The sequence below is a fragment of the Rhinopithecus roxellana genome, chromosome 9, assembly GCF_007565055.1.
Source record: "Rhinopithecus roxellana isolate Shanxi Qingling chromosome 9, ASM756505v1, whole genome shotgun sequence".
NCBI lineage: Eukaryota > Metazoa > Chordata > Mammalia > Primates > Cercopithecidae > Rhinopithecus > Rhinopithecus roxellana.
The window spans coordinates 53,733,035-53,851,909 of NC_044557.1; the positions used below are offsets into that span (position 1 = coordinate 53,733,035).

The window sequence follows — 118,875 nt, forward strand, 5'->3', positions numbered from 1 at the left end:
AATTAAAATGTTGCATGTCCAGTATAATTCTGGAGTCAGCAGTTGTAGCTGCAGCTTTCTGATTTTGTAGGCAGCTTTTTGTTCAGAGACAGGCAGCAGCTTCTTTGGTGGTTCGCTCTTATAGTGTGACTCTAGGAATTTTTCTCAGAGTTCTACGTTTCTTTAGCCCTCCTATGATTCAGTAGAATATGTAATACTTGTTGAGAAATTCTTTTTATCCTTAAATCATAGAGCATATAGAGTGATTTCTATGAATTCTATTCTCTGTAACTGAATCTGAACCTTACTGCTACAGTAGTCACAAAAATAAATTGTACTTTTCAGCAAGAAGCCTCCTTGGTATTTTTCTTTCTGTCCTCTGAGACCAAACTGTAGGGGCAAAGCTCATTTAAGTTCCCAGCACAGGCCCTGACCTCAGTTTTGTATGTACTCAGGGAAGCATTCCTACTATTTGCCATCTAGACAGATAATTTAGCTGATGAGAATTCCAAGCTGACAGTTAAACGGAATACTGTACCAAAAAATATCAATGAGCACTGTACCAAAAAATATCAATGAGCACTCTGCGAGGCTAGGGCAGGCAGATCACGAGGTCAGGAGATCGAGACCATCTTGGCTAACACGGAGAAACCCCATCTTTACTAAAAATACAAAAAACTAGCTGGGCGTGGTGGCGCACACCTGTAGTCCCAGCTACTCAGGAGGCTGAGGCAGGAGAATGGTGTGAACTCGGGAGGCGGAGCTTGCAGTGAGCCGAGATCGCACCACTGCACTCCAGTCTGGGCGACAGAGCCAGACTCCGTCTCAAAAAAAAAACAAAAAACAAAAAAAGTATCAATGGGCTTGAGGATTATAAATCTGAAAGGCATATGAGCTTCCCAGAGCTTCAGGTTAATAAAGGAGAAATACACAAATGTAACCAGGTTAAGCCTAAAATTTGGTAATACTCACTTTACCATTTGATCTGAAAATACTGCAAGAATACTCAAAATGAAAATGAAGACATCAAGCAAAAATTTATATATGCTACTTATAAACATTCTGAAGGTGTCAGATATTATGTTTACTAGAACCCGCTGAGTTTTACACTGTCAAATTACGGCCTTTTATGACATGGCCCGTTGACAGATTTGCCTAGAATTGATGAAATACAACAGTTTATCCTGAATAGTTTACATTAGATTTGCTTTTGAAAAAATGCATAAACATACCATCTTAGTCACCTCAGGCTACCATAACAAAATACCCTAGACTGTGCAGCTTAAACAACAGGAATTTATTTACTCACGGTTCTGGAAGCCGGGAAATCCAAGATCAAGGATTAGTTGATTGCCAGTCAATTTGGTTCCTGGTGAGTGCTCTGTTGCGTTTGTCGATTTCTTGGAGAGCCAGAGAGAGTGAGCTCTGGTGTTTCTTCATCTTCCTATATGGCACCAACCCTATCAGATTAGGACCCCACCCTTATAGCCTCGTTTAACCTAATTATCACCTTATAGGCCCCATCTGCAATACAGTCAACACTGGGGACTAGGGCGTCAACATAAGAATTTTGAGGTAGACACAGTTTAGTGCACAGCACATACTTTCCAGAATTTTGCTTTTAGAAAATGTACAAATATTTTATAATATTGATAATTGTAAAAACTAACCTTTATTTAGTGATTAACATGAGCCAAGTACTATGATGTCTTATAAATGTTTTCTTATTTAATCTTTACAACCAATGAGATAAATTCTGTTATCCTCATTTTACAGATGACAAACTGATGTGCAGAGGTGCTAAGTAACTTAACCAAGATCACATGGCTAGTACAGTAAAGATTCCAACACAGAGGATCCTCTTAGCTACTATGTTATAATTTAACGTATAAAATGCTCATATATTATATATCAGTAAGAAGAGTTGTTCAGTAAGGATTTTACAACAGGTGACACTGGAGACTGAGAAGGTACCACGAACTGGCACAGTTGAGTGTGTGAGATAAGCCCTGCTGTAAATATACTACTGTGGGCACTGAAAGGAGGACTCAGTTCCTATCATGTAGGTGTTGGGAGTTTTAGCTTATACACCAATTTGCACTCTCACCAACAGGATCTGAGTTGTTTCTCTACAATCTCACCAACTCTGGGTTTTATATTTAAATAAGACCTCACCTATAACTTCAAAATAAAAATATGAAAATACCGATATAACCCATCTGCTGTAAGAATAATCCCTTATGTAGTCATTGTGGCCTGTTTTAATCACGTCATTATGAAGTGCAAACCATGACAATAAATTCACAAGGTGAAATGCAAAGCTAAGATTAAGGCTAAAATTTGATATGCTCGCTTTATTATTTAACCTGAAAATACTGCAAGAACACTCAAAATGAAAACAAAGACATAACGGAACAATTTATACAAAGGTCTTATAAACACTCTGTAAGTGTCAGATATTATTTAAATTATCTGGATTGGGGAGAAGGCAAAGCAAGATGGCCAAATAGAAGCCTCCACCAATCCTCCTTCCTGCGGGAACACCAAATTGAACAACTACCCCTACAAAAAAGTACTGTCATGAGAAACAAAAATCATGTGAGCGATCACAGTATATGGTTTGAACTTCGTATTACTGAAAGAGGCCCTGAAGAGGGTAGGAAAAACAGTCTTCCATTGCCAACACAAACAGTCTTCCATTGCCAACACAACCCCTTCCTCATTCCCTGGCAGTGGCCCTATGGTGCCAAGAGAGAACCCGTGCACTTGGAGGAGGAAGAGTGCAGTGATTGTGCAAACTGGCATGGAAACACAGTGCTCCCCTGTAACGATGGAAAACACCACCAGGCAGAACTCAGGCAGAACCCATGAAAGGGTCATCTGGACCTGCCCTAGCCAGAGGGCTCAGCTCACCCCAGTGCTCAGAATGCATTCTGGCAGACCTCATACCACAAGCTAAAGTGCTCTGGGGTCCTAAATAAAGTTGAAAGGTGGTCTAGGCCATAAGGACTGCCATTCCTGGGCAAGTCCTGGTGCTGTGCTGGGTTTGGAGTCAGTGGACATAGGGGGCACGTGACCTCGTGAGACACCAGCCAGGGCAGCCAATTAGAGTGCCTGCACCACCCTTCCTCATAACCCCAAGCAGCAGAGCTCCAAAGAGACACCTTCCTTCTGCTTGAGGAAAGGAGAGGGAAAAATAAAGAGGACATTGTCTTGCATCTCGGACACAAGCTCAGCCACAATAGGACAGGCATGACGCAGAGTCCTGAGGTCCCCATTCCAAGCTCTAGCTCCAGGATGACATTTCTAGATATACCGTGGGCCAGAAGGGAACCTGCTGCCTTGAGGGGAAAGACCCAGTCTTGGCAGGATTCATCACCTGCTGACTAAAGAACCCTTGGGCCCTGAAAAATCTGCAGTGGTAACCAGGCAGTACTTGCTGTAGGCCTTGGGTGAGACCCTGTGCTATACTAGCTTCAAGTGTGACCAAGCATATTCCCAGGTATGGTGGCTACAAGGACAGACTATTGTTTGAGAAAAGCAGAAGGAAGAATAAAGGGGTCTCTGTCTTGCAGCTTAGGTACCAGCTCAGCCACAGTGGGGTAGAGCATCATGTGGGCTCTTGGGGGTTCCAGATTCCAGGTCTTGTCTCTTAGATGGAATTTCTGGACCTGCCTTGGGACAGAGAAAAGTCCAGTGCCCTGATGAAAGAGTCCCAGACCTGGCAGCATTTACCAAATTGACTGAAGAGCCCTTGGGCCTTGAATGAACAACAGCAGGTAGCCAGACAGTACTTGCTGCATGCCTGGGGTGGTGGTGGCCATGGGAGAGACTCCTATGCTTATGGAAAGGGAAGGGGAGAATGGGAAGAACTTCGTCTTGTGGCTTGGGTGCCAGTTCAGCCACAGTAGAATAGAGTACCAGGTAGATTCCTAAGGGTTCCAACTCCAGGCTCGGGCTTCCACGTGGCATCTCTGAATGCCCTCAGGACCAGGGGAATCTTACTACCCTGAAGGGAAATGTAGCCTAGCTGGTTTTGCCACCTGTTTATTGTAGAGGCCTAGGACCTTGAGTGAACCCAAGTGGTAGCCAGGCAGTGATTACTGTGGGCCATGGATGAGACCCAGTGCTGTGCTGGATTTAGGTCTCACCAAGTGCAGTAACAGTGTTAGTAGCCACAGGGGTGCTTGTGCAACACCTCCTGGAGCTCCAGGCAGCTCAGCGGAGAGAGAAAGACTCCATTTGTTTAGGAGAAAGTAAGGGAAGAGAACAAGAAGCTCTGCCTGGCAATCCAGAGAAGTCTACCGGATCTTACCCAAGACCAGCAAGACAGTACCTCTTTGAGTCTGCAAGAGCCATAGTGTTACTGGGCTTGGAATGCCCTCTAATCCAGATACAGCTGTGGTGGGAAAAAAAAATTAGAGCACAATTCTCAAGTCCTTTTGAGTAACTGAAAAGTCTTCCCAAGAAGGGTGAGTACAAACAAGCCCAGACTGCAAAGACTACAATAAATACCTAACTCTTCAATGTCCAGACACTGACGAACATCCACAAGCATCAAGACCATCCAGGAAAACATGACCTCATCAAATGAACTAAATGAGGCACCAGTGAAAAATCCCTGTCCCACAAAGACAGAGATATTGCGACCTTTCAAAAAGAATTCAAAACAAGTGTTTTGAGAAATCTCAAAGAAATTCAAGATAACACAGAGAAGACATAGAGAAGGAATTCAAAATCCTATCAGATAAATATAACAAAGACACTGAAATAAGTAAAAGAAATGAAGCAGAAATTCTGGAGCTGAAAAATGCAACTGACATGATGAAGACAGCAGAGCCACTTAACATCAGAACTGATCAAGCAGAATTAGTGAGCCTGAAGACAGGCTATTTGAAAATACAGTCAGAGGAGACAAAAGAAAAAACAATAAAAAACAATGAAGCACACATACAAGACCTAGAAAACAGCCTCAAAAGAGCAAATCTAAGAGTTATTACTCTTAGAGAATAAGTAGAGAGAGAAATAGGCATAGAAAGTTTATTCAAAGGTTGTGCAGGATCTAGATTTTATGCAAAAGAAAAAAAAAGTTTATTCAAAGGGATAACAACATAGAACTTCCCAAACCCAAACTTAGAGAAAGATGTCAATATCCAAGTACAAGAAGGCTACAGAGCACTCACAGAATTAACCCAAAGAAGACTACCTCAAAGCATTTAATAATCAAACTCCCGAAGGTCAAGGATAAGGAAAGGATCCTAAAAGCAGCAAGAGAAAACAAACGAATAACATACAATGGAGTTCCCATATGTCTGGCAGCAAACTTTTCAGTGGAAACCTTCCAGGCCAGGAGACGGTGGCACGACACATTTAAAGTGCTGAAGGAAAAAAAAATTCTACCTTAGCATAGTACATCTAGCATAAATATCCTTCAAACATGAAGAAGAAATAAAGACCTTCACAGGCAAACAAAAGCTGAGGGATTTTATCAACACCAGACCTGTTTTATAGGAAATGCTAAATGGAGTTCTTCAATCTGAAAGAAAAGTATGCTAATGAGCAATAAGAAATCATTTGAAGGTACAAAACTAACAGGTAATAGTAAGCACAGAGAAAACACAGAATATTATAGCACTGTAATTATGGTGTGTAAACTACTAATATGTAGAAAGAGTAAAAGATGATCCAATCAAAATAATAACTACAATTTTTCAAGACATAGATACTACAACAAGATATAAATAGAAATGAAAAAGTTAAAAAGCAGGGAGACTAAATTAAAGGGTAGAGTTTTTATTAGTTTTCTTTTTGCTTGCTTGTTTACGCAATCAGTGTTAAGTTGTCATAAGTTCAAAATAATGGGTAATAAGATGTTATTTGCAAGCCTTATGGTAATCTCAAAGCAAAACATACAATGGACACACACACAAAAAAACAAAAAGCAAGAAATTAAAACATACCACTAGAGAAAATCACCTTCGCTAAAAGGAAGACAGGAAGGAAGGAAAGAAGGAAGAGAAGACCACAAAAGAACCACAAAACAAAATGTCAGGAGTGAGACCTTACTTAACAATAGTAACACTGAATGTAAAAGGACTAATATCTCCAATCCAAAGACATAGAGGGCTGAATGGATAAAAACAACACCCAACAATCTGTTGTCTAATAGAAACATACTTCACTTATAAAGAAATAAATAGGCTGAAAATAAAAGGATTCAAAAAGATATTCCATGAAAATGGAACCCACAAAAGAGCAGGAACAGATCTATACTTGTATCAGCCAAAATAGATTTGAAGACAAAAACTACAAAAAGAAACAAAGAAGCTCATTATATAATGATAAAGAGGTCAATTTAACAAGAGGATATAATTTTAAATACGTATCACTCAACACTGGAGCAACCAGGTATCTAAAGCAAATATTATTAGTGCTAAAGAGAGATGGACTCCAATAGGGTAATAGCTGGGGACATCTCAACACTCCACCTTCAGCACTGAATGAATCATTCAAACAGAAATTCCACAAAGAAATACTGGACTTAATCTGCATGATATAACAAATGGACCTAATAAATATCTACATAACATTTCCTTAAAACATTCAAAAATTTAAAGTATAATAATATAAAGTATCTTCTCAGACCACAGTGGAATACAAGTAGAAATTAATAACAGGAGGAATTTTTGAAACTATACAAACACATGGAAATTAACAATATGCTCCTGAATGGTCACTGAGTCAATGAAGAAATTAAGATGAAAACTGGAACTTTTTTTGAAACACATAATGGAAGTTCAAAATACCAAAACCTATGGAATACAGCAAAAGCAGTACTAAGAGGAAAGTTTATAGCTATATACTATTATCAAAAAAAGTAGAAAAACTTCAAATAAACTAATGATTCATTTTAAAGAACTAGAAAAGCAAAGGCAAACCAACTGCAAATTAGCAGAAGAAATAATAAAGATCAGAGCAGAGATCAATGGAATTGAAACGAGGAAAACAATAAACAAGATCAATGAAACAAAACGTTGGTTTTTGAAAAGATAAAATTGACGAATCTTTAGCCAGACTGAGAAAAAAGAGAAGACCCACATAAATAAAATCAAAGACAAAAAAGGAGACATTATAACTAATACTGCAGAAATTCAAAGCATCATTAGTGGTTACTATGAGCAACTATATCCCAAAAAATTGGAAAACCTAGAAGAAACGAAAAAATTCCTAGACACATACAACCTACCAGAATTTAACCACGTAGAAATCCAAAAACTGGGCAGACGAATAACAAGTAATGAGATCAAAGCCATAATAAAAAAATCTCCCAGCAAAGAAAAGCCTGGTACCCAATGGCTTCACTGCCGAATTCTGCCAAACATTTAAAGAAGAACTAATACCAATCCTACTCAAAGTACTCCGAAAAATAGAAGAGGAGAGAATATTTGCAAACTCACTCTAAGAGGCCATTATTACCCTGTTACCAAAACCAGGCAGACACATCAAAATAAATAAACAAATAAAAATAAAAAATAAACCGCAGGCCAATATCACTAATGAATACTGTTGCAAAAATCCTCAACACAAAATACTAGCAAAGTGCATTCAACAACACATTAAAAAGATCATTCATCATGACTAAGTGGGATTTATCCCAGATGCAAGAATGATTCATCATACGCAAAACAATGTGATACATCATATCAACAGAATGAAGGACAAACACCATATGATCATTTTAATTGATGCTGAAAAAGCATTCAACATCCCTTCATAATAAAAACCTTTAAAAAACTGGGTATAAAACTCAACATAATAGAATCTATATACAGCAGATCCACATCTAGTATCATACTGAATGGGGAAAAATGTAAAGCGTTTCCTCTCATACCTGGGACATGACAAAGATGCCCACTTTCACCACTGTTATTCACCATAGTACCGGAAGTTCTAGCTAGAGCAATCAGACAAGAGAAAGAAATAAAAGGCATCCAAATTGGAAATGAAGAAGTCAAATTATCCTTTTCAGATGAGGTGATCTTATCTTTGGAAAAACCTAAAGACTCCACCAAAAAACTATTAGATCTTATAAACAAATTCAGTAAAGTTGCAGATACAAAATCAACACATAAAAATCAGTAGCATTTGTATTGCCAACAGTGAACAATCTGAAAAAGAAATCAAAGAATTAATTCCATATACAATACCTAGAAATAAAATTAATTACCCAGAAATTAACCAAAGTGAAAGATCTCTACAGTGAAAACTATAAGAAATTGATGAGGACACAAAAAAGTGGAAAGATATTCCATGTTCACAAATTGGAAATATCCCTATTGTTAAACCGTCCATATTATCCAAAGCAATCTACAGATTAAATGCAATCTCTATCAAAATACCTATGACATTCTTCACATAAATAGGGGGAAAAAATCCTAAAATTTATATAGAAACTAAAAGACTCAGAATAGCCAAAGCTATCCTGAGTAAAAAGAACAAAACTGGACGAATCACATTACCAGGCTTCAAATTATACTACAGAGCTATAGTGACCAAAATGACATAGTATTGGCATAAAAACAAGACATAAAGATCAGTGGAAGAGGGCTAGGCACAGTGGCTTATGCCTGTAATCCAAGCACTTTGGGAGGCTGAAGCAGGTGGAACCCTTTGTGTCAGGAATCGATGGGTTCTTGGTCTCACTGACTTCAAGAATGAAGCCGCGGACCTTCACGGTGAGTGTTACAGTTCTTAAAGATAGTGGATCCGGAGTTTGTTCCTTCAGACGTTCAGATGTGTCTGGAGCTTCTTCCTTCTCGTGGATTTGCGGTCTCGCTATCAGGAGTGAAGCTGCAGACCTTGGCAGTGAGTGTTACAGCTCTTAAAGACAGCGCGTCTAGAGTTGTTCATTCTTCCTGGTGGGTTCGTGGTCTTGCTGGCTTCAGGAGTGAAGCTGCAGACCTTCGCAGTATCACAGCTCTTAAAGGCAGCATGGACCCAAAGAGTGAGCAGCAGTAAGATTTAGTGCAAGGAGGGAAAAAACTAAACTTCCACAGTGTGGACACGGACCCCAGTGGGTTGCCACTGGTTGACTCGGGCAGTCTGCTTTTATTCCCTTACCTGGCCCCACCCATATCCTGCTGATTGGTCCACTTTACAGAGAGCTGATTGGACCGTTTTGATAGGGTGCTGATTGGTGCATTTACAATCCTCTAGCTAGACATAAAAGTTCTCCAAGTCCCCACTAGGTTAGTTGGATAGAGTACCAGTTGGTGTATTTACAAACCCTGAGCTAGGCACAGAATGCTGATTGATGTATTTGCGATCCCTTAGCTATACATAAAGGTTCTCTAAGTCCCCACTAGACTCAGCAGCCCAGCTGGCTTCACCTAGTGGATCGTGCATGGGCGCTGCAGGCGGACCTGCCCGCCAGTCCCTAGCGGCCCCTGCACTCCTCAACCCTTGAGTGGTTGATGGGACTGGGCGACATGGAGCAGGAGGCGGTGCCGGTCGGGAGGCTCGGGCGGCGTGAGAGCCCACTGTGAGTCGGGGTGGGAGGCTCGGACATGGCGGGCTGCAGGTCCCCAGCCTGCCCTGCAGGGAGGCAGCTGAGGCCCGGCAAGAATTCGAGCGCAGTGCAGGTGCGCTGGCACCCTCTGCAGCTGCTGGCCCGGGTGTTAAGCCCCTTACCACCCTGGGCCAGTAGTGCTGGCTGGCTGCTCCGTGTGCAGGGCCCACAGGGCCCGCAGAGCCTGTGCCTGCCAGAACTCGTGCTGGCCCACGAGCACCACGGGCAGCCCCGGTTCCCTCCCGCGCCTCTCCCTCCACACCTCCCTGCAAGCAGAGGGAGGAGGCTCCAGCCTGGGCCAGCCCAGAGAGGGGCTTCCACAGTGCCGTAGCGGGCTGAAGGGCTCCTCAAGCACTGCCAGAATGGACCCGAGGCCGAGGAGGCGCCGAGAGCCAGGCTGCTAGCACGTTGCCACCTCTCACCTTGATGTCAGGAGTTTGAGATCAGCTTGGCCAACAGGGTGAAACCCTGTTTCTACTAAAACTACAAAAATTAGCTGGGCGTGGTGGCTTACACCAGTATTCCTAGCACTTTGAGCACTTTGGGAGACTGAGGCGGGCAAATCACTTGAGGCCAGGAGTTTGAGACCAGTCTGGCCAACATGGTGAAACCTTGTCTCTACTACAAAAACTAAACTTAGCCAGGTGTGGTGGCACGCACTTGTAATCCTAGCTACTTGAGAGGCTGAGGAAGAAGAACCGCTTGAACCCGAGAGGTGGAGGTAAAAGTGGGCCGAGATCTCACCACTGCACTCCAGCCTGGGCGACACAGGCAGACTCCATCTCAAAAACAAAAACAATGGAACAGAATAGAGAACCTAGAAACAACTCCATACATCTACAGTCATTTTCGACAAAGGTGCCAAGAACATACATTGGAGAAAGGACAGTCTCTTTAATGAATGGAGCTGGGAAAACTGGATAGCCATATGCAGAAGAATGAAACTAGACCTCTATTTCTCACCATACACAAAAATCAAATCAAAACGGATTAAAGACTTAAATCTAAGATCTGAAACTATGAAACTACTAAAAGAAAACATTGAGGAAGCTCTCCAGGACATTGTGCTGGGCAAAAGAGATGTTGTGTAATACCCTAAAAGCACAGGCATTCAAAACAAAAATGGATAAATGTGATCACATCAAGTTAAAAAGCTTCTGCACAGAAAAGGAAACAGTCAACAAACAGACAATACACAGAATGGGAAATAAATATTTGCAAACTATACATCTGACAAGGGATTCGTAACCAGTATATATAAGGAGCTTGAACAACTCAATAAGAAAAATTATAATAATCTGAGTTTAAAAAGCACAAAAGGGCCAGGCACAATGGTTCACACCTGTAATCCCAGCACTTTGGGAGGCCAAGGCAAGAGGATCACTTGAAGCCAGGAGTTCAAGACCAGCCTGGGCAACATGGTCAGGCTGTTTTTTTTTTTTTTTTTTTTTTTTTTGTAGAAACCCCATCTCTACAAAAAAAGAAAATTAAAAAAAAAAAGAAAAAGAAAATTTAGCTGAGTGTGGTGGTGCACACCTCTAGTCCCAGCTATTCAGAAGGCTGAAGTGGGGGGGATTACTTGAGCCCAGGAGTTTGAAGCTGCAGTGAGCTATGATCAAACCACTGCATTCCAGCCTGGGTGACAGAGCAAGACCCTGTCTTAAAAAAATTTTTTTTTTAATGGGCAAAAGATGTGAATAGACATTTATCAAAAGAAAACATACAAATGACAAGTATATGAAAAGGTGCTCAACATTACTCATCACCAGAGAAATGCAAATCAAAACTACAATGAGATATCATTTCATCGCAGTTAAAATGGCCTATATCCAAAAGACAAGCAATAACAAATGCTGATGAGGATGCGGAGAAAAGAGAACCCTTGTACACTGTTGGCAGGAATGTAAATTAGTACAGCCACTATGGAGAATAATTTGGAGAGTCCTCAAAAAACTAAAAATAGAGCTACCACATGATCCAGCAACGCCACTGATAGGTATATACCCCAAAGAAAGAAGATCAGTATATCTAAGATATACTTGCACTCCCATGTTTATTGCAGCACCGTTCACAACAGCCAAGATTTAGAAACAACCTAAGCGTCCATCAACAGACAAATAAAGAAAATGTGGTTTATGTACACAACATAGTAGCATTCAGCCATAAAAAAGAATGAGATCCTGTTATTTGCAACAAAATGGATCCAACCGATGTCATTATGTTAAATGAAATAGGCCAGGTACAGAATGACAAACTTTGCATGTTCTCACTTATTTGTGGGAGCTAAAAATTAATTGAACTAACAGAGATAGAGAGTAGAATGATGGTTACAAGGCTGGGCAGGGTAGTGGGGAATTAAGGAGTGGAGTGGGGATGGTTAATTGGTACAAAAGTATAGACAGAATTGGATCTAGTATTTAACAGCACAAGAGTGACTATAGTCAACGATAATTCATTAAACATTTAAAAATAACTAAGAATATAATTGCATTGTTTGTAGCACAAAGAAAGGATAAATATGTGAGATGACGGATACTCCATGTACCCTGATGTGATTATTACTTATTGTATGCCTGTATCAAACTCTCATGTACCTCATAAATATATATACCACGTACCCACAAAAAATAAAAATAAAAAAAATTAAACGAATTTTCTGGATTAGATTGGCATAACTTTCAGGAATTTATGTGTTTATTTTTAATTTTTGTGGTTACATAGTAGGTGTATATATTTAAAAATATGGAACCCTTTCACGAATTTGCATGTTACCCTTGGGCAGGGGCCATGCTAATCTCTGTATTGTTCTAATTTTAGTACATGCGCTGCAGATTTAAGCACTGCTTTCGGAATTTAAGTACTTTATTTTATTATTATTTTTTTTTGAGACGGAGTCTAACTCTTTGGCCCAGGCTGAGTGCAGTGGCGCGATCTCAGCTCACTGAATCTCCGCCTCCGGGTTCAAGCGATTCTCCTGCCTCAGCCTCCTGAGTAGCTGGGATTAAAGACACGTGCCACCACGCCCTGGGCTAGTTTTTGTATTTTTTAGTAGACACGGGTTTCACCATGTTAGTCAGGCTGGTCTGGAACTTCTGACCTCAGGTGATCCACCAGCCTCGGCCTTCCAAAAGGAATTTAGGTACTTTAAAATGCTGTTATGTATGTTAATGGAAAAGTAACTACATGCTTCATTTTCAGAACCAACAACATTCAAATGAAATGAGCGCGTCGAACCGACAAAAGCTCAAAAAAAAAAAAAAAGAAAAACATATAATTCTTTTTTTTTTTTTTTTTTTTTGAGGCGGAGTCTCGCTCTGTCGCCCAGGCTGGAGTGCAGTGGCGCGATCTCGGCTCACTGCAAGCTCCGCCTCCCGGGTTCACGCCATTCTCCTGCCTCAGCCTCCTGAGTAGCTGGGACTACAGGCGCCCGCCACCGCGCCCGGCTAATTTTTTTTGTATTTTTAGTAGAGACGGGGTTTCACCATGGTCTCGATCTCCTGACCTTGTGATCCGCCCGCCTGGGCCTCCCAAAGTGCTGGGATTACAGGCGTGAGCCACCGCGCCCGGCCGCTATAATTCTTAAAAGTGGTTAATATACTCTTAGATTGCATAACCCTGGTGGCAGTCTGAGTCCTGATTTTCTTTTAAGCTTCTAAGACTCTAAAATACCTGCTCATTACAAGTCTGTTCAGTGACAACATTCAGTAAAACTTACATTTGTTTTACAAAATTATATTGAAATATATAAACGTACGTGTATTTTAAGCACAAAAATAATTACGGCTGTTTTGGAAGCGGAGCTAACCATTTCCGTAGAAAAGCAGATGCAATCAATCTCTCCTGGGTTTTGTCCTCCCCACCTTTAATTCTTGACAAACCGAATAAGGACACTCACTACTGAATACTTTTCTAACTCTCTATTGCATCACAAACGCCTGCAGGGGCTTAAAAAGTAGCAAGCGTTCCCGCCCTTCCCCACAGACCGGTGTGGTCTGGGGCGGGCCTGAGCACCTGGATTTTCACCCAGCGTGCTGGTAATTCCTACACTTGTGTGTGTTTGAGAGTCATAAAGAAGAGAGGATGACCTCTTCCCGGAAGCGGGACTTCCATAAAAGAACCGTGGGGGGCGGGTCCCGGGCACCTGTGGTTTGGTGAGTCCCCCAGGTGACTGTGATGCGGGAGTCAGGGGTGGAGGCACCCGGAAGCTCCCGCGGTCTACACCCCAGCAGCGCGAGGAAATACCCAAAGGTGGGTTCTCAGGCGTGGGAAGCTCGACCCTTCCTGGGGTCCTCGGCGAGGTGGCCGAGGCCGCGCCTTACGCCGGGACCTCCGCCGGGCCATCTGGGTGGCCCGAGTTCTCAGCAGCTTCTCTTCCGTTCGTCCCTCGGCCCTCTCGGCGCGCACCCACCAGGCTCACCAAATCGCACACGGAGGGGCGGCGGGGAGCAGACCGACGTCCAGGTCCCGATTGCTGCCGCTGGGGCCGCGCTGTTTGCCGGCAGACCTCGGCTCCCTGCCCGCTCAGCCTCGGCTCCGTTAGGCCCGGCCCCTCGCCCAGGCCCCGGCTCCACCAATCGCAGACTTCGCCCGCCGCCGCCGCACCTGCGAGGAGGGGCCCGCGCGCCGCCGCCGCCGCCGCCGCCGCCGCAGCGTCCCCTCCCTGCTCCGCCCCTACCGCGGCGCCCGGAGATCACCCGCCTCCGGCGCCTGGCTCCCCACAGGCGAGGAGCGGAAGCCGCTATCTGGAGGCGGACTCCGGCGCCACAGAGCCGGGGCAGCCGCGGCAACGGTGAGGTGCGGGGCAGGGGCGCCCGGCAGACCCCGCGACCCCGAGCGAGCGGGCGCCCGGAGCGGGCAGCCTCGCCGGGGGAGGCGGAGGCGGCCACGGCGGCCGCGCTCGGGCGCCCCTCGCGCAGCGCTCCATGCCCGTGTGGTGCTGCCGCTGCTCCCTGGCCGGTCATTTCAGGTGACTTCCTCGCCGGGGATGGGAGGGGAGCAGGCGGGGATGCACCGCTCTCGAGCTCTTTGGCCTGGCCGGAGTCGGGACCGGGGTGGAGGGCGAGCGCCTGGACCGCAGCGTTCCTACCGCCTCGGCCGTCCTGCTGGGCGTGGGGGTGGTGTGGGGTGCGGTGTGGCGGGGTCCTTGCCCCGGGGAGCCTTGTGCTGTTGTTCCCTTTTCTCGCGCTGGACCGCGCGGGTCACGGGACTGCGGGACCGGCTAGGCCCGGGCTGAGTCGGTTACGGCGAGCTGAGACTTCCCAGTAGTGCAAAGTTTTAGCGAAGGGATCTACGAAGTGCTTGCCTCCCTAAAAAAAATTATTTCTTAAAAAGTCTTCTAAATAATGTAATGAGTGGGAGGAAGGTAGGGAACTACATTTCAATGTCATCTAGTTACAAATAGATTCTGCCTTGGTTAAGATGTTAGCCTTGGTAAGTCGTGTGTGTTGTAGAAATTTAAAGAATGAGGCGATTTTACACTCACCTTATGGGGAAAGTTTTTAGGGATGATAAAAAATAATACGTTTCTAAAATAAAAGTATGTTTTCTAGATCTAGCACATTTGGTCAACACCTCAGTCATTGGTGGAAAGACCAGACATTAGAAACTGAATTTAACCCTGGGGTGAAGAATTGTTAAGCTTAGGGAATACCTTAGTACCTTGCTTTACATGTACTGATGTTCCAGAATAATTCTATGTAAGACTTCTTTCCTGGTAAAATACGAAATTCTGATCAAGCGTTCCTAAATTACGGGTTTTCCAGATAGAATTTAGGTAACACATGAACTTAGATGGAAAGAAAGGTATATCATTTCTCTAAATTTTAAAAACTAATATTCAGTTACAAATATAAGCAACAAATCACAGTAGTATGTGTGACTGTCATCAGTAGAGATCATAAATATGTTTATATCACATTGCAGTTGTAAATATAGAAATACTGTGTATACTTATTCAAAATTATAGTAACACATTACTGAATTTATTGAATGCAGTGGAGAAGCACATACACATATATATCACGTTTACTTTGATTGTTTTAATAGAATTGGTTTTCTTGTAAATCCTGTGTATATTTAAGAACAGTATTCAGAGAAGGACGAAGCATCATTCTATAGTAAAAAAGATGGAAGGCACAGAGAAAGTTCGGAACTTCTTTTGTAATAGTGATAATCCAAGCTTGTCTAACCTCTCAATGAGTTTAGAATGAGTCTCTAAGTTGTGGATATTAAGGAAAAATAGTTTCATATAATAAACTGCTTGATTTTAACTTTTAGGTAAATTTGTTGACTACTAAGACAGCGGTTTGAGAGTATCAGATTCTCTATGGAAAGTTTTAGGAAATAGGTTCCCCTAATGAAACTTGTTAAACTAAATAAAGCCCATGAGAAACATGCGTTTCAGAAAATATTGTGTGAAAGCTATTTGACACCTTTTGATATACAGTGTAGAATTCATATTCTTTTGACTAACTCTGGGTCTTGAATACCATTTGCTTCCTGCTGTGCACAGAAATTTGGAGTAGGGAGTGAAAACAAAGTATTTGCTATGTTTTGGTCTTGAGGGACAGAAAGGAAAACAAGCTAGCTGCCAGAGATAAACATTATGATTAATAAACCACACTTTTTATTCCAAAAACAGTTCTGTTGTGTCTAAAGGTTTTTTTTTTTTTTTTTTTTTTTTTTTTTTTTTTTTTTTTTTTTTATTGTTTACCAGCTCCTTCAGGAATATGTTTCTGATTTACCAATGCTATTTCTCGAGCAGTTTAGGTCAGGAGTTCAGGTCAGCATGGCCAACATGGTAGAAATCCCGTCTCTACTAAAAACACAAAAATTAGCCGGGCATGGTGGTGTGTGCCTGTAATCCCAGCTACTAGGGAGGTTGGGGCAGGAGAATAGCTTGAACCCAGGAGACAGGTTGCAGTGAGCTGAGATCGCACCACTGCACCCCAACTGGGCGGTAGAGTGAGACTCTGTCTCAAAAAAAAAAAAATACAGATTATAAAACAGGTTGTGACATCTGTATTGTCTAACATCTGAATGGATAAGTAGTGAGAGAGCTGTCCTAATTTTCCAACGGAAAAAACATCTTTCGTGTTCTGGAAGATGAAGAGTGTGACTGACTTCATTTGTGGCTTTAGAACCTACTTTCCATGTGGTAGTATACATTTGATAAATTTTAGGATCATGGTTCCAAAGACTATAAAAATTCAGTTAGTAAAGCATTTCATTTTAGTTTGAATGATCATTTAAACAAGTGCTTGTGCTATAGTATAGAAAAAGTCTTTTTGTTGTCCAGATACTATGTCTACACTATCCTTTGAAATGTTCTCTGAAACTTTGTGCTGTAATGTTTCAAAAACAAAAAATGGAAGGCCTCTAAAAGCGTCTTAAATATCAAATAGGCTTTTAACTCGCTTCCTAACAATATATTAACTAATTTTGCATGTAAAGTGCTGTTTTTTAGTAGTTGCTAAATGTAATTGTACATATTTTCCAATTTTAATTTGTGTCTCAAAGAAAAAGTGGATTTTTATTACTCAAAATAAGTTCTTGTTTTAAATAGAATATCAAATTGGAAATCTAGAGATTAACACTGTTCATAGACTTGTGATATACTGTGCATGTACTATAAAACTTGTACAGCAATACTGCGTTTACAACTTAAGCTCTAAATTTTTTAGAAAGAATAATTACTGAAAGTCTTGTTTAATTAATGTTTTATGTAAAACTATTGAATCACACTTTCTGTTTTTTGTTTCCTTGTTTTTCTTTGTGTTAAACCACTATCAAATAATAGGCAGGTTTACGGCAAATAGTTTATCACACAGTTTATACCAGTGGCTCCTGAAAAATCAGAGCAAATTACCTGTACTGTGTAAATTTAGATAAACTAATGTGTAGGAAATTTGAATAAACTAAACTTTGGTTCTTCATTGCTTGAGGGCTGCACACGCAAAAAACTACTAGACCTAATATATAAATTCAGTGATATTGCAGGATGCAAAATCAACATACAAAAGTGAATTGTATTTCTATACATTAACATTGAACAATCTGAAAATGAAATTAACAAAGGAATTTCATTTATATAATGGCATCAAAAAATGAAATACTTAAGAATAAATTTAATAAAAAATGCAATACTTGTACACTGAAAACTACAAAATGTTGAGAGAAATTCCATGCCTTTGCTATTGTGAATAGTGCTGCAGTGAATGTACACGTGCATGTGTCTGTATAATAGAATGATTTATATTCCTTTGCGTATATATCCAGTAATGGGATTGCTAGGTCGAATGGTATTTCTGTCTTTAGGTCTTCGAGGAATCACCACACTGTCTTCCACAATGGCGGAACTAATACACTTCCCCCCAACATATAAGCATTCCCTTTTCTCCGTAACCTTGTCAGCATTTGTTATTTTTTGACTTTTTAATAGCCATTTTGACTGGTGTTAGATGGTGTCTCATTGTGGTTTTGATTTACGTTTCTCTAATGAGTGATGTTGAACTTTTTTTCATATGATTGTTGGCTGCATGTATGTCTTCTGAGAAGTGTCCGTTCATGTCCTTTGCCCACTTTTTTATGGGGTTGTTTTTTCTTGTACATTTAAGTTCCTTATAGATGCTGGATATTAGACCTTTGTTGGATGCGTAGTTTGCAAACATTTTCTCCCATTCTGTTGGTTGTCTGTTTACTCTGTTGGTAGTTTCTTTTGCTGTGCAGAAGCTCTTTAGTTTAATTAGATACCATTTGTCAATTTTTTTTTGCTTTTGTTGCAATTGCCTTTGGCGTCTTCCTCATGAAACTTAGCTTATGCCTGTGTCCTGAGTGGTATTGCCTAGGTTGTCTTCCAGGGTTTATACAGTTTGGGGTTTTATATTTGAGTCTTAAATCCATCTAGGGTTATTATTTGTATGTGGTATAAGGAAGGTATCTAGTTTAGATCTTCTGCCAATGGCTAACTAGTTATCCCAGCACTATTTATTGAACAGGGAATCCTTTCCCCATTGCTTATTTTTGTCATGTTTGTCAAAGATCAGATAGTTGCAGATGTGTGGTCTTATTTCTGGGTTTTCTCTTCCATTGGTCTATGTGTCTGTTTTTGTACCAGTACAATGCTGTTTTGGTTACTGTAGCCCTGTAGGATAGTCTGAAGTCAAGTAAGGTGATGCTTCCCGCTTTGTTCTTTTCACTTAGGATTGCCTTGGCTATTTAAGTTCTTTTTTGGTTTCATATGAATTTTAAAATAGTTTTTTCTAGTTCTTTGAAGAATGTCATCGGGAGTTTAATGGGAATAGCAATGTTATCTATAAATTGCTTTGGGCAGTTTGTATGAATTTGTATGGCCATTTTAATGATACTGATTCTTCCTACCCATGAATATGGCATGTTTTCCCATTCGTGTTACCTCTGATTTCTTTGAGCAGTGATTTGTGTCATCTCTGATTTCTTTGAGCAGTGGTTTGGGGGTTTCTGATCAAACTGACTTTGATCAGAAGCCTCCAAAGGTACAGGAGAACCTAACCTTTGCACCTACTTTGGAGAAATATCAGGGACACAGCAGAAAATAAAACATGTTAAATGCAGTTGCCAAGAGGTGTAAGCAGGCACAGGCAAGACAGCCGATGCATCTGGATCTGATCAGAGGCAGTAGTTGGAATGAATCAGAAATCGATGGATTGAGCATATAAAACTTCCTCACAAGGGTAGGCTTGCACTGTGAGAAAGGTTTTCCCTTAGTAGCCATGTCTGATTGGTGTCTGTTTTGGTCAAAAGAGGCTATGTAAGAGGAAACCAAATAATTGGGGTACAGGTTACTTTCTTTGCTTCAAGAAAGCTCTCAGTGTGTCCTGAGTAAGTCTGCCCTATCCTTAGGGTAGATTGGGATTATAGGGAAGTAGAAATTCCTGTCTCTGCTTGATTCTTTTCTTTGTGTCAACCTCCTCTGGGATCAGTGAGTTCAATCCTGTGAGATAACTGATCCATCCCATGCTTGTTTATCATTTCAGAGTAGTAATAAACACACCCACTAGTAGGTACTTAATTTAATACTTCCAGACATTGTGGTTGTTGCTGACTGTATGAAGATAAAATTAATTAAGGGATTCTATTCTAAAGTAATCTGTAGTATAATGCAGAACATTAGCTGTGTTCAGGAGATACTCCATGTATTGCATGAAAATGTGAGAATGCCAAAACTAATTTCTAGAGAGCCAATTGAGAAAGAAAAATTGGAAAATAACCTTAAGATATAATTTTAATATATTTTTGAAATATATTTAATATATTTTTGGTAACATAGCGAGATCCTGTCTCTACCAAAAAATATTTTTTAAAATTAGCCAAGTGTGGTGGCACACCTGTAGCCCCAGCTACTCTGGAGGCTGAAGCAAGAGGATCACATGAGCCCATAAGGTGGAGACTGCAGTGAGCCATGCTTGCGCCATTGCACTCCAGCCTGGGTGACAGAGCAAGACCTTGTTTCAAAAAAAAAAAAAAGTATATATATATATATATATATATAGTATATATGTAATACATTTCTGAGTAAAAATGTATAAACCTAATTTCTTATACCAAAATGCACAATTTATAATGTATAAATACCATAACTTTTTCTTAAAATATGTATGACTATATATTGTCTTTAATGCACTCACCTTTTAAAAAGAAAAATGTAGAGGAGAAACTAGCCCTTTCTAGACTAGTTTCAGAGAATTATGAACTCCCCAACACAATGCTGTCTTTGATCATGAGAGAGCTGCTTATTTCATAGGGACTTGACTACAAGATACTTGTGAGAGAAAAGCAGCTATTAATATTTGGAATTGTTGAGAAAAGCAGCTATTAATATTGGGGATATTTGGCCTTCAAGTTGGTATAGGTTGACATGTAGCGAAGCCATTAATTTGAAAGCATTAGTCGGAAGGTATTTCTTTCTTTTATGGAACGATTAAAATATTTTATGTCAAAATCAACTCAGAGTAGAGATTGATTTTTGTAAAGGCTATATTGACTATATCTCTTTTTATTCCCTTTTTTTGAAAGAAACTATAGTGACACTGAAACTGAAGGAGAGATTTTTAATTCCTTAGTGCAATACTTTGGTGATAATTTGGGGCGAAAAGTTAAAGCGATGCCATTAGTTGAAGAAAATTCTTTACTGGAAGATTCATCAGTGACTTTTCCTGTGGTAATAATAGGTAAGTTATTGTATTTTATCTTCTAAAATTACAGTTATGACCCTTAATACTTTTATAAATCTACAGTTAGTACAAGTTCTTAAGATTTTATTGAAAAGTGTTCTTAGGTGGTTTGATATGCTAAAAAACTAATAACCGAATCTTTGGAGAGTAATTGGTTTATCTGATTTTAGCATCTATGTTAAAATGCAGTGTCTTTTTACTGAAGAACTGATATTACTACATTATTTTAAAATACCTCCTACATTTGTATTAATTATATGACAGTGTCATGGTGATGTGATATTATTATTAGAGCTCTGAAAAGTGTTCTATGTATATTATTGGATAATACCTTACAACTTTGTAGACTTCCGATGTTGGTAGGGCAGATACAGACAGAGAAACTGACACAGATATTGAGTAACTTGTGCACGTTAGTAACTGGTGCTCAATTAGCAATGACATTACAGTACTCTAAGGTGATGTTTATAATTACTTTAACCACAACATCACTATTTTATATCCTTTGTAACACCTCAACAGATAGGCATATAAGATATTAAAAATTTAACTATTAATACAACCTAATTCAGATTTAGAAACTTGTATAATTTAGTTTTATTGCATGCATTTAATTACCTGTTGTGTATATTTTTCATCTAATATACAAACGCGAGGAATTCAGACAAGGAATATAGTGTGACGCTAACTAAGACAAAGGAGAGAGTTAAGGCATATAGGTGACTTGGTGGCATATGACTTCCTATGTTTCTTTGATAGTTTGTTTCAAAGTTAGTAGGAAGGGGAGAAAATTCATGTCCTCTGGCTTGTGGGAGATACTGTAAAGGAAGGAAAAGAGGAGAGCAAGATTGTTCTTCTATACTAGGTTCTATACTAGATTCTCCTCTACAGTATATGATAGAAATGACAGTTTTTGTAATAGTTCTCAACCAAGAGAAATCAGGGACCATAATGTTATGTTTCATTTTCCCCCTTACGTCTAACCTTGGTTTTCTGTCCTGAATGAATGGAGGAACCTTGTCTTCTTGTGTGGCTAGGCTGTGGGAAGGTCAGAAAAGAAAAACTTAACCTTCATTTGCACCTGCCCACTCCACTCCCCACAAAACAGCCTATCCCCATTTTGCCTCAGCTAGCTGTGAGTAGCTTAATCTCGTGTATATTTATATAGTGTCATTACTGTTGACAATGGCACCACCAGCCTGAGCATAAAGAGCTAATTAATATATGTTTTATGTTGCTGCTGTAATAAATTACCACAAACCTAGTGGCTTTAAACAATGGGAGTGTATTATTCTACTGTTCTGTGGGTCAGGAATTCAACATGGGTCTTCCTGGGCCAAAATCAAGGTGTTGGCAGGACTGTGTTGCTTTCTGGAGGCTCTAGGGAAGAATGTTTCCTTTTCCTGGCTCCCTTCTGTAGCTTCAAAATCAGCAATGTTGTTTCTTAACTTTCTTTCATTGTCATGTCCCCCTTTCACCACAACTGAGAAAAGTTCTCTATTTTTAAGGACTCTTCTGATTAGATTGGGTCTACCTGGGTAATCTAGGTTACTCTCCATCTCAGGATCCTTAGTCATATCTACAAAGTCCTTTTGCTGTGTAGTAACATTTGCAGGTTCTGGGGGATAGGTCTGGGAAATCTCTGGGCATGGTGGATCAAACCTGTAATCCCAGAGCTTTGGGATCCAGGTGGGCTGGATCACCTGAGGACAGGAGTTTGAGACCAGCCTGGCCAACATGGTGAAACCCTGTCTCTACTAAAAATACAAAAATTAGCCGGGTGTGGTGGTGTAATCCCAGCTACTTGGGAGACTGAGGCAGGAGAATTGCCTGAACCCAGGAGGTGGAGGTTGCAGTGAGCCAAGATCGTGAGAGCTTGGGTGACAAGTGAAACTGTCTCAAAAAAAAAAAAAAAGAGGGCTGGGCCTGGTGGCTCACACCTGTAATGCCAGCACTTTGGGAGGCCGAGGTGGGCAGATTACAAGGTCAGGAGATCGAGACCATCCTGGCTAATAGGGTGAAACCTTGTCTCAACTAAAAATATAAAAAATTAGCCGGGTGTGGTGGTGGGCACCTGTAGTCCCAGCTACTCGGGAGGCTGAGGCAGGAGAATGGTGTGAACCTGGGAGCCGGAGGTTGCGGTGAGCTGAGATTGCGCCACTGTATTCCAGCCTAGGCAACAGAGCGAGACTGCGTCTCAAAAAAAAAAAAGATTAATTCTAAATATTTTTTTATTTTTCTTTCAGTCTTTAAGGCTTCCTATTCTAGTATTATAAGTTGAAATAATCCTCTGCTTTCTCTATTTCTAGTATTCTTATGGTTTTACTTTTCTTACATCTTTGAGTATATTTTATTTGGGGTAACATATTAGGCAAGGAACAGGATTTTTTCTTTGTGGCTAGCAATTCTTTCAGTTGATTAAATTTTTGAAAGGCAGAGATAATAAAGAAGTGGCAATCCAGAATAAAGGAATTGTTGATTCATAAATGGAAGTAGTTCAAGTAATCCAGTTTGGTTTTAGTTAAAGCATATAAACATATAGGAAGGTGATATCAGCATTTAGGACTGGAAAGATGGTCGAGACTTGAATGTGTGTAATCACCTGGCAGTTTCTTGCCTGCTGCACAGCCAAAACCAGTTCACTGAGACCATGGCATTGCAGTAAAGAGTTTGACACAAGGCCAGCCCATATGAGAGAACTCCAGTTATTCAAATTAGTCTCCTTATAAAACTCCTGATTGGTCGGGTGCAATGGCTCATACCTGTAATCCCAGCACTTGGGGATGCCATGTTGGGTGGATCACGAGGTCAAGAGATCAAGACTGTCCTGGCCAACACGCTGAAACCCTGTCTCTACTAAAAATACAAAAATCAGCTGGGTGTGGTGGCACACGCCTCTAGTCCCAGCTACTTGGGAGGCTGAGGCAGGAGAATCGCTTGAACCCAGGAGGCAGAGGTTGCAGCGAGCTGAGATTGCGCCACTGCACTCCAGCCTGGTGACAGAGCGAGACTCCATCTCAAAACAAAACAGAACAAAACGAAAAAACGAAACAAAACTCCTGATCCCTCCTGATGGCTTGGAGGTTAGAATTTTTCAAGGATAGTTGGGTGAACAAGGGACTAGGAAATAGGGTGCTGCTGATTGGTTGGGGATGCCATGCTGGGGTATCAAAAATGGTTCTCCTATACTGAGTCCAACTCTGGGTGGGGAGCCACAGGACTGGTTCAGTTGAGTCTTGGGTCTGAGTCTTGAATCTTGGGAACAGTAGAGCCAGACAGTCATCAGAAATGCAAAAGTCTGAAAAGACATTTCAAAAGGCCAACCTCAGGATCTACAATAGCGATGTTATCTGTAAGAGCAATTAGGGAAGTCACACATCTTGTGACCTCTGGCTACATGACTTCAGCAGTACAGAATTATAGACACTCTGCCTACATCTTAGCAGAATTCAGGCACCTCTCATAATCCTAACTTTGTGGCCTTTCATTAGTTTTAGAAAGGCAGTTTAATTTTGGGAAGGACTGTTACCGTCCTTAAACTAGAAATTCCTTCCATGGTTAGCTTTGCCTATACCTAGGAATGAGTGAAGACAGCCAGCCTTTGAAGCTAGAAGCAAGATGGAGTCAGCCATGTTAGATTTCTCTCACCATCATAATCTTTGCAAAAGTTACTTCAAATGGAGAACACTGGATAGTCAGAAACAAACAACTAAGACCTTTAGAATGGAAGGTTAACATGATGAGGATTGTGTGTTACCAAAACTTATCTGAATGGAGTATGTGGAATGATTGGAAGTGGGTGAATCTCAGGGCAGAGAAACAGTAGGAGACTTGTCCTTTAGGTGAAAGTACAGGAATGAGAATAGCAAAGACAACTGACAGGATATGGGGGGCACACTAGGTTTAGAACCAGAAACTGATTAACTTAGAAGTTTGCTAGTACCATATTTTGAGATAGGATAGGGTTTGAAGGAGAGGGCACCTCAGTGAAGGGACTTATGAGCTTGCTTTTGAGCACATTATGTTTCAGTTATTAGTGGGCCACTCTGTCAGGTAGAGTCAAGAAGTAGAATGGAAATGTGGGATATATCCTTGGGAAATAGGTCAATTTAGAGAACTGATTTTGGATGTCAGTAGCATAGAGAGTTGAAGCCTTGAGTAGATGAGATTCCCAAAAGAAAATAAGAGAGAAGGCAAAGGTAAAAATCTCATGAAATATCTGGTTTTAAGAGATTAGAAAAGGAAGAATTGGTGAGGGAAAAGAGCCATTTTCAAAGTAGGAAAAAAGCCAAGGAACGAGAGTATTAAGATGCATGACCTACCCCTTTCCACCTTTTATTTTTAATAGGAAATGGACCCTCAGGAATATGCCTTTCTTATATGTTATCAGGCTACAGACCATATTTATCATCAGAAGCAATACACCCAAATACAATCTTAAATAGTAAATTAGAAGAAGCAAGACATCTTTCCATTGTTGATCAGGTATTATTTCTTACATGTCAATTTAAAAAAGTTGTTTATGCTGAAACAAGACTAGTTTTTATTTATATAAGCTTTGTTTCTTAGTTGAAACCCTTTATTCTAAATAACACCTTATATAATTTTTATTTTAGATTCGTAAATATATTCTGAGTTACTTCTGTTTATTTTCTTGAATTTATTAGAGCAGAGTTTTCTGAATTATTTCTTAATGGAGATTTAGTAGGTGCTCTGTGGTCAAGTTTGGGAGTACTGCTTTTTATCATTGGAGCATCATGGTAGACATTAGAATATACTATCTGGGAAATGCTGGCTTTTTTCAAACTCTATCTCCCTTTTGTTCATTCAGGACTTAGAGTACTTGTCTGAGGGCCTTGAGGGCCGATCATCCAATCCAGTTGCAGTGCTTTTTGACACACTTCTTCATCCAGATGCTGACTTTGGGTATGATTATCCATCCGTTTTGCATTGGAAATTAGAGCAACATCATTATATCCCTCACTTAGTTCTTGGTAAAGGTCCACCTGGTGGAGCTTGGCATGTGAGTATATTTTTCAGCATTTTAGTGTATGTGAATTATTTGTCTTGATAATACCAAGTTGATTCTTAAGCATTATGATAATGTTATATATGATGTTTATAACATTTTTATTTGAGAAGAATTTTAATGCTGTTCAGTTAGTTAAATATGGGTTTATTACTAGTAGCAGTAAATCAAGCCAAATTTTATTACCGGTACAGTCTTAGAATAAGCATGTCTCTATACTCTCTTACAAGAATTATGTAGAAGACATTTTATGAATGTTTTGTTTAATAAAAATTTAAAACTCACTTATTCATTTTAGACTTTACAGAATCTCACATATTTCAAAGCAGTATCCATTATTTTCTCACATTTTCAGAATCTTAAGTGAAAAACATAAAGGAGGTTGTATTAGTCTGCTTGTCTGTGATAACAAAATGCCACAGAATTGATGGCTTAAAAAACATACTTAGTTCTTAGTTCTCACAGTTCTGGAGGCTGGAAGTCCCAAGATGAAGGTTCCAGCCAGTTCAGTTTCTCATAAAGGCCCTCTTCCTGGCTTTCAGATAGCTGCCTTCTCAGTGTGTCCTCACATAGCAGAGAGAGAGAGAAATTTTCTCTTCTTATGAAGCCAGTAATCCCATTCTCAGGGACCCACCCTCATGACCTCATCTAGCCCTAATTACCTCCCAAAGGCCCCGTCTCCAAAAGCATCACACTGGGGGTCAGGACCTCAACATAAGAATTTTGAGGGTAGATACAATTCAGTTCATAGCAGAGGTTAAACCAGAGAACCAGTGAATTAAAGATTCACTCAGTACATTTCATTAGTGGGCCAGTGAGTAATAATTGTTCATCCTTCCTGTGTTCTTAGCAGTTAACACTGTGTCTAGTGTGTAGTGTTTATTTGTTATACAAATTGATGTTAAGTAATTTAGTTTGCTATGTTATAAATTACAGACTTCATGGGAACTTTAATATATCACATACCAAATTTTTAGTAGAAACTTCAGTTGGCTATTTGTATATTAGTGCACTTTTGCACATCTGAAAAGTTGTTTATGTTTATAAAATGATTGTTTCAGGGTATCAGGACATTCCTAGATTAAATACATCATGGGTTTCTTTTAAAATCTTTATTCTCTTTTTAATAATGAGTAGCAACTACCAAATTGTTGCTTTTAGCTTAAGTTTTATGATGTTTACTTTTTAATATCAACTTTAAGCTTAATTTATTTATAGTAAGCTGCATCCATTTAGAATGTATAATTTGATGAGTTGTGACAAATGCCTGTAACTGTGAAGCCACCAATACAAGATAAGAAAGAATTCTGTCATGCCCAAAACTTAAGTGTTTATATTTGCTGTTAATTAGTAGCATTCTTAAAAAAAAAAAAAAAAAAAAAAAGCCATATTGTATTTGGAGGTGGGAAGGGCATTTAGACTGCCTTCTCTGAATTCCTGAGGTTTTATTTTACTTACATTTTTCTGCTTTGAAGAATGTGCAGGCGATAATTGATGTTTCATTTCTTTCACTTATGTATAAAAAAGTTAAAGTACGGATAAACCCTGATTACCAAAAACACATTTTGAGCCAGTGGTAAAAGTTAAAATATACCTAAAAGTTGCTGATTTTTTTCAGGCATGTATTCACTAGAATAGGGCTGTAAGTAAGTAAGATTTCAGCTGTGTACCAGTTGTCAGTCATCACCTCTGTGAAGGTTCCTGATGTTCCCAGACATAATTACTTGATCCTATCTGCATTCCATATCTTAATCTTACTGTGCTTGCCTGTAGTACTATTTATCTGTTTATGCGATCATCTCCCTTGCTATAGTTTATGTACATCCTAATTAACCTGAGTCGTGGCTTAAGATGTAAACTCCTTGAGTCATCACCCCTCTCCCCTACTTATCTTCATATAGTTCTCTGTTTCTCTTGTGATCTAGTTTCTCATCACTCTTCTCTCTTCCAAACTTTCTGTGGCCCCTTGAACCAATTTAGTGGTAAACAACTTGTTTGCTTTGCCATATCTTTAACCATTCAGTCAGATGCTGCTTGTGCTCCCTTTCTTGAAAGCTAGCTATTTCCTAAAGGTACCATTCCCACTGCAGCCCTCTGAAGTGGAGCCTATTCATTCTCCCATAGCCCCATGTCCTATCAGGTTAGCTAATAAGGTTGGTCTTCTCTTCACACCCCTATGCGCTTGTTAAAAAGCCCTGTTCCATTGAACAGGTCATGCCATTTTCTAGCTTTTCTACCATTCCAGACTGTCTCCAGACTGTGTCCATTTCTGACTTTTTTACCATTCCAGACTGTCTCTAGTTACTGAATCTGTGGCACCTAATTCATGGTCTTCCATTATATCCCAAGTTTTATTATCACCTTGAATAATTTTACCTCTACAAACATGACACAGAACCAAGATCTTAACCTTTTAGTTTCTTGGTCTCCTCATTCTCAACGATGTTGTATTCTTCTTTGGCTACTCACTCCAGTGGCTCCATTGTAGATCTTACCTCTCATAACTACTCAACTTGTAAAAACCTAAAATCTCCAATGTCTTCCTTTCTGATCACAGTTTCCTGTTCTTCAAGCTTATCACCCAGTTATGCACACTCTACATAATCTTTGAATACAGAGCGTGCTCCAGGCCGTGATCTTCATATTACTTATCCAGCCCAGCTTCTATAGTCCATTGAGTTAACTATTCTCTTTAATTCCCTTAACCCATTGTCCTTGTATCACATGGGTTTGTCAGATAGGCAGTTCATCTAACTATCCAGTTTATCTTTTCTTGAGCAGTCAGACCCCCAGAAAAAAAAAAAATACACAACTGTGAAAATATTCTCTACTCTCAGTTGGGGCCAAAACACTACTATAAGCTTCGATATTTCCTTACTAACTTCTTTTCAAACCTTTATCTCTTTTTTCTCTTTCATGCTGAGATAGAAGTGCTCTTGGTTCTTATTTTACAGAGAAAATGTAATCCATTAGGATTGAACTTTCACAATTTCACACTCAAACCTAAAACTTACACATTAATGCTAATTCTTTTTTTTTTTTATCCCGTTATAACGGAAGAGATATTACTACTATCTAAGGCTCACCTTCCAGCTACATTGTGGATCCCTATCTTCCCAAGAACATTATTTATTTGATTTTCCCCATTTCTTTTATATCTTCAGTTTATCTGCCAGCTTCTATTGGTCAGTATGTAAACATGCTGAAATTATTTCCATCTTTAAAAAAATTTTAGGTGCCAGCTGATCTTCATCCTTTGGTTTCTAACTAACTTCCTGAAAGAGTTGCCTATACATCCTTCTCCCTGCTTTGCCTTCTGCTCCTTATTCACTCTACCTTCTGCCACTGATTTTCCATTGGAACTATTTTTTCTGAAAGTCAGTAACTCTTTTTTGCTTAATTTGATGATGAGTCTCTAAATTTATCTTTTCTGACCTCTGCAGCTTTTGACAGTGTTAATATCTTTCTTAGGTTCTCTGATTCTTCAGTCTCCTTGTTTTTCTTCCTGTTTGGTCACTCCTTTTCTGATACCTTTGTGGATTCTTGTCTTTTTTGTTGTTGTTTTTGACACAGCGTCTCACTCTGTCACGCAGGGTGGAGTACAGTGGTACAGTCATAGCTCACTGCAGCCTTGCACCCCTGAGCTCAAATGACCCTCCTGCCTTAGCCTCCCAGTGCTGGGATTGCAGGCATGTGCCACCACACCCAGCTGACTCTTATTCTTTAAAAATGTGCTTCCTAGACCTTATGCCAAGCCTGGGTCTTTTCTTCATGCTCTTCATTCTCCCTGGGTTATCTTACCTACTTCAGTGGCTTGCATATTGATATTGATTCCCAAATCAGAATTCCCAAAATCAAAACCAGCCCAGGTTGCTGTTTCTCATATATTCCCTTGATTATTCTGCAGGTGTCCTGAGACTTAATGTGCCTAAAGCTAACTATCTTTATCATCAAGTTCCTTCAACGTCCTTGTCATTAAATGACATTCTTATGTAGTTACTCAAGCCAGGAACCTGAGAGTCTTCCTTGATTTCTCTTTCTTCAACTCTCATTTCAAATTAATCACCAAATCTTTTTCATTTCTGATTTTTGGGTCCATCTATTTTGTTGCTAATATTGGTCACCACTATCTTTCACCAGAATTACTGCAAACCCTTTCTAAATGGTTTTCTTACTCATTTTGTCTTCTCCAATCCATTATCCATACCAAAGCTAGACTCATCCTTCTAAATTACCTAAGATGTTACGCCAATGCATAAAACTCTTCAGTTGCTCTCCATTCCTCTAACATATAGTATGTAGACTTTGTAACGTATCTCACCATAGTCCGATCTAGCCCTTACTTAGGTTTCTTATCATATTCCTCTTTTTATCTCTGACATTCTGTTCTCTAGCATGCTTTTGTTGGGGAGTCCAAGTTCATTCTCAGACTTGAAGATTCAGTAGGATTCACAGGACTCAGTAAAGATGGTGTACTTGTGGTTAAATTTTACTACAGTGAAAGGATACAGATAACAATCAGCAATGGGAAAAGTCTCACGGGGCAGAGTCCAAGTGTAAGTTTCTAGATATCCAATCGTAGTAAAGTCACAGGTGTGGTGTCTAGGGATGTTTTCTGTGGGGTCAGTCATATAGGCCAGCAGCTCCCATGTGACTTACCTCTGCCTCCCAGAGCAAAAACTGATACTCACATAAATCACATTGTTACGATAAATTCTCAGGGTTACATTGGTATAGCATCGCCAAGGCCTTAGCCATGCAAAACCCATGCTCATCAGGTAGAGTATTCAAGGGCTCAGAAGTTATTTCTGAGAAGGTGGCAGCCAAGCTTGGTCCTGAAGACAGGCCTTTCTTGGTAATGTGAAAGGTTGGAACAACGCAGGCCTGCTAAGTTAATCCTATCAGGCACAAGGCTGAATTTCTTTTGTCTTCTTGAAGGACATTCATATTCGCTGTCTTTATTAAGCTGCCACATGAATTTTTATTTGGCCTTGAATGTTTTCCCTTTCTATTGGTACACTCCTCAGCCCATTTGTGTCCTTGAAGAACCAGATGCTTTCTGTATGCTCCTACAGTACTTCTATTTAGTTTGCATCCTTTAATACTAGTCTCCATGACAGCTTGTCATGGCATATAGGTTACGTGGGGAAAAAAGAAAGGTAGGAGAAAAGAGATCAAAGCACTAGGGCTCTCAACCAACTGGAAGAACTTGTGCAGTGGGAATAATGTTAAGAAATTGTTGTCAGAAAGTGAAATAGTGGTTTTTTTAAGGTTTTAGAGTTACAGGTGAAACTCTCAGGTTCCAAATAATCTCCGATAAATAACACATTCTTAACAGCTCCTTTTATGATGATTCCAGGTTCTGAACCTGGTATCAGGGTTAGCTTCCCTCAAAGCAGGGTGGCAGCTTGCTACATTCTCTTTCTTGGGTGATTTGTATACAGTCACAAATGATGCTTCACAGGGCCTAGCATATAGTAAGTACTCTGTGAATGTCAGTCAGTTACAATAATAATAATATGTCCCATTTTCAAACTGGGTGTTATAGAAGCAGGGCAAGAAGTTAGGAGAAAAGAAGCCACTGCCTAAAAGAGTTGATTGAAAGAGATCATAGAGGTCAAGATATAATAGATACTTGGCCTTTGGGCTTTTCTTGCTTTGTATTGAACAAAGCAGAAATAAGTAGGTCAAAGGAGCTTGATGGCAAGCACTGCCTCAGCAGTGGGTATATTTCTCAGGCATCCACTGCCTATTTCTGTATCTTTAAGAGATGCTGCTGTATCCACATCAGCCTAGATTTTAGAATTATAGTTGATGGAGGGGGCAAAAGCTTTGTTGCTAATTAAAAAAAAAAGTTAATATTAAAATGGAAAGCCATCTAAAATTTTGGAACTTAATGAACATTTTTCCTTTCGTTCAAAAAGTGAATATAGTGAATTTTTGTTTCCCTGACATAATATTGTACATCTGAATTATGTTGATCATAGACCAAAGTTACCAACATTGTGTAGGCATTGGGTAATATTGTAAATCTGTTTTCTAAATGTGTAACTATATGAAAGAAGGTTGTTGGGATAATATCAAATGATGAAGGCATATGAAACTTTATTGGAGTAATGTTTTTGAGGTAAGTTATCCAACCATTTAGGACTGGGGGAGTGTACCTTATCCAGAGTCATAATTATTGTAAATGAGATGGATTTGGTTAAAAAATAGACAAACAACAACAAAAATGTTACTTCTTGTTTTTTGACTGTACTTTTTTTTTTTTCTTTAACTCTAATAGAATATGGAAGGCTCCATGTTGACAATCAGCTTTGGAAGTTGGATGGAGCTACCTGGACTTAAATTTAAGGACTGGGTATCAAGTAAACGAAGGTAAAGATTAAGCTGTATTAAAATTCTTTGGTGTACATTGAAAAAGAGAATGTGGAAAAATTTCAAAATATTTGTGATTTTGTCATGGCTGAAGAATATAAATGTACATGTCTTTCAAATAAAAATGTGTCCTTGAAACAGTGATTATAATATGCTAGTTTTCATTTAGAGATGTTATAAAACTAAGCACAGAGGTAAGGGATTATTGCAGATTGGTTTCCTGTGACTTTTTGTTAATCATGGATTTATCTACTCTTTTGTTAAATCATCCTCTGTTTAGTTGCTTTCTCATCCATCCATATATTATTTTTCATACTTTATGAGTTGATATATAACTTTATGCATATTTCTTATATGAACACCTAAACTCTGCATACCTAAAGTGTTTGAGTTTTAGGGTAAAGACTGTATGTTGTATGACTGATAATTTAAAATTATGGATAAACTAGAATCTGGCTTATGGATGGCTAATTGGGTATGAAGGGACATATTTTTTTAAAAAAAGTATAAGAGTAGAACTGAGGGCCTGGCAGAGTGGCAGCATTTTGGGAGGCTGAGGTGGGAGGATCACCTGAGGTCAGTTCGAGACCAGCCTGACCAACATGGTGAAACCCCGTCTCTACTAAAAACACAAAATTAGCGGGGCATGGTGGCGCATGCCTGTAATCCCACCTACTCGGGAGGCTAAGGCAGGAGAACTGCTTGAATCCGGGAGGCGAGGATGCAGTGAGCCGAAATTGCGCCACTGCACTCCAGCCTAGGCAATAGAGCAAGACTCTGTCTCAAATAAAAAAAAAAGTAGAACTGAGAAGAAATCTCATCTTGGAAAATTATAAATGTATTTATTTTAAGGGAAGGATCCCAAAATTTTAAAAGAAATATGAAAATCCTATCAGTCATTTTCAAGGATAGTAAATATTAGAGAAGAATTACTAATACAGAGAATCTACTCTAATTTGACTACTCACAAAAACAGTAAGTGAAGCAAGAAGTCACATAACCTTTGTTAGAACAGGATGTAACATTTGATTACTTCAATTCCTGCTAGATAACAACCATGTTAATTCATAGAAATTTTCCTTAATTTGAGGAAATTCAGGGAGAGCAAATTTATATCATCATGGGTAATTGAGATTAAACCTTTCAAAAAATTCATTTTAGATTTTTAAGAAGATTATATATGGGTTTGAAACTTGAAGTAAAATTAGGCAGGTTGTACAGTTCTTGATCTTCGTAAGTTGGCAAGTGAAATTGCTTAACACATTCTACACTTTGTAAAAGGGTAAGAAAGAGAAAGCTTTATGATTTATGTACCAGAAGCATTTACTTTTCTAAATTATGAATATTGTGTTGAAGTGATATGTGCAGATGAATTAGGTTTAGTTGCTGCCTTTGCATAGTGTTGAGAGAAGACTCTTAGGTCTCTAGAGATTGGTGGAGTTTGAGTTCTGACTCTGTGACTTCTAGTATTGTGATCCTGAACAAATAAACTAGTCAATTTTCCATTCTGTAAAATGGAGATGATAATACAGCCATGTATTGCTTAATGATGGTGATACGTTCTGAGAATGGAGTCGTTAAGTGATTTCATTGAGCAAACATCATAAAGTGTACTTACACAAACCTCCATGGTATAGACTGCTATACACTTAGGCTATAGGATATAGCCTGTTGCTCCTAGGCTACAACCCAGTACAGCATGTTGCTGTACTGAATACTGTAGGCAGTTGTAACACAATTGTGTTTTTGTATCTAAATATAGAAAAAGTACAGCAAAAATATGACATAAAATATTAAAAATGGTACACATGTATGAGGTGCCATACCAAAAATAGTATACCTGTATAAGGGCACTTACCATGAATGGAGCTTGGAGGGCCAGAAGTTGCTTTGGGTGAGTCAGTCAGTGGTGAGTGAATGTGAAGGCCTAGCACATTACTGTACAGTAAGGTACACTTTATAAACACTGTACACTTAGGGTACACTAAATTTATTTTTAAAAAAGTAATTGTACCACAACTTTAAGATGGCTATGATGTCACTAAGCTGTAGGAGTTTTTCAGCTCCTTTATAATCCTTTATGGGACCACTGTTGTGTATGCTGTCCTTTGTTGACTGAATTATGTGACACATGACTGAAGAAGTAAAAATCGAAAGTTAATTCTAAATCTTAATTATAATTATTAAATTTTAAAAGAAAAATTTTTGTGAACTTCCCATTACAAGTTACAAACAGTCTCTGATTAATCATGGTTTGACTTAAGGTTTTTAGACTTTAAGGTGGTACCAAAGTGATGTGCTTTTTATATAAACTATACTTTGGGTACCAATACAGCTGTTTTGTTTTTCACTTTCAGTATAGAATTCAGTAAGTCACATGAGATATTCAACACTTTATTATAAAATAGGCTTATTGTTAGATGATCTTGCCCAACTGTAGGCTAGTGTAAGTGCTCTGAGCACATTTAAGGCAAGCTAGGCTAAGCTTTGATGTTCAGTAAGCTAGTTGTTATTAAATGCATTTTTGACTTAAAATATTTTCAACTTACACGATTGGTCTATCAGGACAAATCCCATTGTAAATTGAGGAGCATACATATCATGAATTATGTCAAGTAATTTGTTTCTCATCTCTGATTGGGGCAGGGGATTTTGCTTGTTGCTTTGAACTTTGGAAATGACATATAGACTAATGCAAGTTTTTCATAAAGAACAGTTATGTTTTAGCTCTGCTTATGAGTAGGAAAACACAGAGTGAAATGTCATCTATTATTTACCTAGATGTAAGATGACTTTGTTTAGCAAAAGACAGATCTGAATTATTTTCAGTTATTAGGAAAATAGCAGTGTATTAAAATTCATTTCAAGATGGTATATTTAATTTTAAGAAGCATAGATATTAGTTAGACCTGCTCAATGATTGTCATGAAAATAATTCAGTTGATAGTTATAGATTATAATTGTGAGATAAAGTAGTCCAATTTTCAAATATCCACATTTTAATACCTTCATTTAATGAAAGTTTATCAAGCAATGTGTTTGAACAGACACTATGCATGGCATTGGGGAAACAAATGCATTAAATATAGTCTCTGCTCTCATGGAACTTCTTCCTCTTTTACTAAAAGTAATTCATGAAGATTTTGAACGAAAAATAGAAGTTTTTTTTTTTTTTTTTAAGTGTTAGGATAATGTATAGCTAAGACAGTCCAGCGGAATTAAAGAACTATAAAAGCTTACTAGGTAGATAATAATCATGTAAACTGAAAGTAGTATCCTTATAGGATATTTGTCCTTTTCCTTTTTTAGGAACCTAAAAGGGGATCGAGTTATGCCAGAGGAAATAGCTCGCTACTATAAACATTATGTAAAAGTCATGGGTCTTCAGAAGAATTTCAGAGAGAATACTTATATAACTTCTGTATCAAGACTCTACAGAGATCAAGATGATGATGATAGTCAAGACAGAGATATTTCAACAAAGATAGAGAAGTCAAACTTTATCAAGAGAAACTGGGAAATTAGGGGTTATCAGCGAATAGCTGATGGTTCTCATGTTCCCTTCTGCCTCTTTGCTGAGAATGTAGCACTGGCAACTGGAACGTTGGATTCTCCTGCCCATCTGGAAATTGAAGGGGAAGATTTTCCTTTTGTGTTTCATTCAATGCCTGAATTTGGAGCTGCTATAAACAAAGGAAAGTTGCGTGGCAAAGTGGATCCAGTGTTAATTGTAGGTTCTGGGCTTACTGCTGCTGATGCAGTACTGTGTGCTTACAATAGTAATATTCCCGTGATTCATGTGTTTCGCAGACGAGTAACTGATCCAAGCTTAATTTTCAAACAGCTTCCCAAAAAGCTGTATCCTGAATATCATAAAGTTTATCATATGATGTGTACTCAGTCATACTCTGTAGACTCAAATCTTTTATCTGATTATACCAGCTTTCCTGAGCACCATGTGCTTTCCTTTAAGTCGGACATGAAATGTGTTCTCCAAAGCATTTCTGGATTGAAGAAAATATTTAAGCTGTCTGCAGCAGTAGTATTGATAGGTTCTCATCCTAATCTGTCTTTTCTGAAGGATCAAGGGTGTTACCTAGGCCATAAGTCAAGCCAGCCAATCACATGTAAGGGTAATCCTGTGGAAATAGATACATTTACCTATGAGTGCATAAAAGAAGCCAACCTTTTTGCATTGGGTCCTTTGGTTGGAGACAATTTTGTTCGATTTTTAAAGGGAGGGGCACTGGGTGTTACACGCTGTTTAGCTACAAGACAGAAGAAAAAGCAGCATTTGTTTGTTGAAAGAGGAGGAGGAGATGGGATAGCTTAAAGCAAGTTTACAAGTAATTAAAATGGACAGTTTGCTGTTAAAGATTTTTAATAGTGGTTTTGCAGTGTGCTGGCTTGAATTTTCTGGACTTGAGTTAACTGAAGGAGAGCCTCAAACTATAGTAACTTCATTTTTAAAAGTTACTAGAATTTGTTATCTTGATTTATATTGTAATGTTTCAAAGGTGTCAGTGTCAGACAAATAGAAACACTGCCAACTTGGTGTATCTTAAGCTTTCACTTAAACATTCTTTTCTTCCAAAACTTATTTTTCGTGATCGTTTTTGGTTATTTATTATACTCGATTCCAAAACAGTACAGCCTTGAATCTATAAAACTGTGCAGTCATTATGCCAGAAATTATCTTAAATAGATAATGGGCCACCTTGCTGTTCAAAGGGTGGTGCAAGGTCCTGCAGCATCTTCTTCATCTGTAGCTTGTTAGAAATGGGCCCTACAGCTTACTTCCTGCATTTTAACAAGATCCCCAAGGGATATGTATGCTCATAAAAATTTGAGACACACTGTGTGTTAAATGAAAATGATATAAGGTATGTATGCTGGGGGTGGGGTGAGGGTAGGAGGCATTTACAACTCAGATTTTATTTATTTTGAAATTATCAATTGTATAAATCTAATTTATTACCAAATAGGGTCTTTTAAAAAATATTTTTATTGTTGAAACCTTGACAGGTACTTCATATTCTAATCATTTCAACAGTCCAATAATGTGTTATATACTTTGACATCCAAGAACTCACCAAGATATTTTTCAGAGATTTATTCTAGATTTAACTATCATAGCATTTAACGAGTCTGATTTGTAGTTCAATAAATTGTGGGTTGAACTACTTATCCCTGTGTGAACACTGAATTACTTTCTGTCACTGAAACTAAGGTATTTGGGTGTGGTAAGTACTTCTAAAATTGTTATACTGTTTGGACATTGTCTAAATTACTAAAGGTTAAAATAAAAATAAAGTCAAAATTTTTCTTTTCCATTCCAAAGGTGTACTTAGAGATCTATAATAGTATTCATTGGAGATGACATAGCAGCTCATATCATGGTTTATTGGATTTATGTGTTCTAATTATCTTTATATAAGTGTGTTTACTGTCTGTGTTTTCACACAAACCGCTAGAATTTTTAATGTTAAGACAAAAACATCTGAAGTTCTCCATGGCAAATTGAATTTTTCAGTCATTTTCTCTCTTTTTTTTTTTTTTTTTGGTACAATTACTTCATCTGGAATGTCTTCATTGAACTTCTCATTATTCTATTTTTCTTAGAATTAAAAGTGGATTACGTGGGTTTTTCTGTTCATTTTATTGTAGTATTAAATGCTTAGCTTACTACGACCATAATTCACTATACAAATATTACTGTATAGAATATATTTGCGTCATCAACTAATTGCTTCAGATGAATTCTTAGACTTTTGATAACATCACACCTAATTTAACTTGATTTTACAAGCTGTGCAATCCAGTTTTAGTTTTCTATTGTGATAACTTCTTTTTTCAAACCAGTTTCACATCTTAATGAAATAACATTCTCTGACTGCACTTGCTTCAGTACTCTCTTGCTTGCCTGTTTTTGACCTCTGCATGAGTTGGATTAGATGTTTTTCTTACTGTCACTTCTAAATAGAAAATGACAGTGTTATAAAAAAGGGAAGGATAAAACCTTTGACATCCCCTTGTGTCTCAAAAGTCCACATTTATTCAAACAATGGCTTTTTTGTGATGAGGGTATTTGTTTAAAAAAAAAAAAAAAGAAGACTTCAAGAAAAATAAAGGTTCAGTGGAGCTGCAAATAAACCTGGTGAATCATTTCATCTTTGGTAATCTCCCATTTCCTGAGTTCTTCCTCAATCCAGGCTGTCCTGTATGGTATATAACATTCAGGCATTTTCTCTGATATACTATACTTTCATATTCTATAAATTTCTGTCCTATAATTCCAACACTTTACATTTTTTACTTTAGTATCGACTAGCTATTCATGGAAGGGAAAAATCACTAAATACTTATCTAGTTATAGCATGATGTGAGCATCTCCTCCTTATCCCTCGATGCCTGGCTTGGTGTCCGTAATTAGCAGATGTTGAAAGACTTGTTTACAAAGCAGAATTTATTTGGGGATTTAAAGTGCAATGATACAACAAAAAGATTTAATTACAGCTTCCAGTGTTTTGAGTATGTGAACCATATCCAACTACTTTTTTGAAAATCTAAAGTTTTATGTAATACATTGCTGTGGCATCAAATTTTAGTTGGTTGTATTAGTCAATAGGAAGTGGTGGAAAATTTCTAAATAAATTCAGCTATTAAATAAAAGCAACTTCCACTAAATCTCAGCATTTGGAACACTGGAGAACCCAGAATGGAACAAAATTAGACTGAATGTAAATGTCATTTAAAAATCTCACTGGCTGGGCACAGTGGCTCACATCTGTAATCCCAAAACTTCGAGAAGCTGAGGCAGGTGGATCACCTGAGGTTAGGAGTTCAAGACCAGCCCTGCCAACATGGTGAAACCTCATCTCTACTAAAAATACAAAAGTTAGCCGGGCATGATGGTGTGTGCCTGTAGTCCCAGCTACTTGGGAGGTGAGGCACAAGAATTGCTTGAACCTGGGAAGCAGAGGTTGCAGTGAGCTGAGACTGCACCACTGCATTCCAGCCTGGGCCTCAGAGTGGAACTATCTGAAAAAAAAAATACTAAAAATCTAACTCAGTTACAAAGGCTGCTTGTTGCATAGAGCCATTTTGATCTGATCATACAGTCTTTTAAGTTGTGTACATTCCTTGGTGGGGGGGGATAAAGGGTCTGAGTCCCCTAAGGCTAGTCTGAAGAGTATGTGAAATAAGGATTAAAGAGATACCCTGATTATTTTGAACAACCCCCTCTCCGCCCCCCGCATGCAGGTTATTCAAGAGAAATGGTGTCTTTGGGGAAGGAACAGGGTAAAAAAGGTAAAGATGATGACTGATAAAGCATAAAAAGAATGAAAACCTTCAAATTAAAAATAAAAGGATGGCATCCTGGTTTTAATCATGATGGAGTAATAAGAATGGGGCTTACCCTTTACTGTAATAATCAACTGTAAAACTCTTGAAAATACATAAAGCAGTGTTTTCACACAGTTGTAGACAGCAGTCCAGGACTGATTTTTAAGAGAAGAAACAAGCGGTGAGCTCCATAATCACCCTGACTTTCTGCTTGAAGGTACTTTGCAAACTAACATAAAGTGGAGTATGTCTGGTTGGGAGAAAATAACACAGTATAGGGTTCCTGCTAAAATTTGCTGAGCAGAGTACTGGAGAGGAGGAAGCTGCAGAGAAGCAGCTGCAGAAATCTGCATAATTTTCTTACATCTAGCACAACACTAAACAGTACAGGGAGAAACCATGGGGCTTTAGGGATTAGCAGCTATAAGGGGCCGAGTGGAGACTTTGAAGGTATTCAGTTCTGGAAGACTTTGGAATTCTGGCCAAATAGCAGAGCCACCACCTCAAGTATTCAGCTGAAACCCCAAAAAGGCCATGCCCTGCGAATAGGGGTACCTTAATTTGCCCCAAACTAAGCCGCAACAGGATCAAGCAGGTCTGTGAGTAAATGAACTGCCTGCCAGCACAAGACTTGACACTCCTCAAGGAAGACAAAATCCAGACTGTAACAACAGCATCAATAATGTCCAGCACACAGTAAAAGATTACTGGGTGTCCAGACAAGAAAATGTGACACAATCAGAAAAAACAAGCAATCAAAACATGTAAGAATTGATACAAATGTTGGAAATCGCAGACAAGTACTTTAAAACAATATGTTCAAAATATTAAAATGACACTGAAGAAGTGGGGAATCTCAGAAGAAATACTAAGAAGTGAACATTGTATAGCTGGAAAGTACATTCTGAAAAGAAAAAGTTCACTGGATGAGCTTAACATACAGGACACTGGAGAAGAAAAGATCAATGAACTTGAGGGCAGGTTAATATAAACTATCCCAACAAAGCATAAAGAAAACTAAAAAAACAATTGCCAGACTTGATGGGATAGTATCAAGTGTCTAACATGTATAGTTGGAATTCAAAAGGAGAGGAAGACTGAGCCAGAAAAATACATATTTGGAGAATAAAAAGCAGAAAAATTTCCAAATTTCATTTAAGAAATCTACAACCCATAGATCCAAGAAACTCACACTGCAAACAGGATAAAAAGGAAATCACACCTATGCACCTAACAGATTGCTGAAAAGTAGGAAAGTTTAAAAGCTGTCAGAGAAAAAAGGGAACAATGATGATAAGAAATACATGACTAGAAAAAATGCAATCAAGAAGACAGTCTTAAATATCTTTGAATTGCTGAAGTAAAAATACTGCCAAACTAAAATTCTATATCCAGTGAAAATATTCTTGAAAACAAAAGTGAAATAGTCATTTTTGGATATGTGAAAGTTGAGAAAATATGCTGTCAGAAAACCTGCACTGCAAAAGGTGGAAATTCTTCACACTAAGGTACATGATACCTGCGTGTATCTACATGAAAGAAAGAAAAATGCCAGAAATGGCAAATAAAAATTATCTATTTTTCTCATTTCTTGAATTATTCAAAATCCAGTTGACTGTTGAGAATGTGTTTAAGCATAAACAATTTAAACAAAAAGTAAAAAGTTGTATGATTTAGGACATGTAGAGTAAAATATACAATAATTATAGCACTGTACAGAAAGACAACTAGAAGTATACTTTCCCCCTCCACCCCCGAGAGAGGGCATCACTCTGTCTCCCAGGCTTGATTGCAGTGGTGTAATCTTGGCTCACTGCAGCCTCAACATCCCAGTCTCAAGCGATCCTCCTGCCTCAGCCTCCCAAGTAGCTGGGACCACAGGCAAGTGCCACCACACACAACTAATTTTTTGTAGAGATGGGGTTTTGCCATATTTGCCCAGGGTGATCTTAAACTGAGCTCAAGCGATCTGCCTGCCTTAGCCTCCCAAAGTGCTGGGATTACAGGCATGAGCCACTGTGTGCGGCAGAAGTATACTTTTATCAGGTGTATACATTATACAATTAGTGGTGTGTTATTTTAGATAAGAATCCATATCCTTATGGTAACTACTAAAAACAAGTAAAAGGTACAACTATAAAGCCAATAGAAGAGATGAAATGGAATACTAAAAAATAAAGAAGGCAGAAAAAGAGAAACAAGGGACAATGAGAAAATAAGCATGATCATATACTCCAACTTAACCACAGCAATAATTATATTTACATACAAGTGGCTTAAGCACCACAAACTTAAAAGCAAAGATCATCAGATTGAATAAAAAGCTTCAACAAGGTTTACAATAGCTTTATCCAAATATAAAGATACCAATAGGTTATTAAGTAAAACTGGAAAAAAGACATACCATGAAAACACTAATAAAAGACTTCAAGACAAGTATTAGAGATAGATATTTTATCACAAAATGTTTAGTTAATGGAGAACATATCAATTCTAAATGTATATGCACCTAATTATTGAGTTTTAAGATACATAAAAGACAATGGAGAACTAAGACAAACTCACAATCATAGTTGGAGATTGAGTAGACAAAATCAGAAAGGATGTAAGAGATATTCAATGGCATTAGCAACCGCTGATCTGACATTTATAGAACAACTACACTCCTAAACTGCAGAATACTTTTTACATGCAACCAGAATATTCACCAAAACGGGCCAACAATATGCTTGCCCATAAAACAAGTCTCAAAACATTTAAAAAGATTAAAATATTACTGAATATGATCTCTGACCACAGTGGAATTTTAGAAATAGTAACATATAGAAATAAATAACAATTAACTATTATATCTTTCGGTAGATGGAAAAATTATATTTGGAAATTAGTCCATATGTCAGTGAAAAAAAATCACAGGGAAATTGGGACATTTTTTGAGCCAAAAGATCACACAAGTAACCAAATTTGTCACATGCAGCTAAAGAGGTGTGTTGAGTGCAATTCTAAATACTCAGTTTTGAAGATGGGTTTAAAATCAATGATCTACAATGGACTAGGGAAAAAGAGCAAATTAACCCTAAGTAAGCCAAAGGAAGGAAAGTGAAAATCAATGAAATAGAAAAAGGAGAGGCCGGGCGCAGTGGTTCATACCTGTAATCCCAGCTACTCAGGAGCCTGAGGCAGGAGAATCGCTTGAACCTGGGAGGTGGAGGTTGCAGTGAGCCAGATCGGGTCATTGCACTCCAGCCTGGGTGACAGCGAGACACAGTCTCAATAAATAAATGAATGAATGAATGAATAAATAAAAGAAAAAGGACATACACTAGAGAAAAATTAATGAAATTAAATGTTCTTCAAAAAAATTTAATGTAATTTATAAAGCTCTAGCTAGATAAGAACTAAAGAACACAAGATTCAGATAACAAGAGATTCTACGACATATTATAGACATTTTAACACAAACACTATAAACTTTTATACCAATACATTTCACAACTTACTGGAAAATATGAAGTCCTTAAAAGACAAACTACTGAAACTACTAGAGGCAGAACATCTATAGCTCCTTGAGATAAAAAATACAGACATTGATAGCCACTGTAATAGGTAAGAAAAAGAAAAGTCAAAAACAATCGGAAGAAGTAAAACTGCCTGTATTCACCAATGACATGATTGTGTACTTAAAATCCTAAGGAATCTGCGAAAAAAAAAAAAATGCCAGAATAGGTGAGTTTAGCAAGTTCACAGGATCCAAATTCTATACACCAAAAGTAATTGTATTTTCATATAGAATAAATAAATCATTGCAAGATGAACTTTTTGAAAGTATCACAGTACCAAAAAATGCTTAGGGACAGATTTAAAACAGATGGCCAAGCCTCTACAGTGAAACTACAAAACAATATGGAAAGAGTAGATCGATCGAAGTAAATGAATAGACATATTACATGCATGGAATGGAAGACTGAATATTTTTAAGATGTCAGTTCTTCACAAATTGATTTTTAGATTCAGCACAATAATTCTAGCCAACTGTTGGGATAGAAATTGACATGTTCAGAGGACTGATATATCAGACTTCTAGACTTCCTACATAGTCCTGACTTACCATTTTTTGACTAGATGGTAGTATAAGAGTGATACACATTCAATAGAAAGCCTACTTTGAATTTTGGTCTTTTCCCTGGCTAGTAATGTGCCCATACAATACTTAATCTTGCAATGCTGGGCGGCAGCAGCAAGCCACAGCTCCCAGTCAGCCACAGCATCAGGAGGGTAAAAACTGATTCTTGCTCTTTGTGAATAACACTATTCCTGCTAAACCGTTAGTGTCAGTGCCCTTAGTGCCTTCAACCAATGCTTCTACTCAAGCCTAATCAGTAGGGAAATTGATAATCCTGTTGCTGTCGTATTCCCCATCATGCCGCAATTTTAGTGCAATGCTTCAAACATTCTTCAGGCCCAGTGTGCTTTCAGCTGTGTATGTTAATAGTGAGTAGCTATATAATCATTCTGTTTTTTGCTTTCAGTTTAGTATTCAATAAATTAGATGAGCTATTCAGTACTTTACAATAAAACAGTCTTTGTGTTAGATGATTTTGCCCAACTATAGGCTAATGTGTCATGAGTACATTTAAGGTAGGCTAGGTTGATGTAGGTTAAGGTGTATTAAATGCACTTTTGACTTAAAATACAGTATTTTCAACTTACGTTGTGTTTATCCCAACTTAAGGAGCATCTATGCAGCTACTGTAATTCAAGGCAGTGTGGTATGAGTGCAAGGATGGACAAACATTTCAATGTAACACAACAGAAAGTCCAGAAACAGATCCACCATTATGGTTAACTGAGTTTTTACTAAATGGCAAGGTAATTTAATGAGGAAAGGATAATTCTTTCAATAAACAGTGTTACAATGACTGGATACTTGTATGGGGGAAAAAAGAACCCTGATCCATAATTCACAACATACATATCAATTCAAGATGGATCACAAATATAAAAATATAAAGTTTATATAATAAAGCAGAATACCTGAAATCTTGGGGTTAAATTGGAGAGAAAAAATACAAAACATCAAAGAAAAAAATTAATTTGACTTTGTCAAAATTTAAAACTTGTATTCATCAAAAGACATAAAGAAAATACTCAAGCCAGAGACTAGGTGTAATATTCTTAATACATATATCTGACAAGAGACTTGCATCTAGAATATATAAAGAATTTCTATGAACCAATTATAGTTATCAGGGATATACAAATTAAAACCAAAATGAAACAGCACTACACACCCATTGGAATGGTTAAAAGGAAAAATACTGACACCACCAATATTTGTAAAGATAGGAGGTACTAGAACTCTCATTCATTATATTCATAAATTGACAAATATAAAAATTTCTATAGGTAGGGCAGTCTTCCTTAGAAAGGGATTGTGGGCATGACAGAGACCAATATTAATCTGTCCATTATATTCCTTAACTGTAAAATGGAGACCATATGTTCCACCAGCTTCACTCGGTAATTATGATACATGGCTATTAACAGACTCAAATGACTCCATTTTATCAATTAATATGACCTGTCAATTCTGCTTCTAAGGTACCCCATGTTCTATCCAATGTCATACCACTATCATAATTTCAGTGTTCATAACTCTCTGTAATATTTCAATAATCTAACTGATCTCAATGCATACAGTAGAAATTGCAGATTGACTTACCTAATTCCTGCTCCCTAGGAAGGCTGAGAAGCTTTAAAAAAAAACCTTCATTTCCCTAACTCCCTTGCAGCTGGAGTTCCACCTGCAAGTAGCCAGAACTTGGAAGTAAGTTTAATTTGGTTCTGGCAAGTAGATGCACTTCCACAAGATTTGGAAAGTGAGAGTGATGTAGAGGCCAACCTCTTGTCCCTTTTGTTGCTTCTGTTTACAAGGGAAGTCATGGAAATATGGCCTCCATTCCTCACTGTTCCATTTCTCATTCTCCAGACAACTAAGCAGTTGTAGTGATTCTTGATTGGAGCTTCCTTCTTGCTGGATCACAGGTACATGAATATATTCTCGAACACAGAGTTGAAAATCACTTGTCAATAAAGTTTGAAAAAAGACATTCGTTGTTTCTTACCATTTCCCTTTAAGGTAGAAAAAGAAAACAATCTCACCATTTCTACTTTGTAAGCAGGAAAACTAGGACTCTAAATAAGCTCAAAACAGATACACACCCAGCTCAGTAAGACCACCAAAAAGGGGTACAGGTCTTTCCATTCTGGGGAAAACTAAACCCATGTTTGATGAAGTCTCCACATGGTATTCAGTTTCTAGTACTAGAATAACATGTAGGTGACATCTGCACCACTGAAGCCATTCTGTTTGGATCACTAGAGTTTAGGTAAGACTACAGCATAATGGAAAAGAAATAGTATTAAAAGAAAAATATATTGATATTCCTATAATTTTTAATATAAGTAAAAAAGCAAGGTGTAGAACACTGTGTATGTTATGCTATCATTTGTGTAGGAAATTATTTAAAAATAGGAATTTGAATAGGACTCAAATATCCCTGGAAAGATTCATAAGAAATGAGTATCATGAATTTTTTCTGAGGGGAACCAAGTAGCTAGGACAATGGTGGAAGGGCGACTTTAGTCTTTACATACATTTAGAATTTTGAACTGTGAATAAATAACTATTTAATAAACAAAACACATTGAAAAATGAAAAAAAAAAAAAGATGCAATGACAAAGCCTGAAAACAGAACAACTGTTACACACAAAAGAATCAAAGTTTTGTGCATTTTATTTAATAAATTTAGGCCATAAAATACTGTAACTTAAATCTCTTCTATACACTATATATATTAATATAACCTTATTGGCCTGAAGTAGATGCTTACTAGAAGTTTTTCCATGGCTTCTTTTTAAAATCCTCAGTTATCTTCTCCTTTTTAAATAAGGATTGTATCTGCAAAGAAAGAAATTGGGTTAAATGATATTTAGATAAGGGATAGTATTTCTTTTAAAGGTAAAGGACTTTCAAACTGTAGTCACACTTCGGCGAATAGGATAGGAATGACAATTTTGTCCTTAGGATCAGATATTAAGCACAGACATTTTTATTTTCATTTATCCCTTTGATGTTGCTTTGATGAAAATATGGTAAAAACCAAACAAAAAAATCAACAATAACAAAAATCCTGTAAAGCTTTAAAATAATTAATGAAAACAGTTTAAAAATGAAGGTATGTTTACACTTCTTTATGGCTTCAAAGATCCCCATTCCTCCACTTAATAAAAGCATATCATCTGCATAAAAGAGCATAATCTCCTTAAAAGTAATTAGCACTTTACAACATTTTCTCCTACAGCAGTTAAACAAATATGGCTGAACAACCCATCTCATTTGACTAATGACAAATCAGTACTGTTTGTGAACATTTTGTTTTTTGAGACTGAGTCTGGCTCTGGAGTGCAGTGGCGTAATCTCAGCCTGCTGCAGCCTCTGCCTCCCGGGTTCAGGCGATTCTGCTGCCTCAGCCTCCTGAGTAGCTGGAACTATAGGTGCATGTGCCACCACGCCTGGCTAATTTTTGTATTTTTAGTAGAGACAGGGTTTCTCCATGTTGGCCAGGCTGGTCTTGAACTCCTGACCTCGTAATCCGCCCACCTCAGCCTCCCAAAGTACTGGGATTACCCAGTCTGTCTGTCAACATTTTTACCAGTAATTTATACTCTCAAGTATGAAATTAGAGAATCAATCTAATTGGCTGCAAAATAGACTCAAAAATAAAGTATTTCTTCATTCTGTCTTTAAGTTGGGAAAATATTCCTCTCCCCTAGCTGATATCTACCTCTACAGTATTTTACTAATATTTCAGAGGCAATTATTATAATAGCTTTGTTAGGTCTGCAGGAATGCTGAAAATGTATTAAATCAGAATTAAATTATAATCACATAGTACAACTCTAAAACCTCCCACAAAAACCTGCTTTGAAACTCTAATCCAGCCTTTTGTTTTTATGCATGTGCCAATTAAAACTAAACAAATAGTCTGATATTTTACTTGTCTTAATTCAAACTCAATCATAATTCTACTCAGAGCTGAAAAAATCTCACAAATCTACACAACAGTTTCACACAATTCAGGAACCGTCTTTTTGCCTGAATGACCCCATACAAATTTTAAGTATCTTATAATACAACTTAACCCCAAACCTCAATGCTATATTCAATTAACCCAACTGAGAGGTGCTTAAGTAATAAAAATAAACACTTATGTTAGGTGAAGGGAATAGCTGTCTATGAGGACACAAGAAACAAATTCTTAATTTCTATGAGTAGAACTAAATTTTATATACATCTCTCAAAGGTACATGAAAAAGCTGAATCAAACTTTACCTAAAAAGATCATCAGCAAGAGACTCTTCTTTTGCATGTTGATTTTGTACCTGTCAAAATTAACATAATATCAAACATTTGCTCAGTGGTGAATATATAGTTAATGAATTGCTATGGTGATAGGTCACTGTCATCTTAGAGATTCACATCCTAGAGGTCACCAAGTCTATGAGTTCTTGCCTCTACAATATTTAACGGATCTTCTATATTTTCACTCCATGCTAATATTATTACAAAAGAGCTCTAATTAAACAGCTTTCTCCCACCAATCTCCACTCAAAGACAACCAATGTATATTGCTAGTTTGCTGAGTTTCTAAACACTCTTTCCAGCAAAACCCTTTTACTAAATGAGATTTCAGTGCTTGGGGATCAGACCACTGATGAGACTAAGAGGGCAACATTTACCCCACCTTCAACTACAGCAGCTCCACAGTTAAAAGGGCTCCTGTGTTCTTGGTCCCAAATCAGGGCTTAGAGGCTGCTGCTAAATTACCTCTCCTCTAAAGTCCTTTTAAATACAAACTCACTAAACTACTACAGCACCTTACAGAGTCAAAATCAAAAAATCCCTGTGCTGAGTGCATCTTCCTAAATAAAGTCCAGCTATGTCCCTATCATATGCCATTTGAAACCCTTCAGTGACTTCTCCCACCTACCAAGGAAAACACAAACCCTTGCATTTGACCCACTGAAATGTGCAAGGTTCTTCATAACCTGGTTCCATTTTACTTTCCTAATCACTTCTCAACCTCCTCTTCGTGGGCTCTGTATGCCGGTTAAAACTGAATCACACAAAAAAGAAAAAAGCAAAACCAAAACAAAACCCCAGAATCATCTCCTAATTCTGTGACCTTCTATCTGCTTTTGTTCATGTTTCTCCCTCTGCCAAGGAAGTTAATTCCTTTTTTCCCCCTCTTCCCACATGTAATCATCTTTAAAGGTACATTCATTCAATACTTATTTAGTGCCTCTTTAGCAAAGGCTTCCTAATCCCCTTCTTTCCAAAACAATGCCCGCTATGAAGAACTCTCCCAAAATTTCAGCTACGGAATTCCCAGGATGCTTATCAATTTCTACCTTCTGTTACAATTATTTATGTTTGCACCCTATCCTCTCTAAAAGACCAGAAGTTCCTTAAATACAGATAGAGTAAGTCCTGACTTAATGTTTTCGATAGTTTCTTGGAAACTGCAACAGTAAGTGAGATGACAAACAGCAGATCCTTGAATCATGTTGTTTTGTTGTACTAATGAGAAATAATACTGTTTATGTCATTTCGCTTAAAGTTGCAGCTTCCAAGAACCTACTGACAATGTTAAGTAAGGACTTACTGTGTTTATTTTTACTGTTACTAACTTACATTTGAATGCTTCCAGATACTATCTTAAACACTCTCTCTCTCTCTATATATATATATAATCTCACTTCATTTTCATGTAACTTCATTACTACTATTATACTATTATCTCAATTTTAATCAATGAGGTAACAGAGACTTAGGTAACCTGCAGAAGATAAGGGAACTCAGATGGAATAGCTGGGATTTGACCAGGTCTGCCTTATTAAGAGCACCAGCTCTTAACCAGGCTGCCTCAGGGCTTCTGAATCTCTACAGCAAGCCTACAAGAGTGACTTGCAGGGATTCAATCTTACAGACTGATTTTTCTATCATATATGTGAAACAAAATTACATCTTATCTTTTCAGATTTTCTAATAGGGATAGCAGAACATAAATAGGAAGACATAGTTTTAATAAAACAGTTGTCAAAATAACTACTGGTATCATTTTTCTAAATATTCTTAGAGGTTTCCTGGGGAATAATTTTAAAGTTGTAGCATAGTAAAGAAAAAACAGTGAGGAGAAAGCAGTTTTATTTCATATATTTTAGTAAAAACATATAAAATAGTATTGAGAAACAGAAATGCCTCATATTACCGGCATTTTTCAGAGGTCTGCGGTAACTACTACTCATAGTCTTTCAAATTCAAATCAGGTTGGATACAGTTCAAATAATTTTTATGTTTGATATACACAATGAAAGTATCTTAAATTCAAGGGAACTTCAGGAACTGACACAGTGATTATGAAAACTAAGACTGGTGGGTCTGCAGCAGAGGCAGAGAAAGAAGGATGAAAAAGAAAAATAGGAAGGGAATATAGAAAAAGAATAGCTGCAGCCAACAGGGAAATGAGATGGCAGTACAGAACATTTACATAAATAAGCAGTAGCCACGCAGCAAAAGAAAGTCAAGTCTGTTATAGAGTAAGTCCTACCAATAGCATCTAAAATGATTCTAGCAAAAAGAGAAGTGATTTGGTGAAATCATCTAGAACACAGTCCATCTAATTCCTAATGAAATAAGCAAAAAATAGAAAAAAGTGAGCAGATGTATGATGCATCATCGTTCTCTCAACTTCTTCCCCATCTAAAATTAATCAAACAAAACTTGACCATGTTAATTAATGAAGGAAAAGAGTTTAAACCATGTCATACACTTAAAAAGTGCAGCTGTGCAAAGAAGCAAATGATTCTGATGCAGCTGATTCCTAATACTGTCCCAATCCATTAAAAGTGCTACAGAACTGGTCAAACCTGAGGATTCTTACTAATGCCCCAAATTTGGGGAAAAGGTAGCCTCAACAGGGAAAACAATTGCTAGTGGGCTGCTAGGAAGGGACTAATGGTATAGAAGGTCAAGAAGTGGGGCTGACACTGACTGAACACATAGGCTCCAAGGATCCCTAACAAATTAGGTAAACAACCCAATAATGCTAGGTTATTCTCTTTTAGCTACGCATACTCCCTGGTACAGGACATTTAATTAAAATCCCAGGAGACAGCTAGCCCAAGCTGCACACAGCTCTAGCTGAGCCCTTCCTCTCCCAGATTCAATGTCTTCAGACAACAGAAACTAGATGGGACATGCCATGTGCCATTGACTGTTTCAGCATGATGCCATGCGACAGTGAGGCACAAGGGAATTCTGTTCTTTAATTTTTATTTTATTTATTATTATTTTTGAGATGTGGTCTTGCTCTGTCACCCAGGCTGAAGTGCAGGGGCTCCAATCATGGATCACTGCAGCACTGACCTTCTAGGCTCAAGCAATCTTCCCACTTCAGCCTCCTGAGTAGCTGGGACTATGGGCACATGCACTACCATGCCCAGTTAATTTGTTGTGTTTTGTTTAATTATCATTTATTTATTCTTTTTGTAGAGACAGGGTCTCAAGATGTTGTGCAGGCTAGTCTTGAACTCCCAGGTTCAAGTGATCCTCCTGCTCCCAAAGTGCTGGGGTTATAGTCATGAGCCACACCATCGTGCCTGGCTGAATTCTGTTCTTATGGGCAAGCTAAGAATGTTATAAGTAATTTTGATTATACTCAACTTCTGTCTCACAAACTGGCTTCTGAATGCAATCCCTGCATAAGATGGCATATGATCCTTTATGTAGCAAACAGAATATCTGGATAAGACATTTCCCTTTACCCAAGTAAAGACAAAAACAGGAAAGGGATACTGGAACAGAACATGCAGAAAACAGATAAAGAACCTAATCTGCAGGAAATAATCCATGAATAAAAAGCAAAATAGAAATATGAAAGCAATGAAATAACAAAAAATTAGATGTTAACAGAACAATGAAATGAAAAAAGAACAAATGCTAAGTAAAAGAACCATAATAACAGCCTTTCAGAATTAAATAAATTAGAAATAGCTAACACTCTAACACTTTCCACTGTTATAAATGATTTATATGTAGTATCTGATTTAATCCTCCCTCGTATGTCTGTGAAATAAAGGTACTATTACTATTCTCATTCTGCACAGATGGAAACAGAGACATCAAGTAATTTGCGTAAGGTCACATACCTGGTGAGAAACATTACAAACACTCTGAAATTGTAAATTTTTGATACAGTGAAAGAGCCTAAGAAAACCACAGTGAATGCAGAAAAAACAGATGTGGAGGACAAAGGTAATCCAATAAAACGATAGTTACATCTTAAATGTAGAGAGCCCAGCAAATATAAAATATTTTAAAATATATAATAGAAAAAAAGTTCCTTGGGAAAGAGAATTACACCTGCAAATCAAAACAGCATACTATATGTCAGGAAAAACTAATGGAGAATGATCGACACTGAGATGTATTCTGACTGTTACTGGCTTTCAAGCTTAAGAAAGACAGCTGTGGTCATGCAAGTCACCTAAAAAGGGGACAAACAGGACTGGCATAAGGTGAGGGAAGCTAGGTGGGAGGAAGTACTAATAATGTCCTCACTTTTCGCTGTAGGGAGCCAACAAATAATTGTATATGTGAAGTTAAATATGAAGTTTAAAACAACTACCAAATCTGACTTACGGTGGTTTTTATAGTTTTCCTCCTTAATATTAGACAGATCTCACAAAATATCTTGGAGGGAAGAAACATTTACAGAAATTCAGCAATGCCTTCAGTTTAACTTCTTCCTATCAATGTCTCCCTTCCTTCCCAGCCTGTCCCTGCCTCTCAGTACTCCTCAATGAAGAGATATCTGGAATATTGTTCACTTAACTGTTTAAACAGGTAATTTCTGGGCTTTAGGTTTTCACATCTTCATTCTTTGTGTACTGCCATAGTTCTGTGGAATGCACATGTTATAAAATAATAAAGCCAATTTATTCTTTAAAAAAGGAAAGGAGAAAGGACGTGATTTCCATTCTTTCATTTTTTAAAAATAAGCATCCTGAATGACCTTAACAACTCTACTTCATGGGTGACTTTCCTAAATAACCCTTTTTTAAAATAACTGATAGAAAAGCATTTTAAAAAGTGAATTACACTACACCAACTATAAAGCAAAACAAGGAACACTGAGAGATTAGCAAGGACCACAGTCAGCTTTTACCTTGCCCTGTGAGTATCTGCAAGTCATGAAAAACCTGAACTCTGCTTTAATGTCTACATGGGGTATGAGTGATACGAAAGAAAACCCAAGATGGTGACTTTAATAAAAGACCCAGCACTAAAGGAAGAAAGAGAAATAAACCTTACAACACAGAAGGAGCTAGCAAAGAAACTTGCCCATCTTCATCCTGGCACTTAGTGAAGGAAAGAAATAAAAATCTCATTTGAAGTTTCTAAACAAGCTGGCCTTCATTCACTCAGGCTTCTGGTCCAAATATTAATACATACTAACTGTCTGGGTGATTCAAAGAATCACAAGAAGATATTTTAATTTAAAGTGGTCTCATATTGGTAGAAGAAGACTGGTAGATAAAAAACATACCTTTTCTAGGGGAAATAAATCTGAACTTAAGACTCAAGAAAACCTCACAGATTTGAGTTCAAAAGAAAACAATCGGTTCATATTCAAAAATCACAAAGCACAAACTTGAAAACAAGGTACTGTAAGAGCAGAAAACAGATCAAACATTTTAGTAATGGTATCATTAGGCAAAGAATATAAAAGGGGAAGCTTGAAAAAGAGCAAGGAACAAGAAGATTTAGAAAGAAATAAAACAGACTTCCAGTAATGAGAAAATAAACGAATGGACGCAATGCCAACTAGAGTTGAAGACAGAAGTAGTAAATTGGAAGATGACCTGCAGCAGTTGCCAAAAATATAACCCAGAGAAACAAAGGCATGAAATACACAGGAAAGGCAAATGGAAAAGAAAATTTAACTTACATTAAACTGGAATTCCAGAAGGAGATAATGGGGAAAACAGCAAAAAGGTAACTAATATTCAAGAAAATGAATGAGAAATTTTCAGAATTGTTAAAACACAATCTGTAGTTTTAAAAAGGCCAGTCCCTTGACATACTATTTAAATGATATATGTGTAATATCCTCCACATTCTTTGAGTTTTCGTTAAATTTTTGTGGCTTTTATCTCCCCCTTCTCATTAGGAGGTAAAATGAATTTCTTAGGTCTCGCTTTTTATTTTTATTTTTTAACAAAAATAAATTTAGTATTCCTTTAAAGAAGTGTTATGGAAGGGTATAGATTAACGTTGTGTAACTCAGGAACTTTCCTGAATGAATGACTTTATGTCACTTATTTTAATTTGGTTTTAAGAAGAAATTGCTTGAAGGCCACCATAAGGGACCAAAGTGCAATTTAAACAAGTTTCTGGGCCTCACTTCCTACTAACCTCCATTTCCTGCCTTAGCCACTCTTCTAGTTCTGTATTCTTTCGAGCATGATGAGGTATTAGATCTGATCCTCCAATGATGTGTGGAAGTTTTCCTGCTCCAGGATATGTGACCTATTGAATAATAAAAGTAGTACATTAAAACATATTAACAAACAAAAATGACCATTTTTAAAAAAGATTAAAAAGCAAAGATGGTAAATCATGCATAAGTACCAAAGACGTTTATATTCTACACATAAAAGTTAGAGAGCAATAACTCTGTTCTAAACCCATCTGTTTTTGCCCTTATCTTTTATAGCTATTACTATATACAGATCTGGACATGTCATGGGATATATGTATTAAAAATAATTTAACACTTTTAATTTGGAGTTTTTATTTTAAAATGGCCTTACCTTATCATTTAACAAAGCAACTCCAGATGAACACAAACACTACAATTTACAGCACTACTGTATTTTGTTCTAATGACTTCAAAGCTTAAGCTCTTTCTAATATTGATAAAAATTTAAATCTTTTTCAAAACTTTCCAGTTCACTCAGTCCTAGCAGGAGATGTTGGGGATGCCAACAATTTACACTTTCAATTAATATTTTAATTGTTTACAAGTAAAGAGGTACTTTAAGAAAAGCAAATTCCATGTGAAAATGCCTATCAAGATCATTGTTAATACTTATTAGTTAATACCATTGTTAATAGTAACAGTTCTTTAATATTTGTAACATGCTTTTAAAATTCCGATATATGAAGTAGAAAGAGAATCTTAAATTTATTTTCACCCCTAAGCAGTATTTTAAAAGTTTAAAAAGCACCATGTCATTAATTGGGAGGGTTGTTTGAGACAGGGTCTCACTCTGTCACCTAGGCTGGAGAGTGCAGTGTGAGGAGACAGAAAATCACCTGGTGACCATTGAAAAGGCCCAGAGACAAAACTTCTCTGAGCAATTTAGAAGGGAACAAAGACCAACTGGTGACCATCAAACAGGCTAACTGGAGGCAAAACTCCTTATGTGGGGAATTTAGAGGTAATCAAACTTCCCCAGTATCTAAAGTTGGCTTCTGATTCCAGGCCTCTTTCAACTTTTAAAAGTAACTAAAATTTTTATACATCTCTGGAATGCCATGCTGAAACTCATTTTACAATCCCAAGTTCCCACCTTAAGGTCCATAAATGCTCCTAAGGACAATCTGCCACAGTGTGCTCACTCCTCTCGCTGAGGCGCCGCTCTGCATTTTTCTGCAGCGTTCTTCCTTTCTAATAAACTTTCCTTTTCCAAATCTATACTGTTGTCGGTAACTTCTTTTTAGCAGCCCGTGAGCTGACCACTTCCCAGTGCTGGGGCTCTGATACCTGGCCCAGCACAGTGGTGTAATCTTGGCTCACTGCAACCTCCGCCTCCTGAGCTCAAACGATCCTCCGATTTCAGCCTCCTGAGTACCTGGGACTACAGGCACACATCACCATGCCTAGCTAATTTTTATATTTTTTTGTAGAGATAGGGTTTCACCATATTGCCCAGGCTGGTCTCAAACTCCTGGGGCTCAAGTCATCCACCTGCCTTGGCCTCCCAAAGTGCTGGCATTACAGGTGTCATCCACCAAGCCTAGCATGACTCAGAGATGTAAAGAACTCAGACAAATTCCTGCACTAATATCAATCCAGTTAAACATCTTCCTATAGAAATTTTGGATTGGATTTCTTCTATAGTTTCAGAACAGATTACTTGGTTAAGGATAGCAGTTTAAGCATTTTAAGTATTTCCAAACCACTTTCCAGAAATTTATATTACTTCATACTTCTTCAGTTGTTAATACACCACTCTGTGCCAATAGTAAACATTACTGCTGTTTCTTTGTAAAACTATAAAAAAAGTATTTTGAATTTTATGAGATCTTGTAACACAATATTAAACATGAAGTAACCATGTAGTAAGAATGCCTTTGTGCTATTCATGAGCCTCAGATACAGGGTGAGAAAAAGTGGGTGTTAAAAAAAAGGTATCGTGGTGCCATTTAAGTGGAAGATATTTCCATCTTCAGCTCTAAGTAGAAGAGATTCTTCCCGTCAAATGGAGTTCAGAACCCTTTAGAAACTATTATAGTAGGTAGAAAACTAATTTAACTGTGAAATGTTAATAGTAAATGCTCACAGTAGAGAGAAAAACCTCTACCACTTCACAGTCATGACAAGATCATGTTATAGAGGAAAGCAGTTTTCCACAAAAATTACTTTTGAGTAATTACTGTACTCTGATCAAATGGGTAAGTAAAGGCTAGCAGTCAGAAGTAGGTCTGGAGCAAGAAGCAAATGTAAGACAACAAAAGAATACCTACTGGATAGAAGTCTTTTTTTAACCATTACCGAAAAAATAAGTATCAGTTCCTTAATGAGCAGAAACTCAGGTCTGATGATGGTACTCAGCATACATATTTACATTGTGTTTTATATGTAAATATAGACTACAGTTTGAATTATTAAATATGCTCAGTTATTTTAAATACATTTTAATCTTCATAAAGTCCTGAGCTAAAGATCCTCTTCGGGTAGTTGTAGACCAATATTAGACTAACAGAGAAGATCCTGTGATTATCAACAAAAACTTTCTGCTAATAAGGAGAGAAAACCAGGTAAACAGCAACCTGTAAAGAATTCAATCTTGATGAAATCTGTTTCATTCTAGGTGTTCAATATATTCATTAACTGTAAGTTCATGACCTTTCTAGAAGAATATTTTTAAGCATTTCAAGCAGAAGAAATAATATCAGTTTTCAACATAAACTGCTTTTATTTTCGTTTAGCATCATTGGTGTCTCTAAAAACATTTCAAACACTGACCTGTTGTGATACAGCTGAAATACCTACCTTTTTGAATTTCTTGAAATTGTTAAGTTGACCATAATCATCATTTATGCCAGATGGATTTCTGGAAGTAGAGTTTTCAATCACCAGTGATCTAAATTCAGTCAATAACAGCTTTCTTGGAAGCATCTCACTATCATCCTGAAGTTTGTCATTGTTCTTAAATGGGGTTAAGATGGATAGGTAAGAAAGAGAAGAAATAACAAAGAAAAGTCTCTTGTCATTTGCGAATCTATAGAAAAAAGTTCAAATACCTGAAAAAATAGTAAAAATGTTTTATTTCTCATACTTGAACTCTGTATTTGGAATCAAATCATATCTAATTCAAAATCAGAAAATTACTTACTCAAATGCTCTATAACTTTGGAAACATTTATACTCATCTGTGATAGAAGGCTAAAAACTGTGAAGTATTTTTAACCTAGTAGTTAGTTCTAATAAATATCATCTCAGTAAATAATTTACCTCCAGATATATATTTTATTGACATAAAATCTCAGCATTGTCTGCTTTTCATTAAAATTGTACACTGAGATAATATACCCTGTTCTACAGGTCCTCATCTACTTTTCTTAAACTTTTGGGATTATCAATAGTTTGTATTTTTTATTACTCTTAACATCTCAAAAAAGTCAATCATTAATTCTGGACATACTAGCTCATTAAATGACAAGCCATTTTTAATTCAAGATTAATGGCTGTTAAATTCACCTGAAGAGTCCTTCCTGTTATCTTTCAATTGCTGGATGAGATTCTTGCCTTCATGTCATTTACTATTAACTAGTCAGTTACACATCAACGTTGTTACAGCTGCTTAAGGTTGACATCTTAGTTCTTTTAAGTGCTGTAACTATGTAATTAATATGCAAGTTACTAATAGGTCTAAGATAAAAGCAGTCAAAAAGGAAAAAAAATGGGGAAAGTCAGAAGGTTCATCTGATAGTGACAGAATGTAAACAGCACATTATTAAGAACAGCCTAAACTTTTAGAGTTTACAAATATTTCCCACCCATTACTGTATCTGATATAAATTCCGCTAGAAAAGCATCAACCTCATTTTACAGAGTATTTGAGGTTCTTAAATGTGAAAATGACTTGTTCAAGGCCACATATCTAAGGAGTAGAAGGCAGGGAATTATACCCTTAGTATAATACCTATAGGATTTTCTCTATACTCTTCACTGCATCATGGTTATAATATGATTGATCCAGGCCGGGCATGGTGGTTCACGCCTGTAATCTCAGCACTTTGAGAGGCCAAGGCAGGTGGATCACCTGAGGTCAGGAGTTCGAGACCAGCCTGACCAACATGGAGAAACCCCATTTCTACTAAAAGTACAAAATAAGCCGGGCGTGGTAGCACATGCCTGTAGTCCTAGCTACTTGGGAGGCGGAAGCAGAATAGCTTGAACTCGGGAGGTAGAGGTTGCAGTGAGCCGAGATCACACTTTTGCACTCTAGCCTGGGCAACAAGAGCAAAATTCCGTCTCAAAATACATAAACAAATAAATAAATAAATGAAAGAAATAGTAATAATAATATGATCGATCCATTTCCAGGCACAATCATGAAGTAGGCCAAAATTAAGAAAGAGAAATAATCCAAAGAATGTAAAATGACAAAAATTGATGAGATGACAGTCTCTGTAAGCCAAATCCGTAAAAAATTAACAAAACGTTTCTCACAGATATTTCTTCTTTAGTTGACCATAGTGATCCTTCCTTGAGTTCACGTTTCTTCCCAATTTCATTTTCTTGCTAAAGAAATAAAATAAAAAATACTGTTCATACAAGTTATAAAATGGTACCTTTCTATCACTTCTTGACCTTTTGAATAAAATGAAGTGTTAAATGGTTCCTTTCTAAAAACTTAAGAGATATTCATGTTATGTATAACCAGGCATTTGGCTTTCAACTGCTTTCCAAAAGAAATTATGAGATGAAAATTTATGTTGAAAGAGATACTGTAGTATCAGGGCAAAGAACTGGAAGCAATCTAAATCCATATAAATCACATGCTTCGAGAATATTTAACAGTATGGGAAAATGATTATAAGTAAATTAAAAATGACTACAAAATTGCACTAACAGTTTGCAAACTAAAATGTAAAGAGAAAATACTAAAATATTAATCATGGTTGTCTGTAGATGGTAGGATTATCAACAAACTGTCAGTTTGTTTTATTTTATACATGTCTGTATGATCGTGTATTACTTTTATAATCAGAAAAGAAACATTTTAAAAGAATTCAAGTTTACAATAGTATCTTAGATCACACTTAAAGAAGAAACAGGTACTTCAACTGTTTAAGATATTTGGAATAAAAGTGAAGACTGCCTTGTATATAGTCACAGTGTCTTTCACATTAACATGTCTAGATCATGTTCTGGACAAAACAATATTACACAAATGGGTAATGAAAAACGCTTAACTTGAGATACAATTCTCTTGGATGCAAAGTGGGGGACATAACATTTTACATCACATTTTCAGTAATACAGCAGTAAGTCATGAAAGTTTTAAAAAGGAAGTTGGAAAGGGCAGAAAAACAAATGTACTTTGTGCTTGCCTAAAGAGTAAAGAGGATACTGTAATCAATAGGATTAAATGTATGTTTCAGGCCTATCACGTGCCATTTTACTTAGGCTGAGTACTTTCACATAACATTTACAGAAAGTTGTTAACACAATCAGAACATTTTACTCCCTTTATACATGAATACAAACTCCCTTTATGCACCTTCTCCCCATCCTGCCCTACTCTCTCAAAGTTGCTCTTCCTCCTGAAGAAGTTTTGATTTTCCAACTCAAAGAATCATAAAACCTACCTAGATACTCAGACTATAAGCTTGGAAATTATCTTTTATCCTTTCCTATCTATTTATTTCCCATATAAGCAAATCACCAAGTCTTGGGGATTCTACCTCAATGCCTATCAAACTTCTCTTCTCAAACTGCCTTTCATAGTAGATGCCCAATGCCTACAGTAATCGAATAACTGAGTGAATTACACAGTGAAAGCTGACAAAAGTAACAGTCAAAAGCGCATGGCAGACCTGTGTTTAAGTCTCAGTTGTCAAACCTAGCTATGTGACCTTGGCAAGTTACTTAATAACTCCCACTGTCAGTTTCCACATGTGTTCAATAGGTGTATTTAACTACTGCATTGTAGGGTTGCTGTAAATATAATAAAGGTATCCAATAAGTGGTAGCTATTACTACAGGATACTGGAAAATGCTACAGTTTTAAGAATTTACTAATGAGTATTGAAAAAACGCTATATAAAAATGCTTAACTTGAGACAGGAGGGTGGAATGAAGTGAAGAGGAAATATACTATAGATATAGGGGATGCTGTTAAGGAGAAGAATGTTAAGGATCTTGAGTCAGTTTTGCATTTTATGGAGACTGTGAAACTGAAAGTAAGGCCAAGACACAGCTATCTATGCATAGCTATCATTCATATAAGGATAAAGTCCTAGCAGGAATATTAAGCTAATAGTTTTCCATTTCAGCTGATAGGAAATCTTACAGACATGCTATAATCTAAATTTAGATCCAAAAACAGAGAAATGACAGTTCTACCATCAACATCTTTTGGAAAGTGCCTTTCTGAAATATAGCTAAGGATTCCAATACCAAAGAGAAGTATCACATTTTTTGCATTCAAAAAGTTGCAAAAAAAAAAAAAAAAAATTCAAGGATTAAGAAGTATTTTTCTCTTGACGGTCACTTCTGTAGCTAAAAAAATTAAGCACCAATTCCTTTAATCCATGAAATTAACAAGGACTTTCAGACAAATTCTTAAAATAACAAAAATAAAATAATTTAAAACAAACCCACATTGAGTAAGGTTGATGGATTTTATCAATGTCAATTTCCTGGTTGATACTGTGCTATAGTTATGCAAGCTGTAACAACCAGGGGAAATTAGGTAAAGGGTTCACTGCATGTGAACAATTATCTCAAAATAAACAGTTTTTAAAAATAACCTTACATTGAAAACAGAAACACTTTTGTACCTATTACAGATTCTTACCAAAAATATTATAGTGCTGGAATACAGTGATTTAACTTGTAGTAGTTAACCACGTGGTATCCCTGGGGAATTGGTTCCATGACTTCCCATGGACACCAAAATCCATGGATGCTCAAGTCCCTGATAAAAAATAGCATAAATTTTGCATATAACCTAGGCACATCCTCTCATATACTTTAAATCATCTCTAGAATACTTATAATACCTAATACAATGTAAGTGCTATGTAAATAGTTGTTATGTAGGAAATAATAATTTTTAAAAAGTTTCCACATGTACAGACGCATTTTCTTTCCCAAATACTTTCAATCACAGGTTGATAAAATCAGAGGATGTGGGACCCACTGGATACAGATGGCCAACTGTATCTCAATTACAGATACTGCAATTAAACTGCTATTCCCTCTCCAAAAGCCTACTACAACATATTTTGTACTGTAATTTTCATTTAGAATGTCATGAATTCTGAAACAGTAAAATAAAGGAAAAATGGAATTATGCTATAGAATCACAGGGCAAAATAAAATAATTATATTTCCTGATATCATTATACCTCATATAAACCTTACATATTAAATGAAAGTTCTGGTCTATGAAAGACTGTTTGATGGCTCCCATGTCAAGGGTGTATAGTGCTCAGTTCTTGTCTTTCCCTGTCTGTGCTCTAACGCCCAGTGCCCCGAGTGACATAAGCCCTGGGAGAATGTGCAGTGAAAATAGGTCTTCAGGAAAATTAATTAGCAGTCATCCAGGATGAGCCAAAGAGAGCTGTTACAAACTAAAACTACAACCACTTCCAGACAGATTTGTGGCATCGTAGCAGTGGACTAATCTGGGATGGAATTTAAGGGAAAAAAAGGGGGGTGGGGGTAGCTACTTAAAAAAAGATTAAAGTCACCTTGGGAGGCCAAGGTGGGTGGATCACGAGGTCAGGAGATTGAGACCATCCTGGCTAACACGGTGAAATGCTGTCTTTACTAAAAACACAAAAAAGTAGCCAGGCGTGGTGGCGGGCACCTGTAGTCCCAGCTACTAGGGAGGCTGAGACAGGAGAATGGCGTGAACCCAGCCGGCGGAGCTTACAGCAAGCGGAGTGCAGCCACTGTACTCCAGTCTGGGCTACAGAACGAGACCCCGTCTCAAAAAAACAAAAAAAGATTAAAGTACGTACTACGACAAGAAGACTAAAGAAAATAAGAACATGTCAGAGAAAATCAGAGGAGAAAAGAGCACAGCAAGGGAAATGCATTTCCAAAGCTGTGGCCAAAGTAATGTAGAAAGTGCCTAACTTTCTAAGCACTTACCTGTAATATTAAGTAACTGAATACAGATTCTGAAACAGTCTGGAACTAAAGTAATAATGTAAATCCATAATGCAACAGAATAAAGATAGCTTTACAAACATATGTAAATGTATTAAACTTAGCAAATGTCTTGGATTTCAACAAATGTCACATTAAACTAATTTACCTAGCTCTCCACCATAGTAGAAATTGATACAGAAGTGACTTACAGAATATACAAATCTCTTGTTTCACTTAGTGCTTCTGTGAAATGAAAGCAGTCTTAAATCCTTCACAATAAAAAAAAAAAAAACCTCTGTCTCTGAAGTTCTCACTCTGGCTGCAAAATGGAATCCGATAATTCAACATTCATTCTCTCTTTCTTCCTTAAATATAAGTCTTTATCAAGGACAGCAATGTGCCAAGTTTAAAACATTTCCAGACTCTTCTAGATTGAGGATAGAAAGTGGCTAAATTATATCCAATTCTGGCCAATAACAAAAGTTATCAAGTTGGGTTTCTGAGAAAGCTCCTTAGAAAACAGGCAGGAATTCACCTGGAAAGGCCTTTACCCTGTCCCCTCATCATCACATTCTTCCTCCCTGGAAAGTAGACTTGATGGTTGGAGGCATCCTCTCAAAGAGCGGAAAGACAGACACCTAGTAAATTAATACCATGGAAAGCAGCTCTGATTATCTACTTCCAGGCTACTTTTATAGAGGAAAAAAGATTCTATCTTATGGAAGCCACTAATTTTAGAATTTTTAAAAATACCAAAGGAATTCTTAGCTAACACAATGAGGGAACTTATCCTGGGAAGGAAAATCAGATATACTGAATGAAAATCTCTGGGGCTCTGGTCTGGGAATCTATATTTTCAAAAAGCTTACCAGCTGACTTCAATGCAGCTGGTCCACAGAAGGGCATTTAGGATCACTTAGAAGAACTAACGAATAATGGGGATACCCTTGCCTATACGAAGATAACAATATACAGGCCAAATAGGACATAACGTTCTGTTTTTTGAGGAGTAGTTACAGATTTATAAGGTCCTTGATAAACTCTAGGTTCTCAACTGCTTAGCTAATAAACTATAACTACCATTCACTTAATCCTATCCTTTCGCCTATTCCTGTCCTTATTGTGCAGGTGTTATAGGAGAGGATTACCATAGCCGTGAATGAGTGGAGTTAATGAAACCATGTTGGAGATCAGAATATTAAAGTTTTACCTCATCAGGTCTGTGCTCTCATCTAAAGAGCTAACAAATCTACAGTCAGATCAACTTACTGATGTATATAAAAAAGAAAATAATCTGAGGTGTTTTCATAGATCAAAATAGGTAAGACAAATTATCAACATTCATGAAAATAGACAAGGACATTAAAAAACCTAAATGAAAATGCAGTTCTCACTCATAGGTGGGAACTGAACAATGAGATCACTTGGACTTGGGAAAGGGAATATCACACACCGGGGCCTATCACGGGGAGGGGGGAGGGGGGAGGGATTGCATTGGGAGTTATACCTGATGTAAATGACGAGTTGATGGGTGCTGACAAGTTGATGGGTGCAGCACACCAACATGGCACAAGTATACATATGTAACAAACCTGCACGTTATGCACATGTACCCTAGAACTTAAAGTTTAATAAAAATAAAAAATTAAAAAATTAAAAAAAAAAAAAGAAAATGCAAATTCCTAGTGATGTTATATCCTAAAAATTTATTGAGTAGATACTTAGTTTTACTAACTTCATCTTTCTGTGCCTGTTTCTTATACTGAAGTATCTCCTACACTTATCATCACAGCCAAATGTCTAATAGTATAGCCGAATTTGGAAATCTATTAAAACCATCTTATATAAAAGTTTAATTTGTGGTCATTTATTTTACACTACTGAAGAATCACTGTACTTTTAACATTTACCATTCACCTTATCAACCTACAAATTCCTATAGTACTGAGTGTTAAAAACATTAATGGATGCTCATACTGTCAATACAAAATCGAAAGTACCTGTTAACATTCTAAGCTTCTGTGTACTACTATACCTCTCATTTAAAATGTTACTTACAGATATTTTGTTACTTTCTGGTACTGCTTCATCACTGAAAGTCTCATTTGTTTCTATATCCATCCTTGGCCTTTTTCTAATATTGACATCTTCCTCTTGTTTTTGAACTTTCACACCAGTTTCTAAATCTGGTTTTGTGTCCTTGAATAACTGTTCCAATACTTCATCTTCTATGGCCACATCATCCATTTCTCTTTTTTTATTTGATCGTAGCTTTTCTGAAGCATGAGATTTACTGGTTTTCACACTGGATTTTAAATCTGTATCTGTAAATAAGTTATCGTCGGAGTTTGTGTCCACAGGCTCATGCTGAGATAGATGCTGCTCCTTATTTTTCCATAATGAGGGTGTAGCAGGTTGTGTTTGTTCTAAAACAGAACAAGACATTTCTATTCTTGCTGATTTACATGAAGACATTTCTTGATTTTCTTCATCCCTTTCCCTTAGATTTAAAAAAAAAAGAAGAAAACAAAACAAGAAAATGAACACAGCTAAGTAATCTTTTAGTTTGGCAAAATTCATCACTCCCTTCATTTAGTTCACAATGTACTCTTGATTTTATTAATTAACACTATTACTGGAAATCAACAAATAGACCTTTGAAAACAGTGCAGAACTCACATTTCTGCTGTTTTGATAGAACTGATGGACCCTGTGGCTAAAGCAGTATGGTGATTGCTATCTTCTCTGCTTAAGTTGCATTAGTTGATAAATTACAGGAAAAGGCAGAAAAATATAAAAATACAAAGAACATGTTGCCAGGAGACAGCAGCTTACTTTATAATGTAGTGAGGTTGTGGGCAGGGAAAATTACTCTGGGAATATAACCTGATGGGTTAATGAGAGATGGATTTAAGATAGTAAGTCAGAGTGACTAAATCTACAATACGGTACTGACTGTATACTGCAAATGCTATGTGAATATATCACTAAAAGTTTCCTACACAATACTGTATCATTCATTCAATAAATACCAAACACTTTATGCAAACACACTAAGCCCATAGAGGACACAAAGACCTGGGACTCTGTTCTCCAGGAGTTTACTGGATTCATGTTGAACTAGAATAGTCAACCCAATGTTCTATTAACACTAATTTAATGCCAAGGTACTGGACAAACCAACCAATCAAGAGGTTTTTGTAATAATTTAGGTGGTCAGAAATTGAACCTGGCAATAGATGGAAATGGAGGGACTGATAGACACTGAAAATAACAATCAAAAACAGTGATTTCAGGAGCCAGAGGATAAAGAGTCAAAAATTGTAACAATGTAAGCTATTTTACTAAAAAAAAAGAAATCACATTGGGTGAGAGGACAGAAAAAGTTTTCAGGTCTATTACTGGGGAAACAGCATGAAACCCCTGTAGAAAAGAAGTAAAGCTTAAAGGAAAAGTTAGGGCCAAATATGTTGATTGTCAGTAATAAAGTCTCAAAACCTGAAAGTAGAGTATAAAGAGCAGTAGGGGGAAGGAAAGAAGTCCTCCAAAGTTCATACAGAAATGGGAGAAATAACATCATCTTTTCTGAGAAGCTTAACAGGGACGGTACAAGACAAAAGGCAGTAGTAGCTAGAGGAAGAAACCAGGTCAAGAGAAGGTTTTCAAAAATAAAGGTGAGATTGAACTTTTGAAAACAGAAGAAAAAAATCTAGGATGATCAATATATTCAAAATATGGAAATTGAGAAAATAATTGATGGAATATGGTATTAGAGGGAGTGAGAGTGGTTCTCAAGGAAAACCAGCAGAAATATGATTTTAGAACTGAGATGGGAGCTTAGTTCTTATTGAAGAGAATTGCGGCAAGTAAAACAATACATAAGTACATGTATAGAAGGAGATAAAGGAGAAGCTGTCTAGTGGCTCTAGTGAAGGAGATCAGGGACATTTCTGAGAGGGAAAGGGGTCAAAAAGCCGCAGCAGGAGAAGCATACTTAATCAGAACAGACTTAAGACAATACCATTCTACAACAGGATAAAAAAACTTTCCTATTTTTTTTCAGAGACATGAGAGAAGTTATCAAAAACAGACCTTTTTTTGGTAGACGGCTGAAAGTAGTTTCTGATGGAGTTGGTCTGCTGCTGCTGAGAAGCCCTATCTTTACTTTTATTTATACTTGGCAATTTAGTTGGTGAAAGCTGATAGTTTGGGATTCTCATCTTAGCTAAAGTATTTGATACCATACTATTATTATTGGAGCTTGTTTTGCAGGACTCCTTTACAGTGGGTGCGTCTTGTGAAAGCATTCTGATTTTCTGTTCCATTTTGAAGACTTTGATTTCTTTCGGCCTTTCACTCAAATCCCTGTAGAAAAAGGAATGAATGCAAGGTAAACAATCAAGTTACAGCAACTTTAATATAGAAACAAAGATTGTTAAATAGTTCTAATGTAATATAATTTTAAAAGATAATTTTTAGACAACAATATACTGAATATATTTTACCATCCCAAGAAAGCAACTCCTTTATTACCTAAGCAAAGGATGATACCTTACTCTTCTTCACCCACTAGAGCACATATTGTTGCTCTACTATAGATGACTGACAAACACACAAAGAATACCAACTTAGGATAGCCTATTGTAAGTTAAACTAGGTTATAATCCTAGGCAATTTCCGTTTTGTTTAAAAATTTTTAATTATTCCCACATAAAATCACTATTATTATGGTACTTTCATTATTATTTATTATTATATTATTATAGTACTTTTTTATTAAAAACGGAAAATCAGAATAAAGTCACATATAAGATATTCAGGTCACTGTAAATGAACTGATATGATAATATTTCAGTCAGATGGCAGGCTCTAGAATAGAACAGAACTCTAGATTACCAGAAAAATATTTTAAACACACATGCACAGAGTATACTTTTACATACTTTTTACTTTTATAAAGTATGGTTAAATTAGACACTGCCATTGCTATTCTTATTTTACAGAAAAAAAAAAAAAAGGTCAGGCTGTCATTCAAGCAACTTCCAAAACCTTAACAATTTCTCTTGAAAAAGTTAAATCTGGCCTCAATATGAGTGTAGCAAAAATTAAAATAAGTATGGTTTAATATAGTGATATCTTAAGTATCTTAATATGAACACTTCATTATGTAATATTTAAAATAAAAAAAAATTGTTATAAATAGAAAATAACAAATAATATAAAAGCGCGAACCCCTTCCATTCAAAAAAACAAAATAAAACCCCTCTTCAGATAAAGAACCATAGAAAAACTATCTTTATGGACAACTATTAACTATTTAAATAGCGAGGTAGACACATATAAAGTATCTTCAAAATTACAAGTGATATTCAAATATAGGCAACATCATACAATACAAATACATGTATTTCAAACTTATCTCACCAGTTACAAATAAGTTGAACAACTCTTTCCAGTCATCCATGTACATTTGCAAGGAATAAAAAAACTATCCCAAGACAGGAGTTGCCAAGCTACAGCCTGTAGGCCAAATCTGGTCTGCCACTTATTTTTATAAACACAGTTACTAGAACACAAAACTTTCAATTACAGTCACCAACACCATATAATGATATTTCTATCAACAATGGACTGCAATATATGATGCTGGTCCCATAAGATTATAAAGAAGCTGAAAAATTGCTATCACCTACTGACAGCACACTGCAACCCATTAGGTGTCTATGGTGATGTTGGTGTAAACAAACCCATGTTGCCAATCATATAAAAGTATAGCACAGTAGCACATACAATTAGGTACAACACATAATACTTGATAATAACAATGACTATGTTACTGGTTAATGTATTTACTATATTATACTTTTTATCGTTAGAATGCACTCCTTCATATATACATATATATATATATATATATATAAAGAACTTTAAAAAGGTCTCAGGCAGTCCCTTCAGGAGGGATTCCAGAAGACACTGTTATCATAGGAGATGACAGCTCCATGTGTGTTAGTGTCCCTGAAGACTTTCCAGTGGGACAGGATGTGGGGGTGGAAGACAGTGATTGTGATGATCCTAACCCCGTGCAGGCCTAAGCTAACATGTATGTTGATGTCTTTGTTTTTAACAAAAAAGTTTAAAAAGTAAAACAAAATATAAAAATTTGAAAACAGAAAAGCTTAATGAATAATATGAAGAAAATATTTTTGCACAGCTATACAATATTTTAAGTGTTTTAAGCTAAGTATTATTAAAGTTTACAGAGTACAAGTTACAGTAAGCTAAGGTTAATTTATTATTGAAGAAAGATTTTTTGTATATAAATTTAGTGTAGTCTAAATGTAGTGCCAATAAGGCAACGATCAGGTACAGTAATGTCCTAGGCCTTCACATTCACTTACCACTCACTCACTGACTTACCCAGAACAGCTTCCAGTCCCACAAGCTCCATTCATGGTGTCTTCTTACACAGGTATACCATTTTTTATCTTTTATACAATATTTTTTCTGTACCTTTTCTATGTTTAAATACACAAATACTTCCCATAGTGTTACAACTGCCTACAGTATCAATATAGTAACATGCCATATACATGTGTAGCCTAGGAGAAATAGGCTATACCAGCAGTTCCCATCCTTTTTGGCAACAGGACCAGATTCCTGGTGAGGTTCCAGGTTTGCTGGTGTGGGGAGAGGCGGGAAACAGTTTCGGGATAATTCAAGCATATTTATTGTGCACTTTATTTCTATTACTATTATATTGTAATATATAATGAAATAATTATACAACTCTCCATAACGTAGAGTCAGTGAGGGCCTTAAGCTCGTTTTCCTGCAACTAGACAGTCCCATCTGAGGGTGATGGGAGACAGTGACAGATCATCAGGCATTAGATTATCATAAGAACCTAGATCCCTCACGTGTACAGCTCACAATAGGGTTTGCGCTCAGATGAGAATCTAATGCTGCCGCTGATCTGACAGGAGGTGGAGCTCAGGCAGTAATGCGAGCAATGGCGAGCAGCTGTAAATAAAGATGAAGTTTTGCTAGCTTGCCCACTGATCACCTACTGCTGTGTGGCCTGGTTCTTAACAGGTCATGGACTGATACTGTGGCTGAGAGATTAGGAACCCCTGGGCTATCTATACTATACGGCCTGGCATATAGTACTCTATACCACGTAGGTTTATGTCAACACACTGTTCAATGTTCACACAATGCCGAAATTGTGTAAGGAAGCATTTCTTGGAAAGTATCCTTGTCTTTAAGAGATTACGTATTGTCTCTTGACAAAGACTACATATCATCTATGGCCGCTTTCATGCTACAATGGCAGAGTTGAGGAGCTGGGACAGAGATCAACAGTCCTCAAAACTGAAAATAACTACTCGCCGCTCCTTTACAGAAAACCTGCTGACCCTTGTCCTAAGATACCATTTTCCCAGGGATCCCACTCTTCCATGCTTTCTCTCTCAAGAGACAACCTGATAAAGGTATTACTTCCTGAATACACTATTAATTTATTGATAGAATAATAACAATAGTTTGGTAACAAAGAAGCTTTACCATGTATCTGCTTGTTCTGATTCTGTGTCAGCTACGCATGTTGTAGTGTTCACTGGGGCGCTTGGCATTAGTTTTTCATCAACTGACAAGTCTTGTGAAAGGCTTGGTCCTGGAGTTGTTGTCTTTAATCCTGTAAATCACACAAATAGGAAGAAATAATCACAACTGCGAGATACAAGATGAACATCTGGTCACTTAAAACTGTTAAGACTATGCCATGCTGAGGGGATTAACCAGGGAATACTGCACATGGTTTTCTCCAATGATTGGCACCAACAAACACAAAACAGTCTATAAGCAGCCTGCTGGCATCTATGATGGGCTTATCTAAACCAAATCATTTTAAAGCTACATCAGACCCTTTGTGCTAAAGTATTATCAACTGAAAGAAAAATAAAATAAGCAAATTCGAATTCAAATTATCTTTTAAGTCCATGGGCCAAAAAATTAGATTTATTCCCCCACAGAAAGTATACACACCCTACCATGTATACAAATCAGAATCAATGAGTTTTATTTTCATAAGGAATACATTATTTGAAACAAATCATGTAAAACCATCTTAGACATAAACTTTTGGCTACTCCAGAAAACCATAATGATTACCTCATCTTTTCATTTATCAGTTCAAGTGCCACCCTTCTGGAATACTTTTTTTCTTAACACTTTTTAAAGGTTTATTATCATTATTATTATTTTTTAGACAAAGTCTCGCTCTGTCACCAGCCTGGAGTGCAGTGGCGCAATCTTGGCGCTCACTGCAACCTCTACCTTCCAGGTTCAAGCGATTTTCCTGCCTCAGCCTCCCGAGTAGCTGGGACTACAGCCGTGCACCACCCCGCCCAGCTGTTTTTGTATTTTGTATTTTTAGTATCACCACGTTGGCCAGGGTGGTCTCGATCTCTTGACCTCATGATCCGCCCGCCTCGGCCTCCCAAAGTGCTGGGATTATAGGCATGAGCCACGGCGCCCGACCTGGAATACTTCTTTTCAATCTCCCACACTGAATTAAGAGCTCTCCAATTCTGCTTCCATATCACCATGCACATCATTCTATTAACAATTCAAGCCAGGTGCAGTGCTTCACGCCTGTAATCCCAGCACTTTGGGAGGCTGAGGCAGGAGGATCACTTGAGCCCAGGAGTGTGAGCCCAGCCTGGGCAACACCAGGAGACCCCATCTCTACAAAAAATAAACAAACTCGCCAGGCATGGTGGCACACACCTGCGGTCCAAGCTAATTGGGAGGCCAAAGTGGGAGGATCACTTGAGCCCAGGAGGTCAAGGCTGCAGTGAGCCATGATTGTGCCATGGCACTCCAGCCTGAGACCCTATCTCAAAAAACAACAAAAAAGCAATAAACAAAATTCACTTATGACTAGCTGGGTGACCTGTGTCAAGTCACTTAACTTCTCTATGCTTCCATTTCTTCATCTATAAAAGAGAATAATTATAACACCCACCTCACAAAGTTGTTTGGAGGATTAAATAGCCCCTGGAAAAATGCTTGGAACATAGCAAGCACTGTGTCAGCATTAGCTGTTATCATTATCATCACTTTACTTGTTTACTTGCTACTTTTTCCCTTGTTAGACTGGTGTATCCTTGAGAATAAGGACTAAGTCTTGCATATTTCTACATTACCAGTACCTAGAGCGATATTTGGTATAGAATAGATGTAAAAAAGTTTACAGATTAAATTGTTAACTGAAAAAATTTTTAAGTTGATGTTTACTAAATACCCAAGCTAAATTATTCTGTTAGGTCCTTGTGACATAGGATATGCTTAATAAATATTTATTAATAATTCTAAATTCAGATACTTAAATGACTTCTGCCACTTTCCCGACGTGACCTCTAGAAGCTCACTGGCATTTCCTTTAAGACACATATCTCTAGAATTCATTTTCACTTGCACGTAAGTTTGGAAAGAGTAACAATTATAAATGTTTATATAATCACTGAGTAATTTACTATAGGCTTGGCGAGGTGGCTCGCTGCTGCTCAGTACTTTGGGAGGATGAGGCAGGAGGACTGCTTGAGACCAGGAGTTAAAGAGACCAGCCTGGTCAACACTGTGAGACTTCACTTCAACAAAAAAATTTAAAAATTGGCTGGGCATGGTGGTACGCACCTATAGTCCCAGCTACTCAGGAGGCTGAGGCAGGAGGATTGCTCGCGCCCAGGAATTCAAGGCTGCAGTGAGTTACGATCATGCCACTGTACTCCAGCCTGGGTGACAGAGCGAGACTTTATGAAATAATAATAAGCTAATGACCCAAAAATAACGGATGTTTGTTGACAGATTACTTACAATTTTCTCCTTGTTAAAAATACCATAAGGGCAGGAACTTGGTCTCATATATTCACCTCTTTATTTCAAATGCTTGCCATAACACAGGTATGCAACAAATGTTCAATAAATATTTGTTGAATAACAAAAGAGTGAATATAAAAACAAAGGAAGGAGGAGAGAGAAGGGAGACGCATTCACTCTGTTCCCCCAAACATGGTTGTGCTACAAAATTATTTTAGTATCAGAGGATTATGACTTGGAACCCACATAAAACTACCTATGAACATGTGCAGGAAGTAATACTACTTACAGTGTACTTTTTAATTCACTTTCATGACTCTGTTTCTATACGAAATAATACATTAGAAAAAAGTACCAGTCTGGTAGTCAGAAAACCAAATTTTAGAATTGGCTTGGCCATGAAGTAGTTATAGACCTTAACTTTTCTCAGCCTTGATATACCTTATCTTTTAATAGAATAATTAGATGATCTCTAAGGCCCTTTCATCTATAAACACAATTTCGACAGTGGTTGACAAAATTTTGTTGCTCCACACTGGAAAACATAATCTTGTGTACCAATAGCTTAGTTCAATTATGCAAAATATTTATACCTACTACAAACAAGTACCATGCTTGCTGCTGTTAGGGGATCCCAAATTAGTAAGAGCCTACAATGTATCTACTGGCTGAAAGAGGCGTGCAAACAACTGGTTATATCCAAAGTAGGAAGAAACTCCGGCTGGAATGCAAAAGAGCTACTGAGTATAGAAACAATAGTTAAATCTGACTTGGAGGAGTTGGGAGGGAAAACAATTTAGAAGACCCTCACTTAGGAGGTAATCATTTGTAGAATGAGTCAGATTTTGACGAGCAGTACTGAGCATTCTAGGAATGGAACGTTATGATCAAGGCGAGGAAGTGTGGGAACTATCAAAAAATATGGCACATATATTCTGTAGAGAGGCTATGTAAAAAAGCTGAGGATGGGAGGAGGAAGGCTGCAGCTAAACTACTGGGGACTCAGAAGTCTAGACAAAGGGTCTTGGAGATTTATTCTGTGGATAATAAGAGCTAGTTGAAGTTTTTCAGAAAAGAAGGTAATTTAATAGTGGCATAGTGAAATATTAACTGTAGAGATGAATTTGGAGTAAGGACCATTACTAGAGCAATTATTAATACAATCAGCTCTCCAGAGAGAAGGATGTAGAGGGTTCAAATAGGGCACTGGCTGTGAGAAGGGGACAGTCACAGACCTCTTGAGCAGAAGCTGTACAGTGAGAATTTCAGGTCTTGGTGATAAAATGGAAAAGGAAGAATAAAAAATGACCAGAGTTTCCAGTCTGAGTGCTTCTTCTTTTTATATAAAAGAAGACTCCTCTCTAGTTCATTTCTTCCCAAGATTATTCTAATTTAGTGGTTTCTGGAGTTTGTATAGGAAACAGGAGCTTAAAAATCAAAACAAACCAAAAATCTCAGGTGTCTAGGATGCATTTCAGAACGTTTCTGAATCATGGAGAATGTACATTTGAATTAAAGATTGCTTCTGAAGCATAATATCTAGTTGAGAACTGATTTTCTAAACAGAGAAACACAGGACAGTGACCCCAAATGTGTGCTGAGACAAGGGGAGCTACTAACTTAGACTTAATCACCATTTTTATATGTTTGTTGTAGTTAAAGCCTAAAATTACTGATACTGGTCTTTTTTCTGTAACTGAACAGAAATCTATCAACAAAATAATATGTATAGCACCTGCTAGTTCCAAAAGTTGGGCATATTTCTAGTAGACAAGGAAGGAGTAGTTCCTCCAAGAATATGGCTCTCTTTGGCGTCCACATTTAAAAAGTTCCCTTGCCAGGAGTTTGAAGAGTTGGTCTTTAGCTTTTCACTTGATGGATGAATTCTAGGAATTTGGTGAAAATATTAATCATATCACAATTCCACCAAAATAAGTTATTGGGATATATTTAAAACTTCACAAGCACTTAGGATTCTGTGTATTTGAAGGTTACCTATGTACAGACACAAACATACCCAGTATACTCAATGGGATAGGGTAGAGATATCAGTTGAATCAACATTCTTATCCAAATAATAAAAACAGCCTGTCAAATTTTATCAGATGTCTATCCTTTTGCATCAGCTCCCAATCATCCCTACACCACCATTTCTCAAAACGTCACACATTAAAATATAAGCCATTTGCACTGCAATGTAATAATGTCACAATAGCTTTAAGATTCAGTTTGAACCAATTACTTGCTATGTGACCTCCAGCTAATTTCCTAACCTCTCTGTCCGTCAGTTCCCTCATCTATGAAAAGTAGATGATGCCCTTCCCTCTATCTTACAAGGATTGTTTTGCAGATTAAAGTTTGATGATGTACGTAAAGTGCTTACTCTAGTCTCTGCACACACCAGAGGCAGCAGTTATTATTACTACTCATGGTTACTAATGATCTACATATCTAATAGCTTCCTGGTCATTAGGCCCTAATGGCTAACTCCTTCCAAAATTTAGCTTAGCACATTCCTTACTTGTTTAAACCAAAGTTGCAGAGCACAAGGAGATACACGGACTGACTCCACAGTGGCCATTCAATGGACTACAGTGAATGATGCTCCCGGGAGTGTGCAACACAGTGGTGCTGTTCTCTAACTTGTCTCTTTTTGCCCAAGTTCAATAGCTGCTGATGAAATAACTACAGAACAAATCCAGGAAGGAAATAAATATATATAGGAATACAGAATGGATGCTCTGAGAGTTAGGCAAATTAGAAAAGTTAGTAGAGAGAATAAATGTAAAAATCTCCAAGGTAAAAAAGCAAGAAGAAAATAAAGAAACCATTTTTACAACAGCTTATTAAAAAAATTTTTTAAACTATGGAAATGTGTTTTAAATAATAAAGGGGAAATAGTGACTGTCTCTGAATATATTGACTTTCGTGATCAACAGTGAGATTATTATAACGCACAGTCTTCATCTCAGTAAATGGCACCACCATCCACCCAGTTACTTACGCCAGGAAACTAGGAGTCATTTCCATAGGAAAGTCCCACCAGGTCTAGTTCTAAAATATATCCTGAACCTGTTCATTTTCCTGCATCTCTACTACTATCATGCTGGTCCAAGGCACCAGGCTCTTTCACATCTAGATTTCCACAACAGCATTCTACTCATATCTCCTCTTACATTGTTGACCCTCAGAATTCTCCACTCAAACCTAAGAGCGATCTGTTCCTTCTACCTGGAATTATCCACCACCCAGATCCTCACAAATCTGCCTTTTCTCATCATTCAGGACACATGGCTCAATTGTCACCTCCTGAGACTTTCCTTGAATACCTATCTAAAACAGCCTACTACCATCACTATTACATACCTCACCTAGTTTTACCGGTCTTTATACTTGGCTCGACCTGAACTTATTATGTATGTTTGTTTGCTTGTTTACTAAATCCTGATCTTCAGAACATAAAGTTTACAATAACACGGATCTCACTTTATTTACCACTTCATAACAGTGTCTGCTACATGGTAGCCATAAATATTTACAGAATGAATAAATGAAAGTATAAATGGATGAATTGTAAAATATAATGAATATGCTCACCCCTAGCAAGTATATAAGCAACATATATTTAGCTTATCAATTTACATAATAAATTTGCTAACGAATCAATAAAATCATGCTTTAATTACCGGTACTGGGATGGCCCTGAGGATCACAGTAATTCTTTGTAGTCATGAATATCACCGCCAATCCAATTTCTGCTTCAGGAATAGGTCTAAGACCTTGCCTATTAGAATAAAATAGTTGAAGTATAATAATACATTAAAACTAGCAACTTTTATTAAGACAATGTCAAGATAAAGCAACCTCTTTTTTTTTTCTCCCAAATAATTTTACGGTATAGACAAAATTTTAAATGTAGAGTACTATAATAGTTTACTCGCTGGGGCACTGTTACGTTGACGAGTCCACCATCTTTCAGTAACTCCATTAACTTCACCTGTAAAAGAAGGGGCTAAAGAATATAGACCTTCCCAGTTGTACAATTCTACCATTTTTGGAATAAAAAGAAAACAGTACTACCCACATTAAACAACAGAACAGGCTTTTATAGTCAGGCATGGTGGCTCACACCTGTAATCCCAGCACTCTGGGAGGTTGAGGCAGGTGGATCACCTGAGGTCAAGAGTTTGAGACCAGCCTGGCCAACATGGTAAACCCTCGTCTCTACTAAAAATACAAAAATTAGCTGGGTGTAGTGGTGCACGCTTGTAATCCCAGCTACTTGAAAGGCTGAGGCAAGAGAATCGCCTGAACTTGTGAGGTGGAGGTTGCAGTGAGCTGAGATCATGCCACTGCACTCCAGTCTGGATGACAGCATGAGACTCCATCTCAAAAAAAATAAAAAATAAAAAATTAAAAATAACAACAGGCTTTTACAAACAAATCTATGGATACTATGATCCTAAGATGAAACTTCAAAGAGAAGAAAAAAAGAAGGGAGAGAGGAAGGATGGAGAGAAGTAGACAGAATTATACCTAAGGTATATCTATACATGTGTTACAACTTTAAGTATAGTAAATCAAATCATTTTGCCAAATTTACATGTATTAAGGTATCTTCACATTAAAGGAATCTTATGGTGAACCTATTTTTTGTTGTTCTGTAAGGTCAATTACTGATTTTTATATAAACAAAAATATACCATTTAATATCATATAAAAATTACACCTCAAATTTTAACAAAGAAAAACGATGTGTCTTTTAATACTCATTGTAAAGTTTTTTTTTTTTTTGGTTTTTTTTTTTTTTGAGACACAGTCTCGCTCTTTTGCCCAGGCTGGAGTGCAGTGGCACAATCATGGCTCACTGCAACCTCTGCCTCCTAGATTCAGACAATTCTCGTGCCCTCAGCTTCCCAAGTTGCTGGAACCACAGGTATGTACCACCACATCCAGCTAATTTTTGTATTTTTAGTAGGGATGGGGTTTCACTATGTTGGCCAGGTTGGTCTCGAACTCCTGGCCTCAAGTGATCTGCCTTTCTCAGCCTCCCAAAGTGCTGGGGTTACAGGCGTGAACCACCTTGCTCGGTCAAGATATTTTAAATGGTTAGTTTGTAAGGTCTTTTTCAAATGCTTAATGTGTCTTTTTGTGTGTATTGAGCTTACTTCAATAGGATTCAGTTACATGTGCAATTAAAGTATCAGACTAAAAAAATAAAATTTTAAAAAGCTTTATAATTGAGTGATCACATATACCTACCTATAATTCAGGTAATTCAAAACTGGTGTTTTATTACTCTACTAACTTTTGCAACTATAAATTATACTATATGAATTAGTTATAAAGAATGGTTACGTAAAATAGAAACATTTTAATACATATTTAATAATGCTCTACAGAAATTACATCACCCTTAATGGAGAAACACTGGAAGCATTTATTTTAAAGTCAACAGTGAGATAAATGTGGACATTATCACCACTTCTAGTCAACACTGCTCTGGAGGTCCCAGTTGGTATGAAACAAAGAGACAGAAAAAAGAGGTATCAGAGAAACAAGGATTAGAAAGGAGGATGGAAACATTCCTTATAGATGATATGATTTACAGAAAAGACTATAGATAAATTATTAGGAAAAAAGAGGAATCTGGCAAGACGGCTGGATATAAGATGAATATCTGAATGTCAGCTGAATTTCTTTACAGCAGTAGTGAACTAGAAAAAGTAAACTGACAACATCATTCACTTATAATATCAGAGAATATGTACTAGCTAGGAATAAATACAGTAAGATATTCAAGATCTCTATACACAAAGTATAAATTCTATTAAGAGATTTCAAGAAAACTTAAATAAATGGAGATACCACATTCAAGGACAAAAATAATTAAAATTTATATAAATTGTTAAGTCTCAAGTTTACTTGTAGATTCAGTGCGCTTCCTAATCAAAATCCAAACAAAATTTAGCAAAAGATGATTCTAAATGTAAATGAAAAAATAAAGGGCCAGGAATAGCCAGGATGCTTCCGAAGAAGAGCAAAAAAAGACTTGTTCTACCAGCTAGGAGGACTTCATGAAGTTGTACTAATTAAGACAATGTGGTATTGGTACAAAGAAAGGCAGACTGCTGAACGAAAAAGAATAAAATCAAAAACACAGAAGTGCATGTACGTAACTTTGGTATAAAACAGAATTCCAGATAAGTTAAAAACAAATGTCAAAAACAAAAGATGGTATCAAAATACTAGTAAAAAACATAGGTGATTCTCTTTAAAGCACTGATTAACACAGAAAAGATTTTTACTATATAGCAGGTCCTCAAATAACAGCATTTCATTCAGTGTCATTTCGTTATAACATCGGCAAGAAAAAAACTGATTCCTAACCAGGGCCGCTGTCTGTGTGGAGTTTGCACTCTCCCCCAGTGTCTGTGTGGGTTTTCTGTGTGTACTCTGCTTTACTACCACATTCCAAAGATGTACACATTAGGTGAACTGGTGTGTCCAAATTGTCCCAGTCTGAGTGACTGTGGGTGGGTGTGTCAGTGTGCTCTGCAATGGAATAGTGTCCTATCCAAGGTTGGTTCCCACCTTGCACTCTGAGCTGCTGACTAGGCTCTGGCCATCCACAACTGTTAACTGGATTCCGGATGACAGTCACTTCACACAGGAGAAAACTGGGCTAGGGGTAACCATGTAAGTTATTTTCAAAGATCTGGCTGGTATTTTAGATGATAGATTTTTTTCAGACACTTACTGTCTGAAAAATAACTAATTAAATAATTGGTGAACAAAATAAATGTGTATTATGCACAGATCAATGATGAGCATGTGTCACAGACCAAGGATTATGATTCATCCAATTCTGTGAAAGGCTGGGGAACAGGTCAGGAAAGAAGGAAAAGCAGGAGGAGATAATAAAGAGAAAATAATTAAATTAATAACAGGAAGAGTTACCAAAATTTGAGCTGAGATACCAGAAAAAGGCCTCAGCAAGAACAAAAATCAGGATTGTATTGTTCCCCTGGACTTCTAATCTTCTCCAGAAGACACTTAATCTTTACCACAGATTTCCTATACTCACTTCTGACATCTAGAGTCATGGCAATCACCGATCACAACGTTGCCCTGTTGAAGTTCGGTCAATAGCTGGCTTTACTGGCCACTCTGCTTCATATAATTGTTCCTTCATTGGCTTGAACTAAGTCAACAGGTATTATTTTAAGTGACAGTCTTTCTCAAAGTATAATACTGCACTCCCTCCAAAAAATGTATTGTGGTGAGGTGCGGTGGCTCACACCTATAATCCCAGCACTTTGGGAGACTGAGGCAGGCAGATCACTTGAGCTCAGGAGTTCGAGACCAGCCTGGGCAACGTGGCAAAACTCACTCTCATAATAAAGAAATTAGCAGCAGCGTGGTGGCGTCCACCTGTAGTCCCAGCTACTTGGAAGGCTGAGGCAGGAGAATTGCTTGAGCCTGAGAGGCGGAGGCTGCAGTGAGTCAAGATCACACCATTGCACTCCATCCTGGGGCAAGGGAGTGAAACCCTGTCTCAACCCCCACCCCCACCAAAAACCCTAAAAACTATATCATAACAGGAGCCAAGTGTCACCTCATGATCAAGCCGCCAGCGTCTGAGCTACCTGGTACTCCATCTACTTTTTTTTTAACCTCAGGGTGTCAATATATGCTGAAAGTAAAGAGCCTGGCCTCCAGAATCCAACTGCCTGGGCTCACATCCTGGCGACCATGCTCACTGACTCTGCTATATGCAAACCCCCTTCTGCCTCACTTCCCTCATCTGCACAGTGAGGACCACAGCAGTAAATAATATATAGGTTGAGGATTAAATGTTTATACATACAGAAATTCTTAGGACAGGACCTGCTATGTAGGATAATTTTTTCATTATTATTACGTATTACTGCTATTGCTCTGCCTGGCACATGCTTTCTCTGGCTCTTTGAAAAACTGGTCAGAGGTAAGACATTGTGTAAAAAGAGGCCTTCTCTGTTTAGAGTAAGCTTCTTCCCCACTGCCAGGTTACTGCTTCCTTTATATACATGTGTAATGATTTGTTTACTTGTCTTTCTGTGTCTCTCCCTCTAGACAGTAAGCTCCAGTGATGGCAGGGACCATGACTATCTTGTTTTTCATTATATTTCCAGTGCCTAAAACACAATAGAACTACAGTAAATTTGTGTTGTAGTAGTAAGATAGTATTTTTGTTATATAGTACATCTTCTTTTTTACAGTAGTTAATACATTTCAATTAAGTAAAATATTTATAGGATAGATGACTAAAATTTTACTTTTTATTTCAGCAAGCCTGTAAGAGAAAAATAGAAAATCCCCATGGTCAGAAGGATTCCTGGGACAGGAAAAATGAATCTTTTGTAGGAAGTTGGCTGTGGACTTTTCAGGCATATAAACACTTTAGGACTCACCTACTTTTTGCTACATGAAGAGCAATTTAGTCAGAAGACTGCCAAGCCTGGTATTTCTATAATACGTACTGGCTTCAACAATGCTAAGACTATTAATGCAAATTAAGGTCTAAGGAAAATCCTTCAGTTAGCTCTTTTACAGTCTCCCTCCACACTACAAACATCATTTCAACCAATCTGCCTTTTTTTCTGCTTTCCCATAATAGCCTATATAAGGATAGAAATGTTTGTATGTCTTTCTAATGGGTAATAACCATCAAAAGGCAACTACATTTCAACTCTAGGCAACTGCAGAAAACCTTTCACCTTTGAGTTTTAACTTTCTTAAATGCAACATATTCTGTAAAAAAAGTTAATACTTTGCTAATTTACAGAGGTAAATTCTACAAATTCTATTAAAGTAACAAAAGAGCATAAAATATTTTTCAGTAAAACTGTCATGAATAAAGATATTCTATATCTAATATAGCAAGTCACAATTAATTTTCAAGTATACTACACTATAAAACCTTTTATTAATTCTTGTATCAGCCGGGTGCAGTAGCTCACGCCTGTAATCCTAGCACTTTGGGAGGCCGAGGTGGGTGGATCATCTGAGTACAGGAGTTTGAGACCAGTCTGGCCAACATGTTGAAACCCCGTCTCTACTAAAAATACAAAAATTAGCTGGGTGTGGTGGTGCACACCTGTAGTCCTGCTACTAGGGTGGCTGAGGCAGAGGATCGTTTGAACCCAGAAGGCGGAGGTTGCAGTGAGCCAAGATTGTGCCACTGCACTCCAGCCTGGGCAACCGAGTAAGACCCTGTATCAAAAAAATAAAAAATAGGCCAGGTGTGGTAGCTCATACCACTAATCTCAGCACTTTGGGAGGCCGAGGCAGGTGGATCACCTGAGGTCAGGAGTTCAAGACCAGCCCGGCCAACATAGTGAAACCCTGTCTTTACCAAAAGTACAAAAATTAGCTGTGCATGGTGGCGGGCACCTGTAATCCCAGCTACTCAGGAGACTGAGGTAGGAGAATCACTTGAACCCAGGAGGCAGAAGTTGCAGTGAGACAAGATGGCGCCGCTGTACTCCAACCTGGGTGAGAAGAGCAAGACTCCGTCTCAAAATAAATAAACAATAAAAAAAAAATTCTTGTATCTACTTTTACGATATTAGGTGAAAAGCAACAAAAAAGGTTAAACATAAAATCTCCTACTTGCAGTTTTCTACTAATAAAGAATAATTCTATACCTTTGGAGCATATCCATTATTGACTGAATCCATTTCTTCTGAGAGTCAGGAATTAAGGTCTGTGAGTTTGTTATTCCTGTATCAACAACACACGTTTCCGGAGCCAAAAAGAAATTATGTTCTTCTTCATTTTCTTCTGTTATCAACCTAGCTTCCCCACCTCCAAAGACAACTGCAGAACTCAATTTCTTATGCTAAAAATGGAAGGAAACATTTTAAAAAGTAAAATTCAATAATGTCTTGAACACATTCTTATAAGAATTTGATTTGGGAAACACAGAAGTACAATTCAAGAAGACTTGGTGCTACTTCTGGAGTAGGTAATTTCAGCTCCCACTCTGAGAAAGTCCCTAGTTCAACAGGTCTCTGCAGCCCTGGAACTGTTACACTCTCTGTGGTTCCTCATCACACTTCCTAACAGCACTGTAACTGTGGGCTTATCTGCATTTCTCCACTACAACATCAACTCTCGGAAACCCCATTCTGTCACACAGAACATATTCAACAGATTGAACTTCTTTAGTTAGCTTACTACCTAAAGAGGTTTAGCTTACTAACTAAAGAAGTTAAAACTAAGTTTCCTGTCCTCCTCACTTGTGTATTTATGAATAGGCCAGTTATCACAGATTTTAAGAAACCCTGTAATCACAGCCATGATCACTGACTGGGCAGGTCTGGTGCCTGGGCGGTTTTTTATTCTACTTCACACTTTCACACAAAATCCCAAAACGAAATACATCAACAGCTATTGATAAGAGTTAATAATGCATTCTAGTTTGTAAAGTATTCTTCAGGAAAATTTAGCTTATAAATAATTACCTGTTTGGCACTCAAAAATATAAATGTTTTCCCTTTGAAGATTTGTTTTCTTTCCTGTCGTCCTGACAGATCAACATTTTTACTTCCAATAGACGGTTCATCAAGAGGTGGGTAAAAACTGTAAAAATAATTAAAGTATATTCTAATTACATACTACTATGTTTGTTATTAAATTTGTAAATGGAGTGATTATCTGACACTCAAAAGGCATAATTTCCATAATACCATTATAGCAATTTTTTTTTTCTAGGTAAGAATTTTATCTGGGACAAAATGACAAAAAGCATCTAATTGCCTTTTCTAGAAATATGGTGGCAGGTGACACAAAGAGCTAGAATTGATCATTAAGACCTCAAAATAAATAATCCAAGGTAGACAATCATAACAATATGAACATTAAACACACATGACTCAAACAAGGTAACTGAATTACAAAAGGCTGAGAGAAACATCCATAAAGATCAAATTCTATTAGCATCTTGTGTTTGCTTAGGAGCCAATATCTATTAAAACGCTCATGTTTCAATTCTATTAACACAATCTATTATGAGTGTTTTGTTAGAGATCTCTTTGGAGAAGTTCAGGAAATTTTTAAACTTACATTACTTACTCAGTTTAAATAAAATTTACAAAACAAGACTAAAGAATATAACATTTTAGCTCTTTAATTTAATGCTATAAGAACATCTTAATCATCCATGAAAATAAAGGAAAATAAGAAAATGGAGAAATATCAACAGATAATTCTTAAGCCTCTCATCAGTCTAGAGTTTCAACTTCCTGCCCAGCCACCAGACCTGCCCAGTCAGTGATCATGGCTGTGATTACAGGGTTTCTTAAAATCTGTGATAACTGGCCTATTTATAAATACACAAGAGAGGAGGACAGGAAACTTAGTTTTAACTTCTTTAGTTAGTAAGCTAAACCTCTTTAGGTAGTTCAGATCCTTTGCTACAGGTGTTCATAACTGACCAGCATTTCAACTTCTCTCTCTTCCTTTTAGTAAAAATTACTAATCAATGATGATGATGATAAGGGGACAATGTAGGGAGGGAGAAATTCACAACCTGGACAATCAGTCACAAATCAAGAGTTAACTATCTGCAGAGATCAACATCCAGCATGGTAAAAACATTGCAGTCATTAAGAGTCACCATCCAGCATTTTAGAACTAATTACCTTACATCTTTCCCCTGGACTTCTCCTTGGAAACATACATGTTTCATAAAGTAAAGCTGAGTTATGATTGAAAAGTTATATTACTTTAAAATTTTTTTGATAACTGATGCATGTATTTTAATTTCACTACAATGGATGCTATAAGTCTATTTTAAAGTAATGATTTCCGGAAGCTGCAATCTCAAATGAGTTATCTGCAGGCAAGAGCAGACTCACTTGGCAGGACAGAATGCAGGACACTGTGTTAGTTCTGGTTTTTCTAAATAACCAACTTTAAAATTCTATTTATTTTACTTGTAAAATATACAGAGAACAGTGGAAACTATTTTAACTGTTAACAAAAACTAAATCTACAATAAGAGTACTGGAAAGTTAGTAGACATTCGGACACATAAAAAGGATCAATTTTAGTATCTCTTTGAATTCTTTTTATCCCTTATCTCTTAATAAATATTCCCCCATAACTTACACCTCTTTTTTAGTGTAAAAGCTAACTAACACTTTACTTATATACAAATAACTAGTTTACCAGTTAGTCCACACAATAATGTAACAACACTACGACAGATTACAGAGCCAGTTACAGACAAAAACAGTAAGTAAATACTTAACACATATGACTGTGTGTTACAGTCATATATGACTACAACACTATGAGTAGATGTGAGATTCTTCCTGCTTTCCCAAAACACTAAAGTTGAATGATTTTTAAATTATCTACCGCTTTATATTATTCACATTATCATTCTTAATTATGCCATAGATAATAGTTTACAGTAGCCAGGGAGCAGCTAACTGTATCTTAGTTCAATGAAGTCTGAGCCAGGTTCCTAAACATACATGTATGGTAGCCTGTTAGGCCTCTCTAACAACTCTACCAGAGTTCTAACTTTATTAGTGTGATTCTTTAACAGCTGACTCCTCCACTAAGTGCCATGAGGGCAGAAACTGTAACTTTTTTTGGCTCATCATTATATCCTCAAGTCTATCTTGCCTGCTTCACAGCAGGCGTTCAATACATATTTAGAAATAAACTGACATTACAAAATATAAATAAAAATTCAATCTAATAATTTAAAAGTGAATAAAAAGTATAAACATTCTTCAATTCCCTCAAGTATAGATTTGAGTATTAAAATTCTAGAACTTGTACAATGTATTTTGGTTTTGTTTTGAGAACACTGATAAATTTGAGCCCCAATACTTGGTAACATCAATCTTGAACAAAAAAATACAAAACTGTATTATCTACAAGCTAACCAAATGCTGGCCATGACTCCAACACGGGTTATTCTTAGTAATACATATATTTGATATATGATAGATACATTCATACATAGATTAATTAATACAGTGATTAAAAAACACTATGTTCTAGAACTTCAAATACCTACATAAGCCTTCTTTACCAGTATAATGATGAGAACGAGAAAGAAGAGACTAGTGATGAATGTGAAGAGATCATTAAAAAATTATTTCTGAAGCATTACATTCTAGAAGTTTTAAAGCATTTCTGACACTCTAGTAATTTAATAAACTAGTACAAAAACTGGAAAACAGGAAAGTAACCTGTCAGAAACCTAGGTTAGAAGCATATTGACTGAATATAATGATACTACAAATATAAAGTGATCTCCAATTTCTATCATTAAAAAATTAAAATGTTTTGGGTTCATTTACACAGAAACTTCAAGAGCTACAAATAATTATGTTTTATTACATAGTAATTGGTACATATTATGAATCATACATTCTATAAAATGATGTTAATCTAGAAATGTTGCTTTTTCCCATTCACATTTTCTACTTAAATTCATTACATGATCTTCAATACATTTCATCTAACCTACAATATATCATCTTCACTTCTGTACCAAGATTTTGCAAATACAGAATTTTTCTGAATCTATGTATAATTCTGGCTCTAGAAACTGTATCCCAAGCCACACATATTTATTTGTCCAATAACTGGACAGCTGCTTATTTCATTAGTCCTGCAGGCATACGTTCATAATTTCTAGAACCATTTACTATATGGCTTTATTTATTTATTTTTTTTGGTGATCTGGAAAAGGCTAGAGTGACATCCACAATTTGCAAATGTGAGGTTCTATCTCCTGAAAAAAATTACGAATACTAGCTAAATTTCTCGCCTTTGATTTAAATTAACTATGTAAGGTGGCCTCTATAAGCTTCCTAAACTGTCAAACTTTCATTTAGTGAGATTATTTCAGGCCAATGTGTCTTTTGGGTCTGAGATTTGATTACCAGCTGATAAGCCAACCTGTTCCTGTTTCATGGATGCTGGCAGAAGACAAACACTCCTGAGTCACAGCAAAGCAAGTAGCATGAGCCCCAGTATGTTTGCTGCAGGTCTCCTCTCTGACTAGGTCCCATAGGTAAGACGTAGCGGGTACATACAGTGGTGTGTGTTACAGGAGAGAGGAATACTGAACTTGGGAAACCACCAGTATTACAACAGGCCATAAGCAAGCCTACATTTTGTCACAGGAAGGAAACATTACTTCATCCCTCGAGGTTTCTCACTGCAAACATACCCTCGAGAAATGGTCTGCATAAAGGAGAGTCAAGGCCTTGCATTCTTGGCCTATTCAGCAAATTGTTTATGAATGCAAGGGACCCATGGAGGACTCCATCCCTCACGAGTATCTCCCTAAAACAATACTTGTTGCTTGAAATAATTAATACACCATCCCACAACATGACTTTGTAAAAACTCAAATAAAAGCCAACTCCCCCTCCTTTCTAGGGGATAATCTCCTTACATTTAGACATATAAATCTCCTCTATTAGAGCACAGATTATCGAAATTAAACACTCCTTTCAAATGTATTCTTCTAAAAATGACTTCATCTACTTCAGCTACTTTGATGACAGTCAAGGAAAATGAGATACTGCAAATCATTTTATGTACATGAAGTTATAACTGTCATATCCTGTTTCTTGATAACAGTGCAAAGATGTAGACATAGCTGTACTAAATAAGACTGTACATTTTATTGGAAAAAAAATTATAGTATGCCTCCTAATTTAAATCCAGGACTAGCAGTCATACTTTTTTGGAACATTAGAGGTACTTACGTAATCAACAGAGTTACCACAATTTATTTCACATCCCTTTCGTAACCCATTCCTTCTACTAGTTAATGTTTATAAACTGAATCTTTTTTCTGTTAATTGAGTACTCAGACAAATGAGCTTTCAACAAGCACATCAAAATGGATCCAGATAGGTACAGGACTCTATTAAGGCAAATAACTACATACATTCAAAAATTTTATTATCAATTGCCATCATCAAACATGGGCTAATAGAATAAATAACCTGTTCTAGTTAACACCGAATTAGGAGTTATTCAACAATCTTATGGTAGGGATGTTGCATAGTCGTCATGTACATTGATACAATCAAAAACTGAATCTAGAAACAAATTATGTTGAACTTGATCAAAAACAACCCTAGGTTAAACACAACTGACAATCTGAACAAAAAGAGGAATCAACGACTAATTTTAAAAACTCCAAGACTGGGGGGGCGGAGCAAGATGGCCGAATAGGAACAACTCCAGTCTCCAACTCCCAGCGCGAGCGACACAGAAGACCGGTGATTTCTGCATTTTCAACTGAGGTACTGGGGTCATCTCACTAGGGAGTGCCGGACAATCGGTGCTGGTCAGCTGCTGCAGCCTGACCAGCGAGAGCTGAAGCAGGGCGAGGCATCGCCTCACCTGGAAGCGCAAGGGGGAAGGGGATCCGTTTTCCTAGCCAGGGGAACTGAGACACACAACACCTGGAAAATCGGGTAACTCCCACCCCAATACTGCGCTGTAAGCATACAGGCATTCCAGGAGAATATATCCCACACCTGGCCGGGAGGGTCCCACGCCCACGAAGCCTCCCTCACTGCTAACACAGCAGTCTGCCGCGATCTATCCGCAAGGCAGCAGCGAGGCTGGGGGAGGGGCGCCCGCCATTGCTGAGGCTTAAGTAGGTAAACAAAGCCGCTGGGAAGCTCGAACTGGGTGGAGCTCACAGCAGCTCAAGGAAGCCTGCCTGTCTCTGTAGTCTCCACCTCTGGGGACAGCGCACAGCTGAAGACCAACAGGGGAAGTAGCGGGAGACGGTGCAGACGCGAACGACTCTGTCTGACAGCTCTGGGGAGAGCCGCGGATCTCCCAACGCGGAGGTTGAGATCTGAGAACGGACAGACTGCCTGCTCAGGTGTGTCCCTGACCCCTGAGTAGCCTAGCTGGGAGAAATCCCCCACTAGGGGCAGTCTGACACCCCACACCTCACAGGGTGGAGTACACCCCTGAGAGGACACTTCCAAAGGAAGAATCAGACAGGTACACTCGCTGTTCAGCAATATTCTATCTTCGGCAACCTCTGCTGCTGATACCCAGGCAAACAGGGTCTGGAGAGGACCTCAAGCAATCTCCAACAGACCAACAGAGAGTCCTTCTGACTGTCAGAAGGAAAACTATCAAACAGGAAGGACACCTATACCAAAACCCCATCAGTTCGTCACCACCATCAAAGACCAGAGACAGATAAAACCACAAAGATGGGGAAGAAGCAGGGCAGAAAAGCTGGAAATTCAAAAAATAAGAGCGCATCTCCCCCTGCAAAGGAGCGCAGCCCATCACCAGCAACGGATCAAAGCTGGTCAGAGAATGACTTGGACGAGAGGAGAGAAGAAGGCTTCAGTCCATCAAACTTATCAGAGCTAAAGGAGGAATTACGTACCCAGCGCAAAGAAACTAAAAATCTTGAAAAAAGAGTGGAAGAATTGACAGCTAGACTAATTAATGCAGAGAAGATCATAAACGAAATGACAGAGATGAAAACCATGACACGAGAAATACGTGACAAATGCACAAGCTTCAGTAACCGACTCGATCAACTGGAAGAAAGAGTATCAGCGATTGAAGATCAAATGAATGAAATGAAGCGAGAAGAGAAACCAAAAGAAAAAAGAAGAAAAAGAAATGAGCAAAGCCTGCAAGAAGTATGGGATTACGTAAAAAGACCAAATCTACGTCTGATTGGGGTGCCTGAAAGTGAGGGGGAAAATGGAACCAAGTTGGAAAACACTCTTCAGGATATCATCCAGAACTTCCCCAACCTAGTAGGGCAGGCCAACATTCAAATTCAGGAAATACAGAGAACGCCACAAAGATACTCCTCCAGAAGAGCAACTCCAAGACACATAATTGCCAGATTCACCAAAGTTGAAATGAAGGAAAAAATCTTAAGGGCAGCCAGAGAGAAAGGTCGGGTCACCCACAAAGGGAAGCCCATCAGACTAACAGCAGATCTCTCGGCAGAAACTCTACAAGCCAGAAGAGAGTGGGGGCCAATATTCAACGTTCTTAAAGAAAAGAATTTTAAACCCAGAATTTCATATCCAGCCAAACTAAGTTTCATAAGTGAAGGAGAAATAAAATCCTTTACAGATAAGCAAATGCTTAGAGATTTTGTCACCACCAGGCCTGCCTTACAAGAGACCCTGAAGGAAGCCCTAAACATGGAAAGGAACAACCGGTACCAGCCATCGCAAAAACTTGGCAAAATGTAAAGACCATCGAGGCTAGGAAGAAACTGCATCAACTAACGAGCAAAATAACCAGTTAATATCATAATGGCAGGATCAAGTTCACACATAACAATATTAACCTTAAATGTTAATGGACTAAATGCTCCAATTAAAAGACACAGACTGGCAAACTGGATAAAGAGTCAAGACCCATCAGTCTGCTGTATTCAGGAGACCCATCTCACATGCAGAGACATACATAGGCTCAAAATAAAGGGATGGAGGAAGATCTACCAAGCAAATGGAGAACAAAAAAAAGCAGGGGTTGCAATCCTAGTCTCTGATAAAACAGACTTTAAACCATCAAAGATCAAAAGAGACAAAGAAGGCCATTACATAATGGTAAAGGGATCAATTCAACAGGAAGAGCTAACTCTCCTAAATATATATGCACCCAATACAGGAGCACCCAGATTCATAAAGCAAGTCCTTAGAGACTTACAAAGAGACTTAGACTCCCATACAATAATAATGGGGGACTTCAACACTCCGCTGTCAACATTAGACAGATCAACGAGACAGAAAGTTAACAAGGATATCCAGGAATTGAACTCATCTCTGCACCAAGCGGACCTAATAGACATCTATAGAACTCTCCACCCCAAATCAACAGAATATACATTCTTCTCAGCACCACATCGCACTTATTCCAAAATTGACCACATAATTGGAAGTAAAGTACTCCTCAGCAAATGTAAAAGAACAGAAATTATAACAAACTGTCTCTCAGACCACAGTGCAATCAAACTAGAACTCAGGACTAAGAAACTCAATCAAAACCGCTCAACTACATGGAAACTGAACAACCTGCTCCTGAATGACTACTGGGTACATAACGAAATGAAAGCGGAAATAAAGATGTTCTTTGAAACCAATGAGAACAAAGATACAACATACCAGAATCTCTGGGACACATTTAAAGCAGTGTGTAGAGGGAAATTTATAGCACTAAATGCCCACAAGAGAAAGCAGGAAAGATCTAAAATTGACACTCTAACATCACAATTAAAAGAACTAGAGAGGCAAGAGCAATCACATTCAAAAGCTAGCAGAAGGCAAGAAATAACTAAGATCAGAGCAGAACTGAAGGAGATAGAGACACAAAAAACCCTCCAAAAAATCAATGAATCCAGGAGTTGGTTTTTTGAAAAGATCAACAAAATTGACAGACCGCTAGCAAGGCTAATAAAGAAAAAAAGAGAGAGGAATCAAATAGATGCAATAAAAAATGATAAAGGGGATATCACCACTGACCCCACAGAAATACAAACTACCATCAGAGAATACTATAAACGCCTCTACGCAAATCAACTAGAAAATCTAGAAGAAATGGATAATTTCCTGGACACTTACACTCTCCCAAGGCTAAACCAGGAAGAAGTTGAATCCCTGAATAGACCAATAGCAGGCTATGAAATTGAGGCAACAATTAATAGCCTACCCACCAAAAAAAGTCCAGGACCAGATGGATTCACAGCTGAATTCTACCAGAGGTACAAGGAGGAGCTGGTACCATTCCTTCTGAAACTATTCCAATCAATAGAAAAAGAGGGAATCCTCCCTAACTCATTTTATGAGGCCAACATCATCCTGATACCAAAGCCTGGCAGAGACACAACAAAAAAAGAGAATTTTAGACCAATATCCCTGATGAACATTGATGCAAAAATCCTCAATAAAATACTGGCAAACCGGATTCAGCAGCACATCAAAAAGCTTATCCACCATGATCAAGTGGGCTTCATCCCTGGGATGCAAGGCTGGTTCAACATTCGCAAATCAATAAACGTAATCCAGCATATAAACAGAACCAAAGACAAGAACCACATGATTGTCTCAATAGATGCAGAAAAGGCTTTTGACAAAATTCAACAGCCCTTCATGCTAAAAACGCTCAATAAATTCGGTATTGATGGAACGTACCTCAAAATAATAAGAGCTATTTATGACAAACCCACAGCTAATATCATACTGAATGGGCAAAAACTGGAAAAATTCCCTTTGAAAACTGGCACAAGACAGGGATGCCCTCTCTCACCACTCCTATTCAACATAGTGTTGGAAGTTCTGGCTAGGGCAATCAGGCAAGAGAAAGAAATCAAGGGTATCCAGTTAGGAAAAGAAGAAGTCAAATTGTCCCTGTTTGCAGATGACATGATTGTATATTTAGAAAACCCCATCGTCTCAGCCCAAAATCTCCTTAAGCTGATAAGCAACTTCAGCAAAGTCTCAGGATACAAAATTAATGTGCAAAAATCACAAGCATTCTTATACACCAGCAACAGACAAGCAGAGAGCCAAATCAGGAATGAACTTCCATTCACAATTGCTTCAAAGAGAATAAAATACCTAGGAATCCAGCTTACAAGGGATGTAAAGGACCTCTTCAAGGAGAACTACAAACCACTGCTCAGTGAAATCAAAGAGGACACAAACAAATGGAAGAACATACCATGCTCATGGATAGGAAGAATCAATATCGTGAAAATGGCCATACTCCCCAAGGTTATTTATAGATTCAATGCCATCCCCATCAAGCTACCAATGACTTTCTTCACAGAATTGGAAAAAACTGCTTTAAAGTTCATATGGAACCAAAAAAGAGCCCGCATTGCCAAGACAATCCTAAGTCAAAAGGACAAAGCTGGAGGCGTCACGCTACCTGACTTCAAACTATACTACAAGGCTACAGTAACCAAAACAGCATGGTACTGGTACCAAAACAGAGATATAGACCAATGGAACAGAACAGAGTCCTCAGAAATAATACCGCACATCTACAGCCATCTGATCTTTGACAAACCTGAGAGAAACAAGAAATGGGGAAAGGATTCCCTATTTAATAAATGGTGCTGGGAAAATTGGCTAGCCATAAGTAGAAAGCTGAAACTGGATCCTTTCCTTACCCCTTATACGAAGATTAATTCAAGATGGAATAGAGACTTAAATGTTAGACCTAATACCATAAAAACCCTAGAAGAAAATCTAGGTAGTACCATTCAGGACATAGGCATGGGCAAGGACTTCATGTCTAAAACACCAAAAGCAACGGCAGCAAAAGCCATAATTGACAAATGGGATCTAATTAAACTAAAGAGCTTTTGCACAGCAAAAGAAACTACCATCAGAGTGAACAGGCAACCTACAGAATGGGAGAAAATTTTTGCAACCTACTCATCTGACAAAGGGCTAATATCCAGAATCTACAAAGAACTCAAACAAATATACAAGAAAAAAACAAACAACCCCATCAAAAAGTGGGGAAAGGATATGAACAGACATTTCTCAAAAGAAGATATTCATACAGCCAACAGACACATGAAAAAATGCTCATCATCACTGGCCATCAGAGAAATGCAAATCAAAACCACAATGAGATACCATCTCACACCAGTTAGAATGGCAATCATTAAGAAGTCAGGAAACAACAGGTGTTGGAGAGGATGTGGAGAAATAGGAACACTTTTACACTGTTGGTGGGATTGTAAACTAGTTCAACCATTATGGAAAACAGTATGGCAATTCCTCAAGGATCTAGAACTAGATGTACCATATGACCCAGCCATCCCACTACTGGGTATATACCCAAAGGATTATAAATTAGTCTACTACAAAGACACATGTACACGTATGTTTATTGCGGCACTATTCACAATAGCAAAGACTTGGAATCAACCCAAATGTCCATCTGTGACAGACTGGATTAAGAAAATGTGGCACATATACACCATGGAATACTATGCAGCCATAAAAAAGGATGAGTTTGCGTCCTTTGTAGGGACATGGATGGAGCTGGAAACCATCATTCTTAGCAAACTATCACAAGAAGAGAAAACCAAACACCGCATGTTCTCACTCATAGGTGGGAACTGAACAATGAGATCACTTGGACTCGGGAAGGGGAACATCACACACTGGGGTCTATCATGGGGAGCGGGGAGGGGGGAGGAGGGAGGGATTGCATTGGGGAGTTATACATGATATAAATGATGAATTGATGGGTGCTGACGAGTTGATGGGTGCAGCACACCAACATGGCATAAGTATACATATGTAACAAACCTGCACGTTATGCACATGTACCCTAGAACTTAAAGTATAATAAAAAAATAAAAATAAAAAAAATAAAAAAATAAAAACTCCAAGACTACAAAATATATCACTAGTAGTGAAAACTTATCAGACTCCTCCACCCTCAAGTATAATCTAGAATTAAGAATAGTTCATTATCTGTAGCCAGAGTCATTATTTACAAGATTTTATGTACTTCCTCAGGGAGACTTATCAACAGGCTTCAGGGAAAAATGTGATTCTGTTAAAATACTATGCAAGTTTGTAGTTATGTCGGTGAAGTTTCTTGAGGAAAGACCAGTGCTTTCATCTTCTTTTTTTTTTTTTTTGAGACAGAGCTTCACTCTGTTGCTCAGGCTGGAGTGCAGTGGTGGGTCTTGGCTCGCTGCAACCTCCACTTCCTGGATTCAAGGGATTCTTATGCCTCAGTCTTCCAAGTAGCTGGGATTACAGGAACCTGCCCACCACACCAGGCTAATTTTGTATTTTTAGTAGAGACAGGGTATCTCCATGTTGGTCATGCTGATCTCGAACTCCTGACCCCAAGTGATCCGCCTATCTTGGCCTCCCAAAGTGCTAGGATTATAGGCGTGAGCCACCAGGCCTGGCCTGCTTTCTTATTTGCAGGAGTTCAGTCAGGGTGATGGGAAAAAATGTAGAGGGATGCAAACCTTGGAAGGCCAGAAGGTTTTACATTTGAAGGCAGCCAAATTCTCTTACACAATGCCTGAAACCTTAGGTTAGATAACAAGGGATGTGAAGAAACTGATCTAGGTAAGTTACTTAGCTCAGAACCTAGCCTTTTGTCATGCGTAGGGCTGCTCTCTCCGGACGGGAACCATGTTAATTATCCACAAGTGTGTAGACTCAAAGCCTTTGTCATTAAATCTATACTGAATAAACGACCACAGCACCAGCTACTTGGGCTGTGGCTGCTAACTCTACAGACCCTCCTCAGTGTCTGTGGGTGGCTCAGCCCCCTAGCTCGCTCCTTCACTGGATACGTGTGTTTGAGTGCATTTGTTCATCTGTCGCTGGTTCAGGGACTGTGGGTCAGACCTGGCACATATTCAGGGGTCTTGGACTCAAAAAATGTTAAGAATCCTCTATTTTAAAATCTGAGTATCTTTTTCCAGAGTCCAAATATATCGCATTATCTGCCAACTGGAGTATAAAATACCAAAAAACTTCCCAGATAAAACTTATAAACAAAGAGAAAAACTTGATTTTTGGTTACTTTTAACAGCTGTTATCAGGTATAAATAGTCCCTAAAAAACTAACATTAAGCAAAATAGCTTATAACAGCTCAAAACAGATTAAAATTAGTAGTAAAATTTCTAACTGGCATAACATTTTAATTTTTTTTTTTTTTTAAGTTCTGGGATACATGTGCAGAACGTGCAGATTTGTTACACAGGTATACATATGCCATGGTGGTTTGCTGCACCCATCAACCTGTCATCTAGGTTTTAAGTCCCGCATGCATTAGGTATTTGTCCTAATGCTCTCCCTCCCCTTGTCTCCCACCCCGACAGGCCCTGGTGTGTGATGTTTCCCTCCCTGTGGCCATGTGTTCTCACTGTTCAACTCCCACTTATGAGTGAGAACATATGGTGTTTGGTTTTCTGTCCCTGTGTTAGTTTGCTGAGAATGATGGTTTCCAGCTTCGTCCACGTCCCTGCAAATGACATGAACTCATTCTTTTTTATGGCTGCATAGTATTCCCTGGTGTTTATGTGCATGGGTATGGACATATACCCAGTCTATCATTGATGGGTATTTGGGTTGGTTCCAAGTCTTTGCTATCGTAAACAGTGCTGCAATAAACATATGTGTGCATTTGTCTTTATAGCAGAATGATTTTTAATACTTTGGGTACATACCCAGTAAAGGGATTGCTGGGTCAATTGGTATTTCTGGTTCTAGATCCTTAAGGAATCACCACACTGTCTTCCACAATGGTTGAACTAACTTACACTCCCACCAGCAGTGTAAAAGCGTTCTTCTTTCTCCACAGCCTCACCAGCATCTGTTGTTTCCTGACTTTTTAACTCGGCTAGGTAGGTATTAGTCTCAATTTTGAAATGAGTAACTGGAGCTCAGAAAAACTAAGCTACATTCCCAAAGCTATGGTGCTGTTAATACTCTGGACTATGTGGCTCCCAAAGAGGGCTGCTGTACCACACAATTCCAGAGCTAACTGTTGTGTGATGCCCGGACCTGAGAGATGTGCTCTTCTGACCATACCTCAGTGCCATTTACTGTCTTTCCATTTTTTTCTTTAAATAGTAGCATATATTTAACTTTTGTTTCAGAGGTACAGAATAACCAACAAAGAAATCTGGGAAACTCTTTCTTTACATACTAACAAAAAACCTTCCATGAATAATACTGAACTATAACAGCAACTATTACATTCTGAAACAAGCATTAAAGAGGTAATCAACCTAAATAAAAATCAATGCTATCATATATTATAAGTGACATCTTGTTATATTTAAAACACATAATATACCTTTCAATTTGTGGAGGCTGCTTCTTGGACTGAACTGCTTTCAGGAATTCAGTAAAATATTCTGGCTTTACAATTGGACGTCCACAAATGAGTGCACATATAGTCTAAAATGAAGAAAACATGTGAATATATATATTCATATGCTAGCAATTTTTTAAAGAAAAGTTTTAAATTATAAACTACAGAGAGACTGTTTACATTCATAAAAAATAATGTTTTCCCTTTCATCTCTCTAAATTTATAAAGAAGCCACAATCTACAAAATAGAAGTCAGTCTTTGGTCACTGCATCATTTTAGAACATAAATCGCAATATAATCACTCAATTATAAGAAGTCACCATTTATAATACTAATTTTTAAAACTGCTTTTTTGGAAGGGGTGCAACAATATAAAATAAAAGTCAATTTTAAAATGCATTCCACTTTCAAAGACATTAAAGTGTTAAAAATTATTTTAGAATTGAGAAAATGTAACATCTGCTGCAGGGAAGACAATATTAGGAGATGAACATGAGATATTTTTAGACTAATTGTCTTTCAAAAAAATTGTAACTTAGGCAGTAAAGCCTTTTTGAGAAAGTAAATAAATAAATCACTTTTGGTAAAAGCACAAAATAAGTACATATAAAGTGGAAAAAAAGAAACTTAAACTCACATGTGAATTAAGCTGTAAGTCTCAAATATGATACATCCAAAAAATATGACAAACATTAGAAAATACTACAGTGGGTAATGAAAATAAGATTCAGAATAATATAAATATGCTTTTTTATTTTTGAGACAGGGTCTCGCTCTGTTGTCCAGGCTGGAGTGCAGTGGCGCGATCCTGGTTCACTGCAGCCTCAACCTCCTGGGCTCAAGCAATCCTCCTGCTTCAGCCTCCTGAGCAGCTGGGACTACAGGCACATGCCACCATACCTAGCTAATTTAAAAAATTTTTTGTAGAGATGGAGTCTTACTATGTTGCCCAGGCTGGTCTCAAATTCCTGGGCTCAAGCAATCCTCCCACCTCGGCCTCCCAAAGCGCTGGGATTACAGATGCAAGCCAGAACACCCAGCCATGAATATGCTTTTAATAACACAGGGTATTTTATTGTCTAAATAGGGACAAGCAGATTTAGAGTGTCTCTCAAGTATGGAACCTGAAAGATACCACCTTCCAAAGTAAAAGAAATAAACTAGCATGAACCAGTAATGTGCAAATCAACACTGTACTGAGTAATCTCTAATACACGTGACTTGGGAAATTAATTGATCCATGCCTCAGTTTACACTTCAGAAAATAAAAGTTGAACTTAAAGGTTTTTTTGTTGTTGTTCTTCTTGTTGTTTTTGTTTGTTTGTTTTTTGTTTTGTTTTTGTTTTGAGACAGAGTCTCGCTCTGTCGCCCGGGCTGGAGTGCAGTGGCCGGATCTCAGCTCACTGCAAGCTCCGCCTCCCAGATTTAGGCCATTCTCCTGCCTCAGCCTCCCGAGTAGCTGGGACTACAGGCGCCCGCCACCACGCCCGGCTAGTTTTTTGTATTTTTTTAGTAGAGACGGGATTTCACCGTGTTAGCCAGGATGGTCTCGATCTCCTGACCTCGTGATCCGCCTATCTCGGCCTCCCAAAGTGCTGGGATTACAGGCTTGAGCCACCGCGCCCGGCCTGTTGTTTTTTTTAAGTAGCTAATAGTAAGAAAAAATGGTCTTTGACTTCCTTTTTGGCTCTAACATTCAATGACTTAAAAAATAAAAGCTAACCGTACTTTCAGAAAATTTACCAAAAAAAAAATAGAACAACAAGGTTTTCTATTTCGGCATATGAATGATCAGGAATTTTTTTTTTAACAAATTAATCTGTAAACCATGTTGGTATGTGTAATAAAGCAATTCACAAGGTGGTCATCAGCATACCACTCACTGGAAGTGCCAGGTCTGTCACAGACGTAGTAAAATATCTCTCAAGACAATCTAACTACCTTTGACCTTATTTCACACCAACCAAGCAAGTGTATGATTACCTACTCTATTTCTTAATATCTTAAAGAGGACTGTGCTAGGGCCCACACTCAAATATTCTGGTAAAGGTGCCTCCCTTCTGAAAACCATAAATGGACACTTTGATTTGTAAATCTACTATTTGTGAGTTGATATGCATATACTAGTACTCTGGAGGCTAATCACACTGCTGAATTTATAAAATCAATTTCATAAACTTGCAAAAATAAAAAAACCCTTGATTACAGACAACCCCACCAAAGCACAAGTTGAGCTCCAGCTGAGCAGCAAGCCTTTCTCCATGATAACTCTTTAGCTATAAAATATAATTCTAGTTTAATTATATTAAATACTAAAGGATTTTTAATAAAGGAATCTAAGTATTTGTGGGTTTTTACTATAGATATGAATCTAAAAGAATCCCACAAACCTATAGTCAACCTGTTAAAAAGGAGATGAATCACCTGGAGACTGGAGGAAGACAACTTGATAGAAGAGACATAAGATGCTAACTTTGAAGACTGGCAGTTAATCTCTAGTTGCGTTGCTTTAAGACTGAAAACACAAACTATGCACTGTCATAACCTTCTTGGTGGAAGGACAACAGAATCACTTTTTAAAATGCTAAACAAAATGTGAAATATAATTTTAGTTGCTTTGGCTTGTCTCAGATAATAAACAGGTTATCTGAAAAGCCACTGAAGCCTAAACGGTACACAAAGGGATGGAGTGGGTATATATACATCTACAACTAACAGTTCTGATAAAGTAATTAAAAAAAAAAAATCTGTGTATAGTGGGTAAGCTTAAATTCAAAGAACTTATTTTAACATAAGAACAAGACATTCAACCTACTTTAATGGTAACTTTCACTGATACCATGACAAGGTGAGTGCATTCTTCTGTCCAATTGTTTACAGTAAATCCTCCAAGTTGCAATACAGCTTGATTTAAAGCAGTTTTCCCAGAGACATCTAAACAAGAAGAGCATGCAACCAAAGGCTCATACTCTACTCTGTAAATGAGAATAAGTTAAATAAAGTTATAGTATCATAGTTGCAAAGATGGCAACTTTTAGTACTTTAAAACTTTAAGCTCACATCATATACTGTTATCGTAACTTTTATTTATTGTTACCCTTTGTAACCTATGAAATTATCAATTCCTCATCATTATTAAGCTTTGTAACCTAGAAAATTATCAATTCCTAAGTCCTGAGTCCAAATGAAGAAAAAACAATGACCAAAAGTTAACATCATACTTTCACCAATGAGGAATCGAAGAAATGTAATTTCCCATGAAGTTCCTCAGGGCCCACTCAAACTCCCATCACCATGACGTACAAAAGGCACTAACCACCCCTGGCACAGAGTCCAATACTGTGCTAAGTAGGAACTAAATTACACTGTTTTAAATTCATTAATCAGAAATATAATTTTCCTTTAGGATTTGGCTGAAATAAAGCTGTCCATTTTAATATCAATTTAAAAATGTCTTACCTGAATTTACTTTCAAACACTCCAAAAGTAATACTATCCCCCGACTTCAAAGTTCGGGAAGAGCCATTCTGCATTTTTTCCTCATTAACAAAGGTACCATACTTAGAATTATCTTTTAATGTCAATACAGGGATTTCATCTGTTTGACTCTGAAAAGTTAGCAAATAAAGTCTTTTACCACTCAGTACATTCACTTCTCAGAGAAAAAGGTTTCAAAAGAAAAAACAATAGGCAGGTGGCAAACCTCCCAACACAGCAGAAAAGTACTGCTTTCGTTGCCTTGAGAGGAAGATCCCTCAACTAACAATTCATATTTCCCCTTAAGGAAGTTTCTTAACCCAGGATTACCCCTCCCAGAACACACATTTTTTTACTTGCGTACGTCAGTGGGGATTTTCCTGACCCCTCACACACATTTGAGAATTTTTTGCTTTGGTGCAGTCTGTTTCATTTAAAACATGACAACTTCATTCTTAGATCTTTTTTTGTTTGTTTTACAGTATCAAAACCACATTGCAAAAATTAGTCCCATGAGAATATGAGGTTATAGGCTAGTGTTTCTGATTTACAGTAACAATTTTACTTTTTCTGCAGAAATTTCAATAATGTTTTTCTATACCTAAAAGAATAGAAACAAAACCTAAATAAAACTAACAAATTCAGATCGCATATATGCAATCTTTGATTAAAATAATGGCTTATCTCTCTTATTCCACCATCGTTATCATGAGTACAGATATTTATGTATTTATTTTAGCACTTTTATCACCCATGGTTGTGATCAAAACAAACTCAAAGCCATTTAAACGAGCTGTGGGCCTAAGTAAGCATTTCCCTAATAAAACAAATGAATTCCCATTGCAAAAACTTGTGTTATATGAGAAATGCCCGTGTCCACACAGCTACATAACCTCTTTAAGAGCCAGAGCCATTGAAGAACTGTTCATTGTTCTATTCTCAGGGTTGGCACAGTTACTGACACATAAAAACACATTACTGCTAACGGCAAAAACAGCAATTACTTTTGCACCAAACTAATAGTAAACAATTAATATTTAGTAAGCAAATAAAAATAAATATGTCTTACTTCCTCTGAGTTTCTAACTAACTAAAACAAAGAGTAAATTACTGAAATAGAAACTTCAAATCTTAAACAAATACCACTGGTACCACTGCCAAAATATAAGTAATTAATTTTGTTAAAAAAGTCTACACAGCTCTATAAAATGACAAGTCCTGTGATCTCTCTCTCACATACACACCAAGAGAATATTTTGTGATTTCAACCCCCTTACTAGAAACTAGTGAAACAAAATTAGTAACATACCAGGTTGGTTACAGAAAAGTTAGCAGTTAACACAGCATGATTTCGGCTGATTGACTGATCATTTTCAATTAGAATGGCACAGTTTTTCCTTCCAACAACGTACTCAACGCCAGTCAAAAGTCTGTATGGCTCTCCTGAGACAAATATTTTTTAAAAAAAGATAAGTTGATAGACACATACACATGTACACGAACACACACATACATGTAAGTATATATGATATGGGTATGACAAATATTAAATAAAACATCTTTATTTTGTTATTCAAATGTTACTCAACTTTATATATGTCAAACTTGTGTTTTCAGTAAAGCCTCACTGAAGGATACCAAAGGTTATCTAACTATGGTGTTTCAGAAGTAACAACAACAAAATTTAAAACACAATAAAAAAGAGAAATAAAAAGGTTATCTAGATAGAAGGCTACATCATTTTTCTAAAGGGAAAGCAACGCTGAAAGAAGTCAATGTTCCCTCAAATTAACTTAAAAACTTAATGTATTACCTAGCAACAATCACAATATTATGTTTGGAACTTGATAAACAAAAATATCTGGAAACCATAAAAAAGGTACTCAAGCCTGTAATCCCAGCTACTTGGGAGGCTGAAGGAGGACAATTGCTTGAACCCAGGAGATGGAGGTTGCAATGAGCCGACACAGTGCCATTGCACTCCAGCCTCGGTGACAGAGTGAGGCTCCGTCTCAAAAAAACAAAACAACAAAACAAAACAAAGATAGTAAAGAAAAATGTTAATAATATTATAAGAGCTTGCCCTACCAGATGGCAAAATATGTCATAAAACTAAAAGTATGGTATTGGACCTGGAGTGAACACCACAGACCAACGCAACAAAGTCCAGACTAAGATGCACGTGTACATTTTTCGCAATTTTGTTTTTATCTTAAAGAGAGCATCCCCCATCAGTGGGAAAGGGTTATCAGTTGCTTTTAAAATTGCTGTAAATCATAAGTTGTTGGAGTAACAGTATATATATTGGAGACATGCGGAGTTCCATCTGGGAGCGTGATTTCGTTACCCAAGTGGCAGAGCGATTAGGGCAGATAAAGAGTAAGGAGTCCAGGAGAGCCAGGTCTCCAGGGACGCCTTGACCTGTGAGTCTTCAGAGTATAATATTTATTTAGTTTGGCCGTCTCCACACTCTCTTACCCTGCCAGTCCATTTAGTTTCTACATAGATCTTTGCTAATCATCACGTAAACTTCCCGAGGACAAGACCCTTCACACCCACCACATTAACATGTGATCACATTAACATGTGATTACATTTCACACCGCTGGAAATGAAGGGGGAAAAAATCGACTTTTCCCGTTGTTCTGATGACATTGTGGAAAAGGAGTCTGAAACAAAACTGAAAGTAAGCCTTCTCGTGGTAGACATTTCCCCAAACTGTCCGGTAGTTCTTCACAAAAGTCATGTGTGGCTCCCGTGTGGTCCGCCAATGCTAACTTCCTGCCGGGGGTTCCCACTAGGCGCCGGCTGCCGCTCACCTGCAGGCCATCCAGCCCCGGGCGCTGCAACCTCGCCGCGTTGAGGCTGGGAGGGAGAGGGTGTCGGGGGAGGGCCGCGGAGGACGGCCACCAGGGGGCGCAGCAATCACCCCACCGCCCGCGCTGTATTCCGGCTCACAGCCGCCTCGCCGCCGGGAATACGCGCTTGCCATACAACGAACTCGCCGCTTCTGCGGCCGCTTCTGCAACCGCTTCCGCAGCGTCCCCGAGCGGGAACGGACGCGACGCAGGAATCATCACCCGCAGGACCTCCCCCGAGGCAGTCGCTACCGGGAAAATGGGCCCCGAGGCTTCCCTTCCGACCTTACCTCCTGCCGGACCCGCGACGGGCAGCAGTTTCCACATGGGTCCGGCTCCTCAGGGCTCAGGCCGACGTGCAACCGCGTAACCGGGGCTGGTAGACGAGCGCGGATACTGCGCCTGCGGTCGGCACGTGCTCCGGGACGTGCGCGCTCCCGGGAGCCACGCAGGCTCCCTTGGATGAGGCGGGAGTGCGACTTGGGCGCTTGGCCGCCACCTGGTGGTTGATAAAGGAACAGCAAATCGGTATTGAAATGTGCTGCGTTAAAAGGGTAGTTTCTAAGGTGTTGCTGAGTATAAGGTTACTACCTTTCCTGATTATGAACGAAAAGAATTTTAAAAACTAACTCCAAAGCAACATAAGGAACGTTTCTAATTAAATGCATTAAAATACTGACCAGTTATGTAGTTTCGTGCATTTGCAATTTCTTAAATTGCAGGTGTTCTTTTGGATTCTAGGGATGGTGATAATAATGAAGATAAGGATTTCACCTGAAAGTAAACTCATTATTTTTACTCTTTTCTAAGTTCAAATCAACTTGTCCTAACATCTTTATTTCATAATGCCACCGTTTCATCTCATCACATGCTAACTACTGGGCAGTCTCCTGTATTTAATACCTTTCCTTTCCATTTCCACTTGTCTCAAGCTGGTTCAAGCTCTCCTCCTAATTCCAGTAGCTTCCTAACCCATCACCACCCACGTCCCCCATAATGTAGGCTACATCCTGCGCACTACCAAATAAACATCTGAGAGCACACTCCTGATCACATACATTTTGGCTTTCAAAAGCATTCTGTAATAGGGGGGGAAAGTCACTTTCAAAAGGCTCGTTTAGGCTCAGCACCGTGGCTCACGCCTTTAATCCCAGCAGTCTGGGAGGCCAAGATGGGAGGATCACTTGAGGCCAGGGGGCAACTTGGCAAGACCCTGTCTTTATAAACAAATTTAAAATTAGCAGGGCATGGTGGCATGCTCCTGTATTCCCAGCTACTCAGGAGGCTGAGGCAGAAGGATCACTTGAGCCCAGGAGTTCAATGCTGCAGTGAGCCATGACCATGTGCCACCGCACTCCAGCCTGGGCAGTATGAGCAAGATCCTGTCACCAAAAAAAATAAAAATAAAAAATAAAAAAAAAAAACTGGTTTACCAATCTCTGTTATCATCATAGATGCAAAATCCTAAACACAGTGTTAGCAAATTGAATCAAGTAGTATTATAAAAAGAATAATCATAACTAAGAGGGATTTATCCAGAAACAAAAGGATGGGTTAACATTGGGGAAAAAAATAAATGTAATTCATCAGAATAATTTTTAAATAGGAGAAAAATCATGATTATCTTGATAGTTGCAAAGAAATTGATAAAATTCAACACCCATTTATGATTAAAAACCTCTCTGCAAAGTAGGAATAGAGAAAACATCCATGATCTGATAAAGGACATTTACAAGAAAACTACAGCTTACGTTATACTTAAGGTAAATTATTGAACATTTCGCCATGACATCAGTAATGAAACAAGGACGTACCTGCTCTTACCACTTATTTTCAACATGGCTTTAGATGCTCTAGCCAATGCAATAAAGGAGAAAAAGTAACAAAAGACATTAAGTTTGGAAAGGAAGAAATAACAGTCATTCACAAATTACATGATTGCCTATATTGAAAATCAAAAAGACTGTTGGCAAACTATTTTAATTAATAAATCAACTTAATAAGGTTCTGGATATAATATCTACATACAAAATTTAATTGTATACTTTTATTCCAGAAAATCAATAGAAAATTACATGTATGATTATAATGGCACCAAAATAATCAAGTACTTGGTAATACATCGATCAAAATATGTAATACAAAATATTATTGACTACGTAACATTATTGATGGAAAGTTTTTTTTTTTTTGAGACGGAGTCTCGCTCTGTCCCCCAGGCTGGAGTGCAGTGGCGCGATCTCAGTTCACTGCAAGCTCCGCCTCCCGGGTTCACGCCATTCTCCTGCCTCACCCTCCTGAGTAGCTGGGACTACAGGTGCCCGCCACCTCGCCCGGCTAATTTTTTGTATTTTTAGTAGAGACGGGGTTTCACCGTGGTCTCAATCTCCTGACCTTGTGATCCGCCCACTTCGGCCTCCCAAAGTGCTGGGATTACAGGCGTGAGCCACTGCGCCCGGCCAATGGAAAGTTTTAAAAGTCCTAAATAAATGCAAGGATAATGGATCATGTTCACAGATTGTTAAGATGTCATTTCCTCCAAAATTGATCTATAGATTCAATATAACTTCAGTAATGTCTCAAATGATTTTTTGGAGTAGAAATGGATAAGCAGATTCTAAAATTTATATGGAAATGCAAATGCCTAGAATAGCCAAGGCAATTTTGGAGAACAAAGCTGGAGTATTTGAATTATGAAATACTGAGATCTATTATAAAATTAAGTTAGTGTCTGCTTGGTACCAGAATAGAAAACAGGCAAATGAGTCAGAATAGAGGGACCTAAGAGAAGTGGACACATAAGGTAATTTGATTTTTCAAAGGTGATTACAAGGCAACAAAGGAAAGTCTCATGTGCCCCCACCCCACCCCACAAATTAATGATCCCGTTTATTAACATGACACAAAAAATGTGTTCACATAACACAAGAAATGAAGACTGATCCCCCTAATTCATTTAGATGAATTAGAATTCATCTAAATTCCAGATGAATCATAATTTAAATATGAAAGTAAAACAATAAATATTGGTGGAAGAAAACATGATTTCAAAGTAGGCAGATCTTTCTTAAGTAGGACACACAAAAGTATGCCCTGCATCATCGAATCCCTAAATTTCACTGATTTAGTGAAGCATCAACATTTTGCAGGAATTTTCTTCCACACTCTGAAGTATACGTATCTCACCAATGCCTCCAACCTGTTTGCCAAATCCTTGCTCATCCAATCTGGCGAGCATAATACCATCACTGTAGTAGAACAGTGGGATGTTCTGCAGCATGTCCAGACACTTCAGGTCTCTTGGGACTACATTATGCTAGAGGTTAAGGAGATATAACTTAGCTCTGGGTCAACATTGCAAATATTTTCTAGTATTTGTTCTAATTAAATATGAGCACTTTTGGATTCTACTTTCTGATAAGGTTGGGGAAACACATGTCATCATATCAAACACCCCAAACCTGTTGCCTAAGGTCATGTTGCTCTGCTCTTGTAAAGATTTCACATCTGGTACGGTAGCTCTAATTGGGGTTATTACTTTGTTGATTGCAGTAGTCAGCTGTTTATTCTCTAGGAACTGTCAGGCTTCTGTAGGTCAAGTATGATGAATTAAATGGAGATATAAAGGGAACCAAAAAGAAAGCACTAATATCTATCATTCCTCTATATTGTTTTTGCTCACTGCCATGGCTGTACAATTTCAGAGGCTGCTCCCTGTTGGCCTTGCCCACGTTGATAGCTCTTACCCTATAGGCCAAGGAGCTGATGTGAGTATTGTAAGAACTACCAAGTATGTTCATTTTGAGTATATATTTGGGAACTAGGGAAATGACTACCACGTAGGTCTGTGTATTCAGTGGACCCACTGTGTGCCAGACCTGGACAAGGACTCCCTTAACTCTCTGGCTTCGGAATACCTCTGCTTTAACCAGGAGCCATACTATTTTGGGTTCATGTGTATTAATAATGATCATGTCCCACAGCCCTCCAAGTATGTGGGCATTCTCTTTTCCTTAGTGTATGATTTTCCAAGTGAATGGCTATAGGTCCCTTAAGGGAAAGACTGAGAGTAGGATGGGGTGTGGGGAGGTTATTACCATATATTCTTACTATGGGATTGCAGGGTCCTTCCTCCTGGCAGTCCTGCCTCTCCACCAGTCAATGGGTTCTGGATGGGTAAAGTGGCTCAGGTCATGAAATTCAGAAAGAGACTGTGACTGTCTATTGAGGCTGCTTCTCTGAGCCTTGTGTCTTCCATTCTTGTTACCTGTTCACTGAACAGATTGAGTATACTCTTGGTTAGCTGTCTTTCCCCATAAGGGTGCCTTATTCTATTAAGCATCTTTTAAGCTCACTCTGGGTCAAGAGCTCTGCTGCCACATCCATCTTGCCACTCAGGATAATTATACCATTCTGATGGTTAAGTACCAGCAGCTGGCCTCTATTATTTCAGGATTCTATTATTCCCCTTCCTATCTGTGAACTCAATTCCATAACAGCATGTTTTATCATCAGCAATGACCTACAGAGGATACTTACCACTCAGCTTCTCAGTGATGCTGGTGCCCTTCTCACCAGAGAATTCCATGTCTCTTTAATAAATGGCACATCTCAACTGGAATTTTGACATCTGGGGGTTTTCAGCCTTACATGGTATGGCCACTCTAGCATACCCATTTCCCTGAGCAGTTTGATCCCTGGTTCCACCATCTGCCATGGCAGCTGTGGCATTTTTACTTCTCTTAGTGTGGGCCACCACTTTTCCACAAACTCCTAAGAGCCGTCATAGAAGCATAATAGCAATGTTTCCCTGAGTCCTTGCCAGAATGTTTGATACTCTCTCCCTGGAGACTGCTCTCAAATCAATAAACTCTCCCTCATACAAATTTACTTTCCACTCTCCTCTTGTTCAGCCTCCTCAGAAGGCAGCCCTGTAAGTACTGTCTTGTTCCAGCTGTTGCATGGTGGCAGGGTTCTACAGCTCCTTCTGCGTAAAGCCACCTCCTTCCTGTATCAGGCCCAGTTCTTCCCGACTGGGAAACACTATAACTTAGCCCAACTTATTGTCTGATTGTCAGGATGAAAGATGGTAGTGGCAGAGTGATGAAGGAAAACTGAGACCCCACGATTTCTATCTGTTGCTTGGTAACAACGCAGGTCTAATAATCAGAGCCCAGAAAATAATTGAAAAAAGGAGCATCATGCAAATAGGGTTTGCTTTTAGTAGCAAATTGGTCTGCTTATTGCTCCATGCTCCCTGCTTCTTGTACCTTGCTGGCATCTCCTCTCACCTCTGTCATGGTATAAACAAACTCTTCTAAATCTTCAGAGTATTGACAGAATCTTCCCTTTACATCTTGCCTTAAATGAAACTTTGCTGTCACCCTAGACCACAGCTTCCCATGACAGATTCTAGGCTAGTTTGCTCCAATGGCTCTCCCACTCATATCCACCACAGCTATGGGCCACTAGGCTTACTACTTCCCCCTAAACTTTACCTTCCATTTTAATGTATTACTCTTCCTACTTTGCAAAACCTCTCCTTGGTCAGGATCATTTCGTGTAACTATCCACCCTCTAGACCTTCTTTTTCTATTACCTACTGCAGGTATGACCATGTCAGTTGCCCATATTCATTAAGGACACTGTCACGTATGTGAGAGATTTTGCTCCATCTCAACTCTTGCCATCACTCTCAACTATGCTGAAAACTCACTCTAGGCTCACCATTCTTCAACTGTCTCAGCTTCTGTGACTTTCACCTCTACTCCACACATACCACCCTCTCAGTTGGCCACACTTTTGATCTTCACATCATCAGAAGCTTCTTCACCCTTATTTTCCTGCTTTCTAACTGGAGCTGCCTGGCCTTCCCACTTCTTTGTATGTTCACTTCCATTGCCCCACTTTTTAGCCTCACCCGGGACTCCAGCCACATGATCCTTCCACTTTACCCAGGTGTCAGTCTCCTTCCATCCTCCTTCATATCCAGGCTGGACATCAGGATCAATAGCTCAGTAACTTTGCTGTCAGTCAGCTTCTCAGTACTGAGCTGTAGCTCTCAGAAGTACTTTTACTCTGAGATCTCTCAGCTCCATAGCTCACTTGTCTAGAAGCCCTAACAAACTCAGAACTATGAGTCAATCCCACAACAAATTTCTCTACTGAGACACCTGGGTAAAATCTGTCCATCTTCAAAAATACGGAGCCAATGCCAATCCATAAACTCTTATATCAGTTGAACTACAGAATACAATTGATCAGTGTCTTTTCCTGCTTTCAAGAAAATCTATTCTCAATAACTCTGAAGAGCTATTTGACATATTTGCTGAACTCCTCAGATCTGATCATCTCCTGCTTTCCTTCCAAGAAAATGGTATCGTATCTTACTAGAAATTGATGCAAGAACTTCCTTACAATTTCTGACCTTACAGTGCTGCTGTTCGTATCACAAGACAAACCTCTTGTCTTTTAAAATCTGTACCCATGCCTTATCCTTGCCTTCTTATTTCTGGTTTAATGTGATTTTACTATTCAGTTCAGGATCAATTTATCCATGTGCTTATACCCATCTCCTCTCATTTACCCAGGGTTTTGCTTTATCAGTTATCCCTTTCTCCTACTTGTTTTCAGTTTCTCCCTTTGGTTCCTTTACCTTACCCTAAAAATATTTACCTTGTCCTCTCCCCCAAAATTCCATTAACCCTGCCATTAATTTCCAACTAATGTTCAGCTAACATATAAGTTCAATAGTGCTAGACTTAATTATTTCAAGATCACACAATGGGTAACTAACAAAGGTAACTCAGTCTCCTCTTATCCATAAGCGGTCTTAATAATAGCTACCTTGAAGTGTTATTGTTAGGAATAAATGAGATTATAAATCGAAAAGTCTCTGAGACAAGTCTCAATCAATTTAGAGGTTTATTTTTGCCAAGGTTGAGGACAGGCTTGGTAAAAAGACACAAGCCACAGTAGAATGTGTGGCCTGTAATTTTTTCAAGGATTTTGAGGGTTTGACTATTTAAAGGGGAAAAGTGGTCAGGAGGGGAAAGAGAAAAAAAAAGAGGTAGGGTATGGTCACACTCTTGTGAATCCACACGTTGCACAAGAAAAGGAGGGGAGAGAGGGAACAGTTGATGTATTCATATCGTGCTCAATAAATCTACACTTTACATAAGATAAAGTAAACATAGAAGAAGCAGCAAATATGCATTTGTCTCGGGGTGGGTGGGTTGGGGGGTCGGCGGGATGATTTCTAGTCTCCTCTTGTCCCATACCTGTGAAGATAATGTGTTAACTTACGTCGTCAGATGAGGGAGGCCCCCTGTGGAGATACATGGCCATCTGTCAGTTTAAGACAAAAGGAAAGGTAGTTTTTTCATGTCTCAGTTTCTGAGCTTAACTTTTCCCTTTTGGCATAGTGAATTTGGGGTCCTCAGATTTTATTTTCCTTCCACACGATACTATACTATATACATGGTAGTTGTTAAGCAAATGTGAGTTTCCTTTTCTTCATTTCTAGTTCCACGAGGGAGGAGGTGGTATCTAAGACATGTCTGTGTTCCTACTGTCTAAATCACTTTTGTGTCTCATATTCACCATAGTGATGAACACATGAAAGACACATAACTCTTTGTTAAACTTAATTATTCATTGAACCTCTTCCAACTTTTACTTAGATTGCAACTGTGAAGGTCGTTGGGGTGTGGGGTGTGGGTGAATGAGAAGCATGTGGTGAACAAGTGTTGATTCAAGGTGTATCTTTATTATTATGAATATGTCTGATAGTAAGGAGCAATGAGTTCTATTTTTGTGTCCCAATGCTCATTCTACTTTACTATAATGATTTTGCTATAATAATTATATATTTTACTAGAATAAATAATTTAACTTCTATGTGTCTTGTTTCATCTTTATATGGGAATATAACAATATATATATAATTAATCTGTGCATAAGAAATAGAATTAATTGACACATCAATGGATTGCTTGAATCATATTGGCTGTTTGATCATAGTTTTGTTTTGTTTTTTTTTTTTAATTTAAAGATAAAAGAATGTAAGACTCCAAATTGCAGAGTATAAGATTTGGCTTCACTGAATGAGAACAAATAAGTCTGTGTAATGGGATCATGGGCAAGCCTCCCTTGCAGAAGTCATTCAAGAAGCAAATTAACAATTGCAAAGCACTTTGAAACTCTGAAGCTTTTTACCTAAAATATGTAAATTAGAAGGAGTATTCAAACACCAGAGATACATAAGAGCTAATATTATATATATGTTATATATATATTTAAGTTATTTTATTTTAACAGTATTTCACAATGACCTCCTTAGTAGCACACCAGGTTACCTGTAGCAATTCTGCTAAATCTAGTTTATTTGCAAAATCACAGATTTTTAGAACTACAAGTGATCTTATAGTTCTACACTTTTCTCATTTATGCAAACACCCTAGTTTTATGAGGAAAATAAAGCTGATAAAAGTTAATTTGTCCGGTAGCAGCAGAAAGCCAATTTGTCACAGAGTTGTGACAAGAACAGTATCATCAGGTGGTTTGCTTCTCATTGCAGTTCTCTTTCAATCCCTTCAGCTCCCAAATAGAATAGACTTAGTTCCTGGAGCACAGCACAACTCTTGAGCAATTCCTGTAATGTACAATTTGGGGAGTGAAGGCAGGATCAAAAACCAGAGAGGCCTAGCACAGTGGCTCACACCTGTAATCCCAGCTTCTCTGGAGGCTGAGGCAGGAGGATTGCTTGAGCCCAGGAGTTTAAGGCCAGTCTGAGCATCATAGTGAGATCCCATCTCTAGAAAAAAATTAAAAGCAAAAATCCAGAGGGAGGAACATTATTCACTGTAGCTCCCTTTTCCCCGACTCAGACTTGCCCTGGAAGGATGTCAGTGATCATTTGTCTGGCACCTTCCACCAGACGTAAGCATGACTCTCCCTTTCAGGTGGGCCTTACTGATATTTTTCAGTAGTGAGTCAGAAATCAGTCAAAAAGTGTCTCAGTCTATTTATTCTATTTCCAAAATAATATGGAGTAACCCTCTGGCCATTTCTGAAAGGTGTGGGTCTTCCTCACCGCAGCAGCACAGGCTGGTATAACAACATGGCTTTGGGGCTGGGTGCCAAGGGGTTTACTTGCAGCTTACTGCTGTTGGGGATGTCCAGTTAAAAACAACATTTCCTGCCATCCCAGTAGACTCACAGGCAATTGACTAGAGATTGTGAAGACAAAAATAAATCTCACACTTTATATAGGCAAGCAGATACAACCATTTCATACATGTTCTTAAGAGGAACAATAATTAGTCCTCAAGTAAGAGGACTTGACAGCACCCTTTGTCACACCTTGTTCATACCAAATTCACTTGGTAATTAGGGTGATCACCCATATTAACTAATTGGGTTGATTTAAAGGAAAAATTAACTTATTTTATCTTTATGACTGGGGGTAGGTTTCAACTTGAAGCTAGGTAAACAGCTGAAGTTAGGCTCCTACTTTCCCACAGAAATAGGAGATAGGATAGGGGCACTATCTTCTTTGATTATTACTTTGCAAAGGAGTGGCTGTAGGGTCCTTAGACACTGCTGCATTGTAAGGCTGGCAAGAGGCTTACTTAGCCTTAAAAAAAAAAAAAAAAAAAAAAAAAAAAAAAAAAAAAAAGATTTGCACACATTTCAAAGAGACAATTAAAGAATTTGCAATGACAAGATTTATAAAGCAAATGCTCTAAGAAAAGGGAGGAGGGGAAACCTCTTCCTTTATTTTCAACAGGGAGAATTAAGCTTCTTATTCTTAATTTGTGTTTGCCCTTACATTCCCAACCTGGCTAAGCCTGATCACCCTCTTCAACCTCTTTTCCTGGGGCAGAAGCTGTGAGCCTTAATTTCATCCAACCACAACTCCATTTTGGATACTGCGTGTCTTTTTTTTTTTTTTTTTTTTTTTTTTTTTAGACTCTAACAAAAATATTAAACTGCACTGGCCAGGCAAGGTGGTTCATGCCTGTAATCCCAGCATTTTGGGAGGACTAGGCAGGCTAATTGCCTGAGGTCAGGAGTTCGAGACTAGCCTGGCCAACATGGTGAAACCCCATCTCTACTAAAAATACAAAAATTAGCTGGGCTTGGTAGTAGGTATCTGTAATCCCAGCTACTTAGGAGGCTGAGGCAGGAGAACCGCTTGAACTCGGGAGGTGCAGTTTGCCGAGATCACGCCACTGCACTCCAGCCAGGGCAACAAGAGCAAAACTCTTGTCTTGTATATATGCGTATATATACATATTTGCACTAAACATAATTTCTAGACACCAATGCTTTCGGCAAGGCATTTTGTAGGTTTTTTCTTTTTCTCCCTTAGGGTAGTTTACTTCATGGGTAATCATCCTGTTGAATTTGCTTAGTAGTTATAGCTTGTGATTCTGTGAGAAAAGAAAAATCATTACATAGTGGTATCAGGGGTTCTATGCTGATTCTGGGCTAATTACTGGCCATTCTCCATGTACATGATGATAGTGAGCATTTGCTGGCTGTTTTGTATGTGTCATGTTCTGTTCTACGTGCTTTAAATATATTATTTCATTTAAATCTGAGTAGAAGCTTTTGAGGTTGGCACCCTTACTATTGTATCTGCATCTCACAGATAAGGGAATCAAATGAGAACTGTAACTAGCTAAACATTGTACATCTAGTGAAACATGTAGCTTGGCTTGAACCCCAGAAGTCTGACTCCTGAGGTTCCACCCCACTAGCAAAGAGTAAAAAACAGTGGCTGAAAGCAGGGGCCCTATAGTGTGACAAGGCTGGGTTCAGATTCCATCACCATTGTTTACTAGCTGGACAGTTTGCCTACCTGTGTTGTGCCTCAGTTTCCCAAATGCTGATAATGATAATATAAGCCTTATAAGTGCTTGTGACAATTAGTGAAATGTGTACACAGACTGTGTGCAGAATCTGACACACAGAAAAAATTGAGAAATACTAGCTTTCATGAGAAATAGATCCTCAGACACTGAAGTCATGCTCCATGGCCCCCCCTCATGGAAACACTGTAACTTATTGCATTTTGAATGGCCCCTTGGTTTTATGCCCCTTGTCTGTTCCTTAGTAGCACCTATCACTGCTGCACATTCTCCTCTAAATTGCTTTTGTGATAACCCCATTAGAAAATGGTAACAGTCTCAGTACCTCATTCAACAAAGTGTTTGAGGGCTCACCATGCACCAAACATTGTGCTAGATATGAGGGACAGAAGGATGGTAAATTTAAAAAGATAGGCACCCCACCCCACAGCCTCTAATATGTAAGAGAAAGACGCAACTGCAATTGTGTTAAGAGCCCCAAAAGGGAAATTCAGTGCCCTGTGAAAACATATAGCTAAGGCAAGGGCTGATTTACCTGAAGCTGGTAAATTTCAGGGCCTCTCGCTTGCACAGCTCTTCCAAGGCCCCAGGGCAATTTTTTTTTTCCAGTCAAATTCACAAAAGTAAATTATTTTAACAAAAGGAGTTAAAATAATTCTCTTTCCATTCCTATTTCTGTCAAAATCCCTCTCATGTTGGATGATGTTGGAGTGGTCACCAGCAGTTTGGGTGTCTGCTTATTAGAATTGGGGAATTAATTTCTTTCTTAGATCAATTCAGAAATACTTGTGTGGTTTGTCGTCACTTCAGTATAGAGTTAATGCTAGTTGTCCCTTGGTGGGGCTGTCTTCCAGCAGACTGAACTATACTTTCTGCCCACCATGTGACATGTACATGCAGGGCCAGAGGTGGTACTGAAATGTAGAAGTGTCCAATGGTACCCAGCTCTGGAAGTAAATGTGAATTGGAGGAGAAGCAAAGTTTGAATTGTTTAAAGTGTATGAAGCCATAAGCTAGTACCAAATTATGTAAAACTGTTAGCAGAGAATATGGTTTCATGGATGCACAGTCAAAACAGAAGTTTGTCCCTGTCATGAATAGTCACGATGTAGTGTTTACTATTATGAATGCACCATGCTTTTTTTGGTATATGATAATAATTGCATGCAACAGAAATTTTTAGAAATTCTGTCTTGGCCAGATACAAATCTGTAGTGGTCCTATGAATGGCAAGTCTAAGTGTGTGTGAGGTATGATTTAGCACTTGAACTCCCTATTCTCTCTATTAAAAATATGGGTATAAAATCTTCAATAAAGGAAGAGATGATCAAAGAGAATGCAGCCCCGAAATGTAGGCGGAAATTACAAATAGAGGCGTGTTAGACATTTAAGTAATTTGAAACATTACCTTATATTTGCATGAAATTTAGGATACTGTGAATTTTTTGGAATTTGTAATTTGTTATAATTTCTTCTTATATTCTAAGTTAATATTCATTTTTGCATCTAATTTTGTATTCTTTTTCTTAAATGGCTTCCCAAAGTTTGTAAGCTTCAGATACCACCAAACTTGGACACTTCCCTAATGGGAAGACTTGAATTAGTGTAGAAGTCAAGGTAACTTCCTGAGAAAACAAAATCAAAGCTGACCCTTGATTATGGGGTCAGAGGCAGCCATACTTGGGTGATGGTGTGAAAGTGGGGAGAGGAGGCGTGTGTGTGAGGGAAGCAGCCATTGCTGGAATGTAGGAGTCTGCCAGGCACTAAGGCTGAACCATCAGATAGGAAATCAGAAGAATAGCACCAAAGGGAGAAATCTGTCCTCATGATCCAGTCACCTCCCACCAGGACCCAATTCCAACATTGGGGATTACAATTCAACATGAGATTTGGGTAGGGACACAAATCCAAACCATATCACTAATGTTGCAACTTCTTCTTAGAAACAAGATGAACCTCACTTTTAGGCCTGTGGATTTCAGGAAATATTAAAAATTAAAAATAATGTAATCATTTTTTCTGTTCATATTCAAGACAAGTTAGTAGTATAAATGTTCAACCATATATTCAAGGATGAAGGTAATATTTTATTTTATTTTATTTAAATTCCAATCTTAGCCCTATTCATCCCTCCATGATTGTGGGAATTGTGAGAAATTCAACCTTAGTCATCTTTAGTGCTCTGTCTCCTTTCTTCCCTTTTGGTATCATAAGAAGGTCCCTAAGTCCTATATAGGCCTTTAGGGGAGGCCTCTCTGATTTTGAGTTCCTAGTGGTTATATTTTTCCTAACCGGTTTATTCCTTTGAGGTTCCAATCATCTGCTTCTGTACCAAACTTGGGGAACATAGTAAAACAGAACCCAGAGTCCAGGCTGCCTAAGTGTTTTATGTAGCTATTTCCCTCTGACAGATTGTAGAGTGTGGGTGATGCAGTTTTGATGTGTGTCCCCACCCAAATCCCATATATTGAAATGTAATCCCTGGTATTGGAGGTGGAGCCTGGTAGAAGGTGATTAGATCACAGGGGCAGGTTTCTCATGAATGGTTTAGCACTCACTATTCCACTTGGTACTATCTTTACCATAGTGAGGGAATTCTCCTGAGATCCAGTCATTTAAAAGTGTGCCCCTTTGCCTTCCATGAGTGGAAGCTTCCTCAGGCCTCCCCAGAAGCAGATGCTACAGTGCTTCCTATACCGCCTGCAGGAACCGTGAGCCAATTAAACCTCTTTTCCTATAAATTACTCAGTCTTTGATATTTATTTATAGGAATGCAAGGATGGACTAATACGGGGGGTCTACCTAAACTTTTGCAATCTTCTTTCTCATGTCTAGTGTATGGTTGTGGTAGACAGAGTTCTAAGATGGTCCCATGAGTCCAGTCCCTGGTATTCATGCTCTGTATAATTCCCTTCCCTTGAGTATGGATAGGAACTGTGACTCACTTCTAGTTAACAGTATGTGGCAAAGGTGAAAGAATTTTGCAGATGCAACTAAGATCCTGTGAAAGAAAAACAGAATATAGGGACTCTGCACTCACTATGCTATAAGGAAAGTTAAGCTTGGGAACTCAGTCACCAATACTGTCTTTTTGTTGTTGTTGTTCCCAAACCGATAGCTATAATTTCATAATCCCAGGACATAACGTCATTTCATCTACTCCCTCTTTTCACATGTTTATCTTATGTAAAATGTAGAGTTACTGAAGCTAATCAGAGTCTCAAAAGAATGGAACCATCTGCCTCACTGTCTACCCTCTTTTCCTTTTTTTTTTTTCTCCTGCTTACTCTTTCTTTTTTAAATAAAGAATTTCCCAAAACTCCCTTTGGAAAAAGCATAGGTTACAGATGCTCCTGTGAGTTGCATTTTTTTCCCCAGACATGTCCTTAACCTTGGCTAAATGATCTCTAACCGACAGAGACCTGCCTCAGTCACTTTTTGGTTTGCAGTCCCAAGTCAGTTGATTTTATTTAATCAAAAGGAGATTAAGACTATTTTCAGTGGGCCTCACTTAATCTGATGATTGTCCTTAAAAGATGGGCTGGGGCCTCCCTGAGGTACAAAATTATCCTTGCTGGCTTGATGTAGTAAGCAGTCTGCTGAGGAAGCCCGCATGGGACGGGATGGAGGTGACTTTGAGAAGTCAAAGGCAACTCCAGCCAACATCCAACAAAAATCTGGGGCTGTCAGTCGTATGGCTATGAGGAAAATAATTCTGCAAACAATCTGGATGAGCTTGGGATCAGATCTTCTCCAGTTGAGACTCCAGATAAAAACAGCCCAGTTGACACCTTGATTGCAGTCTTCTGAGACCCAAAGCCAAAGATTCATCTAAGCTGTGCCTAGACTCCTGACTCCTGTGAACTGTGAAATTATAAATGATTGTTTTAAGTTACTAATTGTGTTACTCCATTCTCACAATGCTATAAAGAAATACCTCATAGTGAGTAATTTATAAAGAAACGAGGTTTAATTGACTCACAGTTCTGTGGCTATATAGGAAGTATGACTGGAGAGGCCTCAGGAAACTTACAATCATGGTGGAAGGCGAAGGAGAAGCAGGCTGTCTTACACAGCTGGAGCAGGAAGAACAGAGAGGGTGGGAAGTGCCACACACTTTTAAACAACCAGATTTCCTGAGAACTCTATCAGGAGAATAGCACCAAAGGGAGAAATCTGCCCCCATGATCCAATCACCTCCCACCAGGCCCCAATTCCAACAGGGGGGATTATAATTTGATATGAGGTTTGGGTAGGGACACAAATCCAAACCATATCACTAATGTTGCAACTTCTTCTTAGAAACAAGATGAATCCCACTTAAAATTTGGTTTGGAAGTCAAGAATGACAGTGCCCCTATACATATATCAAGAGAGCAGGTAAAGGTTTATTATTGATATATTCTCAAGGTTTTTTTGGGGGGGAGGACAGAACAGGCCTCCTAAGCTAGTCCAAAAGTTATTTAAGATAGCAAGTGTTCTGGGCTGAATTGTGTTACTTCTCCCTTCTCCCAGCCAAAGACATACATTGAACTCTTAGCCCCCAGTACGTCAGAATGTGACTATATTTGGAGATAGAGTCTTTAGGGAGATAATTCCAGTTAAATTAGGTCATTGAGGGTGTCCAACAAGACTGGTGTCCTCATAAGAAGAGGCAATTTAGATATAGAAAGGTGTACAGGAGGATTATGTAAAGACATAGGGAGAAGATGGTCCCACAGTGGCTCCACAAGAAACCAGCTCTGCTGACTTATGGCCTCCAGAACTGTGAGGAAACAAATTTCCATTTAATCCACTCAATCTGTAGCAGTTTTGTTCCTGGACCAAACTGAGGGTCAGGCTGCTATTTCTTGCTGCCAGTAATGAGATGCCAATGAACTGGGGAGGAAGAAAGTTTTTATTTCTATAACCAGTTACAGTCCTGGAAATTATCACCAGACCAACTCAAAATTACAAAGTTTTTCAGAGTTTATATACCTTCCAAGCTATATGTCTACATGTAAGTGTACATTCATCTAAAGACATAAGTGATTAACTTCTTTTAATCTATAAGTAAGGTCTGAGTACTGAAGACCTTCCTCTGGAGCCTCAGTAAATTTACTTAGTCTAAATGGGTCTAGGTGCTGGGTGATTACCCTTATTTTGTCTCCTGCTAGATTACAGAGGTTTGGGGAGTTCCTTCAGACTTCCAATAGACTTGTTTGTGGAGGCCTGGGGAGTTTCCTCAGGCCCCCAATAAAACTTGTTTAATCCTGAATGGGTCTTGTTAAGAATTCCTTCATTATTTTTTCATGCTTTAAGTTTAAGGCCCAGGAAAGGTCTAGGAAAAACTGTTGATGGGCTTTTGTTACATCCCAGCCTTTGTATAAGGACATTGGTTTTTTTTTTAAGCTTTTAATGTTTAACTTATCCACTCAGTCACTACTGAAACAGTTGTGATGGAGGCCTGCATTAGTGAAACCTGGCCTGCCACACTTTCTCGTGGCAGCCCTAGAAAACTAATATAGCAAGGAAAAAATGTTTTGGGGTTTTTATAATGGTTAGGGTATTGGGCTGGACAAACAGTTTCCACACACGAGAAAGGGCTTGGCTGCCAGAGCTAAAGGAGGGAGCGT

At 38.0% G+C, this 118,875-nt stretch overlaps 2 protein-coding genes and 1 non-coding gene across 6 annotated transcripts; 1 reads left to right on the plus strand and 2 right to left on the minus strand.

Moving 5' to 3' along the window:
• Positions 1-12,283: 12,283 nt before the first annotated feature.
• Positions 12,284-12,388, minus strand: LOC115899752. The gene has a single exon (XR_004059363.1). It is a non-coding gene; the product is annotated as a U6 spliceosomal RNA (small nuclear RNA).
• A 1,152-nt stretch (positions 12,389-13,540) lies between these two features.
• Positions 13,541-38,851, plus strand: OSGIN2 (oxidative stress induced growth inhibitor family member 2). 2 transcript variants are annotated; one of them, XM_010353858.2, is made up of 6 exons: positions 13,541-13,795; positions 20,600-20,754; positions 25,106-25,242; positions 25,589-25,780; positions 32,073-32,164; positions 35,474-38,851. In XM_010353858.2, exons 2-6 carry the CDS (start codon positions 20,688-20,690, stop codon positions 36,495-36,497), a joined length of 1,512 nt encoding a protein of 503 aa, XP_010352160.1. In that variant the 5' UTR covers positions 13,541-13,795; positions 20,600-20,687; the 3' UTR covers positions 36,498-38,851. The 2 variants fall into 2 exon arrangements, with proteins under 2 accessions (XP_010352160.1, XP_010352159.1); XM_010353857.2 differs by lacking the exon at positions 13,541-13,795 and adding an exon at positions 14,210-14,513.
• A 5,496-nt stretch (positions 38,852-44,347) lies between these two features.
• On the minus strand, positions 44,348-102,877 carry NBN (nibrin). Of its 3 annotated transcripts, none has more exons than XM_010353855.2 (17): positions 102,674-102,877; positions 100,835-100,968; positions 99,508-99,656; positions 98,864-99,023; positions 96,030-96,133; positions 82,648-82,765; positions 81,829-82,022; positions 75,826-75,923; positions 69,824-69,953; positions 66,353-66,625; positions 64,319-64,760; positions 58,604-58,675; positions 56,921-57,076; positions 54,055-54,168; positions 47,908-47,957; positions 46,406-46,473; positions 44,348-45,643 (listed from the first exon to the last, which is right to left on the minus strand). In XM_010353855.2, the coding sequence occupies exons 1-16, from the start codon at positions 102,708-102,710 to the stop codon at positions 46,443-46,445; spliced, it is 2,262 nt and encodes a 753-aa protein (XP_010352157.1). In that variant the 5' UTR covers positions 102,711-102,877; the 3' UTR covers positions 44,348-45,643; positions 46,406-46,442. The 3 variants fall into 3 exon arrangements, with proteins under 3 accessions (XP_010352157.1, XP_030793394.1, XP_010352156.1); XM_030937534.1 differs by lacking the exon at positions 102,674-102,877 and adding an exon at positions 102,345-102,595; XM_010353854.2 differs by having other exon boundaries at positions 44,348-46,473; positions 102,674-102,822.
• Between the last annotated feature and the right edge of the window lie 15,998 nt (positions 102,878-118,875).

What these genes read in the sequence shown, in the direction of transcription:
- OSGIN2 (XM_010353857.2), top strand. Translation starts at nt 14,470, where the DNA reads ATGCCCGTGTGGTGCTGCCGCTGCTCCCTGGCCGGTCATTTCAG. An exon ending in ATCTTTCCATTGTTGATCAG is followed by an intron (nt 25,243 to 25,588) that starts GTATTATTTCTT and finishes TTGTTCATTCAG; the next exon opens with GACTTAGAGTACTTGTCTGA. An exon ending in CACCTGGTGGAGCTTGGCAT is followed by an intron (nt 25,781 to 32,072) that starts GTGAGTATATTT and finishes TAACTCTAATAG; the next exon opens with AATATGGAAGGCTCCATGTT.
- NBN (XM_010353855.2), bottom strand. Translation starts at nt 102,710, where the DNA reads ATGTGGAAACTGCTGCCCGTCGCGGGTCCGGCAGGAG. An exon ending in GTGTTTGAAAGTAAATTCAG is followed by an intron (nt 99,024 to 99,507) that starts GTAAGACATTTT and finishes TCTCATTTACAG; the next exon opens with AGTAGAGTATGAGCCTTTGG. An exon ending in CTTGCTGATGATCTTTTTAG is followed by an intron (nt 46,474 to 47,907) that starts GTAAAGTTTGAT and finishes CTTTCTTTGCAG; the next exon opens with ATACAATCCTTATTTAAAAA.